The sequence below is a fragment of the Cyprinus carpio genome, chromosome A19 (assembly GCF_018340385.1).
Source record: "Cyprinus carpio isolate SPL01 chromosome A19, ASM1834038v1, whole genome shotgun sequence".
Taxonomy (NCBI): Eukaryota; Metazoa; Chordata; class Actinopteri; order Cypriniformes; family Cyprinidae; genus Cyprinus; species Cyprinus carpio.
Genome location: NC_056590.1, coordinates 16,415,990 through 16,550,989, shown reverse-complemented (window position 1 = coordinate 16,550,989; position 135,000 = coordinate 16,415,990). Strand labels below are relative to the sequence as shown.

General features: G+C 36.2%; 1 protein-coding gene and 3 long non-coding RNA genes across 7 annotated transcripts; 3 read left to right on the top strand and 1 right to left on the bottom strand.

The window, feature by feature from the left end:
- The first annotated feature begins 31,943 nt into the window (after nt 1-31,943).
- Nucleotides 31,944-93,700, top strand: LOC122148821. The gene is made up of 3 exons (XR_006162647.1): nt 31,944-32,295; nt 86,866-87,208; nt 92,705-93,700. It is a non-coding gene; the product is annotated as an uncharacterized LOC122148821 (long non-coding RNA).
- Nucleotides 40,548-42,901, top strand: LOC109082242 (transcription factor SOX-4-like). Its single transcript, XM_019097136.2, has one exon. It carries the CDS (start codon nt 41,002-41,004, stop codon nt 42,076-42,078), a length of 1,077 nt encoding a protein of 358 aa, XP_018952681.2. The 5' UTR covers nt 40,548-41,001; the 3' UTR covers nt 42,079-42,901.
- LOC109085735 lies at nt 74,860-78,086 on the bottom strand. 2 transcript variants are annotated; one of them, XR_006162645.1, is made up of 3 exons: nt 77,188-77,377; nt 76,948-77,061; nt 74,860-74,930 (listed from the first exon to the last, which is right to left on the bottom strand). It is a non-coding gene; the product is annotated as an uncharacterized LOC109085735 (long non-coding RNA). The 2 variants fall into 2 exon arrangements; XR_006162646.1 differs by lacking the exon at nt 74,860-74,930 and adding an exon at nt 77,658-78,086 and having other exon boundaries at nt 76,651-77,061; nt 77,188-77,254.
- Nucleotides 81,033-83,125, top strand: LOC109097839. Of its 3 annotated transcripts, XR_006162642.1 has the most exons (5): nt 81,033-81,253; nt 81,448-81,535; nt 82,416-82,469; nt 82,584-82,703; nt 82,849-83,125. It is a non-coding gene; the product is annotated as an uncharacterized LOC109097839 (long non-coding RNA). The 3 variants fall into 3 exon arrangements; XR_006162644.1 differs by lacking the exon at nt 81,448-81,535 and having other exon boundaries at nt 81,039-81,253; XR_006162643.1 differs by lacking the exons at nt 81,033-81,253; nt 81,448-81,535 and adding an exon at nt 82,145-82,168.
- Nucleotides 93,701-135,000: the final 41,300 nt, after the last annotated feature.

Below are 135,000 nucleotides of genomic sequence, written 5' to 3'. Positions count from 1 at the left end.
GTCATTTCATATAGTATAGTTCCTACATTTGCAGCTTGTGGCAAAGCATCTCTGATGTTTACTGCATCTTATTGTCGAGACCATGGTGAGAGGCCCATTGGCGGTGGGGAAAGACCCAAGGACATCCGTGAAAGAATTGATGACAACATGGAAAGATGGCATGCAATAATGTTAGGGCTAGCACCCCGAAGCACTGCAAAAAAAAGCTACGAGTTCTGAATGAAGGGAATACCCCCAGGCGGACCGAGGAAGGGGGAGGATAATCTGCCATCGGACGGATTCTGTTTCTGGAAAATGAAAAAAGGACTATGAGAACAGATGTGGAAAGACAGAAGGCCAAAGCCAAAAGAAGATACAACATCTGTGGAGGGCTTTTTAAGAATGAGTGTGGTGTTAAATCCATCAAGGCAAGTCCAAGTGCAAATAGTGGAGTCAGCAACGCAGAGCACCTGAGCTTCTGCAGAGTAACCTCTCTAAGTTTGTTGAGGGTGTTCATCAGTCGGTGGAGGAGGTCCAGGGCCAGGAGGCGAACCACAGTGCCCCAGACCTCCCTGCTCAATCTACTCAGAACATAGGAAGAGTCGGTGAACCTGAAAGTCTGAAAGACTTCGAGAGGAAACCACTCTTGAATTTCCCAACAGCAGCAGACTGCAGATGGGCCCAGCTGGATAACGATCTAAATTCCATCCTGAAAAACCCTCTGAAAGGAGATGCAGCCAAGAAATTCAAGATCATGGTTGAAGTTGTGTACCAGGCATGCCACAACACCTTTGGTACGAAAGAAGGCAAGACTCCCAGGCCACCAGCAGGGCCTAGCAGGAGACAGTGGCAGAGTAAGGAGCTGCGAGAAGTATTAAAGACACTTAAGAAAAGGTGGCGGGAAGCAATTGACGAGGAAAGAGCGGCCCTGGATGAGATCAGCACAGAGACACGGAAAAGGCTAATCCAGCTTCGGAGAGCTGAGATCATACGGGAGAAACAGAGGGAGAAGTGCGGAAAGAGGAAAGCCTTTTTTAACAACCCTTTCCAATTCACAGTGAACCTATTAGGAAAGCCCAAGGGTGGGACCCTGTTATGTGCAAAGGAGGAAATAGAAAATAGTGTGGTGGCCACACACGGAAACTCCTCCAGAGGTTTTCCTTTGGGTGAATGTCCTTTCCAACTGCAGATTCTTATGGCACACACCCCTTTTAACATGGCAGACTTCACCATCGATAAAGTGAGCGCAGTGGTGTCAAAAGATGGGCGAGATCAGCCCCTGGAACATCAGGCACCACCTATAAAATCTGTAAATGCTGCCCACTGCTGCTGAAGAGGCTCTCAAAGCTTCTATGGACACTGTGAAAGAAGAAGCTGGAACCCAGGCTCTGGGCTCTTGCTGAGGGCTGTTTTGTGCCAAAAGAGCTCAATTCCACAAGACTCGATCAGTTCCGGGAGATTTCCCTGCTGGACATAGAGGGGAAAATCTTCTGGTCCATCATCGCCAAAAGGCTAACAACATACCTGCTTGCCAGTGAGTTCATTGATCCCAGTGTCCAAAAAGGAGGAGTACCAAGATATTCTGGCTGCCTGGAGCATACAGCAGTGATTAGCCAGCTCATTAACGAAACCAAGAGTAACAACAACACACTCTCTGGTATTTGGCTGGACCTCACCAAAGCCTACCCAAGCGTCCAACACCAGCTGATCTGAAAGGCACTGGATCACTACCGAGTTCCATCAGAGGTAGTTGAGCTTCTAATGGCACACATGGATGCGCTGCAGATGAGGTTCACCGTGGGAAACATCACCACCAAATGGCAAAGGCTCGAGAAGGGCATTTTGGTAGGATGCACAATTTCTGTGGCCCTGTCCATAGCAGCTATGAATCTGTTGCTAAAGGCAGGGGGAATGCAGTGCAGAGGCCCGAAAGCAGTCGACGGCACGAGACACCCTGCTTGTCAAACTTTCATTGACGACGTAACGGTAATGACTCCATCTATCCAGGGGACACAGTGGATCTTGTGCGAACTGGAAAAGATGGCAACATGGTCATGCCTGCAGTTTAAACCGGAAAAGTCAAGGAGCCTCGGTATCTTGAAAGGGAAGCTAACAGGAAACATCTTCAACATCCAAGGCTCTAAGATCCCAACAATCCAAGATCTAAGGATCTGGCCTCAGAAAGCAGTATGACATCTCCCTAAAGGACAGCGGCAATCTCACTAATATCAAGGCACAGCTGAACACCTGGCTCAAGGCAATCGAGCACAGCCAACTGTTCAGGAGGTTCAAAGTCTGGTGCTTTCAATATGGTATCATACCCCGGATGCAATGGCCCTTCTTACTTTATGACTTTCCCGTGTCTCAGGTGGAAGGAATGGAAAGACTGTGCAGTAAGTTCTTGCAGAAATGGCTGGGAGTCTTCCCATCATTCAGTGCAATCAACCTGTACAACAGGTACTCCAAGTTTCCCCTGCCAGTCTCATCGGTGGTCGAGAAGTTTAAAGCCGCCAAGGCAAGGGCAGTCAGTACACTCCTCTCGTCTGAAGATGGGAAAGTAAGACATGCAAGCAAGACCATCAAATGGGGTAGAAAGTGAAAGCCCCAGCAAGCCGTGATGGAAGCAGAATCCCACCGGAAACACCAGGAAATCATGGGTGTGGTATGCCAGGGACACCTGGGCCTTGGACACTATAGTGGGAAGAGGTGGAGCAGGGCTGATGCCAGAGCCAGAAGAGGCCTCGTGGTGCAAAGAGTCCATGAGGCAGCAGAGGAAGAGCATCAGTTGAAAGCGACCGGACTTGCCTCTCAGGGTCGATGGACACAGTGGGACCAGGCACAGGAGAGACCACTGTCATGGAAGGAACTGTGGCAGATCAACCAAGGGAGGTTGACCTTTCTCCTGCGCTCCGTGACTGATCTGTTGCCAACACCAAGAAACATAAATATCGGGGGCAGAGAGGAAGACCCATCATGCAACCAATGTGGAGCAGTCTCCTTTACACTGAACCACATCCTGACTGGTTGTCCAAAGGCATTGGCAGAAGGGCAGTACAGATGGAGGAACTACAAGGTCCTCATGGAAATCGCCAAATGGGTGGAACAGCAGCAAATCAAAGCCAATAACAAACAGACCCATCTACCCGAAGCCATAACCTTTGTGAGGGAAGGAGATAAGGCTCATAAGACTAGCATGGTGGCCAAGAACCCACCCTCTTCCTTGCAACAAGCCTCCGACTGGGAGTTGAAAGTGGACCTGAAAAGGAAGCTTGTCTTCCCACAGGACGTGGCAGCGACCTCCCTCCGACCAGATATGGTCCTGCTATCCAGGAGCATGAAAACCATCATAGTTGCTGAGCTCACGGTGCCCTGGAAAGAGAGGTTAGCCACGTCCTACCAACTGAAAAAAGCTAAGTACCAGGACCTGGTCGACGAAGCTGTTGTAAAGGGGTAGCTACCCTATTGAAAGTGAAAGTGTCAAGACATACAGCCAAGTATGGTGACCCATACTCAGAATTTGTGCTCTGCATTTAACCCATCCAAAGTGCACACACACAGCAGTGAACACACATAAACCGTGAACACACACCCGGAGCAGTGGGCAGCCATTTATGCTGCAGCGCCCAGGGAGTAGTTGAGGGTTCGGTGCCTTGCTCAAGGTCACCTCAGTCATGGTATTGCCAGCCCGAGACTCAAACCCACAACCTTAGGGTTAGGAGTCAAACTCTCTAACCATTAGGCCACAACTTCCCCACGGTTGGCTGCCGCGGGTTCCCAGCAAAATCAGTGCACTATTTCCTCCAAAGGATGGGCCTGGAGTTTAAACAGCTGAAGAAAGCCACCAAGGATATAGCTGCAGCAGCCAAGTCCAGCTCAAGATGGCTGTAGCTGAAGAGAGCCCACAGTTGGAACCCTTCTGCAGGTGAAGGCTAGTCAGTTTGGATTTTTCTTTTTTTCTTTTTTTTTCTTTTTTTTTCCTCCATATTTATACCGTAGTTGAAAAAAAAAAACAGTTAAACAAATATTCTCTGAAAACAAATCTATTTCTCAGTGTTGATCTCAAATACATTTATCTTGTTTTAAAGATTTTTGGATATTTTTACTGGAAAACAAGCCAGAAAAATATGGAATTATATTTGCTTCAAAAAAAAAATGAACGTAACTTTATAAAACTGAACGTAACTTTTTCAGAAACTATCAAAAATATGCCATTACAAAAGAAGAAAAACACAATGAAAATGAAAAAAAATAAATAAATAATAACTCAGTCGCACAAATTTAACAGGCTCTTCAAATATGCTTCATTCTTTGTTGATGTTTTTCAAAGATTCGTTTTTGCTAATCATGGATTCTGAATGCATTGCCACAGATTTTGTTTACACTTAGCAGTTTTTCGTTTGGTGTTTTGACACAAACCTCTCGTGGGGGCGGCCTTAACAGTGATCTACTCTGATTGGATAGTGAGCTTTTGATGGACAGGTGCTCTCTGACCTGGAAGTACAGACATCACTCAGTGGCGCACATACTGGAAAGATCTCACGGTGAAAACACAATCAGGATTTATGCAGAAAAGGCACATTACTAATAATATACGGTTAGTTCTAGATGTGTTAGATTATTCAGATTTAATAGACAGTGATGGTTTCATTTTGCTTTTAGATTATTACAAAGCTTTCGACACATTGGAACATGAATTTTTATTTCAAGTTCTATGAAAAATTGGCTTTGGCGATGCTTTTTGCAGGATGGTCCAAATGCTTTACATAAAATGAAACAGCTCTATCTAATTAAGTAATGGTACTTTACCTAGATTCTTTTTAAAATGAGGAGTTCTGCAAGGATGTCCAGTTTCCCCTTACCTGTTTCTAATTGCAACACATTTCCTTAGCACGCATATGAAACAATAGTCAATTAAAGAGTATCACAATTGGTAACACTAAAATAAAAAATTAGTCAATTAGCGGATGATACAGCTTTATTCTTGAATGATTCATCACAAATTAAATTGGCTTTGGGTATTCTTTTCTTTAGTTCTATTTTATTCTTTATTGTTTTTTTGTTGTTGTTGTTTTGTGGTTGATATTATGTGATGTATGTTTATACTTTTGTATGTTTTTGTTCTCAGCATTAATAATAAAAAAAAGCTCTCGCGGTGATTTGTATGCAATATGTCGTGCTTTGTATTACTAAATATGTAAATAATATTTGACCTTCAATCGTCTTAGTCTGTAAAGATGAGCTCTTGTCCTTCAAGGCAGCTTAAAGTAAGCTTGTGTTACTGAATGACAATAATAACCCGCAACGAACTGCTGCACACTGTAACATGAATAAAACTTGTATCGATGTTATTGGTTACTTCAGTAACACAAGCTTACTTCAAGCTGCCTGGAAGGACAAGCGGAGGAGGAAGATGATGCCGCTCCGTGTCTCTCCTGAGAGCTCATCTTTACAGACTGAGACGATCGAAGGTGAAATATTATTTACATATTTAGTAATACAAAGCACGATGTATTGCATACAAATCACCGCGAGGGCTTTCCAATATGCGCGCCACTGAGTGACATCTGTACTTCCAGGTCAGAGAGCACCTATCCATCAAAAGCTCACTATCCAATCAGAATAGATCACTGTTAAGGCCGCCCCCACGAGAGGTTTGTGTCAAAACACCAAACAAAAAATCTGTGAAGCGTAAGCGAAATCTGTGGCAATGCATTCAAAATCCGCGATTAGCGAAAACGAATCTTTGAAAAACATTAACAAAGAATGAAGCATATTTGAAGAGCCTGTTAAATTTGTGCGACTGAATTCATTTTTTTCATTTTCATTGTGTTTTTCTTCTTTTGTAATGGCATATTTTTGAAAGTTTCTGAAAAAGTTACGTTCAGTTTTATAAAGTTACGTTCATTTTTTTTAAGCAAATATAATTCCATAGAAAAAGACGTTATATGTATTATAAAGTAATCTAGAGCAAAGTCAAGCTTTCAAGAAACACTTATGTTGAAATTATGAGAAAATGAAAATGTAATCATGAGAAAACAACAAAGGAAAAAAGCATTATAGCGCTTCTGCGCAACAGTATACAATAGTGTTTGGGATCTAAATGTCACACAACCCTATATCTATTTATTAATTTTCTATTTGTGGTTGTATAGTTTGATTATTAGTTGCATTCTGTTCCTTGCACTTATCATTATTTTTTACCCCGCTGTTCATGACCTTACTGGTTGAGAAGCACTAAACTAGAGAATTAAGGAGATGCCCTGTCACCACAAGATGCCCTTGAGAATGGCACTTAACCTCAGGATGACCCACAGGGACTGACCTTGCAATTAGTCTACCTCCACTTTCTGTGGACAAAACGCATCTGCTTAGTAACCAAGGCAACTTACTTCTCTAAACTACATATTGTCCTCTATACAAGAAGTGGTTGCATGCATACATTACATTCTCATTGGGGGCATTCCCTGATTTACAATTTAGCCTTATGCCTATTGACTATGAAACAATATTTCGCGCATTTCAGCTCAAATGATTTTCACAAATAACCACAAAAAAATATCAAACCTCTTTCCCTGATTTACAATTTAGCCTTATGCCTATTGACTATGAAACAATATTTCAGCTCAAATGATTTTCACACAGAGGCACATCAAGTTCTCAACCTGTCTCCCTTGATTGTATCATCATTCCAGTGTGAGTTCATGTCTTCCTCTTTGACGTGTTTGGCTGTCCTCGGGCTGAAAACCAGTGATAAGCCTGTGTTTCGGTGCTCTATGTGATCCCAAGGGTAATGTTTGGCCAATGTTCTGTCACAGTTTTCTGCAATTTTATCTGATACACCATGAACACTGTCCAATTTCCACTCTCTGAGATTTGTGTGCCATTTAGTGGCACGTTCATGAAGGTAAGATATGTCCCAATTTACTGCTAATATGCACACAAATAGGGCATCTTGTCACGTGCAATGTAAAGTTATATATTATCCTTTCTGTAAGTCTAAGAATGGGATATTTTTAAAAAAAAAATGTTGGACTGTAATGGTTGAATTTATAATGGACAGGCTGTTTCTTTGTACATCACCAAAACCCCCTTTTTTTTTTTTTTTTGCCTTTCTCAACTCTCATAGGGGCTGGGAATATGAAGCAATTTCTTTTATTTATATGTAATGCCCTTTTTTCACTTTCAATAAAAAAATTATGGGAGAAAAAGACCCATATGCTACAGTACCATTCTAAAATTTAGAATCTATAAGATTTTTAATGTTTTTGAATGAAGTCTCTTATGCTCACAAAGTTGGCATTTATTTGATCATAAATACAGTAAAAAGAGCAATATTGTGAAATATTATTACTATTTAAAATAAATGTTTCATATCTAAATATAATTGAAATAATTTATTTACTCCTGTGATGCAAAGCTGGATATTCAGCATCATTACTAAAGTCTTCAGTGTCACATGACCCTTCAGAAATCATTCTCATATGCTGATTTGTTGCTCAAGAAACATTTCTTCATTTCATCATCGATGTTAATAACAGTCCGTCTGCTTCATATTTTTGTGATAACCATGATTCCCCCTCCCCACAGCAATCTATGATGAATACAAAGTTCACAAGAACAGCATTTATTTTAAATTATTATTTTTATTTATTATTATTATAAATGTCCTTCCAGTCACTTTTGATCAATTTCATGTATCCTTGCGGAATAAAAGTATTAAAAAAAATGAATGAAAATAAAAGAATCAATCTTATAGACCCCAAACATTTAAACAGTATTATGCAGTGTGTAATGTTTTTTACACTTTCCTATATAATTACGTATTTGTAAAAAGAGAAGAAAAAGAAACATTTCTTATTATTATCAATGTTGAAAACAAGCATATGATTCTTAAAACGCAATGATTTTTTGAAAATAAGGCTTACTTGGAGTAAATTTAGAAGAAAGAACTATTTCAGTTTTTCTACTTCAGAATTGCACAGTTAATTCAGTGTGTTACTTGCTATATCTTTGTAATTGTTTGAGAACCAATTTCTGAGTGAAAACTGTTTCTACACCAATTTATTTATTTATTTATTGGATTGATTGGGTCCTTTAGCAAATGTAGCACTTTATAGGCACAGCTATACAAATCAGGGATACAAAGTTTATTATAAAGTTCCAACAATTCAAGGTCACAGGTTCTCTATCCACACCATCATTATGCACTGTTTGACCTTGTAGGGAGGTGTTTGAGCCGGGACAGGACGGGATGGTCGGGGCCAGTGGTGCTCCCTGGTGCGCTCTTTAATTAAAGGCCACCATTAACAGGATTACTCACTGTAGGTACCCAGCATCCCCCTCTAACACCGTATGGGCCTTATGTGGTTCAGCTGCAAAGGTCCACCTGAACACAGCATCCTCAGCCATGCGGACAGAGTATGAGGTCTGCTGAGAGTGAGCAAGAGAGAAAGAGGTTGAACTTTGGACAATCAAGCAGATGGAGAGATACAAAGAGGAAAAAAAAAAGATCTGGAGTGATGGTCTGCGACAGAAAAAGCCTGAGATGAGTGAGTCGAGAGGAGAAAGAGAAGGTCGGAGGAGGGAGGGAGTGATGGAGCGAGCGAGCCGGATTGCATCCTATTGCATCAGTCCTGAGTAACGAGTTAGGAAGATGCTGGGCTGAGCCACACAAATAGCTTTTTGCACCGGCTGTGTGCTGAGGAACAGGAAGGGGAGGAGGAAGATGCATTTATCCCTATGACGTTAAAACGGATCTCCACCCCATAGCGCCGTCCGGCTGTTTCTGCCCCCCAACAGCCCCTGGAGTTCACTCATTAGATTTTACCCAGCAGCGGCTCTTAGACGTGTAAGACCAATTAATTGATAAACAGAGAGAGAAGAGAGGCACTCAAAGAAAAGCCAATCATTTCACCCTCTTAAATACGGCCATCAGGAATGTCACAGACATGTACAGATATGTTGTTAAGAATAATACTAATTCTAATACTTATATTAGAATAATACTAATTCTATTCTATTCTATAAAAAAAAAAAAATACTAGCTACGTGTACTGTGCTAGACTAACTGAGACTTGTCACATCACTTGTATACTGTTGGTCTCTCATTCGTCTGATTGCTTTTTTTGTTCTCCCCATTGGAAGTCGCTTTGGACAAAAACATCTGCTAAATGATTAAATGTAAATGTAAATGTTGCTGGGCAAAAGAGACAGAGCCGTCAAGGCTTAAAGAGTTGAGCACGCGTAATGAAACTGCACCGCAGTGAGGTCAGGTTTAATGCGTGTTTATTTATGCTTTATGTAGCTTTCAGGGGATTTAAAGGCCATGATTTTTTTTCATTTAAAGCAGTGGTTTTTCAAAGCGGCTCCAAGGACCCTCGGGGGATTTGAGAGATAAAAAGGTTTTACTAAAGGTATTTGTAGGGAAGACAAAGTTAACAATTTTAACACATTTAAATAATTTGACATTATTACGCTTTCAAATTTCTTTCTGAAAATGAATGATTATGAGATGCATCAAAAGAAATCTGTTCATTTTACAGCCATTGTTTGTTTGTTTGATTTTTGTTTGTTTTTTTATAATAAACAATCAAAACCAAATCTGCATATTTTGTTTCATTTTAGAAAGGGATTTTATGGCAGTGTGATTTGTAAAGCTGCTTTGGAGCAATATTTATGCTCATTATTTAAGCAGTATCTACCCTGTCAGCCTATTGTAAAGTAAATATTTAAATAATTACGGTGATTTTTTTTTTACTTAGCTTTATTTACAATATTAAACCTGATTATCTAACTCTGGAACATTGTCTATATACAATACAGTTTTCTCATGCAGTATAAATTAAAGGCATTATATATATATATATATATACATATATATATATATATATATACATATATATATATATATATATATATATATATATATATATATATATATATATATATATATATAGGGAATGGTCTCTCGCATATAAGTAGCATCAGTGGGATCACTGGCATCGAGAAAAAAAAAAGTGAATCAAAATCCCTGAATTAAAAGTATATATTCTCTCATTATTTATTACTGTTTATTACATTATTTACATTTTAGTTTTTCCACTGATACACAGTTTTTATGTGGAACAGGAACATATTGGAAAAATCTTCCTGTAATTATTTTCTGATACTGACAATTCAGTACACTGCAAAACAATCCTTAAAGTTTACAGTAAAAAAAATAACTTACTGAACCAATTAACATTTTTACTGTAGTATTTTTTGAGTATTTTATTATTAAAATTATATCTGTATAATATAATATAATAAATAAATATTATATATATAATATAATTATTATATATAATAAAATTATATATTATATTTTTTTTCTTTCTTTTTTTTTTCTTTTTCGAAAGAGTCCTCACCATTTGTATTCCATGGACCAATAACAGTGGGTATACACCAACATGATGCAAGAATTCACATTTATATGTGAACTATCCCTTTAAGAAAACAGGTAGTATTGCAGATTTGTTGTGGTTAAGGAGAATTACATCTCCTCTAACTTGACTTGGATAGCAGCCATGTTTGGTTTTATAAAGCCAGAGGGAAACTAAATCTGTTTTTCAGTTTGTGATGTATTATTTTTCTGTCATAACAGGGCACCTCTTTTAGATCATATCTGCCTAATCCCTAGCAACAGCAGGGGTTGCTGAAGTGTTGCAACATCCTTCATCAATTAAAAAAGCACTCGCTGCCATTTTCCATAAACTGGCAGAAATTACGTAAACATGCATCATTAGAGCGAAAGCTGCCAAAGCCCCTATTACACTACAGAAGCCTGGCCCATCACCATCTCCCTTTCCCCATATTGATCCATAATGAATAGTACACAGCGCGTTGGGGACCCGGAGCCATTTGGTGTCTCTTATCTTTCAACCTCTCCAATCATTTCCTCATGTTTGTTTTTACCATCTCCATCTCCCACCCACAGATGAAGCTATTGATATTAATGAGATTTTTTTTTTTTTTCGTTTTTAGTTTCTTGAAATTGACTCTGAATAGTTTGATGTTGGCACATCGCTGCAACATCCTTATCGTAACACACGGTTTGTCAGCAGCAACTTGAAGTTCTCACCTCCTGTGAGCTTTCCCGTCAGAAGCTCTCCATCTCACTTTCAAATGTAAGTACATCTATGGCACATCTCTTTCCTTCGAGAAAGAAGAAGTGGGAATCAATTTTCAAAGTTTTTACCAGACCGAGCCCAAAGGCTGTACATTCTTCATGCTCCCTGAACCGTTTGGATCACTCAATCTACAAAAACAGTTGTTTTTTTACATGCTACCTGACAGGAGGCATTCTATATGGTTTCCTTGATAAGCTTCCATGAAGAACATATAAGTTTCAAACATCTTACTGTTTTTACTGTATTTCGTATTCAGCATATACTTCTTTCAACAGCATTACAATCTTTAATTATTCCAAACTTTTGACCATTTTTATATATAATCAAATTCTTCCAACACTTACTATGTGAGCATTACTCTCCACATAAATTTTTATAGCTCCCTAATCTTACTTTTTGCCTGCAATTGACTCATTTTCTTCTAATTTTACTTTAAGGACTTTAAGGAAAAACATCAGAGATCAAATTCATACCAAGAACTCTGAGAGCTTTGAATAAGCAACCTCTGAGCAATAAAAGGTTCCTCTGGGCAGTTGTGCATAAGCTTTAGCCATTCTTAAGAAACAAATTAAAGATCTTCTGCAGCTAATATTTAGGCTTTTGGGAGTTTAGTGTAATGAGGCCAGATAATTTGGTTAGAGTTTTGGTAGGCCTACATGGAAATAAATTTGCGCAGTAAGTCTACCTCTTTCGAGGCGTGTAGTTGTAAAATGTTATCTAAGTTTCTCTAAGCATAAATCCCAGATGACGCTACACTGGCTAGCACTCTCTTTATTGCTGCAGGGGTTAAACAACAGAAGCTGCCCACGCTAGCAGGAGAAAGCATCTGTTACGGTTGAACTGCTAAAGTGCTAGTTGTCCCAGGCCCATCTTTAAGAAATTATTGTCTGCATGCTGTTATCTTGATACCTTCAAGACCCTACACAAATTTACTAGTAAACAGAGGTTCCTCTAAACACAACTGCAACAGTGATTATTACTACAATAAAGCTATGCTAACCTGTTATTAGCATCCCCTTGTTTAAAAGAAGTACACTTTTACTCTTTTTAAGTACACTTAAGCTGCCTTATATCCATCTATCTATCTATCTATCTATCTATCTATCTATCTATCTATCTATCTATCTATCTATCTATCTATCTATCTATCTATCTATCTATCTATCTATTGTCTGTCCATCCATCTGTCTGTCACTCTATCTATCTGTCTGTATATCTATCTGTCTAATATCTGTCTATATCTGTCTTTCTGTCTATCTGTCTAAACAATATCATAGTTCATGTGCACATTGTTTTAATTCAGCACAGTGTTTTTTTTTTTTTTTTTTTGTTACCTGAATTGTTACATGTCATCTTCATAAGTGCTGAATGTTTATATATCTGAAAATCAGTCACTGACTTGCAACCAAATGCACCACATCTCTGACCTTTATCGGTGCTTGGGGCAAAGGCGAAGTCTAATCGGTGCATTACTATTCCAGGCATCTCTTTCCTGGCATTTGATCAAATGGATGTCCATTTAGACGAACAGCCCTGGGACCCTGTGTCAAAATGTCAGCTTATTATCTGTTTGGAGAATACCGAGCTCCAATACAGGCTATATTCATCCTCCACCTTGAAAAGGACCGCATTTTTTCATCCCTCTTTGTATTTGTTGCAGCAGTTCTCCTGCTATAAGGACACTTTAACTTAAATAACTGAGCCTGATACAAACTATTGACTCCAAAGTTCACTATTGTCACTTTCTTTCTCGTGAAGCATTTAAAACTGCTACCAGTTCTCTTCTTGTGAAGTGTTTGGCTTTGTAAAAGGTCTTTGGTGTGCTAGCATGTGTGTGGGAGTCCATTTCTGTCCGTTTGATTTCTCCACACAGGAATAAACAAGCTCTCAAAGGAGAGCCCTAGATAGCATCTTCCAGCACTCATGTCTTCCCAGCTGATTTAGTTTGGACACAAAGCGTAAAGGCACTGACACTACAAACCAGTGCCTCTCTCCATTAAGAAGATAAATGAATCTGTCTCTTCATGTCTATATTCATTCTCTGTTGAGTAGGAGAAAGGAAATGCTCATTTCTGTTTACCCAACCAAGCTTAATGAAAGTGGATGGGGTTGAATTGGCTCTCCTGAACAGACCGTGCCCAAATCTGAAGGGAGATGCCATACACGACGTGTGTGTGTGGTGTGGACCAGGGTCAGAAAGGCCCATCGGCTTCAGCGCTGTGTTAGTATAAAGGAAACTAGATGATATCTGACTGTGATGTCTTCATCTTTCTCATGTATATTAACCAGGTCTGTCCTCAAGAGATTCTGAGTTGATAAAGCCATCCAATATAGCAGAATCTCCACCCGTGCTACGAGATAAGAATTCTTTTGCAGTTTTTACACCTGCATGTCTGTTTGTGTGTATGTTTAATGCATTTTGAGTGATATTATCGACTATATATATCATAGATAGTTATTAGAAAAGACTGGGTGGGGAAGGAAATGGACTATTTCCCAATCAAATGAGCCACTCAGAGCATTTATATTCAAAGGGTGTCCAAAAAGACATTGTTAATAAACTCCTAAACACTTTCCTAAAGCAGAGTGTGATGGCAATGAATTATCCCTTGTGATAAAGAAATGTGCTTAATTGTATTGAATATGCACTTGCATTGTATTTTGAGAAAATAATAATAATAATTAAAGGCCACTTTAATGCACTTGAAGTGCACTTTTTAATAATGTAAAATTAAAAGTTTTATTTAAAGTACATTTAAAAATATATAGAATAATTGAATGTGAAGTACTTGAGTATAATTTTAACTGCAGTGTGTTATTTGATATTTATGGAATCTTGTTTCCAAAAAATCTTAGTTTATTGTGGGGAAAAGGCACAATTCTTAGTTTATATCTCAGTCCTTCATTTTGCCTTTTTTCCCTCAGAATTTCAAGTTTATATTTCACAATTCTGTGTATATATCTCGTAATTATGACTTTTTTTTTCTCAGAAATGAACAGATTGTCAGATAAATTAAATTTACTTATTTATGTTCTATCAGTATTTCTTTCAAAATTACTTGGGCAGCATGGGAGTGCAGGCTGGCATTTTTATTACTTTCATGTTTTGTTTAGTTTTTTGTGCTTTAACCCTGTCCTTTTTGTTTGTTTCCACCTTTATCATTTCATTATTTCCACCCATCTGTATTATATCACTCTCAAGCATGATTCAAAACAATGTTTTCATGTCCAAGGGGCAATTTTTCCAGCATTATGGTGCCCTGCTGTCCCCATGGTGCTGTGCAGTCTCACAGTGTGACAGGACTGGAGTTAATTTACCTCTGGATACCTATATACTTCAGAGCCCTCCTTCTGTCTTTACCATAGTTCATTGTGTGTGTGTTATTCACAGAGACGCAGCCTCTCATTGAGTTGACATATATGGGCTCACTGGTGGTGTAATGAATTGTGGAAAATTGTTACTTGTGTCTGTCAGAGTGACAGTTTCAGATTAATATCAGTCCAACAGTATCATCGAATGCTGAACACTATTTATTCATTCCTCATTTTTTGAATTTCAAGAAAGATAAATGGGTTTTGGACAGAGTTTTATTGTTTTGTCAAACAGACACTCACAAAAACACCCAGCAGACACAAATGTATGTACAGGGTTTTTTAGGTTATTTATATGGATTGCAGTCTATAATAGGACATGAAATGATTCAGTGTTTTATTAGTGCTGTTGATAATTGCATCATGTGTACCGCAGAAGCGTTATCCCCTGTAGCAGCTTGAGTTTGGCAGACAGACGGCGAGAGAGGAGCTGTTTTTGTTTAAATTTGTGTTGAAGCTTCCCCAATTTTGTTCTCCATATGCTGACCCAGGAGATAATAAACCATATGGCTTTAAATTATGCTAATTGTTTTGGAGTATGTTGTTAGTGTAACTGCAAAAGGAGTATTATTTCATAGAGAAAAAGCTTGCTGGGTTATTGGGCCTTACTTGGGGTTTTGTTCCATGATATTACAGTTGTTGTTTAGTTTTGTTTTATTCGTATAACTGTAATATTATTTGGATGAAGGATGAGCTTTGACTAGTTTGGCTATTCCTTTAAAAAATGTTGAATAAGTGAATTTAAAAAAAAAATGCTCTTTCTCTGTCTCCTACTCTCTCATTGTTAGAACATGTCAAGGTCAGACCTATTTATCTGCTCTGGTAATTGTTTATATATATATATATATATATAATGTTTAAGAATATTCTGTACAATTTCTGTGTTTCATTGTACACTGTCTTTTATTTAACATTTTGATATGTTAGTTTGCCCAGTGCTTTTTGGTGAGTTTTATTTTATTTTTATTTTTATTTTTTGGTTAGGTTTAGTTTAGTTTTTTTCATAACACTCTTTATTATTTTTTGCTTTTATTTGTAGCTTACATTTTAAGTAGCTTTCTGTAAAATGTCTACAATAATTATAATAATCATCATTATTATAACTATTATTTATTTACTATTAAATATTATATGTTATTTATTTACAAAAAGTAGTCACTTCAGATATCTGTAACTTCAGGCACCTGCTGCCCTTCATTTGCTGTATGTGGTACTGTGTCACCAGTGATTACTGATAATACATCTGAAAGAACTAATGGCACTAATCATCAGCCTTGTATGCTAACATTAGCATTAGCATTGACGTTGGACCCCCAAAAGTGGCTAACAGCAACTTTCCTTTAAATGCTATGTGATGTGCGGGCTGGCAGAGGCAGTGCCGGCCGTCCCTGGAGTCTGTGTGCTGTATGTATGGGGTGGGCGCAGTGCCAGCAGGTGTGATTAGATTGTCCCCTCACATCAGTGTGAACAGGCATCCTCATCATGTGTGCGTGTGCCAGGGGAGCCGTACGCCATCTGCCGCCCTCTCCTCCTGCAGTCAGATACCCGGCCTTCATGCCTTCAGCTATATGTGCTTCACTAGTTTCACAAAGATCACTTCAGGCTATAAATATCATACACTCTGCTTTCCTATGACTTCTATAAGAAGCACAAATGTTGTTGTTGTTGTTGATGTTGAGGTGGTGAGAACATGAGAAAAACACATTTGATAAAGTATTATCTAACATAAAATTAACCTAGCATGAAAATAGGTTAGTTTAACAATGAAAAGTAGTCTAGTTCTTTGTAAAATAAATTAATATTATTATTCAGCAAGGATGCATTAAATGCATAAAAAAAGGTTTCTGTTTCAAATTATTATTATTATTATTATTATTTTACTTTCTAATCAAACAGTCCTGAAAAAACATGTATAATATTTTCCACAATAATAGGAAACAGCACAAATATATATATATATATATATATATATATATATATATATATATATATATATATATATATATATATATATATATATATATATATTTATATATATTTATATTTATATTTATTTTTTTTATTTTTTTTATGCATATGATATATGTGACCCCGGACCATATGTATAAATCTCAATCGAAAAATTGACCCTTATGACTGGTTTTGTGGTCCAGGTTCACATATGAAGAATTTGTTTTTATTTCATGTTGCTGGAAAATTGCAAAATCACAAATCAAGAATTAAAAGTGTATGTACATTTTTAGGAATGGTTAAAATAATAAAATATATGACAAACAAAACGTATACTATATTTTATTTTACATGCACTGTAAGAAAAAAAAAATGTAGAAAATGGATAATGTCCTGGCAGAACATTACTGTTACAGTTACCGTTAGATTTGTGGAAATTCATTAATAAATTTACCCTAAAATACAACACAGACCGATGCATAATTCATAACATGGCTAAAACACCTGTAAAAAAAAAAAAAAAAAAATCAATATGTAAAATTCCGTCATATTAACACAGCATACTGGGATGCATTTTTACAGACCTTTTTAGAGTGTGATGCAGATGATCAACATTTTCTGTGGCTCCTGTAGAAGCTGATCTTGACGTGTATGGATGACCTTGGCTGTTTTCTTTGCTGTGGGTTTTTTTGGATGGCTCTGCGTGAAGCCTGCACATGTGTCTGTATTTGCTCTTGTCTGCTCGAGTCAGGTAGCAAATGTGTCTGCCGGCATTATGCTAAAGCTGGTCATGGCAAAGGCCAAGGCAGAATGAGGTTGCTGGACTATGCAGCTTTGACCTTTTCAAGAGCTATTACACAGAAAGCAGGATCCCACTCAAATCTGTAAGGATCTTACATGTGGGGGAGCAATTCAGCCGAAATGGTGTTCTTATTTATTTTATTGCAAACTGGTGTATAATAAATGTGAGTGTGTGCGTGCAAATTTAAGTCTTCTTTTAGGTGGCTCGTCTAATATTTGGTCTGGTATCGATTTCCGGTGTGTTTGAGCAAGCTGGTCTTGTGTGTTCAAGTCTCTATGCTTATGCATTCAGCGTCTGGTTTCTTTGTGCACGTGTGTGCTCGCGTCTGGATTCTCCCATGCTGTGGATGAAGCTTGTATCCACCTAGGTGGTATGATTAGACTAAGGGCTGATAATGAACATCAAACCGGGTGTGATGGAGCTGGTTTGATCTGTGTCTGTGTTTAGGAAATACGGATGAGTTTGTCTTCTCCATGTGTCTGTGTGCTTCACTCACTCATTCCAGACACATGCTTACACCCTTTAATCTCAGACCGCACAGGAGATCTTCACTGTCTTTAACAAGCTCGTCCCTGCTGATGAACAGAAATTAATCAAAGATAATGTTGTCTATGGGAGGGCCTTTGAAACAAACCTGGTGGTGGCGTTTCCGAAAACGGTGTTGTTTCATTTGATATAAAATCAAAACAAAAACCTCACCCTAATCAAATTAATTATATTAAAATAAAATAAATGATATGATATGATATGATATGATATGATTGATATGATATGATATGATAATAAAATAAAATAATAATATAATATAATATATATATATATATATTGCATTCCTGTCTTCTTTTTCCATATTAATATTTATTTATTTATTTATTTATTTTATACCAGAATTAAAGTTCTTAAAATTAAATGGGGAGTTTTGGGGGTTGGATTAAAAACTATCAATTTATATAAATGATACTTGTTTTAAAACAAAATAAATGCACGTTATATTAGATACAGATTTCACAACAACTTATTGGTAGCAGATAATTTTGCAAACATTATATCATAATTTCAGATTCTGAAAAAGAGATGTTAAAGCAAAGCATATTACATCCCTGGTCTCCCCTACCTTATTGTTTAGATAACTCACATATTTATCTCATAATTCATCACTTCTACTGCTGCCCACATTAACTATCTCTTGTTTTTACCCATATTGCACATTATCACCCACAATGCATTAATGAGGCATTACTGGCAGGTGAGGGGATGAAGGCAGCATGTAAGAAAGAAGGGCTGAGTTTTAGGGCGAGTAAAGCCCAGCCTTCCACATACAGCCAGAAACAAATGGTGCCAATTAGTCCTGACTGCCTCATACACATAGAGGGAGGCCACACGTCCCTGGAGGCGCAAGACTCTCTGTATGTGGTTCCCCATGATGCCTGTCCCTAACACTCCAGATGAAAGCGTGCTCCAGAGTCCACCTGATACCTGTTGCCGTGGTAATGACCCTGTGAGGAGGTGTAATTAAGTAATTAAGCTGGCTGGAAAAATGCTGTGCATTGGCTGCCATGCAGTAACTTCTTGTTAGCAGATACCTTTTTTTTTTCTTCTTCTTTTTTTAATGATTGGAATCATGAGAGTCTCCAAGAGTAACACCATTCAGTTTGCTACCTAATTACTTTGTGACTCAAGGCCAGCATATTTGATTTGTTACACGTTGTATGGGGTCATGTAAAGGGCCAACACATTCACATCAGGAACTTGTACACACCTTAATGTCAACTTTTTATACCTTTTTTTGTTGTTGTTGTTCATATACTAAGTTAAAAGTAAACATCAGAAATAATGTAATATGCATGAAATATTACAGATGTTACATCAGAAATAAATATTACAGATGTTACATCAATTTAATATAATGGTTTTCTTTTTGAATATATGTTAAAATCTAATTTATTAATTTAATGCAAAGCTGAATTTTCAGTATCATTAATCCAGTGTTCAGTGTCACATGATTCTTCAGGGGAAGAAAATTATTTTGTTTATTTTCTTGCTCCACCTTAAAATAACTTTTATTTTTGGGTGATGTCATCTAGGCCTGAAAAGTTATTGGATAATGTTAACCAATAGACAAATACTGTAGCTTTTTTGACATTTCAGCAATCTTATATTCAGATAAATATATTCTCTTAAACATTTTTTATTCATTGCATATTCAGTTTCTTGAATGTCACGTTTCACATTACAGTAGTTTGGCTGTGAATATTGTTTCATGTTTAACATGACTAAATTGTTTTTAGATTATATTTTGGCTCATTGTTGGCTGGTCTAAGAGAGATAAACGGCAGGGCTGTTGATCAGCCTATCGTGAAATGCTTAGACTGTTGACGGTTTAAATGCTAGTTTGTTGTTGCCGCCAGATAAGCGTATTAACATCCCAAGAGGCTCTGCTATTTAGTAAATCTCTAATCTGTTTATTTTTATATTAACAAACATTACCAGTACTTCCCTTCCCGCCACCAATCAGCCTGTGGTCAGTAATAATATCTTCTGGAATGTGAAAGGAAACTGGTCAATGCTAATATTATCTTCTGAAAGCAGGTTAGCATGGAAGATTGCAGATTATGCGTAATACGGCTCATATTGAATCGCATGGGAGTGGTCTGGCTGTATTTGAGCCCAGCATTAGTTGAGATTCACACTGTGATAAAAATCTCTTGCTTCTAAAGTGTTGCTTTTAATCTTTAATCTGTGACATTAAAGATGTACTGCATATCCTAAGGCAAGCTGTAAAATAAATAACAATGGGTATCTACACAGCAGATATTTCATTTTGTTCATTTTCAAATGTCAAAGCACGCCTCCTGTATGACGTCTAAATTTATATGAAATAAATGTCCAGGCTAAATATATAACCCAGCGCACATGTGGGATTTTCAAATGTCAGTATATTCATGGGTAAACTAATGAAACAGCAGGGTCTTTCGTGTTTAGTTCTTCTGTTAAAAGAGAGAGTAAGAGAGAGATACATGTTTAGCTTGTGGTTGCTGGTTATTTGTTTCGATAACTTGTTAGTTATAGTGACTCTCGATGTGAAATCTCCAAGCACAGAGAACAGAGATGTGTCTCAGTGTTTCTAATAAGGATTTCTATGTGTAGAAATGTGCATTCATTTTTTTTTTAAGTTAACATTTATAATGGTGAAGCAAAAAGTGATTTATTTCTAGAGCAACTCTTTTTAGGGAGGAACAGCATTAGGTTTCATGCAGTTCACTGTTAATGGAAGCAAACTTCCATTATTGAATGAAATATATTAAAGACACTTTAGTCAGATTAACCATAAATCTGAAGGATAATAGTCCTTAATTCTTAAGTACAGCGGCAAAGATTTTGACAAAAGTGCTTTTCATTAGATGTGTGGGGTTTTTTTTAGTCATACGAATAGTTCACCCAAAAATTACAATTTTCTGAAAATCCACTCACCCTCAGACCATCCAAGATGTAGATGTTTGTTTCTATATTATAGATTATGGACCTGTATTTTTTGGCCAGATATGATGCACTGAATACATTTTTCTGTGGTTCATAAAACCATTCATATGCTAAATGTATTGGTATTCCTACATTTTAATCATCCCTGCAGGCTTAACCACTGAAAATAAATTCTGGAAAAAGAAAGTCATAGTATAGTCATAGTTATATTTATACCACACAATGGAGACTGTACTCCAGTGAGCATTTCTCAGGGTAGGCTTATTTTTGAAAATAAATTTCTGGCAAGTATTGGCTGCAAAAAAATTAATAAATAAATAAATAAATAATAAAATCTATTGAACATTTCCTACCATTATTGCCCAGACCAGAGTTATAGTTCATTAAACACACATTGACCTTCTGTGATACCATAGCTCAATAGCACATTATTACTATTATTTTGATTATTATTTTCGATTCGATTATTTCAAATTGTTACATTCAAAACATCATTTGGATATTTTCATGTCTGTGAAAAATTTGGGTTTAAACAGGTTAATATAGTTGTAATATGTAAAGCATGTGACAAATTTCCCCAACTCTTATTATTCAAAATAATGATATACAACATAATTAATATAATTTTGAAGATAACAGTTGTTGGTTTTATTATATGATGATATGTTGTTGGCTATGTATGTTTGTTTGTTGTAAGCACATTTTGTTTCAAAAGCAATTCCTATATTATATAATCTCTATATTTAAAAATATGTACAGTACAAAGGATTCCCTTGTACTCTTTTATAGTAATTGCATACATTCACAATAAACATCTAAGCTCCTTTTAAAGTGCCATGTTCACAGATACTGTATGAGCCCATACTGCTGTAATCTACTGAAAGTGTAGAACGCAACACTCTATTGGCTGAAATCCAAGGTAGTTGTTAAATCAATACTCCTTTGAAAATGTTCTTCCCCCCTTCTTGAGCTGCTTAAGGATTTCTAGCACATATATAATGATTTTGCTGCTGGACATAAGTGATTTCAATTGATCTTCTAATGAATTTCCTGCAGAAGGCGAATACTACTGCATAATTGATAATAATGCTGACTGAAAGCTTACATTTGAGAAAGGAAGATGGCTCCTGGCTGAATATTGTTATGGAAAACTGCTAACACACAGGGAATGCAAACTTTGTTTATTCTGTAGGCATTCATAAATGTTTTAATACTGTTATTCTCATCATATAGATGGAGCTTTCTGAAAATCTCAGTTGCCGTATGAGGTTCTGGATATGAAGCGTGATTTATGCATATTTTCCCGTCACCATGGGATCAAAGCATAGATTTGGGTCAAGGGGTTTGGTTTATTAGTCCGTGCACACCTCTGCTTCTTATCAATCTATTTCAGATTACATATGCAAACACAGCAGCAAATATCTCGCTACAACAGTAATGCAATTGCGGATACAACTATTTTCTTTCAGCTGCCATTTTAATATCACGAAATATCTTCACTTGGTTAATACCTGTGGCTTCCAGAAGAAAAGACACGGGCAAAATGAAAGTAGAGATGATTTCTTTATTTGATTCACACAAGATGTCATTCGGTTAGCTTTGGCTATGCTGGAAGGAAAGCAAAAAGGCAGATCTCTGGGCAGCAATGGAAGTGAAAAGACACCTCGGTGGCTTTAAGATTCAAGGGCATGCTTTTCATTACATCCTCTTTATTTGATACATACAACACTCTGTTTGAGAGGAAGATGGCAAGATTAATGCAGATAGAATTCAGTCACAGCATGACGCTGACTGCTGTAAAAACCAAACATATACATAAGAAAATCTAGTTATTGTTCACCATCAATATTTCACTCTAATCCGATTTTATATTCACCCAATTCCTGTTTTATTGTGGTGCTGAGTGAAATATATCACAAAAGTTGATGAAAAGCTGTATGTGTGTCGTTTGAGGTGAATGATCACCCATTCTGGTTTTGAATATTGAGCTATTCTCAGTAGTCCATCATGGCTACGCTAAAAACAGGTTTGCTACAGTGGCTTAGAGTGCACTGATAACACTGAAGAGTGACGGTAACCTTGAAGAGTCCACTGAGAGTTTAGAGAAAGTCACTGAAACACAAGGCATTGTGGGAATGCCAAACGGAGGCATCCAGCCAATTAGAGGCGAGAATCTCCTCAGGCAGCCCAGACCCAATCCCCGTCCCTTAGGGATCTTTCTCCTCTCTTTGCTCAGTCTCTCTCGGCCTCAGTCGCTCTCCCTCCCTTGACTCTTTCCATCTCCTTCCTATTCCAATGTGGTTTGGCTTTCAGTCTTAAACTCTATTAACTCTGCCTTATTTTATGCCTGTTCTTTACAACAGAGAGGCACAGATTGAGAGGGGTCAATCAGAGTTGAGCCCATACGGCTGGGAAGGAGAAACTTTTTCTATTTCAATTGAAAAGTCTTTGTGGAAAGGAGTTTCACTTTGAAATGCTGATTTAGTGGCCTCTGTGGGCCTGGAGTTATTGGACCTGTGGAACATTATTGAAAATTGTGCGACATCTTAAAAATCCTCTTGCAGGATGTGGCACGTAGGGTTATAAGTGTAAGAGAGAGATTGGTGTTAAGGAAAAATACACCAGCATAGGGAATGTTCAGACCCATATCGTATTTTCCTATTCCACAGTGGCAATGGGCTCTTTCACACAGACTTTGGTGTATATTGCACAGTATTTTCTTTTATTTTATTCTGTTCAGAGATATTTGTGAACAGGAGCCATGACTGAAGTGACTTTACACCTCTTCAGCTAGCTATGCTGTTCAACAGTTTATATTAGCAACTTGTTTTGGGAAGAAACTAACTAAAAGTAGTAACTTAACTGCATTAATCAGTGACAGTATAGCAGTCTTGTGAATGAACAGCAAAAAATCACTGAATTGTGGCATTGTGTAACCCTTTTTTATAGAATATTTGGGTAAATGCTGCTGTTTAGTTATACAAATTAGGTTGTATTCTAGTTTTTACTTATATTTATTAAAATATATAATTTTTGCATATATAGTGGCTTATTTCTGTATATACAGCTTAAATGTTACTATGCACAGGAATAAATAAAAATGTTTAATGTATAAATAGAAAACTATGTGTTATGTGTTGTTTTAAATTGTGTCGTTTAAATATTACAGTTTTGCTGTATTTTCCATCAAATAAATTTAGCTTTGGTGAGAATAAAAATATTAAAGACATAATATACTACTACTACTTATAATAATAATAATAATCTTGCCAACCCCAAAACTTTTAATCAGTAGTGTATATGTTTGATATGTTTACTCTCGTTGTACATTCAGTCAAAAACCTGATTATCTGAATAATTAGCTGTACACAAAGATATTCTGAGAAATGTCTGTGTTTTGTGTCCATATAATGGAAGTCAATTGTTTGTTTGTTTTTTTTTTTTTTTGGGGGGGGGGGGGGGGGTTCTACACTTTTAAGCAGCTTTAGTCAATGTAGATATCTACTTTTTGCATGCTGTCTTATAGAGTTTAACTACTTTGAATGTGTCTTACCTTGGCAAGCTAGTTTTTTTCAAAATAGCCTTCCCAACAACATATATGTTTCTTGGAAAGACATTATGAATTTATGCCTTCACATACTCCTCCATGGACAGAAAAAAACCAAGGTTTCTTTCTCCTTCCAAAGCCCTGTCTTCCCCCATGACTTGTGGTACACTGGAGCAGGATTTTCTTACTGAAATAAAGAAGAAAAATGCTTGAATATGAAAAATACAGTCTGTCATCCCATGTGCTGTAGCCTCAAGTACAATTTTTAAACAACAAAAATAAACAAATGTCTTGAATACGATATGTAGTAATACATCACTCCGACAGTAATTGAACTTACTATGTATAACTTGCATATCTTACTGTAAGTTAACAACATGGGGGTGTGTTTCTGTGGGTGTCAGTATGTGTTTATATGCAGAGGTGACTTATGTGTTGCTTGTGCAAGCAGAACTCATGTTGTAGAAAACATTTTGTCCTACTCTCCGTTGATGGAGAGCAGGGAGGATGTTTGGCCCTGCAGCACCATTCATTCTGCTCCAGTAGCACTGGGCTTCATGCAGTGCATGGTAAGATCAAGCAGAAGGGACTGCTTTTGAGTTCGGTTTGATGGTGGACCACCTCCAGGCAGATCAACACATATACAACCAGTGATATAGACCCTCGTAGGCCCTGCACTTCAATGACAGCATCACTCTCTCTCTTTTTCACAGGTTAGGTAACTATCCCAATCTCTTGTACAGCAAGGCTTGCAAAAAAAAGTGTGAAAGAAAAGTGACTTTTTTTTTTAAAGTGAACAGGTGCCGAAATGTGGCCTTTCATTGCTTATCTGTTCTCTGAAGGCTTTCAGATTTATTGACTTTGCTCTCTGTCCCTGTTTGTACATGTTGCTCTTATGGTTTTGGTGTCTTTCCATCAGTCTAGTGTAGTGTTTATTCGTGCGCTGCAGGCCACCGGCAGAAAACAATAACACTGCGTGCATCCTAGAGTTGGAGCAGCCAGTATCTGTTAGGCTAGACTACTGAATAATACCTCCGTCTCATTATGGACTTGTTGTGTAAGCTTAACAACATTGTGCGAGGTCATGTGAGGGCTTGCTCATGCATTTCCATCTGCAAACGTGGGTGTTCAACTGATCCGACGGTAAATATAAAACACTGGTAAGCATCGTAGTGTGCTGAGTTGGATGAACATGAGGCAGTCCAGTTGTTTTCTAGGGTAAGGGAAAATTTGACTGTCCTTCTTAATTAAGGGGTATAAGTTGGAACATGCACACCCTTGTGAAAAATAAGTACACTTCAACATACTTTTAAAAAGAGTACTTATTACAGACACAATCAGGGGCGTTTCTAGCCTTTCACCAATACTGGGGCACAGAGAAAGTGTGCCCATATTTATTTTCAAACTATTTTTTAAATACTGTTATGGAAATTGATATAAAATGTCAGAACAGAGTCATTCACAAGCTGCATGTGCAAAAATTAGCTGCTTCGGTGTTGGCAAATGATTCGCAAGATTTGTTTTCTACGATGGACTGTAGGTAAATATCCACCTCATCCAACACTCTTTTAGCTTTCTGTCTTTATAAAATATCCCATTACTCTTTCAGTGTGAGAAACTGCTATAAACAATCTAGCGTGTAAGTGAATTGTCCTACACGCTCAGAAAAGAAGGCACAAAAGCTGTCACTGGGGCAGTACACTTTACAAAAGGTTCATCTTTCCACCTTATTAACCCCTAAAAGCTGCATATTAGTACCATAAAGATACATATTAGTACCTTTTGATAGGGTACCAGCCCAGTGACAGCTTTTGTGCCCTTCTTTTATGAGTGTAAACTGAATCTCAGACCTTTTTTGTTTCTAAACAGCTAATAGAAAAAGAAAAAGAAAAAAAAAAAAAACTTTTTGCATTTAAAATTTTAAAAGTATATATATATATATATATATATATAATATTTTATATATATATATATATATATATATATATATATATATATATATATATAATATTTTACAATTTGAAATACATTCATGCACATACAAAATGCACATTCAATACAATTAAGGACACATTTTTTTACAAGGGCATCCTCTCTTCTGTTGAACTGTTTTTGGCGGAGCAAGCAGGGACAGATGCCACATGGCCCGGCAATCTTAATATGTGCTATAAAGCAACAGCTGGATCATGCTGCCCTTGGGATTTGACACTAACCTTGAAAGATATCCCTTACTTTACTAGAGTCTCCTTCGGTACGGTAGCTTGTTGGTGATCGCCCAAAAACTGCATCTGCACAGCAGCGCACATCAAAACACCACAGCGGTAGCAAAGCAGCAGAACAGCCTGTGGGTTTGGCAAGGCCTGTCTGACCAACTCACTTCAGCCCGCCTTTTATCCGGCCGTTTACTGTAAACACACAAACACAAACAGAGCGGAGCTCGGCTTCAGTGGGAATGGGTAATGATGCTGGTGTGTGCATGGACTGCTGTCAATAGTGAGCGGCAGATTGCACAGCATAGCCAAAGGATCCTCATAGGAAACACTGCTCAGATCTTAGGCCCTAATGCCTCGTATTGGATCATAAAGCTTGCGAAGGAACGCCAAGCAGCCTCTGCAGAGAGCTATTCTGAAGAAAACCAAATCGTGTTTATGCAGGCATGCTGTGTTGAGCTGTATCAACTTATCTATTTATATAAACAACATTTCTGGGAGTCAACTGTGAAGGAGTTTATAGTCAGCCATAACAGAGAACTATTTCTTGACTTTCTGCTGCATCTGCTTTTGGTAAGTAAGGGACCATTTACAATCAGCAGGTCATTATAAACCAAAATAAACCCCAAAATGGCCATCAGTGCTCAAATACAAAGTGAAGGTTATCATTTGTTATCAGCTGTAATTGCTGTCAAACGTAGCTTCTCTTCTCTTTTTCTTTTTCTTTTTTCTTTTTTTGTTTAATCAGTAGTTGCCTCTTTTTAGCCTTCTGAGACATACTGGAACCCAGAAAGAAATCTAAGGAAGTAATGTGTATTTGAATAGTTTTTTTTTTTTACCAAAATATGGTAAAACTGGATTGATTGATTGATTGATTGATTGATTGATTGATTGATTGATTCTGCTTTTGATGTGCAGGACAGTGCTTTCATTGTTAACTAAAACTAAAACTATTAAAAAAATAAATAAATGCAATGAAGCTGAAATACAGTATAGTAAAATATAGATCTTAGATGGAAAAACTATAAATGTTGCTTTGGCAACTAACTAAAATTCCAAAAACAGAATAATAATAATAATAATAATAATAATTTAAAAAAATAATATTTTTATATAAATATTATATATATATATATATATATATATATATATATATATATATATATATATATATATATATATATATATATATATATATATATATATATTTGACATAAAAGCAGGCAACAAAATTACTACAACCTAAACTTAAATGAAAACTGAAAACATAAAAATAAAAGCAAATTCAACATATAGTACATAAATAGTACATAAATTAAATGAATACTGGTAAATAATAATGTACATTTAGCGGATCATTATAAACCCTTAATGTGGAGGGGTTCTATCCTGAGGTTATCCTGAAGGGGTTTGTTTGTTTTTTCATTTGCTTAACATTATCCTGCTTATTACATAGCTACTTAAAATAAATAAATAAACAAACAAACATTAAATATTGTGTTAAGTAAATTATTTTAATATATGAGCACAAAATGCTACAGGAGACATGGAAGTAGCACAGCTGTGCAAAAGTATAGTTATGGGGCCATTATGCAAAAACATTTGACTGCCGAATTTCATGATTGTCCAATGAGAATTAAGCATTCGAGAGAACCGTGTAATTAGCATGCATAATGACTACAGTAAATATCTGAACTAGATTTCCAACAGTGTTACGAGTCATGATTTTTAATAAAAACAGTCTGTGTATCTGTGTAATTCAATTTTGATTCAGATATTGAGGTGAGGTAGCTTCAGGTGGTTATAAAAGGAAAAGCTCAGGGGAAATAACAAGCCCAGTGACCGCAGCAAAACACCGAGGCACAGCACACCCCATGCCAGCTTTAAAAATGGACACGAGCTCGGCTGAATATTACACAGCCATAATGAAGCCATGAAAAGTGCCCTGAAGTGCATTCTACACATTTGCTTACTTGTGAGTGTGTAATGAAGACAATAACAAAGCTAGTCAGTGCAATACTCCTGCTTATTTATGCATTCAAAAGACACTGAACTGATTGGAACAGCACGGAAACATGCATTGATATAAACAACGCCCTGTGTTTTTAGATATGAAAAATGCAAATCAGTTGCATGCTGAAATTGTCAGCCTCAAACAATTTAGCAAATGTGTGTTTTTGCGCTACATTGCATTTGAAAATATTTGTTCCCAGTTTTGATGGCAGCGTGTGATTACATGTGATCTTTAGGGCTGTAATTCAACAGTGTGTCCTCAGTGATTTCGCAGTTCGTGTGTCACTGACCCACAAATGGAGCAGAGCAGTCTGCTGTCGGTTAGAGAACATTATCAGTGACATGTTAATGGCAACTGCAGGCTATTGAACACCACAATAATAAGGATGTATATATAGAGGAATCCACAGAAATTGACTAAATTTCAGTTAAAACATTTATTTTAAGCTCTAACCGAGAACACTGAGTGAATTAAGTGTGTATACAGACTAAGGGAACTCAACAACCTCTAAAAGTGTTTGAAAAGTGTTTGTTTCTTCTTGGTTTTTGGTTTCGAAAAAAATCCACAACATAAGGAATCCTTCTGGAAACCTATGGATAAGTGGTAGAGCTATTTACAGCTTGTTTGCCTGTAAGTTCTCAGTCCTAAGGACCTCAAGTGCATTCAGATGTGTGCTGTTTGCTGCGGCAGGGTGTGCGTGTGGATGGGTTGCTGGCTCAGTCATTTGAAGTCATTTAAGAATTATTGAAGGCAGTTCAGAACAAAAAGGCTTCAGAAAATAACCAAGCATCAAAGCCGATGCTCAAATGCACTGTGTTAAGCCAAAAGGGATATCATAACTGTTGTATGAGGATGGAAGAGCTGGCAAATGAAAGTCTTGAGTGCATTGAGGGAACATATGGAGATGAGTGGGGTCTGGCATGAGCTGAGATGCATGACCCACTTTCTGCTATGAAAAACAAAGAAAAGCAACAGATTGAATGCATGTAATCCTGATATGACATAATATACTTGCATTAAATGCTACATTGTATGAAAGTATATTATGACTAAGTACTTAAGAGTCTATGATGCAAGCACTTAAGGATCAATAAAGGAAACAGTGCTGATGTTGCTAATACTGTCAATCTGATGTTGTGGAAAAAGACTGGATGCTTGGCACAGTCCATAACGGTGTAACTGATGAGATGCCAATGAATCCTGTGTGAAAGTTGGTTCAGAGAGAAACTGCATTAATTAGCCTAAAAATATATTATTCATATTAAATAACCAAGAGAAGGAAACCTAAACTCATCCACCACAAATGACTGGTGTTGATCGCAGTGACAGAAATGCTATAGCCACCAACTTTACTTACTTTAGGCTTCAATTGGCAACATGGACCCCCACCACTGACACAAAGGCATGCAAACCCTCTTTTGATGCAAAAAAGCTATTGTCAGGATTTACTAAGACACACAGTGAAAGACCAGCGATGAAAAGCTGTGGACACAGTGTCCCTTTCAGACGCAAAACTTATGGGAGGAGATTATTTAAATGAATCATGCAACATGATTTACTAAGGTCTGCGGTAGTCAATTTACTTTGCCTAATTGTGCCATTATTTACCACCTAAAAAAATCTTAAACCAGATGCTTATTTGTGCTCCTCTTGGTAGATTATGTTGGTCATTATGGAAATGATCTGGCTGTCTGTGTTCCTTAATGTGCGCACTGTCAGTAGATTCCAGTCCTGTTGCCTCTTTTAAGGGATTGTACTCTCACGCTAATTTGAACAGTTGCTCTTTTTCCCCTTAGGAAGAACCATAGAAGAACCACTTTGTGTTCCCACAAAGTAAACTGTTCTTAAAAAAAAAAAAAAAAAAAAAAAAAAAAAAAAAAACTTAGCATGAAGAACATTTTTCCACTTTAAAAAAACCTTTTTTTTTTTTTTTTTTTTTTTTTTTTTTGGTTCTATGAATGTTAAAGTTTCTTCATGGAAAAACAGATGGCAATAAAGAACCCTTACTTCTAAGAGTGTAATGTAAATCTAAGGAAGTACTGTGTATTTGAATAGTTTTAAATGGAATGTAAAATAATTGTAATGGTTACACAATATCTGTTAACCCTCATTCCAAATTACAACCTCTCCTTTTGGTTCCCCAATTTCATGTTTTGGGTGCATTTCTTGACATTTTGGAAACAATGTAGGCAATTATGTATCATTAGGTCTCATAGATAAAAATGCGCTTTTGATACAGATGTTATTTAATCATTTCTGAGGTAATTCATTTAATATGATACAGTAGCTTCTCCTTCAATGTTTGCCGGTGGCTGGAAAACTGAGAGATCAGAGCACAGTGAATATATGGGAGGAGCTTAGCAAAGAGTCAGTTGTCTCTTTACTCATATTAATATTAAAACAAATTCTACATAATAAATAATCATTAATATAATATAATATAATAGAATAGAATAGAATAGAATAGAATAGAATTATTTTAATTATTATTAAAACAATTTCTATATAATAAATAATTGTTATATATTATATTAAGTGTTCTGTCATATAAAACATAACTTGAGTTAGTCTACACCATCTGACAATGTTGTTCTGGCGCCATGCTGCGCACACGACTGTATTTGACACTGAAAGAGCATCGCATAAGATTACAGATCTCACAGCACTGAAATGTAATATGACACCTGTAACTTTTACCCGAGAGATTCTTAACTGAGAAATACCTTAAGGTACATTTGAGTTCTCATCAATTACATCTGCGTGTGAGAGCTCTTCCTGTGGCTCTAAGTGCAGGTGGATGAGACTGAAACTGCGAAGTTGTACTTTTCCAAGCGGTGACTAATAAGTGATTTGCTAGCTGAAGGAATATGAGTGGACATGTTCGAGATATCAGTCTCCGCTTATGGCTAGATTGTTTTCCCCTGTGAGCAGCATTGTGTTCCTGCTGAGCGTGGGATGATTTGTGCCAAGAAAATGATCAAGGCGTCGGTGTATGTAATGTAATATTTGTTGCCAGAAGCAAATAAATAACAGCATACATTATACACTTTCACTTGAACTCACTAACACACTTAGAAGACGTGCCTACCTTTGTTTAACTCTAATAAGCCTTGATCATTTTCAACATACTGTGATTAAACTACTAACCGATCCCATTCCTGAGCGATTTTATTAGCTCTTTCAGTTTGAGAGGAATGTGCAATGCCTGCACAATCAACCAACTGTAAATTCAGAATATTCCCAAGGAGTCTGCGCTTGGGAGGAGGGGGATGTGATCTTGTTCTCGATCTTGGGTTTTTAATGCGCATTGGATTCACCAAAAACAAATAAACGCAACGCAAAAAAACGCCCACCCTCACGCACTCAGACTAAGGGGTTCGCATATTTGGCTGTCGAAAGACGATTAAGTGAATGTCTTACCTGGACCCAAAAGTGCAAACAGGGGAGGTGAGGGGGACAACGACTCTACGTTTCGATGTGCAGCAATGGTGGAGATCAGCGCAGATATACATTGAATTTAAACACCAGCAAATGGAACAAAATAAAGCGGTGGCAATAAAAGAGCGAGAGAGGGAGAGAGAGACAACTCTGTCTCCCCCTCCCCTTACAGCCTCCTTCATTTCTCTCCATCCCTATGGCACAAAGATACAAGCACAGCCACAGACAAGCTAATCTCAACTAAGCACAGCATCAGCAAGAACTGAACGCAAACGGATGGGAAACAAACTACATTTCATCACGGGCTAATTGCAGTCGTCTAAACCTACCGTAGTGTGAGTATATGTTTGAGTCAGTATGTGTGGGTCGCTGTTTCCCTCTCTCTCTCGCTCTGTCTTCCTCTCCGTCTGCTTCGCTCTGGCTGCGTCCAGACATGACTGGGGCTGATTTAGGTCACCGCGTCTGTCTGGTTGAGCTCGGCTAGCTGCCGCGTTGCTGTTTCTGTTCGGCTCTGCCCTGCCCTTTGGACAAGGACTAAGTCTGGGACCAAAAGCCACCTTAACCTTGGAGTGGAGTGGCCACTTTGGCCAGTCGCTGCGAATGGGAATGCAGACGGGCAGCTGACTGAACGTCTCGGGTGGGACGAGTTTACGATGGGACGGACAGGTGACGCACTAGAATCCAAGCTTTTATCAGCAACTTCTCAGCCTGGGAACCTGGTCCGGTGCTTGTAGGCGACGCCATCAGCAGCCCCCAAAAAAATTTCCACCAACAAATCACTACCAACCAAAATTCCCTGTCCATAAATGAAAACAACGTCAACTCCAATTTGCTTTACTCACATTTTGAATTCTCTTCCACGATCAAAACTACCCTTGAATGCTCTTCCACGATGAAAATTACCCTTCAACAGCAAAAAGGAGAAGAGCGACAGTATTTCGAGAGGAAGTGCTCGGCTCCTCTGCCTCCCCGAAACAAGCCAGTAGACTGCAGCTGTGAGCTCCTGTGCCTCCACTCTAGTCGTCTGGCTGTGCCGCAGTGCGTCTGGGAGGAAAAAAAGACTCTACGTCTGTAGCCGGAGTACTGCCACTCGCCTAAAACCATTGCCGTGACACAGCAATCAGCTGACTTGTGTCAGCAGAATGATGCATCATCATTTGCTAAGCAGAAAGGATGCTGGGAAGTCTTTGGAGTGGCATGTCCCCTGAAAACCCTGACTTAACATATATACTTTTTATATACATATACCATTATACTTCTCTCCACTGGGGAGTAACAGCAGTACTATTGATTAATAAACAGGAGACTGTATGAGAACAAGAACAAGCAGCAATGCATTTTGTTTGCCCTTCACACATCTTAACTTATGTTCTATTTTTTCCTCCACTTTTTGCTATCTGACTTGCCGCTCTGTCTCCCTTCCAAACTTCCTTGTTGCCGCTCTTTATTTCTGTCTCTCTTTTCCCTGTGAAGCGCATGCATGAAATGAGGATGGCTTCTAAGTTTCCCGTTTCCGGTATGAAAATGGTCTCCATCATTCTCCTCTGATGGAACAAACACAGTCAGACACATTAACACACTTACATGCCCAACCTTCCCTCATCTGGCTTTTCATTTTTGTGCCATGGCATTCACAGTCTCTTTGTTATGGTACAGGTACATCTTTGCAGTCCTTTGTCTGGACATGGCTGTTGTAATTAGCATAAACATAATATGTCATTGTCCTCAAATCCATATGGTTGAGAGAGTTAAGGGAGAGACACTGGAAAGACAGCCATTAAGTAAGCACATGATAATCTGCTGGAGTGATCTGTTTTCTCTATCTCCAACACTGATGCCATGCTGACTGCAATTGTGAAAACAATAATTGTTTGGTGTCCAAGAGAAACACTTCTCTCTTTCTCCTTCTTTCAGCACTCTCACTCTGTCTTTCTGTTATTAAAGGAACAGTTCACCTAAGATGAAATATCTCCCTTGTGGAAAAAGTATACATTTAAATCATACATTAAAAAAAAAGGAGTACTTAGGGGAATAATATACTTTAAGCGCAAACTGAACGTAATGTTTTCATACATTAAATGGAAATGTATTCTAGTTTACATTTACATCAAATGTAATTGGCCGAACTTTAGTGTGACTTTAAACCACTTAAAGAAGTAGTTCACTTCCAGAATGAACATTCTGTCATCATTTACTCACCCTCCACTTGTTCCAAACCTGTATGAGTTTCTTTCTTCTGTTGAACACAAAAGTATCCAAACATTTGACGGGCACTATTGACTTCCATAGTATTTTTGTGTATTTATTTTGCTACTATGAAAGTCAATGGAGCTCATCAACTGTTTGAAAATGGTTAAAGTGTAATGCCAAATTTAAAAGCATTTTTGGTAAAGTAAAATTTACTTAAAAGTCATTTCTATTAAAACTTGTATGTTATATATTTAAATATATGTGTAGCCTAATTACACATTTATAATGATCAAGTTGCAATTTGGTACATTTAATGTATATTAAATTTAAATATAATATCGAACAAAACACTACAGTTAAAATTACCAATTATTTTACTTGGGCTTTAGTTTGTACGCAAAACATCAAAATAACGGCATTTCTTTAAAGCACAACGAAAATATTATACCAAAAATAAGACTTTATAAGAATATTATATAGAATGTACATTAAAATAAAAAAAATAATTTGATATTTTAAAAATTACATTTGAAATGTGTACTTAACAGTCTATAATTCTATTTAAGTGCGCTTAAGTGGCTTTTATTGATGGTATATTATCTGCAAGTATATATATATATATATATATATATATATATATATATATATATATATATATGAATCTTTATATATATATATATATATATATATATATATATGAGAATCTTTTTAAAGCCTTGTTAATTCTTTTCAATGAAATGAATGGGTACTGGAGGCTATAAGCTTTAAGGGGACACAAAAGCATCATACAAGTGAACCATACAACACGTGCTATTATGTAAGACCTCTGAAGTCATATGATAGCTTTGTTTGAGGAACAGTCAGAGATATAAGTTGTTATTCACTGATATTACTGTCAACTGCTGCAAAAGGATCACTGACTTTAGAATTAGGTCAGTTTCATTTGTGAACAAATCTTGCATTTTTGTGATGTAAATCAACTGATTCATTGCAAAAAGTTCAGATGAACAAGAATGAGTCATCCATCATTGTTACTTGTTTCATGTATTCAGAAGTCAGGTATATGTCAACAATTTAATTGAATAGCAACTTAAATTTTGGTCTTTTTCACCCTAATAGCTATTGTATGATTTCAGAAGACTTTGGATTTATCACAGTCATTTAACATTTGAACTACTTTTATGATAATTTATGGTGCCTTCACATCCTTTTTGAAGCTTGAAAGCTCCAGTCTCCATTCACTGTAATTGCATGGAGAAGAGGGGCCTGCACATTCTTTCAAATGTCCTCTTTTGTGTTCCATGTGTGAAAGTAAGTCAGACCGAAAAGGGTGAATAAATGATGACAGCATTTTCATTTTTAATCATCTACTCTTTTGAAGCTCTCTTAATTCCGAAAAACTAAATTATTTTTGGTATGGATTTATATTAACATATGCTGAATATTTTTTATTCATTTAGGTCAGTGTGTCTGGGTTTCATGTATTGTATGTGTGTGTGTGTGTCGGGTGTATGATACAGCACCTGTTCAGTCAGTTGATGCGTCCTCTTCAACTCCAACAGACAGGAAAATGGACTTGAGCCTGCCAGCAATCACACACACACACACACACCAAGAGTCAGGTGTTGGCTAAGCCACAACCTGGCTGGACAAAACCTCCTTTGAAGTACAAGGCTATACAAGGCTATACACTCAAAACATACTCCACGTTTGGTACAAACCTTGAGCAAAAGTTTCAATGCAGACTGGCCATTCACTCTTCATAACTGAATACATTTAGCCATTCTTTCTTCACACGCTTTGCTGTCCACAACAGTATTTCCCTTTCCTGTTATTTAAAGGCCACTCACAATAACCCAGAGAAATCTACTGCTCAAGGTTGCTTGCAGAACATAAACAAGACCTTTCTACGAGTGAAAGCACTCTGTTCATTAAAACACTTTTTGTTGCCTCCAGAACAGCAACAAAACATTTGGTTTGCTATTTAGTTGAGAAAAATCATTCTCTGAAGGTGCTGTTGAGTTTGATGTTTACAACCCCATACACGCTGAAATATTAAAAGAAACATAATTCCTAACAGTTCTGTTAAAAGAAAGAAAGAAAGAAAAGACACAAGCTCTATTCATAACCTTGAGTAAAACCTCCAGTGTTTACTAAATAAGAGATCAAGTTTAAGCTGCTGGAGACAAAAGTAAATGGAGCAAAAAAAAAGCATAGATTTCACTAGCAACCACTTTGATAAAAATTAACGACTAAAAATATATTTCACTAGCAACCACTTTGATTCTAATTAATGTATATATATATATATATATATATATATATATATATATATATATATACACATTATAATAAGAAGAAATGGATTTTGCTTCTGACATTACACTTGTGGGGGGAGTGTTTAATTTTCATGAAAATTAATCTTGATAGAACAATGCAAAAAAAAATAAAAAATCTTAATGGCCCTAATAGGCTGTGCTGCTTTCCTTTCATTTCTTATTTATTTTTCTTTTGTTTTTAGAGAGAATTATAACTCTTGACAGGTTTCACGATTCACCCACTTAATAAATAACATGTAGCTGAAAATAAATGATCTGAAATAAACATGTCTCTGATGAACAGTGATACTGGTGTCATGTCGGTTGGTCTTTAATTAGCATCACTTCAGTTTATAGTCCAACGGTTGGTAAAACTTTAAACAAATGAACATGATTATATCACGACTGGAATCTTTCCAACAAATACTGTTCCGTTTTCCTATCGAGCAAATATATCGGCTCAAAATTAACATGAAACCACTTTTGATAATATGTTTTGCTGATGAAGTGATGTTATCGAGATAAACGTTACTGTTCTTGGAAGCTCTTGCAATGGCAAACGGTAGAAACATGTGAAACCTGAAAAAGGAGGCGTGGCTTTGGGTGCCGTTCCTGATTTATTGCAGCAATGCGGAAGTAAAGTGGTGTGAAAGATAAGCGATCTGCCATTCACTCCTGAACTCGTGTCCTTACCTCTGTGTTCTGCTGCGGGGGAAATAATCTGCTGAGCTGGACAATTGGCTCTAACCGTTTTGGCTGTTCGGTGCAAGTTATCTGGGTGACCTCACTACAAACAAGTTCCCACTAAAGAAAGAGAAACACATTTGGATGACCTCTTTGCACAAGTTTCGAGGAATACAGTGAGAATTTAAAGCATTATAGATGGCTAAAAGGAATACCTGCTGGGGTCAGGTTGGACCACAGTTGCATTTCAGTTGAACAACAGCTCAGCCATCTCACACACACGTGTTTGCACACACAAAGGCTCCATTGTGTGACGCCAGTGGCACAGAAAGGCTGGATAAATTAGCCTGGTAATGAGGAAGGCAGCAATGATGGGACAGAAAGAATGTAATGAATAACTCAGAGGCACGTTCCTCCATGCCTTGTCATAACGGCTCCAACTACCATCTGACCTCAGTGTACACACTGTCTGCACTGTTCCGTGCCCCAATTCATTTTCCTGGCAACTGCAGAAAGAGCTCATTTTCATAAACCCTGCTTGCCGGTTGTCTTCTAAAACCCACGCCATGAGATTGACATCTATGCAAATCCATTAATATTTGTTTGTGCATGCATTTGAGATCGGCTGGTGGATTGATAAGGACGTTACCATGTCCTCATTGACTGTGTAGTTCAGCTACGCTGGGCTAAGACTGGCGAGATCATGTACTTTCTTGCCTGAATGTGTTTGGAAAGCAAACAGTCAGTATTTCCATGGCAACACTAAGCCAAGCTTGAGGAGTGGGGTTTGGATTGAACACCGTGGTAGTAGGGAGTGAATGAGTGAATTAAGCGTGTTGCCAGACCATTACTAAATCCTCTCCTTTCAGCCAATGAGATCAAATACTGTAATTATGAGTGGATTTGTCCATTTTTGATCCTTCTGTTGAAGCTCATTTTTCTGATGACAATTGCACATGAATTTTATCCTGTAGGTTTGTTCTCTAAAACAACACCCCAGGTGAAGAGTGTAAAAAAAATGATTGATTACATTAACAATTATAAAAAAAAAAAAAAAAAAAAATATTTAAATAGCCAAATGAGACGATGTTTCATTAAATATGCATTAAGTTGTATAAATTTCCAGAACAGAAAACTCAACATTGAATATTGCCAGTCTGAAAATATTTGTTATAGTTGTTGATATATTACAGTCTTTTTAAAGGTTTTTATTGAGGGAATTTTGTATATTTTTAATTCACTCTAAATTAGAAAACACTGTCAACAACCAGAAAATCAACTAATTTTGATAATGCTTTTAGGAATAAAATTTATAAAATTGGGCAAATAATTTAACCCCTCTGCAAAAACTTTCAGCATATAGATATTAATAAAACTGTGAAGTTTGGTGGATGTAAGTGGAGATTTCCACTCTCCAAAACAGGGTTATTATAATTACATAAAACTGAAATTAAAACTATTTAAAAAATATAATTACATTAAATAGGCCTAACTACTAAAAATGACACGGCAAACACAACAAAATTGCTAAAACTTTAACGAAAATGAAGATGGAAAATATAAAAAAAAAAATTCAAAATATTAATAAAAACTATAATAGTATCTGAGTGATAGTAAAGTAACACTATTCGAAACTCATTTTGAGAAAATGGCCTTTAATGATACATATACGTATAGGTTTTGAAATCTACAGACACAAATAGATAAAGTGCAATAAAATAAACACTTTAAAGTATTTTGGATATATAAAAAAAATAATCTTGGATATTCTCTTTCAACTAGTTTCCTAGTTGAAACAACACGTTATGAAAAGTCAAGTAGCCCAAAACTGCTAAATTGACCAGTGCATGAAAAAAAACAAACAAACAAAAAAAAAAAACATGACAGCTTAAACAAATGTCTTAAACAAATTGTCTATTGATAAAAAGCACCTGTTGTGGTTGTCCAGATTATAAGCAAGTGAAAACATGCTAAGGTGGTTTTACAGTCAATTCAGGCAGGCACAAGTACTCACCTTTGACTCTAGTGTCCTATAGCTGGTGTGTTCCTGTTGAGGTGTAACCACTAAAGTAAATAATTGTAAGTGCAGCAAGGTGGCCATCTGTCCCTGTGATGAGACACGATAAGGTAAGCTAGTGTGCATTCTCTCCCAGCACACCTGTTTAAACAGTCAAAGGTGTTTGATTACTATATTCAAAATCATATGGCCTCAGAACTGCCTTAGAAAATCTCATGCACACGGTGTACTTTTGGTGTTGTAAATGGTTAACAGTTCTTTTAAATTCAGAATACTTCAGCTATGAGGTCACTGAACTATTGATTTCAGTTATATTGATTCAGGGTTTAGGAAGTCACTGTCTGCTTAGCAGAGATAGTGGAGATGCATCACTTCATCTTCACATCTCACAATAATGTGAGAATGGACTCGAGATGCTTGCCCTTTGTTGTTATTTTCTGTTCATGATAGATGACTTGATTACGTAATGCATATTCAGATCGGTTTTATCTAGTTAAACAGTTATTCAGAGCACACACCTTCTGTGTGGCATAACTAATGGTTTCAGCCTTATTTTGGCTCTACTACGCCATCTAGAGGCATAAACGAGTGCGGTTTTAAAGTCATGATGCCAAATGCTGTTTCTTCACCTCTTGCATTTGACTGTTTGCTGTGTGACTGCTTTCTGGTATCAACTTCATTATAGTAGCTAGACATACTCATTTTGGAAGAGTGTTCTAATTAAGAAACAGTACAATACATCGCTGAAAACTATCTATACAAGAAATGTTAATTTAATCTAAAACCCGACAACCAGAGCGCGAGCTACCAACACAAACAAGAACATGCTGCCTTTGAATGGAGAAGCGCGTGGCATGTGGGCGCATGCTGTCTGTCTTTGTGTATATAACGCGCGGCGCTGCGTATGTCTAATATCAATGAATGAGCGATTGTTTTTTATTTTTTTTTAGCTTAATTATCATATCCCAATTTCGTGCTGTAAATACTTACAGTCACTCTATGATTTAACTAATGCCAGCGAGTCAAAGCAAACGCTGAATTGTGAGAAGCTGAATTTAACAGTCCTTGGATTTAATCCGCGTTATCGCTCATAATCGAACATTAGAATTGCTTATCCTAACTTGGGCACCCTTGCCAAATTCAGCGTGCGATCTAGGAAAGGGGGAGTACATAATGCGCCTTTAAAACTAAGTTTGCAGTGTAGATGGAATGAGGTCAGACAGAAAGCTTCTCATTGCACGCGCCGATTATTATTAGATACTATATTCAGCCAATGAACGGCGACGGGGCGCGGCTTTGGCTGAGGATAGGCTAGTGACAGCAGCTGATTGGCCAGATTCTCTTTCCTTTATACCTTCAGAAAAGGATAAATCCTTGTGAGGCGGTTTAGCAGAAGTATTGAAAGTTGTGAAGGGTGATAGGAAGCTCAGAGCATGAAAAAGTGCAGTCGCTTAAACCTACCGCATGGTCATACGACAAACTATGCTGAAGACCCTTGTCCGTTTCCATTAAGCGGCTTCAGATACTTCGCGTCCAGAGCGCACTCTGGGTTCGTTTTCAGTCGAACCGGCAGTTGAACGGTAGACTGTTGATTTTGACTACATTTCCGGGACTTGACAGAGCTCCTGACGGAGATATGCGCCTTTGTGGACGGCGTGCTGAACCAAGTCAGTCAGCAGCAGCAACAGCAACTTTGTTTCCACACTGACTAAATCATATTTCGCACAAGTGTGAAGAAGAAAGATTCTTAGCGCTCTCAACTCGTTTCAAGCTGCAGCACGTGTAGGATTTTCGTGCGCAATTAAAAGTTGAGACTGCTGTAGTGAGTGTGCATGGGCACAGACTTGGCTATGGTGGAGCAAACGCGCATCAGCAACAACGGCGACGTGCTCCCCGGCGATTCCACTGATTCTGGGGAGATGGACCTAGACATGGACGCCTCCCCGACTCCCGGCTCTCCAAACTCAACTGGGGATAAAATGGACATCGCCTGGTGCAAAACCCCATCGGGACACATCAAGAGGCCAATGAACGCCTTCATGGTTTGGTCGCAGATAGAGAGGCGCAAAATTATGGAACAGTCGCCGGACATGCACAACGCGGAGATCTCCAAGAGACTCGGCAAGCGCTGGAAACTTTTGAAAGACGGCGACAAGATCCCCTTCATCCGCGAGGCCGAGCGTCTGCGGCTCAAGCACATGGCAGACTATCCAGACTACAAATATCGACCACGGAAGAAGGTGAAGTCATCCAGCGGCAAGACTGGGGAGAAGGGGGAGCGCGTGATCGGCAGCCCCGGCGCGAAATCTGCATCCAGAAAGAGCTCGAAAACTCTCAGCAGGACGCACAGAAAGTCCACGGCGCTTGAGCTGACCTCCCACTCCGTCCCTGCAGACCACCACACTCTCTACAAGTCCAGGTCCGCCGCCAAACAGATACCCGAGAAACCAGCAAAGCGCGGGCATGTGTTCGGGGGATGCAGCTCCGATAGCAGCCCGCCTTCCGTCGCCGTTCCGGCCAGTCCTACTCTGAGCAGCTCGGCGGAATCCAGCGACCCGCTGAGCCTGTATGAGGACGGGCTCGCGAGCGGAAAGGAAGACGCGGAGTCCGCCGCGCGCTTCAAGTACACCCGCGCGCCGTCTCCGACGCCCTCTGCATCGCACTCTTCCTCCTCGCAGTCGTCCTCTTCGGATGAGGAGTTCGAGGACGAGCTGGCGGACCCCAGTCCCGGCTTTGACAGCTTCAGCACCTTTGGCACCGCGCCTCTAGACAGAGATTTGGAGTTCAACTTTGAGTCGGGCTCCGGCTCGCACTTTGAGTTCCCCGACTACTGCACCCCAGAGGTGAGCGAGCTGATATCAGGGGACTGGCTCGAATCGACAATATCCAACTTAGTGTTCACTTATTGAGAGCTAGTAGTGAAAGGACAGATTGAAAAATGACCGGAGGGTTGCAAAATCCTCCGAGACGAGTCAGACGATGAGTCAACGACATGATTCCTCGTGTTTATCATGCATCAGATACTGTGGGTTCTCATTATCCACTGACAAGAGTGCAGATGAAAGTGCTTAGCTTGCTCGTTTGGTGCTTGGAAGGAGGCGCGCTTTGGACGCAGATGAGGGAGGCATTGCGCGGTGGCGAGTTCACGCTGTGCGCCCTCCTCGACTTCAAAAAGGGACGTTTTTAAACAAGATAAGTCTGGTCATATTCTTGTTTTGATGGAGGTACTGAATGGAGAGCATGCGAGCAATTCGCCTGCTCGCACTTGAGATTGTTTACCAGAATCGTGTGTTAGACCAGCATCGCATGCTTTCATTACGATTTAAGGCTGTTGAGAAGCGTAACTGGTGTTGATTCATTGAAACCGAATGGCAGCGCCGTATCAGACGCAAAAACAAACACAATCACCAGCTTTCCTGTCGTCATGACATCAGGATTCAGACGCAACTCAGATGATTCGACTCTTTACACTACAAATCAGGACCAAAATTCATCCGAGGAGCGTTTTTTCTCTTTCTCTTCTTCTCTCTCTGCCTTTTACTTTTTCATCCTCGTAACTTTCCAGCGTTGGCATTTTTATACCGATGTATTTCTATAATGACCAAACATTGCTCCACTCCTTCCCTCCGTCACTTGTGTTCTAGTCAGTCTGTTGTGTGTATAGGCTTCACATGCACATGTCCGTCTTTCTCGCGGAAGGGCTAGACTTGTTTCGTATTATTTAATTGATGACCCACAACAAACAAAGAAGAAGAAATGTTTCATTATTTTCTGAGTGTATTTTTGTACAAAATCTATCGAGGGGGTGTCAATCGGTGAATATCGCTGTTTGGATTTCCGATTTTTAAAGCCAGGGGGGTTGGGTTGTCTCCAGAATCTGCTCCCTAAACATGTTTACAGTGTCAACCCACAGGCTTCTTAAAGAGACAGTATCTGCATTTCAACGACCAATCGTCATTAGCCTATGATGCGCGCGCTGAGTGAGGTTGTATGTAGCTGCAGCAGCTATTGCTGCAATTTATAGCGTCCTTATTGGGGATACTGTACCTTTTGAATACCAATTTCTTTGTGATTTTATAGTGACACGTTTCGGTTTGAACCACTGGATGGAATTACGGATACGGTCGAAATGCCTATAATTCATGAACAATGAAGTATGTCTTCACTCCATAATTGTACAAGGATATTTAATCTTTTCTACTTGTTGGCTAAATGTAGCTGATTGTTTTAGTATATTATGGCATGGCGAATAGCATTTTGTATTTCTGAATTCAGGTTTATGTAGAGCAGTTGTGTTTAAGGCAGAGGATCAACATGAAGATTTCTATGTACATTGACTGTAAAATAAGTAAAAGATTGCTTGTTTATGTCTGACGATGAAATATCATGACAGGAACAAGAACATATATCTTTATACATCCCTATGTTTAAGAGTGTTGTTCATGACTTTTGGAATATATAGATGTTTTATTGTTTCATTTTGTGCAATATGCTGTGTACAATATTGTTTTGTCTTGCCATACCATATCTCAACATTTGAGTAGTGAACTCAAAAGCCAGCCAATTGTGTCAAGTCACTGCCTGTCAGACCTCTGTACAGAACTTTGTCTTTTTCCAAGAAGGAAATAAAATCAGCTGGAACTGAACATCATGTTGCAAGACTTTCTCTTCATATTTTATTTCTTTTAATGTAATTCAAGTGCTGTTGTTATTTATTTTATTTTTATTATAATAATAATAATATTATTTTTTTTTTTGTTTTGATGTTTGTTCAGAACAGCACCACAAAACAAAAACAAAACAAATAAATCAACACTAAAACAGAAAATGGCTTCACAATTTTTTTTATTGATTCAATATCACACTCTGATTAACAAACTCTAATCATCAAAGGTTCTCCATGGAACCATTAACAACCATAGAACCTTTCCATTCCACAAAAGGTTCATTATAATTCTTTAGATTATTAAAAGTTATTCACTCGTATAAAAAAATGGCTCTTTTAAGATTTTTTTCACTGAAGGGTTCTTTGGGGAACAAATGACCACAATACTAACCATAAAACTTTACCTTTGCACAGCATGGAGTAGTAGAGAAACCTTAATTTGTTTCTAAAAAATGTATACTTAGGAAAAAAAAGTACATAAGGTACAAAAGCTAAATGCACATCTTTGTACGTTATTTACCCCTAAATGGTACATATTAATACTTTAAAAGTGCATATTAGTACCTAAAGTGTTCATATTAATACCTTTTGAAAGCATACAACCTCAGTTTTATGCCTTTTATCAGATATTGTAAGTATGAGTGCTCAATAAGACCGTTTGTGTATCAGGATTTTGATGCTTTAAAGACATTCTAGTCTATATTTATTAATACCATGCACTTGCACCAGCTCTGCTTTTGTGTGTCACTCTATGTGAGACATATGAAGTGATGCATGGCCAAAAGATTGACAGTCAGGCCTATATCAAAACAGAGTCACAGGTAACTAACAAAAAATAACCACGTTACTGTAATTAAGTAGTTTATTCGCATACATCCATCAGTGGTGGAGGTAACGAATTACAACTACTCACGTTACTGTAATTAAGTAGTTTATTCGGGTACTTGTACTTTTTTTGAGTATATTTTTAAAGCTGTACTTTGACTTGTACTTAAAGTACAAATTTAGCAAAATAATCTACTTTATTACTTTTAAATCACAGTTCGTTACTGAGTACGCCCACAATTTGAATTGATATTCAAACTTTTGAAGGCACTTCAGCAGCCAATAAAGATATCCGATCGTAAAGGGACCAATAAAAGCGCTGATATCTGAACCTGGAATAGCGCCGCTGCAGCAGGTGTCAGGTGAAGAGCTGATCAGACAGTGACGGAGCTCAGCGTCATTTATGGACTCAGAGCTTGGAGAAACAAACTACATGGTAGTGTCATCATAAATATCTATATTTTGATACCGATACTGAAATAGCTGACACGGTTCCATTACTCATTTTCCACAGTATCTGAATATAACACAGATACAATCTGCGTCTCTCTCTCCTCTCCGAGTGAGTTTGACGGTCATCCGTCTCCTGTCAATTACAGTCTGAATATCTGCGCGGGATTGCAGGTATTCCGCATAATTTTAATAATTCCCGCGCGCAAATGTGGCGAGCGCTTTTTGTAACATGAGAACGCTGTCATGTAATCGCAGAAAACTGGATGCGATATCTCAAAATAGGACTAACTTATACAAATGAACTGCTTGTGCGCAGACTGTGTGCAGTCGCGATCTCTCTGTGCTTTTAAAGTAGAAATTATTTCTCTGTGCTCCTGGATTAAACTTTGTCAAAAGTTATCAAACATTCAGAATAGATCCACACCTGACTGATGAATATCCTTCTAGAAATGTTATTGGTTGTAAGTGGAATGCACCAGAAAGTCTTTAAACAAAGATGAAACTTTAATTTCTTTACCACGTACATTTGTGCTAGAAATGTGTTTGAATAGGATATTTGTCTGATTTGTAGGCTACATATTAATATCCTAGTCTGCCTAACTGCATCACTTCATTGTACAGTCATTACAGGTCAAAGCCATCTGATGTTCCATTTATCTACAAAAATAGGCCTAACATAGGCCTACTGTATATGGCTCTTAAATCACTGCTTACCAAAATTCAGTGTTGTCATATTTTGAATACCTCAACTGAATTGAGGTCATTTGTTTAATAATTTTATTACTGACTGTGTAGGCCTACTTGTCTTTTTTTTTTTTTTTTTTTTTTTTTCAATTCAGTTTGCAATCAAGCTTCCTTGTGCTGTAAGTTACCCTATTTTAAAGACACAAACACACAGAATGAGCAAATGTTTAAGATTGAGATTTTTGTAATGGTAATTGATCCAAAAATACTTGGACTTGGATTAAACCAATTTCAAATCTTGAAATAATGAGTGCCTTGAAAAAAAATGGATGGACAAAAAAATATTAAAATGTCTATATGGCAATATACAGTATGGGATAGTTTTACCAATGGTATTGAAAATGATTGTACATTATGAAATCAAAAATAACCCTACTTGCTTTTTTTAGTGCACAGTACTAGTCTTGTGGCGAACAACTGAACCATGCAAGCCAATACACTGAGAAAAAATAGTCTGCCATCGCCTGCGGCTCTGGAATGGCGTTCTTGCTCTGATGAAGTCAGTTTGATGGCTTGGGAGAATCCTCTTGTTAAGTCATGATGTTAGGACTGCTGTTTCTGGTTCCAAGCCTCTACTCATTTCACTTGAGAATACTATCTCAGCAGCATTTATGAGCACTTTTTAATTAATATTACATATTTAAGCTAAGCGTTTAAAACTTCGCTGTGCACACTTCAGTCTCCGTACTCACAGTGTCTTAGACACTAATATTTTAGCTGAATCACTGTCAGGCCATCTGAGATTTCAGTATGGAGAAAAAGGTTAGGGTTATAATTTTTCAGTATTACATGACATCATGAGTGTGCATATGCACACAGTTTGTTGTTTTTCTGAGGGGGCGTCTGGCAGAGCGTTAGGACCCAGAAGCGGTGAAGCAAGATGGCAGTCGTAACAAGCAGATATTCTTAAAGGGGTCCTATTATGCTTTTTTATTTGTATTTTTTATTTTAGTCAGTGTGTAGTGTGTATGTTTGGGCATAAAAAAGATCTACAAAGTTATAAATCTCAAAGTGTTACCACTCTAATATGTCCTGCAATATCCGTGCGTGCAAAGGTTCTGTGTAACGGCTAGTTTTGAACTACAATGTTGTTTTCCGGGGTTTGTGATGTCACAAAGCAGCCCATTAGAATATCATTAAAATAAATCCCGCCTACGGAAATGGTTGGTTGGTGGGGAGGGGTGAGGTCATGGTTCGAACGCTTGGCTGAGTGGATCAGACAAGACGACGACAAAGAAGTGCTGCTGTAGTGTCAAGTTTTTAGGGGAGTCATGAGACATTACAGTGCTGGTTTATCTGTACATAGTCAATGCAGGTGTTTTTAAGCAGTTTTTGACATCCTATCTAAAACGTGATTTAGCCAAAAAAATAACAATAATGTTACCACTCTAATATGTCCTGCAATATCCGTGCGTGCAAAGGTTCTGTGTGATCCTCTTGTTTAATATTCTCAGGGTCTGAATCCGGCTCAAATTGATATGACAATATTGATGCCATCATAACTATACTGGAGCAGACAGAACTTGCTGCTTTGGCAAGGGGCGGGGCAGTACTGAAACACCGTCTGAGCTGTTCGCCAATTACTACGCACTGGGACAGCTAACCAATTACAACACGTTTCGTTTTTTGGAAGGTGGGCCTTCACCAAACCCGGAACTAATCAAGCTGTTTGTGCCAGGATGGGGAGAAAGGTATTGTAATAATGTAAATTATGTGAAAAATAATGCATTTTTCGAACCACCAAGCATGAGAGCATGTTCTAGTACATCTGCCAAAATGAAATCAAGACTTTATAAAAGAGCATGATAGGACCCCTTTTACCACTCCTATTCAACCAAGGTACTGAAGTTAGAAATTCCTGTATCATGACCACTAATTCACATACCTTGACAATAAGATAAAAGTTGGTTTTGTTCAAAGTTGCTATTATCCACATAGGTCTTTGATATGAATATTTTTTGGTAATTAAATATCACTGTCTAAAAAGTAACTAGTAATTTAGTACTCTGAGTAATTTTCGAGAGGAGTACTTTGTACTTTTACTTAAGTACTTTTTTGACACCAGTACTTTTACTTGTAATTGAGTATTATTTTAGCAATGTAACAGGAGTTGTACTTAAGTACAAATAGACGCGGCAAAACTCCCGCTAAATTCAGAGCATGATGAACAAAGGGATACTCCACTCCCCCTTTGTGTTCAACTTTGAGAGCAGACGCACCAAAACTCCCGCTAAAATATTCCAAAATCATTTACCTATTTCAGGAAGTTATCCACGAAGGTTTTTATCTAAAACTCGTGAAAGTCCATTGAGGCGTGATCCCGTTTTGTCGTTATAATCCAAAAGCACAAATCTTTCAGCGTCTGGATGTTTGGCTTCTATTGATGATAATGCATTGTCTGCACGTGCTAGACAGCTCGCTTGACCACGCCCCTTTCACCCCTGACCCCACCCCTTGTCCAATACCATGCACCTAACGGAATTACACCTAAAGACGTTAGTGACATGTGTCTAAATATTATTATTATTATTATTATTATTATTATTATTATTATTATTATTATTATTATTATTATTGTTGTTGTTGTTGTTCTTGTTGTTCTTGTTGTTGTTGTTGTTGTCTAATACGTTTGCATGTTTTAGGCACGGACAGAGCACTCATGAAACATTTCTTAACAGTACATCTAGAGATGTGAAATATGATGATTTACCGTCTGCTAACATCAGTGCATATACTTAAGGTCACTGAGTGTATTGAGGGCTTGGGTTTTGAGTAAATTGCCTTAGGGTGGTTATATAAATAAATATACATTTATGACATTTTATCTGGTTGTATTGGTGACATAGTAGCAACCATAGTAGCTTATGTGGATAAGTGTAAATATTACTAATCTCGCTAAGTGCACCAGTTCAAACCATCTGTGCTGCCTTCTGTTATAAACTTATATAGTGTGTGATCTTGTTAATTAATTTTATTAAATACATAGAGCAGGATTTCTGCACACACACACACACACACACACACACACACACATAAAGAATTTTTGGATTTTACTTTATATAAATGCATGTATAAAAAAATAATAATACTATCAGCCCCTTCAAAATTTTACATGCTGTTATTTTTATTTTATTTTTTATTTAGTATTACACTTCAAAAGCTACATAGGATATTTACATATTTCCTAGAAGACAAAAATAAGTACAACACTGATCATATTGGAAAAAAAATTATATGTGAAATAGCTTTTCAGGGAAGTACTAGATAAAATAATAATAATAATAATAATAATAATAATAATAACAATATGCAATTTTTTATTATTGCTTTTATTTAGTTGAAAGTGTGTGCACACACACACATTTTTTTTTTTTTTTTACACACACACACACACACACACACACACACACACACACAAACACACACACTTTGCCTGTGTCACTGACTCCAGATAACAAGTCAGTACATTGCAAGAAACATAGATACATGAGCTTGCAACTGGCACCCCAACACACTCCATCATCCAAGTCTGCTTGACAGACTGATACATTAATATCTTAACTTTGCACAACTGTGGTATTCAAACGGCTTCCTGTCTCTTTTCTCATTTAGGGGATGTAAACAGATTAACACAAAATCTTTTGAGAGCCCCCTCCCCGTTCCCGACACAAACCAGTGCACCCAGAAGGAATTAATTGGTTTCAGCAGTCATCCCTGCTGAACAATCCACTTGAGCGCCCCCAATGTAGCCTCCCGGCAGAGACATCTCATCTATCTCACACTCCTCCCCCACAGAGCCCATGTCTAGACCCTCTTGCTGTAGTGTTCATCCATGCTCACACTCGACTAGGGCATTAGGTTCACACCCTGTGCTATCAGTCGGGATGATGCTACAGATAATGACTCAGGCCGAGTTGCTTGAACACTCAGCTTTTGAGACACGAACAAACCATCTGATCTCTTTTTTTCCCCCTCATGTAAACATGGCATTTTGCAGCCATGTAATGTGATTATTGCATGTTTTAATGTCTGGATCGCCTCTGATAGCTGCATGCCCACTTGTCTGTGTCTTATTGTGTTAAAGAAAACAAAAAAAAACACTAGGGAGGGAGGGATGGATGGATGGATGGATGGATGTTTACCAAGGAACAGAGAAATGAAACCGTGGTGGAAAGAGTACTAAAAATTTGTACTTAAGTACAAGTCCTGTTACATTGCTAAAAATAATACTCAATTACAAGTAAAAGTACTGGTGTCAAAAAAGTACTTAAGTAAAAGTACAAAGTACTCCTCTCAAAAATTACTCAGAGTACTAATTACTAGTTACTTTTTAGACAGTGATATTTAATTACCAAAAAATATTCATATCAAAGACCAATGTGGATAATAGCAACTTTGAACAAAACCAACTTTTATCTCATTGTCAAAGTATGTGAATTAGTGGTCATGATACAGGAATTTCTAACTTCAGTACCTTGGTTGAATAGGAGTGGTAAAAAGGGGTCCTATCATGCTCTTTTATAAAGTCTTGATTTCATTTTGGCAGATGTACTAGAACATGCTCTCATGCTTGGTGGTTCGAAAAATGCATTATTTTTCACATAATTTACATTATTACAATACCTCCCTCACAACCCTATCACAAAGTTGTTGATTAGTTCCGGGTTTGGTGAAGGCCCACCTTCCAAAAAACGAAACGTGTTGTAATTGGTTAGCTGTCCCAGTGCGTAGTAATTGGCGAACAGCTCAGACGGTGTTTCAGTACTGCCCCGCCCCTTGCCAAAGCAGCAAGTTCTGTCTGCTCCAGTATAGTTATGATGGCATCAATATTGTCATATCAATTTGAGCCGGATTCAGACCCTGAGAATATTAAACAAGAGGATCACACAGAACCTTTGCACGCACGGATATTGCAGGACATATTAGAGTGGTAACATTATTGTTATTTTTTTGGGCTAAATCACGTTTTAGATAGGATGTCAAAAACTGCTTAAAAACACCTGCATTGACTATGTACAGATAAACCAGCACTGTAATGTCTGATGACTCCCCTCAAAACTTGATGCTACAGCAACACTTCTTTGTTGTCGTCTTGTCTGATCCACTCAGCCAAGGATTCGAACCATGACCTCACCCCTCCCCCCCAACCAACCAACCATTTCCGTAGGCGGGATTTATTTTAATGATATTCTAATGGGCTGCTTTGTGACATCACAAACCCCGGAAAACAACATTGTAGTTCAAACTAGCCGTTTTTTTGTAGTTCTTGAAAAGGGATTTTTTTTTTTTATGAAATATCTCCCTTTGGAGTCAACTTTGAGATTTATAACTTTGTAGATCTTTTTTATGCCCAAACATACACACTACACACTGACTAAAATAAAAAATACAAATAAAAAAGCATAATAGGACCCCTTTAAGAATATCTGCTTGTTACGACTGCCATCTTGCTTCACCACTTCTGGGTCCTAACGCTCTGCCAGACGCCCCCTCAGAAAACAACAAACTGTGTGCATATACACACTCATGATGTCATGTAATACTGAAAAATTATAACCCTAACCTTTTTCTCCATACTGAAATCTCAGATGGCCTGACAGTGATTCAGCTAAAATATTAGTGTCTAAGACACTGTGAGTACGGAGACTGAAGTGTGCACAGCGAAGTTTTAAACGCTTAGCTTAAATATGTAATATTAATTAAAAAGTGCTCATAAATGCTGCTGAGATAGTATTCTCAAGTGAAATGAGTAGAGGCTTGGAACCAGAAAAACAGCAGTCCTAACATCATGACTTAACAAGAGGATTCTCCCAAGCCATCAAACTGACTTCATCAGAGCAAGAACGCCATTCCAGAGCCGCAAGCGATGGCAGACTATTTTTTTCTCAGTGTATTGGCTTGCATGGTTCAGTTGTTCGCCACAAGACTAGTACTGTGCACTAAAAAAAGCAAGTAGGGTTATTTTTGATTTCATAATGTACAATCATTTTCAATACCATTGGTAAAAACTATCCCATACTGTATATTGCCATATAGACATTTTAATATATTTTGTCCATCCATTTTTTTTCAAGGCACTCATTATTTCAAGATTTGAAATTGGTTTAAATCCAAGTCCAAGTATTTTTGGATCAATTACCATTACAAAAAATCTCAATCTTAAACATTTGCTCATTCTGTGTGTTTGTGTCTTTAAAATAGGGTAACTTACAGCACAAGGAAGCTTGATTGCAAACTGAATTAAAAAAAAAAAAAAAAAAAAAAAAAAGTAGTAGGCCTACACAGTCAGTAATAAAATTATTAAACAAATGACCTCAATTCAGTTGAGGTATTCAAAATATGACAACACTGAATTTTGGTAAGCAGTGATTTAAGAGCCATATACAGTAGGCCTATGTTAGGCCTATTTTTGTAGATAAATTGAACATCAGATGGCTTTGACCTGAAATGACTGTACAATGAAGTGATGCAGTTAGGCAGACTAGGATATTAATATGTAGCCTACAAATCAGACAAATATCCTATTCAAACACATTTCTAGCACAAATGTACGTGGTAAAGAAATTAAAGTTTCATCTTTGTTTAAAGACTTTCTGGTGCATTCCACTTACAACCAATAACATTTCTAGAAGGTTATTCATCAGTCAGGTGTGGATCTATTCTGAATGTTTGATAACTTTTGACCAAAGTTTAAGCCAGGAGCACAGAGAAATAATTTCTACTTTAAAAGCACAGAGAGATCGCGACTGCACACAGTCGGCGCACAAGCAGTTCATTTGTATTAGTTAGTCCTATTTTGAGATATCGCATCCAGTTTTTCTGCGATTACATGACAGCGTTCTCATGTTACAAAAAGCGCTCGCCACATTTGCGCGGGAATTATTAAAATTATGCGGAATACCTGCAATCCCGCGCAGATATTCAGACTGTAATTGACAGGAGACGGATGACCGTCAAACTCACTCGGAGAGGAGAGAGAGACGCAGATTGTATCTGTGTATATTCAGATACTGTGGAAAATGAGTAATGGAACCGTGTCAGATATTTCAGTATCGGTATCAAAATATAGATATTTATGATGACACTACCATGTAGTTTGTTTCTCCAAGCTCTGAGTCCATAAATGACGCTGAGCTCCGTCACTGTCTGATCAGCTCTTCACCTGACACCTGCTGCAGCGGCGCTATTCCCGGTTCAGATATCAGCGCTTTTATTGGTCCCTTTACGATCGGATATCTTTATTGGCTGCTGAAGTGCCTTCAAAAGTTTGAATATCAGTTCAAATTGTGGGCGTACTCAGTAACGAACTGTGATTTAAAAGTAATGAAGTAGATTATTTTGCTTAATTTGTACTTTAAGTACAAGTAAAAGTACAGCTTTAAAAATATACTCAAAAAAGTACAAGTACCCGAATAAACTACTTAATTACAGTAACACAATTAAACGAAATCCCATTACAAAATACTTTCTCTGAACTGACTGCTCACAAACTTTACTTGGCCACGCGACAATGGAACGAGAACACAGTAACCGAATGGAATATCAGTGCTGCACGACTTGACATAAACATGGCCTGTTTGGGAATTTTATTTACTCACCACGAAGAATAATCAACAAAGAATGAACTCACGTACATTTTGGTCCATCTGTCTTAAACTGTATAATCATATAATTTAGGATGTTTAATTATTAGAAAACAGGTTATTAATATAAGTTTTTGACAAGAATTAGGTTAGCAACAGGTAGTTGTTTTTAAAATAATTTTGTGTAGCAATTCTGATTTTTTTATTGTTATTATTAAATGGCAGTCTGCAATGTGTTTCTTTTCATTAGTATATTTTGGCATCTATAATTTAATCCATTTAACGTTTTTTTCCTTTTTCTTATTATAAAATGCATATAAAAATTAATTATCACAAAATGAGATACAGAAGGTGCAAATGAAAGTGCATATAATTTTAATCGGGGAAAAAACAGAAAGGTGAAAACGGGCCATTTAAGTATTAATTATCACAAAATGAGTTAAGGAAGGTGCAAATGAAAGTTTAATTGCAAAGCAAATCTTGTATTGCTTCATAAAATTCTCAACTGTAAGATAAACTATTTTTGGATGCTTTATTTTTTTATTCCTTCCTCAATCCCTTTAACAGGAGCATCTTTTTATTGAGGTCACTGGTTTTACAGTACATTGTGATGATACTGATTACAGGTGTTCTTGGTACTTTCTATAGTCATAAAAGCCATAGGTCACCTTGTTCAGTATTACAGAAGGAGATCTATAGGAGATCAGAAGGAGTTTTCTTTGTTCTTTTACCCATGAAGTATACAATAGATGGCTATTTTAATAGAGATGACACTGAGGCCTAAGGATGCGACACAATGAAAACAACCTGTTCTGTTTAATAAGAAAACAGTAAAGTGCAATACAAAGAGAGCTGCAGTAACCGGATAACCCTGAGAGCAAGAAAAGAGAAATACAACTTTTCTCGGAACTAACTTTACTTTTCTTGGACTTCCATGCAATTCATTTTCACCAGTTGATTTTAATGCATGCATGAAGTCTGTTCTCATAGGTGTCCTAGCACAGGTGTGTAGTTTATAACATTTGACAACCACAAGTTTGAGTAATCATATCATACTATATAGTAGGTGAAAAACAATTTATCAGAAAAATTGTATGTCCAAATTTACAGTATTAATAAAACTATAGAAATAAAGTACCTTAATGACCTACTTCTACTGAAGTACTCTTCCAATAAACACTGTAGTACAAAAGGCACAAAAGCTGTCACTCTGGAGGTACCTTTTCAAAAAGTACTATGTACATTTTAGTTATTATGTACCTTTAAGGTACCCATATGCACCTTTTAGGGGTACAAAGGTGTATCTTTTGAAAATGTAGCACCCGAGTGACCGCTTTTGTAAATTTTTACTACATACATTCATATAGGGAAGTTGTGGCCCAGTGGTTAGAAAAATCAAACCCCAAACCCAATCATCCATGTTAGATTCTCAGCCCAACATGATCAGACCAGATGAACAGGCTGAATTTCACTTCAGAAGAATAGTGCTCCCCGGGTGCTGCAGCATAAATGGCTGCCCACTGCTCCGGGTGTGTGTTCATGGTGTGTGTGTGTTCACTGCTGTGCAGAGCCCGAATTCTGAGTATGGGTCACCATACTTGGCTGCATGTTACGTCACTTTAGCAGTTGCAAAGTAAAAAAAAAAAAAAAGTACCCACTCAGAATATTGAGAGAGAGAGAGCGAGAGCAACAGACGTGCTGTATTAATGTATGTCTGCTTAGAAAGGTTGCTACAGAGATAGCTGTGTTGCCTTGGGATGTTGACAATGACATGTCTTATTTTGACATGCCTTGTCTTCCATAAAAAAATAAATAAATAAATAAAATAATAAATAGGAGAAAAAAGGCATTGCAGGCATCAGAAGACAGCACAGCTAATTAGTCACTTTTGTGCGGGAAGCGTGGTGAGATGATGTCACCGGCACTGAAGTAATTACTACCCATAAATCATAGTGTGTGAGAGGTAGTGGTAGAGAAGCGAATGCGCTTGTTGGCAGCTCAATTGTCTTGAACTCATGAGCCCACTTCTGACTCCTTGGTGTAAAGGTAAATACACACCTTCTAGCACGCAGATGTACTTTAGGATGAGGGAGATGAGCCAATAACGCTTCCTAATGGCATTGCCCCCCGACGGTTTCCAGTGTAGTTATGCATCTGTTCAGCACAAGGGTCTTTATTTCAGAAATTAATTTCAGATTTCCGAGGTTTTCTGGAGTAAAAGCGCTCCGGCTGCATGGTGACATCAGGCATCATCCGCATGCATTAATTTTCTTCCCAGCATCACAGCAGTTGTTTTGGCACCCCCGTATGATTTTAATAGTTTGGTATCTTAGGGCCTTGTCAAGATCTTGGTGGAGATCTTTGAAATTAGACTGAGTTTCTGTCAGCATATGCTTTGATTTACTTTCTCCCCGTCTATCTCTCTCCACACAGCCAAGAAAGCCTGATGTTTTACTGTCCTGAAACTGAGTGTGGGTTTGCTGACGGTGCTAAACCGTAGGGATGCACAGGCTGGGCTCCACAGGCTCTGCCCAGCTGCACCACTTCTGAAGTTCTCCTGCGCTCTCATGTGACAAGCTGTCGGTTTATGACTGGGAGCAACTGGTATATGTTTGTGTGCGGTTTGAAAGCGCACATACGCCGAAGGGTAGCTTTGCGTCATGAATGCTCGTTGAGGCTTTGTTCTGCAAGAGTTTGTTGTATGTTGTTTTGAAGTGGGGCTGCCCTAAGTTCCTCACACTTTTGTGCATTTTGAGGGCACATCTGGTTCTCCAGTGGGTTTTTCAATGGAGTTGACGGGGTTTTGTGAGTGTATTGGTATATTAAATATTTATGTTTATCATGCAGGCCTAACTAGGGAGAAAAAGAAGGGCTGGGAACAGCAGTGACTTGGTTGTGAATTGCACAAAAGGAGCACATGAACCTGGTGCTTTATTCACAGCTCAATGTAAATTCAACACACATGTTTCTGTACTGTACTGTGAAGTCTCCTCTTCTCTCTCTTCCCATCCTCTCTCCTGCTTTCTCATCAGAAAATCCCTTTATGGTTCAGATTGGCACACGACATCCAAGCTTCCTTGTTCCACCCGCATAGCCTCCTCTCCTCTTGCCTGTTTTCCATTGCTGCTCCTCACTCACACCCTGACACCTACATATTATTTCTGTTTTCTTGAACGTGTTCCTCTGTTATTCCCTGTTCCTTATTAGTCGACTCCTGTGGAAAATGTAATTTGAGCTGAATGAGATACATTTCTATGGTTTGGCAGTTTTTGGCACTGGCCATTTAGTAGCTTGCGACACTTGATGTTTCTTCTCCTTAGCAATTTTCAGCAATTAATTCAGCTTGAACTGCTGTATTTGATGTCTATACAAATTTTGTGTTTACAAAACTTTAGCTGTAGGTGTACTGTTTATGTATACATGCATGTATGTTAATATCCATACTTTTTGAAAGTGTTTGATTACAAACTATGTTTTATTAGTTATTTTTAGAGGACTCTTAAAGCATGGATCAATGTTATTGTTAACCTTTTTTTTTATCAATGAAAGGTACTTAAAAATAATTTTAAATTAGTTAGTTTTATTAATTTTGTATTTTTTTTGTTAGTTATTATTATTATTATTATTATTATTATTATTATTATTATTATTATTATTATTATTATTATTACTACTATTATTATTTTCACTAAGACTATATGGTTTTCTATTATTATTATTATTATTATTATTATTATTATTATTATTATTATTTCAGTTTTATTTTAGCAGGATACAGTCAATGGGAAATGTTGCCATAGAAATGCAACTAGTTAAAATTTTAATAGTTTTTACATATATTTTACTGTTGTATTTTATTTAAGCTGAAGTTTATTTTCTTTCAAGTAATTTTTTTTATTTAGTTTTTTTTTGTAAATTTTTTATGCTCTTAGTTAACTGTTATACACTATTAAAAACGTTTTCAGTAATTAAGATAAGCTGAAGTAAAATATGAAATTAACCGAATTAAGTTAAGTGCTAAAATAACTAACACTAAAGCTGAAACACAATAAAGCTAAATAGAAATTTTGAAAATAAACAAACTAATAAACTGCATTATAAATCAATAATTAAAACGTAAAATAAAAATTGAAAATATGATGAAATCTAATATAAAAAAATAATAAATACTATAACGGTATACAAATAATACCAAAATAACATTGAAATTGAATTATGACAACTTTTTTCCTGTCTGCTGCTATTAATGTCACAGCTCAGCATTGTTGACAGGTGGCTAACTCAAAAACAGTTGCAAGATGCAGAAATATTTAGTTGTTTATTTATTTATTTTGCTTTACATTTTATGTATGTATTTATTTATTTATTGACTAATTGAATATGGAATATCATATTTTGTAGAGTTTTTCTTTATTTTCTTTGCAAAATGCATGCATTGCAGGGCTAGTTATGGATGATTGAATCTAAAATGAGATGCGAGAGGGTGTGAATTAGAGATAAACAGAGAGGAAAAGACTTGCTGAAACTGTTTTTTGGTTTTGCTAGTAGAGAGCACATCTGTAAAAGCTATCACTGTGTATTGCACTTGAGGATGAAGGTCAGTGTCCTGTGACAGTTGGAGATCTGTGTGTGTGTTTAAGCAGTTCCACATGGTTCAGAGAAGATTGAATAATGCTCTGGGACTAAATGAGACCCAGTCAGAGAGAGCCTTTACATGGTGGAGAGAGACTAAAAGTCTTCACTGCAATCTAAACTCACAGTTTACAGTAATCATCTCTGAGTACAGTATTGACAAGGAACTGAGCTGCCTGAACTAGAAGGTGAGAGACATTTTCCATGCATGAGAAGATTTTAGTTAATGAGCGGTGGTTTCGAAAAGATGAGAAGACTCAGCACTCCGAGGTTGATTATGAGAGTAAGATCTGAAACGAGAGCTTTGAGGTGGGCGGCACAAATGAGAGAGTGGCAGACCTTTGGAACATCTGCCAATGTGCCTGTGAATTATAGCAGATTCATTAGAGCAAGTAGGCGGAGGGTGTTTCTGAGTACTGACAGTTCACAATCCACAGGAGGTCACACCACTAGTGAGGGTGTGGATTGTTTGACACTCTTTCCTGACCCCATCCAGTCGGCTGGTGTTCGAGGCAGCTTAAAACCGAATGTGCATTATTTCTTTGCACTGAGGAAAGTCAAATGGGGTCAGTGCATTAGTGCGAGTTATAGCCATTACCTGGTTTGTAAGAAGCGTCCCGGTCGTGACATGCGAAGTCTCTGAGATACTCTGGCCATTAAAAACCATATATCCAAGACTTATTACTCATTTTTTAGGGTCAGTGGAAAAATCCATGTCTCAGGACTTAAGCTATGTCTTGACTTCAGCGGTGCGGCCCAAGCATGCTCATGCACCAAACACCCTATATATGCAGGACATGGCTATGATTACAAAGCAAGCCAAAATGACCAATTTATTTATCCATACAGTGACTTTAATGCACATATTCTATGATGAGCATGTTTTAATATATGAACAACATCAATGATATAATGCGATAAATAAATAAATTAATACAATTCTTAGAAAGAAAGCTTTAATGGAATAGTTCACACAAAAATTTAAATTGTCATATTTTACTCACCCTTATGTTGTTCCAACCCCATAAGACTTAATAATAATAATAATAATAATAATAATAATAATAATAATTATTATTATTATTATTATTAGTATTATTAGTCCTCCAAATTAAACTCATGTTATGCCACCAACATGCAGGAGAAAACCCAAGAAATTATATCCTATAGAGATTGTATGTTAAGGTCAATGAGTATCTTTAAAGAAATCTATAATATAATATAATATAATATAATATAATATAATATAATATAATATAATATAATATAATATAATATAATATAATATAATATAATATAATATAATATAATATAATTAGGGCTGTCAAATGATTAATCACGATTAATCGCATCCAAAATAAAAGTTTTGTTTACATAATATATGTATGTGTACAGGGTATATTTATTATGTATATATAGAAATACACACATAAATTATATATTTAGAAAATATTTACGTGTATATATTTATATTCATATAATTTATATTATATATAAATATATTTAATATATAAACATAGCATATTCTTCTTAAATATATAAATGCATGTGTGTGTATTTATATATACATAATAAATAGACACAGTATACACATATTATGTAAACAAAACTTTTATTTTGGATGTGATTAATCGTGATTAATCATTTGACAGCCCTAATATATATATATATATATATATATATATATATATATGTGTGTATGTAGAGAGAGAGATAGAGAGATAATTTGTTAAAACGTGCGTGTCTCTCAGTGTGTGTTTGTATTTCTAACTTACAGGGACAACATAGCACTCATATATATAATATAATATAATATAATATAATATAACAAAATAAAATAAAATAAAAAAATTTCCCTATTTAAATGTCATGTGATGCAACCCCTGAGCAAATATAGTAGAAATATAAAAATAGTAAAAATATATAAAAGAAAAATATGAATTCATGATATTTGTAATATGTTTTTGTAAGAAGAAAAAAAAAGTATAATTACTTAAAAATAATAAAGATGTGTGCACTCAAATGTAAATGTAAAAGGTTTGGCAAATCTTTTTAATCAATAACTGTACTTTTTTTTTAAATGTTATAAAATATTTTGAAAACTATGAAACCATCATAATCAACAAATTTCATCCTATATGGTTTAATATGACATTCAGTGTCACGTGTGAGGGGAGGGGAAATAAAGATATGGGACACATTCAACTGCAGTGTGAATGCTGCCTTAGCTGCTCTCTACTCATCCAACGTAATTAAGAATTTGTATGTGTAAAAATATGTGCTAAAGCTGTCATTTGTTTAGTCCAACGCTTGTAGTGGTCTGTCAGTGGAGCCTTTTACTTTGGAAATAATGGTCTTAAGCTCTTAGCCTTTAAATCATTAGTGTCACCTAATATACCTTCAGTAGCTTCATCAATATTCACTAATTGGTTTTAAAACTTCTCATGGAGTCTGAGCTGGCAGTATTGGATGGAGTTGTTCTTCAGTTGGCTTTAACATTTCTATTCCTAATGCTGCAGTTCCAACGAATTCTCTTAGGATCTGAAGAGTGTTGGCGCCATTTACCCTTTTCACTTGTCTTTTTTAATTAATCCCTTTCTAGCTGTGGTGGGCCGAAGAGAATCCCGTCTCATTAAGTGTCTAAATTCATGTGGCAGACTTGTGCTTTCATAAAAGGTACCAATCAAGGGTGTTAGAGTGGTGCACTGTGCTTCTTTTATTATTAGCCACTAATGCATCACTGTTAGCTTTTCAGCACGGTGTGTAATGGCCAACTAACGGCTCATGTGCTCTGAAGTAAGTGCAGTCATAGCTGATTGCTTACTAGCTAAGGGCGACAAACCGAGCTCTGCTTAAAAACAAAGTTTACTTTAGCATTGATGAGGTTTGTGACCTCAAGGAACTTGGCCACACATTGAGTCGTAGAATCACTGAGCTGTACCTTCAAGAGTTTTGTACACAAAGTTTGAGTTCCTCTAGGCAACTGTTTAGGGGACAAACTGCGTTTTACTCGATCTAAAGTCCAGCTTATAGTCGTGTGACCTGATCTATGAAAAATAATGAAATGTGGTGCTAGGCCATCAGTCATTTTGATGGAGTATGTTGACATTGTACTGTCTGTACCAGTGGTTTTCGGTCCTGGTCCTTGGGTCTCTCAGCTCTGCACATTCTGTATGTCTGTTATCTGACACACTCAGTCCAGTTTATGGAGATCTCTGCTAATAAGGATATTGGAATCAGGTGTGTTAAATAAAGAAGACATACAAAATGTCCAGTGCTTTGGGTCCACAGGATTGAAAATCAATGGTCTTCCACCACAACTGAGATCAAGATCAGAGCTGATAATGGGACTAGACTGTGGAAAATCCCTCTCTCTGGATCTGTTATATTTGATTGTGTCACATCTGAGTGCTATGTTGTCCCTGTAAGTTAGAAATACAAACACACACTGAGACACGCACGTTTTAACAAATTATCTCTCTATCTCTCTCTCTCTCTCTCTCTCTCTCTCTCTCTCACAATACAAAAAAAAATATATATATATATATATATATATTAGGGCTGTCAAATGATTAATCACGATTAATCACATCCAAAATAAAAGTTTTGTTTACATAATATATGTGTGTATACTGTGTATATTTATTATGTATATATAAATACACGCACATGCATGTATATATTTAAGAAGAATATGTTAAGTTTATATATTAAATATATTTATATATAATATAAAATATAAGAATATAAATATATAAATGTATATACATGTAAATATTTTCTAAATATATAATTTATGTGTGTGTATTTATATATACATAATAAATATACCCTGTACACATACATATATTATGTAAACAAAATTTTAATTTTGGATGTGATTAATCGTGATTAATCATTTGAAAGCCCTAATATATATAGATATATATATATATATATATATATATATATATATATATATATATATAATACTGTATATACAGACAATACAATGTCAACATACTCCAAAATTATATATATATATAATATGTAATATTCAAAGGGGGCCCAGCATAGTTAAAAAGTGTGGTCTAATCCTCTGGCTGATTCCTAGCATGCACGTCATCTTCTGCCATCAGACTGACTGGGCAGAAACACAGAAACAAACTTTCAGACTTGCAGCGTTGGAATTCACCAAATAAAGTGACATGTAGAGGAACACCCTACAAAATGCTGTTCTGGCTTAAAGACTTTCAGTTTTAGTCATTTAATAATTAGAACACATTGCAGTTGTGTAATACTTTTATATTAAAGTGTAAAATGACCCCAAAATGGAGCAGCTTTCTGGGGAGAAACTAGAAATCACCGGAGCCGTTGTATGATAAGTCAGCATTTTTTTTCCTAGCCCGTGGTTTGATGTATGGACTAGATGTTTGATGTATGTGCTAGGTGGACATGTTCCTCATTAATTCTGACTGTATTAAAACGCAGGCCGTCAGTGAGGTATGATGAAGGTTGCCATACCCCCTTCCTGCCTGCGTGCAGATCCTAAAGCCGTACACTCTGGGGGTGGAATGCAACTTTTGGCAGCAGTAACAGTGGCCGCCTTTGACAAAACACACCCATGAACTGCTGCATCTCACACAGTTGCGTTCCTCTCTGAAATATTTCGGTTCCAGTCAGTTGCCGTTGTCAAACATGATTATTGATATGCAGCTTTTATTTTCATTTCTTCGCACTCTATACCGCCCTTTTTCCCTCAGACGAATGTTATCCATAAGGCAGTGCTCAAGCGGGGAGGTTGCTCATTCAGCAAGGGTCCACACGAGTAATGATGCCTTGATGTTTTTCTTGGGCACTGACTTTAAACAAAAATACACAACCTTCTACCCGCTTCACACATGCAAGGAAAGGAGCACACCCACCTCCTCTCACTTTAGCACATACAGACTTCTCAGCATGCTACCGGTTTCATCTACCCCACGCTCATGGGTTTGATGCTAAGCGAGGCTTACGTTTATATCTGGTTCTTTTCCTGTGACAGGTCGTTAAATAATCTGTGACTTAAAAGCACTCTGCTTTCTTCATTTCAACCTCTCAAAAAGGTCTTGTTTCATAAGATGACTTGGCGGTAAAAGGAGATATCAACAAACATGGTAGCAACTGAGCCCAGGAGAAATTTTTATTCCTCAGATGTTGTGCTTCCATAGCTTAAGAGACTTAATGGATTACTCGGTTAAGTATTAACCTTGTCTCAGATGTTTTTCCTAAAATTTTTTAGTAGGAATAAAAGGGATACAAATAAGATTATGTATTGAGCTAAAAAAAAAGCATCTTGATCCTCTTGATTTATGATAACGTGTATTTGTGGGCAAATCTGAGCTTGGTTCGAGACACTGTTGGAATAAACTCTAGTGGAGAGTTCTTCTCCATTTAATGTCATTTATGTCTGGTCAAGGACCCCCAGAAATTATGTTCTCCTTGCAAAGGATTCAATTCCTAAAATATACAGACATCTGTATATTTTCATGTATAAAAGCTTATTTATACAGTGTGTGAAAATGTGATATTTTAATGATATTTATACAGTATTGTGTGACATTTACATTGTTACTGTTCTGAAGCCAATTCATATTATTAAAATATTTCTGGAGAATATCTACTTTGTATGTGAACAGTGTATCTTTTTTTTCACCCACTAGTAGAGTAAAGTAAGATATTTAAGCCCCCTTTTTTTTTTCTTCTTCAAGTTTTGATGTTTGACTGTTTAGTAGTGCTGGGCGGTTTGGCCAAAAATCTGTATTGTGTTTTTTTTTTTTTTTTTTTTTTTTTGTCTTTTTTTTTTAATCATTCTGGCGGTTTGATGGTTTATATATATTATATACACAATTCCCTGACTGTGGCTTATATTAATAAAAACACATGAAACAGTTGCAAAACCACTGCATTTTAATCATAGTCCAAACAAACATGCTAGCATGAGCAGTTTTTGATGTAGATTTTTTGTAATTTCAAAATCTAAAACACAAACATTGGTCTGAAGTTATCTTTGTGATATTATGCTAACGTTACATAAAACCTTTCCGAATGAAACAAAAACAGCAGATGGGCTGAATGAGGGTCCGTTAACACAATGTGTTCATAAAAACGAGAAACTCTTTATGCGTTTTACCTGTTCGTTTACACGACAACGGCGTTTTGGGGACTTAAAACTCATATTTTTGAAAATAGGTTTCAAAGTGCAAGTTTTTGAAAACGCCACCGTTTCCGTGTAAACACCCAATATGGGAATCTATGAAAACGGTGACATCATGCGCGTACGTAGTACGTGTTAGGTATGTAGACATGCGCAGTACGTGTCATTTTAAAGGCAAACGCGAACAAACATACACACCAATGGCGGAGTAAATGGTACTGTTGTTGCTGCTCAAGAGTTTGCTAACGCTGCTTCAGCAAAGTGTGGATATTACAACCAATAGCAGAGATGCATCATATACAACATGTAATCATCACTTCCCTACAGGTACTGTTTACTAACAAGGTGACAGTGCCAGCTACTGGCCTGGCATACGTAAAACAGCGTTTTTGGCTGTTGAAGCGGATACGTGTAAACTTGAATCCTTTTAAAAATGTTGTTGTGTATACGTGAAAAATTTTAAAAACGTAAGGGCAAAGCTATTCCGTTTTTGACTACATCGTTGTCGTGTAAACTTAGCCTGAGAAGCAGATTCACTCTCTGGCAGCAGGTGGCATAGATATGTATATGTAGAATCCTCATTAGTGACTGTTTCTGTGGGCCGCTATATGTAAGCTGTTTGCCATATTCAAAGGGTCAATACATTTAAAAACAAACACATTCTCACCTGTGAAAGGTTTTTACAACCATTGGCTGTGCAGGATTGTGGCATTTTGGCATATTCATTGATTATTATGGTGAATTATGTTGATTATTTATTTTCTTAGCGCACACTCCCCCAAAAAAAAAAAAAAAAATAATAATAACAATAAAAAAAAAAAATTAAAAAAAAAATAATAAATAATAATAATAATAAAAAATAAAATAAAAAGTTTCCCTTTGTAATCTTTAATCCAATTCTGAAAATGCACCTCTCCTCTGAAATGACAGACCATCTCTGATGACGTCAGTTTGACGGCTTGGGCTTGACAATAACATCCTTAAACACGCCAAAAACACAGTCAAAAATACCAAAAATACCAAATTTGGCTTCAACTATATCTTTATTTTATAAAATAATATTTTATATTATATAAAGAATAACGTTTTAGCATATTTATATAAATAAATGTATAATATATAAATAATAACATACTAGTATATTTTTTCTCTCAAATTATCTGCCGACCCCCAGACACCCATTTGCTGTCCCTCAATTTGAAATTATTTATGAATATTCTCCCATTTTGAGATGTTAAAGAGATGCAAAGAGAAAAATGTTTTTTTTTTTTTGTTTTTTTTTTAACCACATGCTTTTGTTGTTGCACATAGATAAATCACACTTCCTGTTTTAGAATGAGTTTGTGTGTGCTTGTGCATGTGTGTGCATGTATATGTGAATAATGCACACAATACAGTTCTGACCTTTACATAAATGGTAAGTCATTGGCTCCCATGCGGGGCCACAGATATCAGATGGTAGAGAGTAGATTTATACAGATTAGTACAGTATTCCGTATTCTGTGCTTGCTTAACAGCCTTTCACTCTATACCTCTCTCTTTAGACACACTTTCTCCATCCTTTCCCATGACCCCTCTCTATTCTTCGACCAAGAGCACCTGTGTGGCTTGACGCACCTGTGTGAGTGCTCTGTGTTAGGTAGGTTGTTGTCATGGTGACTGGGGAGATATCTCACAGTGGAGGGCTGCTTGATAGGATCTGCCAAAGTGGACCACCCTCAGGGCAGCAAGTGAAAGACCACATTGTGCCAGGAACCACAACCAAATCTATTTCTCCCTGTGTGGTGCCCCAACTCAAAGCTGTGACTAAGCTTTCTCTACCTATTTTTTTTTCTTTCTGTTCATGTATGCTTGTCTGATTTGTATAGACTGAGCGAGTGTTTCGCTGTATAACCTGACTTCCTGTTCTTAGCATTGCCTTTGTGTCTGGGCCTTTTAAAAAAGGCTCTCAGGACCTAAAGTGCCCTTTAACATCCTGTCTCCCTTATACACTTAGGTCAGAAACATACTTTGCACAGTGACACAACTGCAGATGCTATTGCTGGCCAACTGTGAATCTGAAAGTGGTCCCCTTCATATAAATTAGATTTTTAATGGCAATCAAGTCAAGTTCAAGCAGCAATTAACTCTTGATTATCATTTTATAATTTTTGACTGAAATGCATAATATACTAAACCCAGAATTAATTTTTCCCCCTTGAGTCGGTTACTCAGCAGAGACACGTGGTAGGGATTTTGAATCGTTTGAATGCATTAAGTGTAGAAACTAATTTTCACTCAGAAATTGCTAGGAAATTTCACAATTACAAAAAAATGGCAAGTAACATTGAATTATCCTAATGAATAAGAAAAACTTACAGTATTACGTGAATTTTTGTTTTATTTTCAACTTTTTTTTTTTTTTACAGTGTAAAAAGATTTGTTCAAGTGTTTGACTGATTCATTTATTGAGACTGTGTGTAAGAAATATAGTAATGCCAAAAGGTATCAAGTGAGACAAGTGAGTGTATTTTAATGTGTCATTAATGGTGAGTCATTGAATTATTCACTCAACAGCACAGAATCAGTCAAAATGCGTTTTATTATTATTTATTAAATTTTTTGTTCAAATCTTCTATGGGACTTCAGAAGGTGTTTAAAGGGATACTCCGTCCCAAAATGAAAATGTTGTCATTATTCACTTACCCCCATGTCGTTCCAAACATGTAAAAGCTTTGTTCGTCTTCGGAACACAATTAAAGATATTTTGGATGAAAACCGGGAGGCTTGAGACTGTCCCATAGACTGCCAAATAAATAACAGTGTCAAGGTCCAGGAAAGTTTGAAAAGCATCGTCAGAATAGTCCATCTGCCATCAATGGTTCATCCGTATTATTATGATGCGGCGAGAATATTTTTAAAAAAAAATAACGACCTTATTCAACAATTCCTCTCATCTGTGTCTTGTACAGTCGTTTGCATATGACCGCCTACAGAGTAAGACAACTATATGCCGGCAAAAAATCTATGGCAAAAAGAACCGAGTGCACCAGTTATGTTTACACAGTAAATTGCTTCTGCAAGAGGATAACAGATCCACGCTTGAGGAAACGGGAGCCTGCGAGATCTTTTTAAACACTTGAGCGCGCAATATTAGCCCTCGCGAGCCAGGATATGTTTCATCAAACGCGCGTGATCATCCCCTTCATTCTCGCGCTCCATATTTTTTCACCTGCTTTCTTTTGCTCGCACTAACACTTTTATTTTTGGCAGTCGTGGGGCGGGACTTGTTTTAATTGTAATCTCAAACGCCACTGATTACTTCCCCTTTTCTGGAAGTCAGCTGTGATTGGACGCCTGTGAAAAGCCTGTAATGATGCAGTTTGACCAGTATGGCACTGTAGACGCAAGACTGTAATTCAGCCCTACCGCATGCAATCCAATAGAAAACACGCTTATGAGACATGCAAACAAAGCCGAACCGGTATGGGGAAAGTTTAACAAAACTACAAACAAGAAATGCTCTCATGTGTAAAGGCCCTGATATAGCTCACAGCAAGTACTTTACATTTTTCAGTTTGGGGTAAAAATCAGTTTGATATACAAAAGCAGCATTTTACATGTTAGCGAACATCCCAACGCTGCTGAGAGCAGCATTTAGATGAATATGGAAATATGTGCTGTGTGCTTTCTTCTCAAAAAATAAACACAAAACAAACATGACTGGTGAGAAAACAGCAGTTAAGAAAGAATCTGTTCATAGCAATGTGGACAAACTGTGCAATCGTCACTCCAGTAAAGTCACGTCACAGTTATTTATAACACATTATGCAGTAGACTGCTTTAAAGCAATCAAATCAACAATATTAAAAATAAAAAAAAAAAAAAAAAAAAAAAAAAAAAAAAAAACAATGATAGTGTCACTATCTGAATTTCAACTGGATTTTCTGCTATAAAGCAGCTCCATGTGTATATGAATTTGTATAGATTGCAAAAGCTGAATAATCAATCAAAGTGTATTGATTAATGAGAAAAATAATCAACAATTAGTGGAATAATTGTTCTAATAATCGCTAATTGCTTATCAATATAATTGTTTGTTGCAGCCCTATTATAAAGGTCATGATTCATGTAGTAAAACTAAATTTCTGGAATTTTTTGACCTGCATATTTGATTTCTGGATGATAAATGCGAGTCTCAATTTATTCTTCCTAATCTTGTTAAATGTATTTGTGATCTTTTGTCAAATTCTTGCATTTTAATCAATAAATTAAATTAAAATAATAAGACATTACAAGGTTGTTACCAACCAAATTAAATCAGTATCAACCTGGCTAAGGCTTCATTGGAAAAAAAGACTAGTTAATTAGCCTGATTTGTTCACAAACAAAAAGCTACTAGCTGAAACAGTGCCAGTGTGAAAGCACAACTGCAGTCAGGCTGCTTTACTTATTGCTTGTGCATGTGGTGTAAAACAGGCCTTCGACTGTCCCCACACATGCTTTCATTTATTCTTCTCATTTTCTTGCCTTCTCTGTTTCTTTTTCTTTCTCCCACCATCTCTATCTTTCTTTTTCCCTCCTCTAGGGTGTTAAATGAAGAACTTTTGATGTGTGTTTAGCTCAAAGATGGCAGGCAGCTGGCAAGAGCTTCAAATCATGTGGCTTTTTTAGCCCTTTGCAGCTGCTTGCCGGATTACAGCAACTAAAAAGCAATGGATACACAGCAGTTGTGCAGAGTTAGCAGTGATGGACAGATTGTTTAGATGGAAAGTACATTAGAAAAATGTTGTTGGCACACAGACCGCAGACAATACTTTGTAAAGAAAAAAAAATAGCTTGGCACCCATATGCGTATTCCTACATAAATTTTGTCTCTTAGCATTTGCAGTTACCAGATTACACTTCATAAAACTGAATTATATTTTGCTTCTTTTTTTTTTTTTTAATCACAATGCCCTTTTGCTACTTAAAGATGAGGTCACATGGTCTTTTGATGTGTGAGAAAACTTTGAGAATGTGCTTCTCTGACCGTGTGGCGACACGATCTGTGAAAGACAAACCTCAGTGTTGAGTGCTGAAAATCCAGTGTTAGTTGTTGTAAAGAGCTGCTTTACTGCTGATGGCTGGCAATGCATCATCAGCCTCCTTAAAGAAGTGTTTGGCTGTTGCACTGAGGGAATGTGGGCTGTGACAGAGCTGTTTTGGTGCTCTGTTTCAGCTGTTGACCACTGGCAGCTTGGCCCAGCTCAGGCGGGCAGCACAGCTGTGAACTCAGAGATTGTGTGTTCGACTTCAGCATATGTGCGCTGGAGATACTGTCAGTCTCTGCTGTTTTTTTATTTTTATTTTTTTTATTTAACCTTTGGACTGCCAGCATGCTGATAAATCAAGGTCTTTAACATCTAAAGGTGGTCAAGCTGGTCAGTGTTTTTTTTTTTTTTTTTTTGGACATTCCTGTGAAATAAACACATCTTAAGTTTAACCCTACAGTATCTACACCCCTCAGCTCTTTAGAAGTAAATGCACAACACTTGGCCCAATTGTAGTCCATTTAACAAGTATACACAGAAAGTTACAGTCACATTATCTAGGCCTGTTAGGGTAGGGACACAACAAACTGACGCCAAAGAACTAGCATTGAGGAAAGCTGACTGTGGTGTGGCCTCGCATCAGCTGCATCAGGGTATAAAAAAGTTGCACTAGAGCACACCAGACAATCTAGTCGTTTCAGTGCTAAATTCATGTCACTTGATGAACTTCCATAGGCAAAGTACTGTGACATGCAAATTCACAAAATTCACATTCGCAGAAGAAATGGGAAACATACTCACCAAAGTTGCCAAAAAAAAAAAAAATCGTAAAATAACGGTAAAAAGTCTGGCAGCAAAGTTGCCAACCACTTACCGTCAAATTACAGTAAACAACCTTAAATTATTTTACAGAAAAATTTTGTTTTTTTGAAAACGGATATTTACCTTAAACATTTTCTGTATTTTTACAGTCAAACTGCTGTAGAAAAAAAAAAAAAAATCTCATAAAAAAATCTCGGTTGAATGTTAAACGAATGTATAAATCTGTATAAAAACTTAAAAATATTGCAGAAATACCTTAAAATTACATAATTAAAACAAAGACTTCTGTATTAATACAGTATTATTTGATATATTTTTAAGATAATCCAATCCTTCTACAAGAACTCCTCGTCAAAGTAAAGACTTTTCTATGTAAAACACATAGAAAATGTTGTATAATTACCTTCAGATACCTTAATTTAAAGCCCAATACCAGTATATTGATCGATTTAAACTTTTATTTTATGTAATTATTCAATCTATTTACAGTAAATTCCTGTTAAATATTGGTTTTATCCTGTACAAAAAAACAAGATCTTGTGATATTAAGTTTCAGAAACATATTTTTAACTGTTATTGCTTTATATAAACATTATTTGACGGTAATAACAAGCAACTCTCCAATATTTTCTACATATTTTTACCATTTAAATACGGGGGTTTACTTTATATAAACATTATTTGACAGTAATTACAAGTAACTCTCCAATTTTTCTAAATACTATTACCATTTAAATACGGTAGTTTACTTTATATAAACATTACTTGACAGTAATTACAAGTAACTCTCCAATATTTCTAAATACTATTACCATTTAAATACGGTAGTTTACTTTATATAAACATTATTTGACAGTAATTACAAAGTAACTCTCCAATATTTCTGCATATTTGTACCATTTAAATACGGGGGTTTACTTTATATAAATATTATTTGACAGTAATAACAAGCAACTCTTCAATATTTCTACACACTTTAACCATTTACGTACAGGGGATTACCTTATATAAACATTATTTGTAGTAATTACAAGCAACCCTCAAATATTTCTACATATTTGTACCTTTAATGTATGGGGCTTTACCTTATAAAAACATTTTTATTATGGTAATTATAAGCAACTTCCCAATATATCTATATATCTACATACGTTTACCATCAATATATGGGGGTTTACCTTATATAACCAATACTTGACAGTAATTACAAACACATCTCCAATAACTTTACATGCTTTTACCATTAATGTACAAGGGTTTACTTTAAACAACATATTATAATGATTAAAGGCAACTATCCAATAAATCTATATACTTTTACCATCAATGTATGAGGTATACTTTATATAAACATTGCTTTATACTAATTAAAATCAACTTTCCAATATATCAACATGACATTTACTCAATGTATGGGTTCACTTTATATAAACATTAATGGACAGTAATTACAAGCAATTCTCCAATATATGTAAAAATACACATGTTTATTTTATGTAAACAATATTTGATAGCAATTACAAGCAACTGTCCAATATATGTACATACTTTTTTCCATTACGGCATGGGGTTTACTTTATATAACCACTGTTTTCACAGTAATAATAAGCAACTCCGATATATACAGACCTTCCTTATAAGTGCATGGGACTAACAACTTTATATGAACATAATTTGACAGTAATAACAAGCAACTCCAATATATCTACAGACTTTTCTTATTAGTGCATGGGATTTACTTAATATAAACATTATTTGACAGCAATTACAAGCAACATTCCAGTTTATGTCCACACATTCCATATTAGTATATGGTGTTTTGAATGTACAAAAACCGGAAGGTCTATGTTAAGAGCATTTGCATCAACAACTTTTTCACTAAATACATAAATTTTTCTGACATTTTACAGCAATGTCCCATCCTTTCATTGCAGATCCCCATTTGAGATGTATATTTCCCCTCAAAAGAAAAAAAAGGTAAGTCATGTGAGTGATTCCTTTCAGAGTGAACACAGTGAATCTGACTGCAGTAGATGTGAAAGTTTGAATAAAAGTGATGTTAATTCAGCCAGCGCACATACCTGTATTTACTTCCTATTTTCGGTCGAAGTCCACAGTAGTCAATTGTCGAGTTCTCCACTGTTGCTTCGTTACTTATGATCATGCGCGTGAACTCGACAATCGACTTCTGTGTACTTCGACAGGAAGTAAATACAGGTATGTGCTAGGGCTGGGCGATATATCTAACGATATGATCATGCGCATCTAGTCAGTAAATCTGGTTCCGTGATTACCGCTAAATCGCCATCACCTGCTTTCATGATCATATCGTTAGATATATCGCCCAGCCCTAATATGTGCGCTGGCTGAATTAACATCACTTTTATTCATATCTTTCACATCTACTGCAGTCAGATTCACGGTGTTTTACTCTGAAATGCGCATGATCATATCGGATATCACTCGCCCATGGCTGGGCACTTGTAATGACACATCAAGGATGTTACTGCAAGAGGCTTAAAAGCAGGTTTAAAATGGCTGGGCCCCATTTAAGTCAACAGGGTGCAAATTTTAAAAGCAGAGGATAACACAGTGTAGGCAACACCAATTTTTGTCGTTGTTCTCTGTACTGAACAGCACTCGTTGTTCTCTGTACTTTACAAAAAAAAAAATGAGCTCAATGTTAAAATTGACCGGAGTTCTCCTTTAACAAGCGGCTCCAGATTTTACACGTGATAACATCACGGTTTGAGTCTTCTCTAGTTTGTGGCTTTGGGAGAGAGTAGCTCATGTTCACAACAGAATAAGGATAAATGCCCAAAAAGTTTATGGGGTTAGATTTTGGTCACAATTCTGCGTGCGCAAGATCACATTTTGAGCATGCGAATGGGCATTTCGCACGTGTGTGAACCGAGTTTTGCGGAGAAATATCTGTCTCTCAAATAATAAAATATTTAGAGCGTACAAAAATCAGTTTTGCTTTTAAAATAAGTATTTGGATGTGCGCAGATGTTCTCTTTCGCATGTGCAAAGTTTTACTTTCTTGCTCCTCTCATACCAGCCCTTAGTGCTCTCTAAGCGCAGACGGCTCGCTTGCTCAACACAACCCACCGTTAAAATATGCCATAATTCCAGCCAATCAGAGATGAGGCTGCTAAATTGTGATTGGCTGGCTTGACAATCGATCACAAGACTCCCTGCATCACCGACCGTGAAAGAGGAAAAATACATGGTGGGAAGATGTTTGTTTAATTTGTTTAAAGGGTTAGTTAACACAAAAATGAAAATTCTGTCAATAATTACTCACCCTCATGTTGTTCCAACCCCGTAAGACCTTCGTTCATCTTTGGAACACAAATTAAGATATTTTTGATCAAATCTGAGAGCTGGATCACTCCACCATAGACTTCTATAGACGTTATAACTTGCTGGCCCAGAAAATGTATTAAAGCCATCTTTAATATAGTCCAAGTGACTACAGTGGCTCAATCTTAAGTTTATAAAGTGACGAGAATACTTTTTGTGCACAAAAAAAAAAAAAGAACTTTATTCCACTATTCATTTCCTTCTCAAACATTTGTCAGAAATGAAGATGGACAGACTGTTTCCCCTTTATAATGAGATAAGTGTGTAAAAACGTAGTACATCACTCGCATCAGAATAAAAAAAGCCATCAAATATAGGCCTACAAAGAAATGCAATGTAATAACGTTAAAATAATAGTTCTATCTACTTCATATCCTTGGAACGTTAGAAATGCAATGTTATTTAAACAAAAACATTCACTGCAGAGATGTTCTATAAAAACAACTATCGTACAAAAAATATATACTGTATTTTCTTATATACTATTTAGGATGGATAGTGTGCACATTGGGATGCAGGCTTGTTCCCCTCAATTTGATCTGACATCTGAAAAATACAGAAGTGATGTGGATATTAATCATTTTAAAAATGTGCGCTTTATGTGGGTCTTTTCCAGGAGTATGACGCGTTGATGAAGTATTAGACATGTATTTGATATTTGTTTTAGTTAAATTAAATGTTATATTAATTAAAGGTGCTCTAAGTGATGTCACACGTTTTTTTTTAGGCCAAAACATCTTTTGTCACATCCTGCAAACATCTCCTCACTATCCGCTAGCTGCCTGTCCCCTGAACACACTGTAAAAAAAACACGGTCTCTCTAGACACCACAGGCTCCACAAACAACAAGAAAAACAAACTGGGCACACCCGCACCACGAAACATAACAAACTGTTACAGCCAATAACCGACAAGAAAGATTTGGGGGTGGGGTTTGGGGGGCTTAGTGCACGGATGAGGAGGAGGGAGGGTCTAGCTAGCCTCTGTTTTGTTTGACAACAATTCGAACGTCAACAAGAAGTTACGACTCCGGCATCGCTTAGAGCACCTTTAAGTATCTGTCTTTACATTCTGAGTAATGCTGAAACGTTTTAACTTAAATCAAGAGACAGCTGTATGTGGGTCGCAGGTGTGTGTGTCGCATTGAACAGTACGTCGCGCCAGTTTTGTGTGGGCCTTGCTATGCTGACCAGCAGCATTGAGGGGTACTATCTCTGGGTATGATCTGCAATGGAAAATGGAGCACGGCCAGAGCAGGTACTGGTAATAGAAAATGCACATAGGCTTAAAACACGGTCAAGTCCTTCAGTCAAAAACAATAGAAGCTAAGTTCCTTTTCAGTTACAAACAAACAAGTTCATATATAATCAGTATTAATATACAGATGTGAATGTTCATTTGGCAGATTGATAATTCACCCACGTCCTTTCAGAATTCCAACAATGGCTATGATCCTCTGTAGTGGCTCTCACCAGGCCTTGTCCTGAAAAATAGATAAGATGTATCATGCTTGTAAAAATTCCTACACATCAACAGTGGCCACATTGTTTTGTTTTCATCAGCAGAGAAGATCCATTAGGTTGCCGCTTAACAATAATTGCAGTTTGGAACTTGAATGAAAATTGAGCATGAACAAACTTTGCCTCTATTACTGCTTCTAATGCAGGAACATTAAGGGGTTAAAATTTCTTAAAAGGGTTCAAGCTGCTGTGTAAATGTGATCAACAAAATCTTAAAACCACTTGTAAAACTGACTGTAATCAAGTGTGATTTTGGCACAAACCTTTGGCAAGAGACAATTATTGAATTTAGAGATGGGTCATGATTTTCGAATTTTCATTCATTGTCAAATGGAATAGTTTGTTATTATTGCAGAGTTTATAAAGTAAATTAAAGAGTAGAAAAGGTAAATAATCTTCACATGTATTAAGCTGGAACCAACAAATGTTTTACATGAGGAATTACTATTATCAAAATAGTTATCCCTTTAAGTATTGATGGCATGCACTTCTGTCCATACAAACTCCGCTGTTCTGCGCTCTTGTCAGAAATTACTCCAGAAACACTTTAATAGGCCAAGAAGAAGCAAATAAATGTATTAAGTATAACGAGGTTAGGTTCCTTCAACTGTCCATCCTATTAAAAATGGCCAAAAGAGTATTGTATTTCGCCAGATTTAATAGTGTAAACTATATTGTATATTCAAGCACGAATGAGAACCGTTTCGAGAAAACAAATACAGCAGAAAAAAAAAGGAATATTCGAATGTCAAATTTTCAAATCGAATACCAACCCACTGAACGAATATTCTAGTCCAGCCCTATCTACAATATTCAATAATGACAGTAAAGTAGACCATTCAAAAAAACCCGCCGAGAACTAATTCAGCGACTTACTTATCAAACACTCACCCAGAAGTTGTTGAAGTAAGTTAAATAGTCCAATCTGTCAAAAACTATGGATAAGGAGGACATGAAAGTTCATGTTAAATCGTTATTTTCACTCACGATGAGTCTGGTTCACTATAACTTAGTCAGCTGAGAAAGTTAAAATCCAGGCATGTGTATAACTAGGAGGTAACGTTACGTTACGCGCAGGTTACAGGTAAAGTATTTACGTTACCAGTAATTTAACGTTACTTTAATGGTAGGAGCAACGTAGCGTTATAAAGATTCCTAGATTAATAGTATTCGTATCAAACTAACGTTAATGCTAACTGACTGAATGTGCCACTGCTAACGTTAAGTTAAAAACAAACTGCCACTGAGACAAGTCTTTGTCAGGTCCTAACTTAACATTACGTTAACTAAGTTAAACCATAGACTGTATAAAAAAGGTTCCAACCTGCAATAGCCTTTTATTTAACGTTAACTTAACTGTTACTTGTTTGCAAGAGGCAACAGTAACTTGTAAGATGTAACGTTAAGTTAACAGCTAACGTTATTAAATTAATGTTAGTCAACCACAGGTATTTAACATTAATGTTATGATGGCTGATGCATGTTTCACATTCAGGGCTAACGTTAATAACGTTTTAACTTTATTAGGACCGGCATAATGTTACATTTGCTAAAGCTAGACAGACTTTTATAAGGTTAATACATAACATAACGTTACAAACGGCGAGTTTTAACGTTAGCCCTGCTGACTCAACATAATGTTAACTTACATATTAAAATTGTAAAATGTATAAAAAAAAAAAAAAAAGCTGCCGCACTTAACAAGCACTTTTGACATTGTGAGGAAACATATAAATATATATATTATTTATATGAAATTGATTTAAATTGTAAAAACGTTTGCCATTATTACATTCACACAACATGAACTGAGTAATGTCATCTTTGAGACTGTTAGTTATTACATGATTAAAAATGTAAACATACACTTAAAGCATGGCAATCCCATCAGAAATGTGTATCATAGCAAGGGAAGCACACAAAAAAAAGCCAATTGGTACACCAAAATCAAATAACCCTAACCCCATCAAATAATTTTACCTGCAGCCGCATTTATCCTATTATGACACGTCTGAGGGTCTTTCCCTTAATGGTGTCCAGTGATTAAAGAAAGGACTGATGAAAGTGACATGAATCTCCCCTTTCAGTGCGCCACTTCAGCAGAAGAAAGAAAAAAGGACAGAAAGTTACTCAGACTTTCTATCAGTAACATTATGAAAATCATACTTAATACTACCCTAGTGTAGGTTTTCGAACAGTACGTGGGTAAAATTGACTTACGTTGGTGAATCATGGGTCTTTCTGTTGGGTGTTCTCCCCCGATAAAAATCTTATTACAAAGCTTGATCTAAAAAAAAAAAAAAGAATAAACAAATATCTTTTCAATATCGTTATCAGTGTTTGAAGAGGTTATGTAAACATACTTCTAAAGAATAAATGACGGTTTTAATCACTTTACACATTCCCACGCTTTTTTTACCTCTCATGCGTTTGAGTTTTAAACTAACATTAGCTGACAACATAAACACATAACGTTAACATACCAACAACGAAACACAGCAATGTCAGATGGTACTAACACATGAAATACATGCTAATATCGCTACGCTAATAGTGAAGCAGTACAAAAACACACACAGAGATAACTTATTTATCTTACGAGGCTGCAGTAACGTTAAAATGACAGTTAAGTTACCCGTGTCCCTAAACGTTAACGTTAGACTGTTAAGGACTGAAAAATGTTTTCTTACCTGATATCGCCACTATTTACAGACCACGTACGACCCCTTCCTCTGTTCACATTCCAGCTTTTGATCTTCATTGTCATATCAACTAAAATTCGCTCAAAATGTAAGAATTCAACAGGCAGATATAAAATAATCCAGGTCTGACCGAGTAATCAACGCAAAGCATCTGCTAGTGCTCCGACCGAGAGTAACGGACATATTTTCAAATTTAAAATAGGCGCGCAGAGCCGCGCACATTCTCATTGGACAGTTTCCTGTAAAACAGACAGATTAACCAATCATGCTCAAAGTAAAACGGCGAAACAACCAATAACAATAGCAATAGTTTGCGCGAGTTAACACAACTGTGTATTAAGTTTTATTTGCAGTCTGTATTATTATTTAATTAACTGGTCAAATGACATGACAGTGTATGAATACAAATGTAATAATGCAATGTAAACTGTTTTTTTTGCAAGCGGACAAAATTGTAAATTCACACAAAATCACATAAGGCAAAAGGTTTCTGCTGCACTGCTCTCTTGAGGGTGAAACTATTATTGTTAATAATGATAATAATTATATTTTAACATATACATTTTTTAGAGCTGTTATGATCAAAAAATCATTAAATGCTAATTAATTATCATAATAATACGTTAAAAGGCAGAAACACTTCTAAATCAACGTTGAATTTTTTACAAGATCTGTACGTCAACATAATGTTTTCAACAACATATACAACATAAATATCTATATTTATGTTGTATGTTGTTGAAAACATTATGTTATTTCAACGTACAGATCTTGTAAAAAAATTCAACGTTGATTTAGAAGTGTTTTTGTTAACCTTTTTCAACCATGATGTAGCATTAAACGTTATTTCAACATTGTTTCAACGTTGAAACAACAACTGACATTATTTCAATCATATTTCAACATTGAAGGTAGGTCATGTGCCGGTTGGGTAAACATATTAAATTACCTTTAGTGATATCTAAAGCACAGAGACTAGAAAAACAATTACGATGTTTGTTTACACGGTTGTGTAATGTTTCAACCATTTTAATGTCTACAATTCCTTCACCCCCAGTTTACCAAAGCTCAAGTTTATGCTACAAGAGCCTTAGTTAAACTGTTGAGCCCCAGAATAAATTCCTAGTCTATCACACATTGCTCACCTATTGTAAATTAAAAATATATAGCACCCCATTGTAAAGCTTTATTCATAGTGTGGCTGTTTGTTCCCATCAACCGAGGCCTAATGATTTCACTGCAGTGAGGGCCTTGAATTTTGTTGAATATAGATTGATTTTGTGTCTTAATGCTTCAACGTTTTTAAAAGTGGACATGTGTCAATATAGTCTATGGTCAATACGATAACAGAAAAACACTGTCAGGGCAGCATTTCAAACAGACAAAAAGGACAATGTCCTTAAAAGCCAAGCCAAAAAAGGACACAACATCACACAAGATTCAAGAGTCCTTTCACACCAACAGGCAGACAGGCATTAGGAGGTTAGTGTCCAGCATTCTTGAGCCTGGTTGTCTTGCGGAAAAAAACTGTCCCAAAGCATGATGATCAGAGATTTGAGGCTGCAGCACCACCACTTGCCAGACAGCAGCAGCTGAAACAGTCCACAGGTGGGGGCTGAAAATGTTGCCACTCAATTTTTTCTCTGCCCCTTATGGAATTTTTACAGAACACTTCAGAATTGTAAAGACTGAGTAAGCGCCTGACAGTATAGAAACACTGGATATATGATGCATAAACAATCACTGACTATTCTTGATTTAAGAATTTTATATTAAACTTAAGCTGTGCAATTATTTCCTGTACAATAACTGTATATTTAGTTACACTGCAACAATACCTCCTGCTGTATTCATCCATCTTTCAAGGCAATATTTTAGATCTGTGTCTGTAGTATAACACACAGTAATTATTTTTCAATTTTTATTTACAGCATATCTGCATGAAAGGTAGCCTACATAGCTGTTTTTTTTATTTTTATTTTATGTATATATTTTTTATCTATCACTCTTGTATCTGCACTTGTTGAATCTTAAGCTGAAGTGGCCAGCAAAGTTTATCTTTGCTTCTGAAAAATAATATTTCTTAATTGTATATTTCTGCATTGGTGGCAGGGGACTTGGAAGTTTTAAATTTACCCTGTATTTGATAGGTGTGAGGTGCTAATTTCATTCCTGTCTGCATGCCATGTAACTGACATCAGAAGCCAGAGTTGATAAGACACTACAGACACCAGCAAAGTAGGTACTGGGAAAAGAGCCCCAGGCCAGCATCTGTAATAGACTTTGGGGCTCATGGGCCCATGGACTCCGTGAAAGTGGGATGAAGATCGCAAGATGGCCATTAATGACTGAAGTCAAAGACTTCTAACATGTCAGGGTAGTGCAAGCTTGTTTTACTCCATTCAGGCTGTCTGGCTCTCTGGCTGTCTCTGTTCTAAATGCCCTCTGTGTACTGGTACTGTCATTCTGTATTCAGGCTATGTTAGGGGAGTGGGCCTATGCATGATGTGAACTGGCTGCATTGTACTTTTGCCAAATCATTCCTCTGACCAAAACATGATGATCATATAGTGGGATGTTGTACAATCATAAACATTCACTGATGAGTTTATCACAGACTTGGGCATGTGCACCATGCACTTTTGGACTAAAACAGATACATCAAATCAATGTTTTCTCTGCACCAATTTTTAGGTGAAAAGGTGAAAGGATTTTCATTTATAAAAAAAATAATAATAATCTTTGGGCAAAAAAAAAAAAAAAACTTCGTTAGGTTAGCAAATGCTGTTATGCTTTTTTTTCATAACACTAGCTAAGCTTTACGTTTTACGCACCTAATCGCACTTACTCTTAACAGTAGCTCTATTTATAATGATGACTTTAGTTGTCAAGGCACAAATTGCCTCTCTGAGGACTTTAAAGTTTTCTAAGTCTAAGTCTAAGGTAACAAGCCATTGCTCAATTTGTCTTTTATTGATATTTTTTGCTAAGTTACTGTGTCCCTTATCTTTCTGTTTTTGTATATTATAGAGAATCCAGATACAGCAGGACAGGATGATTTGTGAAAACAGGAAGAAAGTGTGGTCAATATGTCAGTTTCATGATTACCAATGTAAATAATTTGTTAATATGTTAATTTGTTTAATATGTAAAATGTTAATAATTGCATACATTCGGTTCGCTTATATGTTCCCAAGCATTAAAAGGTACATATATGTACCTTTTCCTTTAAAGGTTAAGGTACAATATCAAGAGCCAGCCCTGATTGGCTGCTTGATTTTCAAATTAAAAGAACGTCCAGTTGGCGGTCTTTCTTTCAGCGGAGACGAAGTCATAGCACGTAACAGGGCAGTAAAATCAGCAGTGTAATATTTGCAGTGATAAAAGTTATTAATTCCCAAAGATTTGAATTAACAATCCACAGTGTTAAACAGTACTCGTGTTCAGTGTTGTTATATGGTGTAATTTCACTTTTACACTAAAAGTGCGAAATAAAAGACCCGCCGAATTGTCTGGACTCCGCCCTTCAGTGACTGCTGCCTCGCGAAGCGACAACGCCATCTTTTCTTCGAGCGACCGATACGGTAAGCTGGACTGCTTTTCTCTTGATAAAAGTACACTGGAAAAACATTTTTGTTGATAATTTAACTCGAAATATGATTTGGTGGTGAACACATTTAGAAATTACTAACCACGAGTGTTTTGTCAGGTTCAGTATTAAGTTCGTTCGTTAATTTATGTTATAATGTTATATTCTTTACGCATCTTTTATTTTTAGTTGGTCGTCCTCTCGCCTCTGTTCCCTCCTCGGCCTGGGCTTACTGCGAATCTGGCGCTGAAGACTGAAGCTGCTAACGTTATGTTCGGTAGGTTTTCTACTAAAATGAGAGAATTCATCAAATGGTAAATGCATTTGTTTTTGAAAGCATTGAGTGCGGCATTTCGCTGTTTCCATGCTTTGAAACGGTAATAGTGTGAGTGTTAAACATTACGCGCTAACATCTTTTTTTGTGACGCACAACACCGTGTAGAAGTGTCCGTCTCGCCGCTGCAGATGTGCAGTCTTTCTGCAGACAGAGCTGCTATAACGAGGAACATTTACCAAAAATTTGATTGACGTTATCTAATGCAAAAGTCTGAAATTAGAGCACGTTTAAAAACTTCTATTCGCTACTGTCTTGCGTTGCTTGTTCTCAGAGCTGAATATAATGTCTATCGTGTAGTCATATCTGCGTCAAGACACAAACGCGCTTCCGTGAAGTGTTTCTTATGACAAGTAAAGTTTCGTTTATGCAAGTATCGTGAAAGTACGCAGCCCCGCACGTCACTTGTAGGAGAAAAACATACAATCCCTCCCGTCAGTTTGTAAACCGTACTCACGAATTCTTAAACCGTTCCCTCGGTTTAACAAAAAGTGTCGGTTTATAAACTGACGGGACGGATTGTATGTTTTTCTCCTACAAGTGACGTGCAGGGCTGCGTATGAATGTGAGTTAAAGGTAGGTGAAACTGTAAATCTTCAGTTGTGTTTCAAAGATAACAAAAGTCTTGGCTGAGTAAACTGATGAACTTTTCATTTTTTAACGAATCCTGTAATAAAAGTATATGGCCATATGTGTCACCCGAGATGCTTGCTAATGTCAGGTTGTGAACAGAGCCACTGTGTGACACAATCAACTTAGCAGAATGGTTCCTGAGAGAGATGTTGTCATTAATTGTTTTTCTTTTCTTATCAATTTTTTCAAGAAGCCTCAGAAGACCTTCAAGGATCCAGTTGACCTCTGAATCAGCTGTTAAGAAGTATGAAACAGATTGTCTAAGTTTAGGCTATATTTCAGAATAAGAATATCTATATTCATGTTGTATCTATGTGTTCATGCATTTTTTGCTGAATTTGTCATATCTGTTATTTAGAATGGGACAGTTATATTGCTTCAATTGGTCTCCTACTTCATTTGATTCCACCATCATTACAAGGCTGCAAGGGATCTGGAAAAATGTCATCCTGTCAAGCTGAAAAACATCTTCAAAAAGGTACATTTGGACATTTCTGTCAATACCTATTGTCTGCCTAAAAATATTGCCAAATGGGTTGTATATGAAAAACACATTTAATATAAAAAAAAAAAAAACAGTTGGAGAGCTGACCTTGAGTGTTACTTTTGTCTTTTATCTGCAGGCACTAACAAGAACAGCTTGATTGCAGAGAAGAGACCACACAGCCATACACGCTCACTGATGGGACGATGAGGAACATCATTCATGGATGCTACACAACTCAAATCTACACGTCATATTTGTTCATGTCTAGGTAAATTTGATGATTTTGTGTTTTATTAACTACTTTGTTTCTATGCAACACTTAATGAATGTGACTGACTAATTAACCTCTACACATCTGGTATATGCTTTAAAGTTGCCACTTTGCCCATTTGTTCAATAAATGTTGAAATGTATACATCTGTCTGAAGACTTTCCTGATTTTATGTCTATCCTTTTACATTAACTTTATTTTTATCATAATTAACATTATTTTTTTTGTTTGCACTGAAAAGAGGACATTATTAATTACGCTTAAAACAACAGCAAAGGTGTTAAATACCCCATAGTGTAAAATTTGAACAGCAATAGCATGTGTAACACTTTACACTTGGAGTGTAATTTTTCTAGACATTGTTTAAAATGAAATGTGAAAATGAAAAGGATTTAATTAAATTCAGATTTTAATTCAGTGTGTTATATTTATATATTATATATATATATATAATATATATATATATATATATATATATATATATATATATATATATATATAATATATATTATATACTTTAGAAATAACTGCAAATTACAAGCTAAATATAAAACTTAGTTCTAGAATTTGCATTCAGAGATAGTTTGACAGCAATTCCAACAACACAATTATGAGACCAAATTGAAAAAGCTGAAATGAACCTATGTATACACTGCAGAACAAATATTCCTCTGAAGAGTGTCTGACATGTATGTCTTGGATCGTTAATTTCAATTACTATCAAAAATGCTTTTGGAAAATATACCTCATACATTAATGGCAGAAGTCTATAGATATATTGGATACATTGTTTTATAGTAAATAAAAGAAACTATGTAAACTCCATACAGTAATAGGAAAAGTATGTAGATATATCGGATAGCTGCTTTAAATTAAAACAAAGTTTATATAAAGTGAACTATGAATTATTGGGAAAAGTATGTAGATATATTGGATAGTTGCTTTTTAGTATTATAAAACAAAAGTTTATATAAGTGAACTCCATAAATTAATGGGAAAGGTATGTAAATGTATTGGATAATTGCTTTTAATTACTATAAACATTTTTTTTATATAAAGTGAACTCCATGAATTTATGGAAACAGTATGTAGATATATTGGATAGTTGCTTTTAAGTATTATAAAACAATGTTTATATAAAGTAAACCCTATACATTAATGGGAGAAGAATGTATGGATAGTTGCGTTTAATTACTATAAAAGTGGAGTTTATTCAAAATGCCCCATACATTAATTACTGTAAATATATAGTTGCTTTTAATTACTATAAAAAGTATGTTTATTCAAAGTAAACCCCATACATTAATGGGGAAAGAATGTAGATATATTGGATAAATGCTTGTAATTACTGTCAAATATTGTTTATATAAAGTAATGACTATAAAAAAATATGGCTTTGCAAGCTATTATAATGTGATCTTATTTTTTCTACAGTTCAAAAACTAAATTTAACAGGAATTTAATATTAATATATTTGATAATCCCATAAAATAAAAAACCTAAAGCTTTTAAAATACGGTATTTTAAGTAATGTTATGTAATTTTTGTGTGTTTTACATCTAAAAAAAATCTGTACTTTGACAGGGGAATTCTTGTGGATGTAATTGATAATGTTACGAATTTACCAAAGAAAACTGTGTAAAAACAGAAGACTTTAATTAATTGTATAATTTTAAGGTATTTCTACAATAATCTCCAGTTTATATGCAGATTTATTCATTTGTTTAACATTCTACAGACATTTTTTAATGAGATTTTCTTTTCATTCTTTAGCAGTGGAACGGTAAAAATACAGAAAATGTTTACAGTAAATATCTGTATTTAAAAAACAGAATTATTCCGGTAGAATAACTTAAGGTTTTTTACTGTAATTTGACGGTAAGTGTTTGGCAACTTTGCTGCCAGACATTTTACCGTTTTTTTTACGATTGTTTTTTTTACATGCATTTACCTTAAATTTAAGGTTTCACAGTAAAAAAAACACATAGTTGTCTTAATTTTAAATATGTGAATTTTCTTGTCTTTTTACATAGAATTTAATGTAATTTAACATTCAAGCCAATTAAACAAAAGAATAATCCTGTAAAAAAGCCTATAATTTCTCATTATATGAATTTACAGATTATTACTTTTATTTTATGGTTAATGTTTTTAATAAAAGTTTTTTTCTGTATTTTAATGACATTTACACGTAATGTTAAAAAAAACAGAAAATATCTGTAAAATAATACAGCATCTACTTTTCAAACATCGGATAAATAAAGATGGTCTGCCAGTTCAGCCAGGTTCCTACCAACTGGTAAACTTAGTTAACCACCTAATCCTATTTTGGATCTATGTAACCAACTACTACTTTTAGCAGGTGGTAAGTTTGTACTAGGCTATATCTAGTTACAATTGCATTTGACATTTCTTTTTTTTATTTATTTATTTTTATGCCCAATAATGTGTTTGTGTTCTTCAGAGTCTGTGTTTGGATTGACATATTTGTCTAAGATTGCCCTGTTAAGGCAGCAACATACGGCACAAGGCTCCATTCATAGCCTCGGTTATTAAGCTCTGAGAGATATTTTGATAAGTGTAAATGTGGTGGTATATTCATAAATAATGACCAGAGAGGCCTTTTCACACTTCCTTTCCTGCTATTGAGTCCTCAGAGAACACTTGTCAGTGACTTGTGGGTAAACTTAGCTAGTGCTGATAGGGAGGAGGTGGGAAAATTTTCAGTAGGCAAGAGGCTGTGTTCTCTCTCGCTCTCTTGCTCTCTTTCTCATTCTTTCTCCTTCTGATGTGTGTGACCGTGTTGAGTCATGAGCTCTGCTACAGGGATCAGAAGGGCTGAGGGGGAAAGTCCCGAGTCTTTTCCGTCTGCACCTGGACGCATTCACATTCCACAGCCCACAGGCCTGAATGAAGGACATGTGTGAGTGTGTGGGTGGGTGTGCACTGCAGTTTGGGCCCTGAAATGTTAAGTATGCTAATGTTATATGGATCCTGTAATAACCAAACAAAACAAACACCAATTAAATAAATCAATCAATCATCTCTCTATATATATATCTCTTTTTTTTTTTTTTTTTTTTTTTTTTTTGAAGGGCTTGGTCCACCTTAATGTGTTTCTGACTCGAATCTCTGTTTATACAACCCTCGTGTGTTATCACAAAAGCACTCATAATCACACAAGCATATGCACACATTTACATAGCTATCTTACTGGGGACCAGTGACTTTAACTATTAATTATAGTTGCACAAACCCTAATGTGAACTTTCTCTTTAAATTTCAGATTTGACCTTTTTATGACAAGGTAAGGATACTTAATGATATTTGTAAAATAAAGTTTATATCTTGATATAAATTAAAAACTTTTAAGACTTTTCTTTCAGCAACTAAGTCAAGCCAAAGAAACTTTATTTTTGATAGCGCTTTCACAAAATAGATTTTGTTTTTCAAAGTAGTTTTACATAACATTGATTATTTTTTAATAAAAAATAAACTAATTGAAACTTAATAAGTAAATAAACTTTTTTTTTTTTATTTTTTTTTTTTTTAAGAGATAAAGTCTGGAACGATGTTTGGAAAAACATGAGGGTGAGCTAATGATGACAGAATTTTCATTTTTGGTTCAGCTTATCCATTGGAAAAGGGGAAAAAAAGGGGAAAAATGCCAAGACTCCTGAGATTAGTCTCTATAAGTATAGCTTGTTCAGAAACACACAGGTCTTTCTCCCTTCCTTGCCTTTTGACTGATTGTGTAAGTGTTTAAAAGCCCAGAGCTCGGAAGAAATTCTCTCCTAATAGTTTTAAATAACAGTGGGACGGAGTGGGACCTTGTCGTTTCTGGAATCATCTTTGACCTTCTCTCTTTTGTCCACTCCACAGGTTCATGTGTGGGAGCTGAGGCCTTTCCCAGACACAACAGAAACCAGAGGCTGTGGTTGATTTCATGACTTCCTCCTCATTGTTTGCCTGTCTGTGTGACTGGAAACCGGCAGTGACAGACAGATGACTCTTGTGAAGAACCTGGCTCCCCTTTAGAAGTAGTCACTAATCAAGGCCGCAGGCAGAGTGCCATGCTTTTCCCACACTTCTGAGGCATCATAACCTGTCATGCTGACCTTGCTGCTCAACTCAACTGTTTTCAGCTTGATGCCCAAATTATCCCGGCACATTGCTGCCAAGTTGCTGCAGTAGTTTACACACAATCCTGCATCCAGTGGTCATTGTGAGTATTTTGCACTCTCCTCTGTTTCCTTTTTCTTCCAGTGAAGAGAATGAGGCTGAATGGCAGGAGTTTGCTGTCGTATTGAGGTCAGAGATGGGGATCTGGCCTCTTCAGCTGCATATTTAAAGCACCACAGTGAGCACTAACTTTGAAAAACAGGACTCATAAATTGACAAGAGACGTTACAAGAGCATTGATAGCTTAGCCAGATGCTAGGCCCCCTGCGTGGGTGTGTGCATGGATGTCTGTATCCTATGCTGTGTGCGTGTGTGTGTTTGCAGCTGTGTCCTGAGTTGACGGTGAGGTCAGATGTCATTCATTGCATTAACCATTTTTGCAATGCCCTTTCAGTACAAATGTAAACACACATAATGCACAGTGAAGTGGATGTGATTTATTTGGTTGTGTCTAGAGGCGATACAGTTAAACGCATTTGCCTGTCATTCGCACTTGTTTTATCTTATTGTGGCTTCAGGCTGTCTTTACTATTGATTATTGCATACAGGCTGAATAAGAGAAATCTTAGTTATGAATTGGTATACAAGGATTCATTTGTGTGCTGTAAGTGAATATGTTTATTTACGTTTCATGTCTTACTAAATGGTCAGTGGATGGGACTAAGGGTTGTTTACACAACACTGTTTTCAATTAAAAACTGGAAACCTTTTATCCATTTTGGCCATTAATTCACAGGACAATGGCGTTTCGAGGGCTTGAAAATGAAAATAAACTGATTTCAAAGTGCCATTTTTTGAAAACTATACTGTTATCATTTTTCTGTGTATACTACAAAAATGTGTATTTGTGAAAACAGGGATGTTTTTTATGTGCATATTACTTGTTCAGGCTATAGGGATGTGCACAGGTGCGTAGTGTTTCTTTACAAAGTGACATCGCCAACTACTGGCTTGGCATGCATAATACAGCATTTTTGGTGAATGTTTTGACAACGTTGTCATTTGTATGTGAAACTTTTCCAAAAACGCAAAGTAAAAATGGTCACACTTTAGTTTAGGAACCAGTTTTCAATATTAACTAACTTTTGCCTCAACAAACTCCTAATTTGCTGCTTATTAATTGTCAGTATTTGTAAAGTTTAGGTATGGGGTAGGATTAAGGGATCTAAAATATGGTCATGCAGAATAAGCTATTAATATGTGCTTTATAAGTGTAAGCTTTCTTTTTAGATATGCCATTAAGGCAAAAACATCAGTTATACTCTCATAGCTCCAGTGACATTATCACAGTGACTTTCTCCAGTTTTGAATGCGGGTGCTGTGCATGTGCTGAAGTTTGGAAAATGTGTAATGCATTTGAATTTTAAATCAGAATACAATGTTCAGGGTGCCTATGAACAGAACTTTTAAAAACTGAAATCGGATTGGATTCATTCCGATTGATTATAATTAATGCATGTAAACATACCTTATGTGTGTGGTGATAACAGCCCTGACTATACGTAGGTCAGTGACATTTAAGAGCATCTAAGGTAAAGAAAATCTAGTTAAATTTAATGTGCCAAGTTCTTTTAAATGGACTCTGTGTATTAATGTTTGTTTCGTATGACTTTGAAAACCCTTTATTGCTTTTAAAATGAAAGTTTCAGTTTAAAGAAAATGTCATGTGGTGTAACCAGGTAAAAAATAGAACATTTGATTTGTACTGTGAATGTGTTAACAATTGAATCCCATAAACTTTTAAACTAATTTCTCAAGGTAAAAAGTATATATATTGCTAGTATCACAAATTACTAATAAAATAAATATCACTGTTTTTGGGCAGTCACACCACATGACATTTTACAACCTGAACTGCCCTTGCCTTGTCATAAAAAGGACAATTATCTGATATTTTAAGAGACTTAATGACCTTGACACACAGTAATGAGGGTCTTCAGAGGGCCGATGCCATTTCGTATTTTATTTTAATTTGTTTTATTTTATTTTATTAAATTGAATTTATTATATACATAAAAGACATAACATTAAAAGATTAAAAAAAATTACAATAATTATTGTTCTCAATGTCTTATTAAATTAAGAAACATTTAATGGTTTTGTGGAGCTCAAACTGTGTTTTACGCAACCAAGAAAAAAATACTTTCCCAAAAATTAATGTTTTTATTGTCCTCCATGCTTTTAATGACTCTATATTTGACTGATTTGTGTTCTCTCTGCTTCTTGGGGTCTACTGACCTACGTGCTCACAATGACAGGGCTGTTTCTTCCTGGAGGCAACAACGGGGGCATCCTGCAGACTTGGAGAAAGGGTGATGCATGGGACTCTCACCATTACTCTAGCGCTCTCTCTCCTACCATCTTTTCTTTTGTTTGGGGCCGCTCAGTTACCCTGTGTTGGCTCTTTCCCCTTTGACCTCCCCCACAGGAAGAACCGCTGACAGACTCTGAAATCCAACCACTCTCTAGAGACTCGTGTGTGTTACAGCTTCATCCAGGAAGTGTTGATCCATAGCATGGCTACAAATACTGAAGCTATTAGTTTAACTATTTCTCGGTAGTGACATGGTAGTGATGCTGGTAGTTTTCTTTCTTTTACAGTAGCAAAGATATCCTAAATCCATAAATTTGATACGAAATTATGAAAATCTTAAACTATATCCGATATGCAAATAAGTCCTTAGAGAATCTTCAATGATATTTCTTAGGCGAATAGGGCCTTAGAAGTCTTTAATGATTTTTTTTTTTTTTTTTTTAAGCTTGTAAAACTTTTTTTGTTAGTAATATTTCAATGTGAAAACTTACTTGATTGCACCAGCTTAGGTTTACTTGATTATCCAGACACCAGTTTTAGAAAAATAATGTTAATATGTGACAGTCAAATATGACACATCAGGCTTTTGAGGAATGTTTATTTGTTTTTCTCTCAGTCATCATGGTATTGTATGACATTTTTTTGAGTCCCACCAAAAAAAATAAATAAATAATAATAATAAAAAATTACTGCCCTTTGATCATAAAACTGAGCTTTTAAGCATCATCTTACTAAGAAACTATTTATATGAGTGACAAGATATGAGTGATGAGTGATATTTTGTGTGTTTTATGTACTTTCGGCCATATGATTTTCATATATTTTTGCTTAGCTTGGGCCTCTGACTGAATTTGAAAGAACCTTTAGGCAAATGTATATTTGTTTTGTTTTGACTGATTTCTCTCTCTCTCTCTCTCTCTCCATAATTCAATAAAAGATTACATTGACTAATAGCATTCACATTCTCTACTACATTACCTAACAGTATTCTGGCACTCAACGTGGGTGTCCTTTTGGCTGTTTAGAATTAAAGATAGTGATATCTGATTCACAGTCGATTGTTTACAATGACTTGGTCAAACATGTTAGTAAAACAGTATGAATCAATTTACGATTCAGTCTGAATCATTCTGACCGCTCACTCGGGCACTGAATCACTGGAGCTTTTTCCCACGCAGTAAAACAATAACAGGATTTAAATAACCAAGAACAAAGATAATTTTTTTTTTTCTTTTTTTTTTTTTGGTAGTACATTTTGTTATTTAGGTGAATGCTATTGTTCTTAACAATGTTTTATTAACAGTGAATTAAACGCTGATTGCTTCTCTCGTGTCTAAAAGACTTTCTTAAAGACTGCATTTATAATGCTGTCCTCTGAAGATCACCATGCACAGCAGAAATTGTCAGCTCTCATGTCTATCTATTCCTCAAGCTTTGTGAATTAATAACTTGAGAAGTGTACGATCAATAATAGATGCCACTATGACTTCTGCCCCCAGACTAGACAGAACACTATGAATTATGGATTATTTTTTTTTCATGCTATAGCAAGGTTTTTATTTTCTTGTTTTGCCCATGAGATCTTTGTCTTATCACATCTTACTGAAGGGCCTTTTAATAATAATAATAATAATAATAATAATAATAATAATAATAATAAATCCTTAAGACTAAGAGCACTAAGAGAAATAATAAATTAATTTATAATGTTATGAAAGGAAAATGGACCAAATAACAGTGTGAAGAGATTTGCTAGAAAGTTTCCCAGACACTTTGAGATTTTAATTAATTTCATCATGCTTTCCAGACCTGTATTTCCAGATCTAATTCCAAGTACTTGATTTTTGGAATCTGATTACGTAATCCATATTTATATATATATAATTATACAGAGCTGAGTAGTAACTGATTACATGTAATGTGGATTACGTAATCAGATTGCAAAAATCAAGTACTTGGAATTAGATTATATTACATTTTATAATGCTCATAATCAGATTACAGTTGCTTTTTTATGGATTGCACAATTACATATTATTCACAAAATGGCACTAAATTGTTCATAATTTATTGATTCTCCATAATTCTTCTTTTTCTTTTAAATTGTCCATTCTAAAACTGGAATCCTAAAAAACTCCTGTTATTTTTCATGCCATTTAGCTTCTATTGAATGCTCATGTAAATGTCATACAAATATTTTTGCAATCCATGCTTCTGAACCTCTCAAGCAATTAGACCATGCATGAAACAAAGGGATTTCCAAATGTTTGTGTCAGCCGAATCCCTTTGACATTTAATATACACTTGTGATATCTCTGAGGAAGTAAATATCTCAGTAATTTAACACAATCTCATATTTACAGTTGAATGTTGCTTAATTTGTCACATTGTTTGTATATTGCTATTTCCTGTTACTCATTCTATTTTTTTATTAGCTGTGCCTTGCCACTGTCATTCTGTTTGTGCTGTGGAAGCTTCTGTCACCATAACAAATTCTTTGTATGTGTAAACATACCTGCAATAAAGCTATTTCTGATTCTGATTCATTGACATATAGGTAAATTAAATATTCCTATTTTTAGTGTTCAAATGCAGTTCTTACATTAAGCCCAGTTTGGGAAGCCCTGGTTTAATGTATTGTTTAATACATTTTATGATGTTTATTTATAGAATACATTTTCTTTCTCTTTGCTGTTTTGTATCAATATGATACGTTTAATGGCAAATTTAAAACAAGTTAATAAAAAGTAATCTGAAAGTAATCTAAAAAGTAGTCATAATACAATGTAATATACCTAAATTACATTACTAACTACAGTTTTCATCATGTAATTTGGAAATCTGTAATGGACTACAATTTGTAAGTAATCTACCCAGCTCTGTATACAATAACAAACAATAAACTGGGACCAAAGGAAGCAAAGACTGCATTAAAGTATAAAAAGTAGTTGACATAAAAGTCCATTTGACTGTGTCAGTCAAACTGAAATTAAAGTGCATATATATATATATATATATATGCACTTTTCCTCCGCTTCTTTAAAAATAGTCTTTAAAAAAACATGCAAGATTTATGACAGTTTAAGTTGTAAATATTTTTTCCAGGTCTATGCTCAAAAGGTGGTTAACCAGTATTAAATGGACTGCAAGTAATGCATAAACATAATTTAGTACCATAAACTATTCAAAATAATATTCGATTCTCCATTCTTTTTATTTCAATAGAAACAAGAGTACAACATGCATTAAGAGAGAAAGTCGTACTGATTTGCAACAACACGAGGGTGAGTAAGCGATAGTTCACTTTTTTTTGGGGGGGTTTATGGCTTTAAGCTTGCATGTTTGGCTTTCATCAGTATGCACTTAAGTTTGGGCTTCCATCTGCTCATCAGAATGTTAAACATCAAAGGCAGGCATGTTTTAAAGACTATTTAAGACAATTTGGAAGCCCTGCAAACAATAATGATCAAAGTTTTTGCATGTCTTTCTTGGTTGTCCGGCATGTTTAGTCAGAGTGCCGCTCCTCAGTTCAAATGCTAAAGATTAAAAATGAGCTTGTTAGCGACTGCACTGTTCATTGACACACCAGTCAGCCACATGTTCATTGCAATCCAACCACTTTGATTGAGGAACTTGAGGCATTTTCTTTTATGATTTTCAGTGTGTGTGTGTGTGTATTCAGCCACCCTGGACTCCTCAAGAGTTTTCTTCCCACTTAAGTATTTTCCTCTGCAGCATTTTGCCTGCCATGATGTGACTGACACAATACACCACTCCATCACTCTCGTCACGCTGATTTACGCTCTTAAGATTTTTTGCTGAGTAAATTCTGTGCCATATCCAAATCCCCCTCTTCCCGTCCTCCCGACACTCCTTCTCTCAGATGGATTTATACTGATTTTAAGACTTTATCTTCTCTGGGTTTGTAATTTCTCTAAGCAGACACTTAACCAATGCAAAGCTTTGCTGACTAAGATGGTTGGGAGTTAGCGAGAGTGATTACAACCATAAGCGCTAAGAAACATCATCACACACACACACTCATGTGCAAATCCATATAAACGCATGCACTTAAGGACATACGCTCACGCGATATCTGTATGAAAACCTCATGTTTAGTCTTACTGTTTCCTTCCTCCTTTTATATGTCCAATACTGTTCATATATGAACTCATTTTTAATGCCTATAAACATGAATTTTACCTCATCCTGGTATTTTCACACCGATATGGCCATGTATATATTCATGCAAAATATATACAATGTAAGAACCTTGTTGAATAAATGATTTTTTTCCCAATTTATTTTTTTCTTTCAATTAGTCAATCAATCAATCAATCAATTTACTCTGTTTAAATATTTAGAAAAAAAATATTTTAAAATCAATATTAATAGAAACCAATAAACACAAATTATTTGTAAATATTAATAACTATGTAAAAATCAATGAATACATTTTATCAATGTTATTTTAATAAATGTGATGTTATATATTTATTGATGTACATACATATAATTTAAGTCTTTAAAAAAATTGTCTAAAAGTTTTTCAAAACCATATGAAAACAGTATGAATAGAGATTACATTTGTATGCTTTCACATGTGTTTTCACTTTTTTTTTCTTCTTTATGATTTTGACTCTTATGACTCTTGTGTTCATCATATTGATGGTATAATGTAAATGAACAATTATTATATGGAAATGAATCATTGCTTGGCTTAATAAAAATATAAACCATAATCCAATTAAATCAGTTTATAATTTCTTTCCAGTTCACAAGCCTCCCTTCCCAAAGCTTCAGTCTTACCGTTCTACAGCCAAATAAACATGTAGGACAGAGGTTGTTATTTGGACATCTCACCACACAATTACTGATTCTCATTCCAGCTGAAAAGACCGCAGCGACCCTTGAGAGAAGTACATTGTGTTCATTCAGTGAAGATGAATGTCTTTATTTTCACAACCATGCAAAGGCCATGCTTTATAACTGACAAACCATAAGTCAGTATCAGTCTTTTAAAACTGATATTCATCCCAGAGTGGGAGTTGATTCACCCATTAAACAAACAGACTGAACAGGCAGACACGTCTCCTCTCCCAGGCCTGTTTGGAGAACGCTGAGTTCCTTGTTTGTCAGTGTGTTTGGAGAGTTGGGAGGGAGAGGGAGCAGATGTACGTTTAAGTCAGTTCCTCTTTTTGTGTGGAACGATATGAGGTCTGAGTGGGGCAGTTAAGGGTGCGTTGGTGCCAAAAGCATTATTTGGAGTGAGCTAGCCGTCAAAACAGGAAAGGCAAACAGCAGATGCCGAGATCTGCAGCATGCCATGACTGTAACCTCAAGCCTCTGCCCCCTGCTCTCACAAACTCAACTTCCTGTTTGGCAGAGCAGAGGGGGATGACGCTGCGGTTAAACGCGAGTAGAAGTAGAAACAACTGACCAGAATCCAACAGTCATCTGAAGCGTATAAATAGTGACAGGTGTGACCATGAATTTTTGTAGCTTGGGCTACATTATGTTGTCATTCTCTTCTGAAAAAGATACAGTAGAACCAGATAAGATAACAGAAAATTATTATTATTATTATTATTATTATTTCGTAGATTGTAGGGTGATTCTGCATTTTGTCCTTGGAAATTACGATGATTTAAAAATGGCAAAATTTAGATGAGTTACACTGTAATTTTATTGAAATGCAAACAAAGACAATTAGACTGCAAAAATAATTTACAGTTGTTTACCCCGTTAACAAGCAGGGGGACTATAACTATAATTCAGTAGAAATGTCCAAGGTTTTATTACAGAATAGTAAATTATTATGATAAAAAAATTGTCACAGTATTTGTATTTTTTTTTTTTTTCAGGATTGATTTTTTTTTTTTTTTTTGCCACTGGGGAAAACATTAATAATTAAAATAACTCATGCACACTTCTCTATACTGGAGAAAAAACAAATTGATAGGGATGTTTAGTTCCAATTTCTTTCGAGAAAAGTGCTATTTTTCCTGTTTTTACCTAAAATAGGGTATTGTGAGCATTAGTGAATACATGCGTAAAGTAATGTCTGTTTTATTCATACTGGTAGCCAGACAGCACCTTCACACAGAAGCTCCACAAGTGAGACTCACAGAAGTAATAGGACTTATGATGTTCCAGGAAATCCCTTATATAGACAAAGGCATCCAGCTGTCGCTGTAGCACAATAAAATGCCGATAGAGACATTACCTGATGAAACATCAATACAATAAACATAACAAGCCATTTCTATTTTTATAAAAATAAAGTAAAATAATAATTGTTCATTTTTAAACCATTTAAATGGTTTAAAAATTAATTTATTTATTTTTAGTAAATTATCTAAATATTTAAAAAGGTTTGCTGCATGACAAACATGATAATAAACCCAAAACAAAATTCGCATATAATAAGTAATATTTTATTATTTCATTCAGAAATAGGCCTAATGCTGACGCGAAATGTTTACAAACATGATAATAAACTGAAAACATAGCTAGGCTATTTTAGTTCCCCTCACTCCACAACAAATCCTTTCAATTAATAGTATTTAGAAAAGAACATGAATAAAAAATAGGCCTTTCAGAAGTTATAGCAATATAAACAACAAGCCAAAATAAATTCATTTAGGCTAAAACGAAACTGAAACAGACGTTGGTCCTCTCATTCGACACAAAATCAAATGTTTCCTTATTCGCGATATTTGAATGCCAAATTATTATTTATTATGTAGCCTACTTCACTCGCGTTCCAATATCCACATAAAACAAAATGTTTTGCATAGCATCATGGCAGTACGATGATAACACTTAACAGCACAGATTTTACTACATATTTAAACTGAGCAGTGTGTTTTCACACTCTTTGTGCGTAAAATAAGTCTGAAGAAAAATAGGATGCTGCTTTCTGCCGTCTGGTTTCCTTTCGCACAGAACAAAAATGAACCGAAATTGATCTGCCTAGCTTTATTATGTTTTTCTCCGCTCGCAGAAGTGCTGCAGGTGCGTGATGTGATGCATGTGAATCCTCATGTTCTGTTGTTTGCTGTTTTTTGCGCATATAAAATTTATCCCCGGGAGTTGTCGGTTAGGAAAAATAACCCAAAATAAAAAACTCAGTATCAAACAACTAAAACTCATGGTTAATAATCTGTTAACGAGCGTTGGTTGTCGGTTAGGAAAAATAACCGAAATGAACATCCTTAGTAGCCTATATTTATAATGCAGTGTTAATCGACTTAGCCTTTTATCACTGTATAGAATACTGTATATACTGTACAGAATTCTCTGATATTAATCCACATCAGATGACAAAATTAAGTTATTTCAAACACTCGGCTGATGTTCTCTTTGTTTGACATCAGGTTTGTAAACAGGCTCACACATACTGAAAAGCTGTATCGCACACATACAGCTGTGGTAAATGTACTAATCGCACAGAACTGTACAGCCCTGGGAATATCTCTAATTTCTCAGTAATGTTGACTCCCTCTGTCTCCTCGGTAATGTTAGACATTCATTCTCCATGGTAGCTTCATAGACTAGCCTATCTGTGGTAAGTGTTAGCCAAGAAATAATAGACCAGTGGGGGGGTCGTGTTTTCTGTATAACATTAGGTTGAAAAGGCACACAGTGAACTAAAGTAATGAGCCTGGTTCAAAAATTTAGTAAGTAGAAAGTACAGATATTTCTGTAAAAAAAATGTAAGGAGTGAAGTAAAGTACTAATACCAGAAAAATCTGCTTAAGTACAGCAACAAAGTATTTGTACTTCGTTACTTCCCATCTCTTGTACTCCAGTTCAGGAAGGTAGGGTAAGGCGAAAAACTCCTTCTCATTTTCTCCTCCAACTTCAAAATCGTCCAACATCATTGTTTTACCTTTTTTTGTAAAGAGCATTTGGCTTTCTTTGCACGTTCACTTTGTAAACACTGGGTTGGTGCTTCCGCCTACGTCATGTGTGACCTTTCTAACATGACTACGTAATGCGTGAAGTCGAGCTAGTGCAAGACCAGCATTTGTGGTTAAAAATTATATACATTTAAATTTTTTAAGATAATGACAGATCGTTTTGCTAGATAAGATTCTTATTCCTTGGCTGAAATCGTGTAGAGCCCTTTGATGCTGCATTGAAACTGCAAACAAAAACCCAAATCTCTTTGCCACCAAAGAAGTCCATTATATGAAGAAAAATCCTGGAATGTTTTCCTCAAAAACCTTAATTTCTTTGCGACTGCAGAAAGAAAGACATGAACACCTTGGATGACATGGGGGTGAATAAATTATCAGGATTTTATTTATTTTTTTATCCTGGAAGTGAACTAATCATAGCCAGGCCAAAACCCCTCTAAAACCAGCCAACAGATGATGCACGAAGACCAAAAGCCAAGCTGGTTTAAGTTCTTAATTAAAAAGATAATAATAATAAATCCCCCCAATACGGTGGACCAGAAAATGGCCATAAATGACCAGTTTGAAATCATGTAAAACAAGCAATGACTATGAGCTGTATTTTCAAGCAGACCGGCTTAACAAGACTCACCAAGTCTTATTCTTTTAAAACATTCACAAACCCTGTACAGTTTTTTTTTTCTTCTTCCATGAGCTCTGCACATCATTATTGCTACACCCTAAGGCACTTTTGAGACTAGAAATGCAGTTATTATTTTCACATTAGTGATATGGCAGGGATAGTGAATAAGAGCCCAGAGAAGGATTGGGGTTTGAACTGATGTGGTGAGGCTGATCCTAATGGTTGCCCCCTGCTGGCAGGAGCAGGTGTTTCTAGCATTATTCTGCTCCCCTACTGCTTTCTGCAGGGCAAGGGGAGTCGAGTCTACCTCATTAGGACGTGTGGGCGATAACAAGCAAGAAATAGAGAGATCGTAATATTGCTGTGATGGTGTGCTGCATGGGCTTTTCATTTTTCAAAGCTTCTCCAGACACGAGAACACTGCTCAATTAGGCTGTCGACTCACAACTTAATGAGGAACCAGCCATGACGGCGTCCTCTAATTCATGACAAATTGCCTAATTGTTCCTGGCTATTCACATGCTCTGGATGAGGTTTGTGGAATGTGCAATGCCACCAGAAGTCTGCATGTTTTTGCAGTCCTTCTCATCTACTGACAACTTACTTTTTTGTTCATTCTTCTAACAAACCCTTATTTTTTTGATGGCCCAAAACTCGCATTAGTCTAGGTTGTGTGATTATCGTTTAAACCCAGTGTCTTAAAGCTTTGGTTGTAAACATGTTCTCAGTGCCTTGATTGAGCATTGTTGATTGGCCGCTCCAGGAGGTCAAAAGAGGTCAAATGCTGGGATATACAGTATGTCTTAAAGTAAGAGTTTATAATTCTATTCATAATAGCATTCTACTCTTACTTGCACACCAAAACAGACACTGCTGAAAACTGTATCGCACAATGCAATGCTCAACTTGACGTTACATTTGCAATGTGATGAATGATCTGGGAATTTGTATTTATTTATTTATTTTTTTTGACTCATCCAATTGGATTGCTAAAATTGAAATCAAAATGCAAAATAACCCATTTTTACTTCCATATGATAGTCAGATGGCACTTGCTGAATTAAACATGCAACATCACGAGGCAGGACTCCAGACAAAAATAAAAATGGACTACAGAACAACTGGCTCCTAAAATGCAACATTTAGGAACCAAATGACACATGACAGAATTGCTTTATAAAGATGGTTGTTCAAAAGCAGTTTAGGTCCCATTTGGTGAAGTCAGTGTAGTGATTCTGATTGTATGTGTGCCTGATAAATGTCGCTCTGTTTTGTAAAAATTGTCTTTACAATTTTACGCACAAAGTTTTCCTTACAATCGACTCATCATTACAGTTGGAAATTACTATGCTAATCAAAGACCAATTATTATTATTATTAAATATATAATTTAATTTTAATTTGTGGTTCCCAGTTCATACAAAACTGAACATAACCAAAAAAAATGACATACGATTTAGTGAGTGAGTACTGAAGAATTCCTCTGAACAATTCACTCATTGAGTGACTCCGATCAAACTGCTAACCCTTAAACAAGGTTGATGCCTTGGTCTATTCTGAAAGGCTTGTTCCTGTGCCTTAATACCTTTGAAGGGTTTACCATCCAGGGTAAGAGGGGATGAATGGTCTAGGGGACCAAAAAAATATTTTTCCTTGGTCCACACTTCTGTATCATCTTGACGAGCCAATTAAGGAGGTGTCATTGTCACATAATTAAACCTGCGCAAATAATCACGGGTGTGAAGTGTCTATCAGTTGTACTTGTTGAAATCTTTCATTTTGAAGGGCCCTTTGAAGTTGCCATGATCGTTCTCACCCTGAAGTGCCCTTCTTAGGAGGATTTATCCCATTTGGAGACATAGAATGAATCTTTTTCACTGACTCATTAAAAAGAAACATTCATAACAGTCATATGATTCTGAATCGGACATTGCAGCTTGTGCCAAAGTGAACTCTAAAAATGTAATTAACTAACGGCACATCATGAGATGATAATGAAAATGCATATGTATATAGAGATTAATTATTAAAGATTAAAGGCAGGGTAGGTGATTTGGTTCAAAACCATTTTTTGTTATGCTGGCTGCAAGTCTCTTCACATCCCGATAACAATCACTAATTAATGTATTTTTTATGTATTTATATGGAAGGCGTAGGACCATAAAATGTTCATCCAATCATATCCCTCCATCCGAGGACTACGATAGGCTGTCCTATTTGCCTGTCAACATGTGTATTAGCATACCTCCGTGCACCCTGTTCACACAGTCATGATACGTCATCAGTGCGTTCCATTACACTATTGCAGACCGAGCGAGAATGGATGGCATTATTATTGTAATATTACGTAAGCACTTTGTACTGTAATGTTTTCTCATCGGTGAATGAGACATAAGGATCTGACAACATTGCATTCAACTCTCCACAAATGCCATCTGTCACCGTGTCACTGGTTAGCCTCTGCTCTGCCTGTGTGCGTTCAGGTGTTTTTGGAGGAGGCGTGGCTTTGGAGAGATTTGCAGGAAGGGTGGGATCTTATACTTTCAAATCTAGCTTGCTATTGCTAGCCTCTCCAAAATCGCCTATCCTACCTTTAATTATTGTTGCATTTGTCATATTTTGCACCAGTTTAGTCACAGTATGGAGCCCTGTGAGATCATGTGATGAGAATAGAGCATACTGTACTACGATTCTAAATATCTCTGTTCAAAACATTGCCTGTGTATTTCTCTATAAATTTTCCCAAAGCCTCTGAAAAAATTTCTGGTGACAATGATAAAAGTATTTGAGGAAAAACAACCACGCTTAGCAGTAAATAGTAAGAGAAAATTGATCTGTAGCTTATAAACAAGACTTTGAGAAAGTGTGCAACCATTATACCCATGTGTGAGGATATTGGCTTGAGCTGAAGGTCATTGCATCGCTGCAGAAAATTTCCAAACAGTCCATTATTATGCTTGCACATTTCAGAGTCTTGGAAACACAGAGACACATAGAAAATGTGTTTGCGTAACCCTTCAGTAGACCTGAATTGCTTTTTCACCTCATTGAACATTGCTCTGAATTCTGATGCAATACCCATGGCTTTCGTCTTTTTTCAGTCTTCTCCTTTCATGCAAACACACACACACACACACACACACACACACACACACACGTTAGAATGATGCCCTTTATGTCTCTCCCTGGCTCCGTGTCTGCTTACACACACTCTCCTGCATTCGGTTTCAGCCTCGCAGACATGCAGCCAAAAATCAGACACTCACTGGTACCTCCAGACACTGCTTTAACAGCTCCCTGGCGCCCTCCCCACACACAGCTGTGCCGGTGACCCAGTAAACTCGCAAATGAACCAGCGCTCGTGCCATCTCATTGGCTGGATCAGAGACGCATGACAAGCAAAGAAACACGATTCAGCCTCTCCATCTCTGTCAGCTTTTCTTTAATCCCATTCCAAAAATCCCCCTTATTTTTCCCTGCTATGCCCACAGCAGATCCTTTTCCATCACGAGGGGTCATGTCCCCAAATAATAGCATTCTGACTGCAGACATGTGGCGATTTCCTCTAAATCTGTCAAATGAAACAACACAAGAGAGATTAATTCTTTCTGTTCTCATATGCTTTCCACTTTTCCATTTGCTCTCTCTCATTTCTGAAAGTCTACTCACTCCCTCTATGCTCTTATTGTAAATTGCTTTTGTTTTTATTTATATACAAATCGTGGGAGAGCGGAATGCTGGGAGTCTGTCTCTCTCTCTATGTCTTGACCAGTCTTATGAGCAGTGGACACAGTATACTGAGGTCTTATTAGCTGGAAAGAGTTGCCTAAGAGTCCTTATGACCTGGCTGTGAGCTGGACACTCCTGTCACAACAAACTTTTGTAATAACATGGACACAATGTTTGGTATATGATGATGATTTAATAATTATATAGCTATTGTATTTTTATAATATTATATAATAAATATACATGCAGTTCTTATGGCCATACCTATTAGGAGACTATATATTTGTATATAGGCACATTATTTATATTAAGGCCAAAGCTGAGTCAGAAGTTCATATGTATATATTTTTTTTAAATATTTTTTTTTTTTTTTTTTTTTTTTTTTTTTAAATAAATCTTTCCGAGGCTGCATTTAATTGGTCAAAAATTCAGTATTTTTTATTTTTATTTTTTTTAATAGTGATTTATTTGAAATAGAAATCCTTTGTAACAGTCTTTACTGTCACTTTTTATTTATTTAGTGCATTCCTTGCTAAATATATATATATATATATATATATATATATATATATATATATATATATATATATATATATATATATATATATATATATATATATATATATATATTTTTTTTATTTTTTTAGCAAGCAACAAATACAGTGTTTTGAAAAGAGGGGAATCTGATTGAGTGACACTGGTATTGCAAAGTCGTATTGCTCAGATAGCTGGTCAAGGAAGAATTTGGTGAGAAATGTTTGGTCTCATTTCAACTTTTTTTTTTTTTTTATTTTTTTTTAGTTTTTAAAAAAGCCTATGGTGAAATTTGATGATACTAAAGTTGATATAAAAAATAATTAAAAAACCGAGACCCATAGGACTACCAGGGTATTTTACTCTGAAACAAAGCTCTATGTTTAATCGTGTTGTTTTGGAGAAACAAATGTTATATTTAAGAGATCTCATTTGTGATTTTTCTCCATGGGTTTGGTTAACGGTAGCCTTTTCTAGAGATCCAGATGAAACTTTCCCTGCTCTCCCTCAGGTCCTGCTCCTCTGGAGAGGTCAATATAGACGGTTCTATTTTCATCGTCTTGATATTCCACAGTCAGGTCTCAGAGAGACAGTGAGCACTCTTGGGAGAGTCAAGTGAAGATGTGTTTTCCTCTTAAATAACTTGGTGTTTATATGAAAATCATCTGAATCTGCTTACTTTGAAGAAAAGAAACACTTATTCATTATTCTTGGGTATAAATATTGTTCCATGCCAAAGAAAACTGTGTTCCTGACCTTGATGTGTAAATATTTGGAAAGTAGAAATAATTGTTTGATTGGATTACCACAAGGGAGACATTTCAAAAATATCCTTGAATTTCTTCGCTCTAAAACATAAAAAACACCATATTGCAAAACATACAGGCTTCTGTTAAAGTAAGAATGTATTACTGAAATAAGCCATATGCCTTCATATTCAACTTGAATCCTGCAAACTCAGTCATCATTTCCTGTCGGCTGGTATTGGATGGGAAGTCATTTTCCATTGACTGAGGTCTCACTACTTCCTTCTGACAGCCATTTAAAGATAAATGAGAGGGAAAAGGATTGACACCCCTCATCATTCCTTCTCCATGGTGACATCATCACTCACACGTTGTCACATGCCCGTGGGTTATTCGCACGCGCTCCTCTCCTGCTCCCCAGGCGCGGTGACACTTGCTCTTCGAGCGTTGGTGTTGCATTCACCCATTGAGAGATCACACCTATCTGTCCATCTTCTTAACTGTGAATGATGGCGGTCTAATAATAAAAAGGCCGTCTGCATGGAAAGAAATGACATTTTCTATTCCATTCTGATTATTTTGTAAGGATATAAGCCACAGGTCTGGTAGCACTTGTATTTCTTTTTTCTCACCCGCTGTTCTGCTGGCACAAAACGCGTATGAAGGAAATAGAAAGAGTCACACTCACTGATTAATTTATGACTTCTAAGTGAGGGTTAAATGAGATGAGGTATTTTCACACACTTACTTCGGATAAACCTGAAATCTTTTTTCCACTCTCCAGATTTTATTAACACAGGTGTCATGCCTCTTCTAAAAAGACCTGATTAGGCTAGCATGAATTTCCATGTTGGGCAGGAACCTGCATCCAAAACATAATCTATACGATTTCTGAAATTAAAACCATTTAAAATCACATTTCTAGTTCAGCAGTAAACACATAATTGAAATTACACATTTTATTATGACTTAAAACATAATTTGACCATCTTAAATGTAGGACTGGTAGCATGTTTCCGAGTAAACATTATTAGTAGATCAAGTTTAAAATAAGAAATTGTCACATTTGAGACATACAATTGCAAGAATGGAAAACAGCTGTAAAAAAAAAAAAAAAAAAAAAAAAAAAAAAAGTATTTCCTATGCGATCATTTTATATCAATTTATATATTTATTTGATTTAAATTACTGTTCAGAAGTTTGGTTTTGGTATTTTCTTTTTAAAAAGTTTATGATCAGCAAGGCTGCATTTATTTGATCAAAAACACAATAAAAAACAGCAATTTTGTTAAATATTACTACAATTTAAAATAACTGCTTTCTATTGTAATGTATTTTAAAATTGTATTTATTCCTGGTATGCAACTTCCATGGATTACTCTCGTCATTTCTAGCCATTACTCTAGTTTTCAATGTCGCATGATCCTTCAGAAATTATTATTATTTTTTTTTTTTCCAGTGTTCTTTGAATGGAAAATTCAGAAGAACAGCATTTATTTTACATAGAAATTACCTGTAAATGGCTTTACAGTCACTTTTCATCAGTTTAAGTCATCCTTGTGTAATAAAGAAATTCTTTCTTCTCTTTCTTTTTTTCTTTCTTTCTTTCTTTCTGATGATCAGTGATGTTAGTTTTCTTTCCTTTTATAAAACCTCTAACATCTCTGTGGTAGGCCATCAGCGAGCAACCGAACAAACACATGAACGCTAAACATCCATCATAGATTCTTTTGAACTTCATTTCGAGACTAAAGACTGGAGCCTAAATCCTTCCTGAGCTGAGAGGCAGTAACTGCTACCACAAGCTCTCTGCAGAGTCAGGGCACTGAAGCCAAGACGCACCTCCTCATGCACACATTAACTTGGATCTCTGCCTGACTGCAACACCGCAAAATACAGTCAGTCATCGGTAAGTGCACAGCGCACCCCTTCCAATTACCGCAGCGGTGACATCATGAGCACATGTGCTCTGCAGCCCAACGCTGAGTCTGAATTAAAGTTTGGCGCTCAGTAGCCGAACACGTCACACAAATGCAGAGTGTAAGGAAAAGTTGTGCCGTCTCTGGGTGCCTAGATAGTCACTCATTTCCCTCCAACTTGCATTAGTTGAGTCCAGTATGAGGTAAGGCACAATAAACTGCCATGAGTCTACAGATCTGGCCTCTACTGCTCTCTAGATTAGAGGCAAAGCCATAAAACCTTACGAGCCAGTTGTGCAACTGTGTATGAACATATCTATTGTCTCTAATTAGATAATCACTGCTTTTTTTATATTGCTTAGAGGTTCCCCCTTTCTAGCTCTAGAAACGTAATTGAGTTCTTGGTTTAGTATTATTATTATTATTATTTTTTATCAGATGTTTCTTCTAAAACTATTCAGGAACAATAAAAAATAAATGGGACAATTGTTGGCATACAGTATAGAGATATGAAATTAATTTGGATCGCAAAACTGTGGTGAGAAATGGGTTCGTTGAGTTCGTTTTGAAAGCTTTAAAGTCTGAGCACAGTGTGTGACGTTGTTGAGATCTCTTCTGAAGCTTTAGAGGAAACTTATGTGAGATTACTGGGGACATATCTGAAATGCAGGGGACTTAAACGGATAATTGACCCGAAAATGAACACTATGTCATCATTTACTCACCCTTATGTTGTTATAAACACACATTACCGTATATCTTACGTAGAAGAAAAAAACTCATGAATAAATGGTCAATCATTTTTAAGTTCACATAATTTACAAATTTGTCAGTTTTGTCAACTTTTTATGTTCAAATGGGCATGAAATGGAATTTAACCTTTTCCTTCTTCTAAATGCATGTTATTAATCATATTGTGAATGATTCATCCATTTATGTTAAATTTATTTTATTTTTATTCAAAATGCCATAACTTAAATCTTTCAGTAAAACATTGTTACTCTTTGTTGTAAAGTACAAGTGCCTTTTCATTTAGTCAACATAAACCTGTCACTTTTTACAACCAACTGCAAGTTCATGTTCAGATTTGCCTCCACCAATCAACAACCAATGGAACCGAGTTTCTAGTATCCTTTTTTTTTTTTTTTTTTTCAGTAAACCATTTCACTCAGATACATCCAACTAAAAGAAAAGATCTGTTGCTACTTCTGTTGCATTGCATGTTTAAATATTCAAAGGGAATAATTGATACATAGGGTCATAGAGAACATTTACTTTGAAGAGCAATAACCAAATTATATAATTAAGTCATGTTTGAGGTAACAAGAGGGTGAGGAATGATTCCTTTCAGCAAAAGTCTCAATTCTTTCTCACTGCAAGATGTAAAATTAAAAAGATTTTTTTTTTTTGTTATAGGGTTATAGTGTTTTACACTATAAGTGGGCTCACAAGTGTAGGCTCTTGTCTTGACCTTCTCCAGGCCTTTATCTGTGTGCATGCGTTCCTGCATATACTTTCATAGACACAATCAGCTCTCAATGGGGTATGACTCAGTGTCGCTATCAATAGAGCAACAAATCAGTGATGTGTGAAATCCGGACAGCACACAGTGACTATAGAAAGTCAGTCAGGCTGAAAAAATGGCTCAACAGCCTTTTAGACAGGGTTAGACAGAAGCAGTGATGTATTAACAAGGTCAATTGCCTTGATATTTGGCTTTTGATATGTGGCAGAGAAAGCAAGAACGCTGTTTACTGAGGACGTCCACTGAATGCATGGAGACAGCGTCTCTTCATGGCTATCTGAGCTGAACCGTCATCCCCTCCAGGCACGTTTACTTCTCACATTGTTCTTGCCACTGCTTTGCAGAGGGATGTAGCCACCATCAAAATGAGAAAGTCTGTGTGTGAGCGGAGAGATTATCATCCTCCAAACTAGGATCCTGAGGGTGTTTGACATGAGCTGGAAGTAAAATATGTGTTTGTGACTGTTAGATAGAAGTGGGCTGTTTAAAGCACATCCTGGAGAGTCTATGTGGGAATTTAAAAGCTCTGAACTGTTTGTGGGAATGAAATCAGAAGGTGAAGTTGCCTGCGAGGCAGATTGGCTTGGCAGGCTGATTGTCTGTGGAAGCTGTATTGATGGAACAAAACATTAATAGTTTTTTTTTTTTTTCACATCTAATCCAGACAGTCTACTTTTAAACCCGTTTTGGAAATATTTTAGGGTAGTATTAAATGGATTGTATGTGTTTAAATGCAGGTTCACAGATAAAATGTTGTATTGGTGGTGTTTTTTGATTCACCACAGTGACTAAATCATTTGAGTCTGATCCAAAAAAATTCATTTGAGTGATGTTAAAACAATGAGGTAACAAGTTTACTTTTGTGTTTTTTGAACGCGTTACTAAATCACTCCCTCGTCAACCTGTAACAGATTCACAACCTGAATAGGTATTAAATATATTTAAAAATATATTATCTATTTAATACAAGTCCACAGATAAAGTGTTGCATATTAGTAACGATTTTGATTTACCTCCGCAACAAAAAATTTTTTTCTCAGATTTGTTCACTGAATTAATTCATTGGGCATTTCTGCAGGATGCAGCATTGTCAGTAGCAATTAGTTAATTTGGTCACACTTTATTTTAAGGTCAAATTCTGGCTATTAACAAACAATTAACTATGACTTTTGCCTCAATAAACACCCAATTTACTGCTTAATAATAGTTTGTAATGTAGTTAAGTTAAGGTATTGGGTAGGATTAGGGATGTAGAATAGTCATGCAGAATATGTGCTTTATAAGTACTAATAAACAGCCAATATGTCAATAATAGGCATGCTAACAAGGAACTAGTTAATAGTGAGAATTGGTCCCTATACAAATGTGTTACTATTAATTTTTACAATTTTTTTTTCCATTGGCCATTTCTGCAGGTTACATCATTTTCAGTAGGTAGCAATGATTTACTTCTTTATTTTCATTCATTTAACAGATTCATGACTGAAACTTTTGTGGCCATTCAATGAAATTATTTGTACTGATATACAGTTTAGGCTCTCATTTATAGTGGAAAGTTATATCCATCATTGATTTAGCCATATCCAGGGTACAACCGATAACGTAGTCCAAGGCTCCATAATTAGGGGGCCCACTGAGATCCTCTTTTTATAACTTATACTCACTGGCCCCAGGAGAGAGGGAGAACATCCATAAAAATGTTGTCTCGGGTCACGTAATTTTGAGTGACGACCCTGGCTGCACTTTTGAATCTGTTCTGCACAAACTCTCTTTGAAATCCACTTGAAACAAACAAACAAACAAAAAATCTCTCTGTCCTTCCCCTTCAAACTTTCTCAGGGCTTTCTTTAAGGTGTTGACTTTTGTAAAACATCTGTGAGCATTGTGTTGTTCTTAATTACAGTTGGAGTTCAGCTGCAAAGAGCATCAAGGAAGCATTACCACATCACTCACAGTTCAGCTCTTCGGCATTGCCCTGACCTCCTGAACCCCGACTTTACGTGACCTCTCTTCAGACTCTCGGTTTAACCAGCTCAGCGTCAAAACCTCACCACTTCCTTGTCAGCCGCTACCCACTCACTTATACATCTTCCCATGGATATTTCCAAAGCATTTTCATATTTATGTCCACTTTATATCAGGTATTCACTCAGTTAGACATGATGTTGTAACAGATTCATGTGAAGTGAAAGGCCACGTGTATGTGTTTCACCGCTCTAGATTTATTGGGTGTTAAGTTTCTATCAAATGACTTAGTCTTGTATGGCAGGTCACAGAAGAATCGCTCGTTATAATGTGAAAAATTGGAACTCAGTTTTGGCTTTCTGTTTTATTTCCTCGTGAAATTTATACAGGCATCTGAAAACACTCTTTGCTACTTGGAATATGATGTAATGAAGGCCTTCTCCCTATTCCCTAGGTAACTAAACAGAATTACAAACACCTGAAGCCAGCATCTATGTTTGATACTGTCCTGATATTATAATGAAGTAAAAGGTTTTTTTAAAAAGAAGGAAGTTCTTGGAAAGAAAACCTTCTTGGCACAGATTTGACATAATCTTATGTAAAATGGGAGTTATCCAGTCACATGATCTGTTTTTGTTGCACATCGAGAAATTAAACTTATTTCCTTCATAGTTTGCAAGTCTTCTTATTTTACGAAAAATATCCACCTCAGCTGAGTGTTTTTTTTTTTTTTTTTTTAGAAATTTTGTTTTCAGTTTCCATCCAGCTTTTTTATGCAATATCCCAAAGTATGCATAGAATGTGGGTGGAAATGTAGCTTGTGTTCCAAGCTCACCAAGTATTAGATAATTTTTTTTTTTTTTTTTTTTTTTTGACTTCACATAGTTCAGTTTGTAGAATGTCATGGGGTGCAGTGTTATTTTAGTATTATTTATATACTTCTATAGTATTTATTAATATTTTGTGTTGCCATTTTAATTTACATTTTAGTAATTTTGTTTTGTGTCATTTTCATTTTAAATATTTCTATTGAGCATTTATTACATTTTATTTCCATTTTAGGTTTAGTCATTTTAGTATATCAACTTTTATTTCTATGAGTTTCCATGGCAACATCAGACATTAATATTGTTTTATTTCAGCTTTATTTTAATTAACAAAAACTTTTTTAAGAGTTTCAGTATTAGTTAGCAATAACAACACTGATGTAGTGTCCCTTTCAAAAAAAAAAAAAAAAAAAATCAATTCAATTCATTTTCATCTCAATATTCACCCAATATAAACATTTTCTTTTCTCCATTTGCATCCAAGATTATGAGTTTCTTTCTTGAGACATTGGGTATTAATGTTGTCATATGACCCCTTTAATAATTTTTAAATACAACTATGAAATACTATAAAATAATTAAAAGCTTTTAGAAATTATGAAGATGGCAAATATATGTGTTACTTTTTAATTTATGGTTACAACACACAATATTTTTTTATTTTTATTTTTATCCTTTATTATAGTCATTCTTTTTATTGACAGTTATATCTTAGAGGCTGCTCAAAGGAAATAGCCATAAATATCGTCTGTTACACCAATATCTGTGTTAAAGCACTGATGTCAGTTTGCGTGTTGTACTAATGGAGTGGACCGTCTGGGAGAATGACCTCAACGTTAGGCAGGATTAGGCGTAGTGTGGCATGGTGATTAAGAGATCTTCCTTTAATTGTATTAGTCTGTCAACAGATGTTCCACTCATTATACAAGGAGGACTGGGAGGGCAGCATAGTGGCTGCTGTTAAGTCTGCTTTATCTACTCCTGAGCAGGAACATTAGCGCTAATAGAGTCACACTGGTTGGTTGGTAGTCCTTGCACCAATTAATACTTAGCTGCGTGATGGTTTTTTAATTTGAGCTCTGATAAACATCGGTCTCATTGGGTTCTGACTGGAATTTTGCAAAGTAGAGTGTGATATAAGAGTAAATAATAATAATAATAATAATATATAAATCACAAAATCCACAACCTTTTCAGTGTCTGGAGCACCTATTTTGATCAATTTGAGTCAAATGGCACATTGTACAGGATGTATTCAGATAAACATCCCTATGCTGTTTCTCATTCTCAGTTCTCCATTCCTCCTCCTAAGCATGCTGGACAGTGGATGTGGAGAGGAGCGAGGGGTGAGGAATGAGAGAGAGAGAAGAGGAGTGGAAATGAGGGGGCGGTTTAAGCTTCATCAGAAGTTGAGCTGGAAGAGGATGCCGCCAATGTGGGGGAATAAACAGAGTCTGAAGTGTCTTAACCAGGTTTGCTAATCTGAAAATCCCCTTTGTTTAGTGGGATGCTGTTAGGTGTTTAATTGGTCCGCTTTAAGCTCTCCAGTCATGTTTTCCATGAGAAAGGCTGAAATGTTTATATGAGGTCTGAAAACAATCTGATGACTATGGAGTCGAAAGATGCTTTTTTACGCCACTGCTCTGGGCTGTGTACAAGCTACATTTTAGGGATGGGTCAGGATGGTTTACTAGTCATCTAACAAATCATCATCTGCATTTTGAGGGAATGTATCTGAATTTTAATTCTCACAGTGGGGTTCTAATGAGCTGGCAGTGTGCGGTTTGGCATGCTACCAGTAACTGATGTCTGTGAGAAGTGTTTATAAATTCATCCCTTTTTAGTCACTATTCTAAAAAGTTTTCAGGAAATTTTAATTAATTAATTAATTAATTGTTTCAAAAAAAAAAAAAAAAAAAAAAATGAGTAGGTGAAAAACCTTATGTAAAATGAGTGGTATGTACAAATTTGTAGTATTCATAAAATAGTAATAAAAATGCACTACTGTCAATGCGCATCTGTTGGATGCTTTACTATCCCATAAGGCCAGGGGAGAGTAAGGTGTGAGCTGTGAGCATTTTTAAGTTATGATGATTTTTTTAGTTTTTATGTAAGATGTTATGTTGTTATTAAAGTTATTACTGCAACTGTTTAAAAATAATAATAATAATAATAATTGGACTTTTATACAGGACAACTCTCTTTTTTGGGCAAACTATCCCTTTAAGACTGACTAATCAATTTAAAAAATGTCTTTTTCTACATTAGACTTCAGTTTGTGAAGGGTATTCATATGTAAACAAAGTATCAGCATGCTAAAAATGGCAGCATTTCTAATTGGCAATAGTTACTTGAGATTTATATAATGTTGCAGGAAAACAAATTTCTGCATATCAGGACTGAGTGGGATTTTTGTCTTTCCTGTATTTATTATGGTTCGTTCTGTTATGTATTTCCATTTTTCATCTCTCAAAGCCTTCAGCGTGGGAACCACATTTAACTGATGGCAGAGTGTGGAGGATAGCCGTGTTCTGGTTCTGAATGATACCTTTGGGCTAAAGTGGGAAACCGTGGACATATCTCTCCATCTGCTTCCCTGTGACATCAAAGGAAAAGCCTTGGATTCTACGGCCTATATTTAAAACCTGCAGGAAGACGTGTTATTCTGGCTCTCTTCCTGTAACCTAAGGCTGATCTTGAGTGCTCTTTTTCTCATTCTCTCTCACTTTGTGTTGCTTTATTCTCTCTGGTTTCTGCTGAAGTGGACCTTCTGATGACTAAATGCAGTCATTTTTGTGATCCTGTGGGCCTTTCATGTTATTTAGACATGGGATGGTCCTATGGACTTTTAAAGAACATCTAGAGATTAAAGGGAAAGCTCACCTAAAAATGGAAACTGTGTCATCATTTATGCACCCTTATTTAAGAAAGTACGGTTTGGAATGACATGGGTAAACAATGACACAATACTTACTTTTAGCTGAATGGTTCTTTGAATTCTACCCTCAACAAACTGAATTTCCAGAAATATTGCAAACGGACGCAATCCGTTTCTAAATTAACTTCGGCTTCCACCCACACAGGACCACAAGTTAATTAGACCACACTGTTTGCCATTCTTTAGCGGTATATAAAACCACTTGTTTGCTAATGACCTAGGCAAATAGAGGAATATCTCTGACAGGGTGTTAAAGAGTTCCAAGCACATGACAGTTAGAAAGTGTGTGTTGTGTTTGTGAGAGCACAGGTGATGGACCATCACCAACGTGACACTACTAAAGCGTAATTTGGTCGGTTCCAATTAGCTTAACATGCCATGCTCTACTGACTACTGACAGTCCACTTCTCTTGCTTTAATGACACCGTGGCCTTTGCTTTCATCAGTGATTGTGAGAGCTATTTGGAGGTATAGATTAGACCTCACTAGAATGTGTTTCCTACTGATGCATTAAAAATTCAATAGAAAGGTTATGACAATAAGAGCTGTTAATGTTTTTATTTTTCATGTTTTTCATTAGCAGCTAATTGACAATTTTAGTTGTCTAACTTAATTGCCTTAAAAGTGTTTATGAAGGTCAAAATTCCAAATAAAAATGAATACTTTTTTTGGACACACACACACACATACTAATATGTGTCTAATTAATTATCTTTTCCAGAGTTTCAGAAGTGATCTCGTTGTCTCACATTGTGCTCAGATACACTATGTCAAGGCTGGAAGTAAAGGTCAGAAATTTCAAAATGATCACATATTTTTCCACATATTCTTCCATTACCAAATTATCTGAGCTATGAGGTTCAGATTATTTTATTTCTCTTCGCTGAAAAACATCTCAGGTTATGCATGTAGCCATGGTTCCCTAAAGGGGAAAAGACGTTGCGTCCCCTAGAGAGGACTCTCTGTAATGAGAGGAGGCCTGATGATGCTCATAACGGCCAAGGAGGCTCACAAAGAGTCATGGGACCCAGTCATGGGGTGCAGGCCCTCAACTCTTGCCCTTCAAGAGAGAGTCAAACCTGGGTGGAAACAATTACTGCAGGGGTTCTCAAACCTCTCCATGAAGTACCCCCAGGACTGAACGTTTGGTATGTCTCCCTATATAAAAGGCATTTATATAAAATAGAAATCTTTTGTAACCAGTGATGGGCACTAGCATTGCTACAAGTAGTGACACTACTAGCTTAACTACATTTCTCAGTTGCGTGGTGGTAGCGTTATTGTTTTCTGAATCAAATAGCTTTTCAGTATCGAAGATCTTTATTTGATCAAGTAGCGCGGTAGCGTCAACAAAAGCTACATTATCCAAAGCATTCTGAAGCTCAATCTCAAATCAGAAATATAACCGCTAAGGATCACACTGATCCTGGACCAGTGAAAGTAAAGCCACTGCCACTAAACCTCGTAACTCCATTGGCTCCTCAAACTGTCAGTCAAACCTCATTATTCCTCCCGCCTCTCTCGTGAATGAAGTGTGGCGCGCAGTTTGGAGCATTTAGGTTTGTTTGGAGTTTGAATGTAAATAAAGAACTGTTGATTGAATAAGTAGCTACAGCATTGTCCTTACTCGAGAAACATTATATTCATAAAGGTTAATGTTTTTTTGTATTTGAGGAGCAGAGAAGAGTGTCTTAGCATTTGTTGTCAAGCCACAATCAAAAAGCTTGTGCAAAGTGCTGAATCTTTTATAATATGATACTTTGGCCAAATAACAGAAAAAAAGGGGGAAAAAAACTGAGTGTCCACATAGTGACAGAAAACTGTATAACCTGCAACTTCATGTAAATACTTGAAAACATGAAAACTTTTGAACGGTACTGTATGCTTGAGAAAGATCCCATGCTTTGTCTTATAAAGTCTCAGCACTTTTTCTATTTGCCACTTCCTTTACAGCAGACACTTTTTTTCTTTCTCTCACAAAAGCACATTACCAGCGTTACTTAAGCTCTGGGGTTGGAAATTTGTTGACTCTCTGACTTGTGTTCACACAATCACAATGTTAATCATGGTCTCCCTAGAGGCCTTAATTGGTCTTCCATAAAACTATCTGCAGCTGTGCTGCTCCAGTGAATGTGAACACAGACCCGCTCAGGATCTGCACAGCCAAACCTCATCGTTTGTGCAGAGCCGTACTTAAACACAGACAAAACATATCTGATATATTCCAGCCCCGTTTCTGTCCCAACCACATCCATAGCAAATTTCTAAACCTCTTGAATGTATGGGTTATTATGTAATTTGGGAGTAGTAATTGTGTTAATTATGTAGGGTCTAGAGTTATTTTATCCTGCGCCGTGAAATGGGAGGGTAAGTCCCCCTTAATTTAAGCACTCCCCGGTGCATTTGAAAGTCAAATGAAGCATTCAGTCTTGAGCTGTCTAGACGGAGACAAAGAGCATGATGCTGCTCTCTTGCCCTTGTTAGATTTATGACATCTATTTAAGGAACTGGACACAGAAAGAGAATCTGATGTAGGCCCAAATGACGTACTTTGTGGACTTGTATGGTCTTGTAGCTTTTGCTTGTGTAAGTCCTTGACGTCCATGTGACGGTATGATCTCCCATTGTTTGTTTATGATTCAGAAGGGTGCTAATGAACGCTTGTGACCCTTCCCTTTGCAACCGTCACAATTGCCCAACAGTCTGTGCATCATTCTGTCACAAGAGTTTGGAACTAGAGGAAGACCACAAAGGCTTGGGACAGGGCCATTAACTGTTTAAAATACACAAGGGGTCAAGTTTAGCAGGTAAGCATGTTCCAGTTAGCACCTGCTACTGAACTACATTATCTGGAACCAAAAAGCAAACAAAAGGTGTTGTTTATTTTGATAAAATAAATGTTATACATGTTATAATAAGCAGTAAATTAGTAATTTATTGAGGTAAAAATTCATAGTTCGTAGTGAATAATTGTTCCCTATTCTAACTTATTTTTTTCAACACTGATAATAACAACCCTAGTTAATAATTTAGTACCAATAATAAATATTTGAGTACCAAATGACCAAATCAGCATATTAGAATGATTTATGAAGGATCAGAAATATGTATTCTCCTATTAATAACTTATCCATGCAGTCTGCTCTGTATTGCTCAGCCTAGGCAAGAGGCCCGCTCTGATTGACTCAACCCAGGTGTTAATTTCCGAAGCAGACTCGTTAAGCTGGCAGTGGTGTTGTTTGCAATCTCGAGAGTCCCGAGGATTTCTGTTTCCCCCTGCCTTCACGTGACGTCTTTTTGAGGTTTGCTCTTAAAGGCCATCAAAGAAAAAAGCACTACTCTAAGCTGCTTTTGCTTTAGCACACTTCCAAGGTACATGTAAAGCTGTGTACACTCCACGAGCGCACCTTCACAAATCCCCTTTTTAGGACCCATGCTTAACCTGCTTTGAATAAAACTTGAGATGACATCAGATGAATGGAATGTCAAAGAGCCATGGGGAGGTTTGAAGTGTTGCATATGCGTATATGTGTGAATTTTAGATAGTGAGTAAGTGTCTTTGTAAATGTCACTTCAGCGTGTGCGTGGAATCCTGCAGTTCCCGCTTCCTGTTGTGAGGTGATTACAGTCTCTCACTCAGACCAACCCTGCCTTCCAAACCAAAGTGCAGAAATACACTGTCGTCATAGCAACATGGCTAAAAATTTTCAATGGGAAGTGCAGTGAAATTATCAATGATGACCCCATTCTAGGTATTGAAGCAGGGTTGAGCCATCATACATGGTGCTTTAAAAGGGCACATGGATATGCAGATTTCACCACCACCCTGTTTACACCACTGATAAATTGCATTTGCATAGAGCAGGACCTCGTCCCATATTTTAGTCTTCAAGACTTTAGATAGAGGTCAAGAGGTATAGTATGCCCATCACTTACACAAGATAATTGGATACTTCAGGTCATGTTCTTATCTCAGAACTAGAAATGACACTTCATAGTGTACCTGTTGACCCTTTTCTTCCTGCTCCTCCAGTTTTTCCCCAGGGCCGTTCATCTGGTTAGAGGTTAACGTTATCTGTTATTTTGCATATGATTTCATTGTAACGTCTTCTTTTGAGTCTTACAGATGCGAAACATGATAATGCACACTATATTTTTGCATGTTACTTTGACTGTTTACACAAAAGGGTCATTCATAGGGCAGGTGATTTTGCTATCATTTTAATTACTTTTATCTCAGGATTGTGAGAGGGTTGCCAGCTCTGTTGATAAGCCGTGTTGGAGAGTAAATAAAGAAAGTAATGAGTGTATAATGTAACAGCATTCTTCAGTATTGTCACAGTGGTGTGGCTCTTTTCAAAGCTGGGGGTTTTCCAGTAATTAGCTGTGTTTTGTGTAAACGCTGTATAGCATGTAGCTTTACATCACTTGCTTGCTGAAAATGCCTTCTCTCTTTCCTTGATTTCATGTTTTATTATTTTATATTTATTTATTAGTTGTTTTTTTCTGAATATTTAATTTATAAATATAATATAATATAATATAATATAATATAATATAATATAAATAGCTTTAATGTATTAGCTACTTACCATTTTGTAAGATGGACCCAGAACAGAAAAAAAGTAATTATCACAAGTGCAATTAAAACATTTCTATTAGTATTTTATTAGTTTTAATTTATTGTTCTTTATTTAGTATTTTATTTTTTATTTTATTTTTTATTATATATTTTTAAAAGCTGTCAGCCTTGTTGTAATTATTCTATTATAAATATATTATAGTAAATAAAATGTATTAGCTATTACGTTTTGTAAGATAGACCCAGGAGAGAGAAAAACAACAACATCAACAACAACAACAACAACAAAAAAAAACTTTTTTTTTTATCACAAGTGTAATTAAAATAAATAGTAATAGGGTTTTATTTATATATTATTAGTTATATTTATAAATTATTAATTATTTTTTGGTATCTTTAATGCTGTCATCCTAATTGTGATTATTATTATTAAATTATAAATTTATCATAATAATACAATACAATAAAATTTATATTACATTATAGCTTCAATGTATTAGCTACTCACTTTTTTTGGGGGGACTTTTTGTAAGATTGTAGGAAATAGAATAACATAGGGTTTAATGGGTTATTCTAACTACCTTACAGTATACAGCATTTATTACTATCTAGAAGTGTAGCTAAATTTGAAACTCGACTGCAGATTAACCTGTTAAAATTGATTAGCCTGTAGCTCTTCAAGTTTAAAAGTAGCTTCCTCCGACAATGTCAGTATGTACAGAAGGCTCCTGAAGTCTATGCAAGAAATAATAAACTCAATGCCCCAGTCCAGAAGTGTTCATTACACTTCTTTGGAGCTGTTCCTGTTTAAAAAAAAAAAAAAAAAAAAAAAAAAAAAAAAAAAAACACAACACTTTTCATTCATTAACGATTGAGTCTTTTTCTTTTAAGTTTTATTTTCATCCCTATTATTTTGAAGCAGCTGTACATTGACAATGATAGCTGCTGAATCCATTATTAATATCTTTATGCTGGAGTTCCTCTGATGACTGTCACAATTTCAAAATGGAAAATTAAGCTATTAGCAGAGTCTGTATGTGTCTGTATTTTTCATAATAACGTGCATTGCAAATTTAACAACACAGTGCCATTTGTATAATTGGAATAGTGAGCTGAATTAGTAATTTATTTAAATTGCCCTTTCTTGATGTACTCTTTTAGGTAATGCTTGCCTGGAGCACACCAATCTCTCAGTATGTTAATGAGTTACACAAGAAACATGTTAAATATGTACACTCCTCATTTGCATACAAATTCAATTAACCTAGTTGAACAGGGGAAAAAAAGAGAAACAAATCTTTTGATTGATGTTTTTGTGTGTGGTGATGTGCATTGACTGAGGGCGATATATCTCAGTAGATATATTGTTTAGCTTTGATTGTCTTGCATAATGTTAAAAACCGAAACTCTTGTTCTCGAACATCCTGAGAGTAAAATGTTAGGTTAATCTCAACCTCATAAAGATCCTAATGCAATATTACTGTATTACAGTCGGCCAACATCAGTGTGCAATGTCAGTGCATCCAATCCGCAATTTAACGTCTTGCTTGGAGCACATATTCTAATTAAGGATAAGCATAATTGGGACATACAAACCTGTGCATATCAATGAGTGCGGAGTGGGTGAACTACAGCGGGACGTCGTGTCAATGCATAGGTGTCTGAATGTTAGCATGGCAGCGGCTTGGATATGGGACCCGGACTCTCCCAACATTTACATATTAGACAATTAACCAAATTGATTTCTGCCGCCTCTGATGAGAGGTGATGGCAGAAGCTGGTCTTTCTCCTCTGGGGGTTGGACAGTCTGCCTCTCCATCAAAGATGTCACAAAGAATGCCGGAGCTTCATTAGCATCCTGCTAATTAGATGGTCACATGCACCCGCTAATTAACATATATACTATCTTTTGTTGACACCCTCAAAAGTTATGAATTTTCAATGTAATATCACCTTCATTCGCTTGAGTGAACCATTAACATGGGTTTAATTGGCTACAAATGTCTTCACACACACTTTTATGCAAAGCTGAGGCCTACAGATGTCAGCTGTTTTGATCTGAAACAAAATTACACATGAATGAATATCTTAAAAGAATATTGGCTTTCCTTTTAATGCATCCTCCACATATTTTTAGTATTCTTTTATATTTCCAGAACAATCCCTTTAGGGTCACCTGGGGTTGAGTGCCTTTCCTTAGGGACAAGTGGAGGCAATGGGGATCACTCTTAGCAAAGCCATTATAAACCTTCAGTTTTCAGATCAGCGTTATTTTATTATTTATACATTATTTATCAACATTATGAATGTATTTATTATTTTAAATGTATTCGTTATTTCGGATTGATTTATTTTTGCTTTGATTTTTATATTTTCCATTTTTATTTTAGTTTTAGTAATGTTATGTGCTTTGTCATTTCTATTTATCTATTTTTATTTCAGTTTAAGTTTTAGAAATTAATACTTAAACTTATTTCAGTTATTGGCCAATACTGAGGGAAAAAAAGGAGGCAGAATTTACTTTGAAACAATTTTACTTAAAAATTGCTAGACAAATTCAGAAATTATATAATATAGTTTACTGATAATAAGTAATAGTCCTGGTCATACTGTGTATCCAAAATGCTCTCACATGTGGGAAACCAGTCTCACTCTTCTTCTATGAGTTCACAAATGGAGAATCGGGTCGTTGTCCAGTGTTGGAGAGTCATGGGATAAAGTATAGTGGGTGGGTGTGTGAAATCAGTTCTCAAGGGCTGTGAGCCGGCACTACAGTATTTCTGAGAAAGCCAGAGACACTCAAGAAAAGTGGAGTTATCCTTGGCACAGTCTGTTGGTCTGTTTGACATCCTCCTCTCCCTCATATGAGAATGATGGGGGTGTTTTCTGGGGATAATGAGGAATAAGATTCATGGAGCATGGTTGGCTTTTAAGTATATATTACAGCTCACATGCTCTCATAATTCAATAAAGCCATTTATTAATGTAGGAGTCCTCGGTTGCCTATATTTTGGGTTGTTTGTTTAATAAGTCTTGGACCAGCTTCAGGACTCTGTGATCTTCAAAGCTGTCTGAAAATTAAATGGGAGAGAAAGCATAACCTTCGCAATGTTAAAGGGAAACTGAACTTGTTAAACAATGAATTCTCTCCATCTTTTTATTTATTTTTAACGAGTTGATGTGAAAGGCATTGCTGTAATGTTGCACGTTGTAAAACAGCACAATATCCTTAAATAAGAAGGAAGTAGGAAACAAATGTGTTTAGCACCTCCTTATGCTGAGTGGCCACCAACCAAGACCAACCTGATGAGAAGCATTAGGCAACGATTGTTTTCATTTACTGAAGTGCACTTCCTCTATAAACCATTAACAGAGCTCACTGTAAAATAGCACAGTTTTAGCTCCCAAAGCTCTCTCTTCCACATGTTAATCACATCTTGTCCAAATATCCGGGTTTCCCAGGAAGCATGCCTGTAATGTAATCTGTTTAAGCACAATCCTATCTAGCTCAATCTCACTGGAAAAATCTTATAGTGTGGTTTAGAGACCTCATTGCTCTAAGGTTTGCTTAATGTTAGTGCACTACTAAATTAAGGAAAATAAACGTACAGCATCTATAGAAATTTAGAGTGTAAGTAACTTAAACGTAAAATTCAGGAAAATGGTGTAAAAATATTTATTTGTGGCCAGTGGTGGAAAGAGCAAAAAAAAATTATAATTAAAAAAAAATAATTATACAAATAAAAAAAATTGTGGCTGTAATGTAAGCTAAATTATAGTAGAATTTAAAAAAATAAGTATATAAATAAAATAAATATTTTCTTCAACTCAATTTCGTGTTTCAATTGGAAATACAGTGGTGTGAAAAAGTGTTGGCCCCCTTCCGGAATTCTTACTTTTTTTGCATGTTTATCACATTTTAATGTTTCAGAAAACAAAAAAAAAAAAAAGTAAAAGACAAAGACAACACAACATAACATAAAATTCATAAATTAAATTAATTATTATAATATTAAGGGAAAGCAAAATCCAAAACTACATGGCCTTTTGTGAAGAAGTATTTGTCCCCTGTTAAAACTGTGGTTTATCACACCTGAGTTCAATTTCTCTAGTCACACCAAGGACTGATTACTGCCACACCTGTTCGCAATCAGGAAATCTTTTAAATAGGACCTGCCTGACAAAGTGAAGGAGACCAAAAGATCCTCAAAAGCTAGACATCATGCCAAAATCCAAAGAAATTCAGAAAAAGTAATTGAGATCTATCAGTCTGGAAAAGGTTATAAAGGCATTTCTAAAGCTTTGGGACTCCAGCGAAACACAGTGAGAGCCATTATTCACAAATGGCAAAAACATGGAACAGTGGAGAACCTTCCCAGGAGCGTCCGGCTGACCAAAATTACCCCAAGAGCACAGCGACGACTCATCCAAGAGGTCACAACAACATCCAAACAAACTGCAGGCCTCACTTGCTTCAGTTAAGGTCAGTGTCCATGACTCTACCATAAGAAAGAGACTGGGCAAAAATGGTCTGCATGGCAGAGTTCCAAGACGAAAACCACTGCTGAGCAAAATGAACATAAAGGCTCATCTCAGTTTTGCCAGAAAACATCTTGATGATCCCCAAGACTTTTGAAAAAATACTCTGTGGCCTGACGAGACAAAAGTTGAACTTTTTGGAAGGTGTGTGTCCCATTACATCTGGCCGTAAAGGTAACACTGCATTTCAGAAAAAGAACATCATGCCAGCAGTAAAATATGGTGGTGGTAGTGTGATGGTCTGGGGCTGTTTTGCTGTATCAGGACCTGGAAGACTTGCCATATAGTTGATGGAGCCATGATTTCTTCACTCTATCAGAAAATCCTGAAGGAGAATGTCCAGCCATCTGTTTGTGACCTCAAGCTGAGGCGAACTTGGGTTCTTCAGCAGGACAATGATCCAAAACACACCAGCAAGTCCACCTCTGAATGGCTGAAGAAAAACAAAATGAAGACTTTGGAGTGGCCTAGTCAAAGTCCTGACCTGAATCCTATAGAGATGCTGTGGCATGACCTTAAAAAGGCGGTTCATGCTCAAGAACCCTCCAATCTGGCTGAATTACAACAATTCTGCATAGATGAGTGGACCAAAATTCCTCCACAGCACTGTCACAGACTCATTGCAAGTTCTCGCAAACGCTTGATTGCAGTTGTTGCTGCTAAGGGTGGTCCAACCAGTTATTAGGTTTAGGGGGCAAACACTTTTTCACACAGGGCCATGTAGTTCTGGATTTTGTTTTACCTTAATAATAAAAACCTTCATTTAAAAACTGCATGTTGTGTTCACTTGTGTTATCTTTTACTAATATCTAAAGTTGTTTGATGATCTGAAACATTAAAGTGTGACAAACATGCAAAAATATAAGAAATCAGGAAGGGGGGCAACACTTTTTTTCACACCACTGTATGTCAACACAGGAAAGAAAAGTGCCTCATCAAAGCCATTTTATGTGTTGTTTAAATTAATTGAATAGTATCAGCATGTCTTACAAATTTCTTCAATGCTTTTGTGTTCTCTCACAAAAACCTTGTGTTCCTCCCAAACTTTGCATTCGCTTGTTAAACCTTTGTGGTAATAATGATAAATAATTATTTTTTAATGAATATACAGAATATGAATTAAGTACTTTTGCAAAAGAATGCAAAGTTTCTCAGGAGAACGAGATGCTTTTGCAAGAGAATGCAAATTTCTTAGGAAAACATAATATTTTTTTAAGAGACTTGGTATGTTATATTTTTGAGAGAAGTTTCTTTGGGAAAATGCAATAATTTAATGAGAGAATGTAAAGTTTATAGGAGAATGCAATGATTTTGCAAGAGAACGCACTTCAGGAGAACATAATGCTTTGGTTAGAATGCAAAAGATTTGCAAGAAAAAAAATCCCATTTCATTTATTTTTATTTTTTCACAATTTATTTATTTATTTTTCGTTATCATGTCCCCTTATAGGGGCTCCACAAAATAGCGATCAGAAATGTTCATATTTTCATGCACCCATAATTAGTGAACTGTGTTAATGTAGTCAAGAGAGAATTTAGTGAGCGAATCTGTGTTGTGGCCAATAGTGGCAGCAAGCAAAACTGCAAAAACAAATCTCCAAACACTACCTTCTGAACAGACAGTCTCCCCCAAGACCATTAGTCAGTTATTAGAGTTCAGTTATCAACGTTTTTTAATTGGTTAACAGACAGGCTATAGTTTATTCGGCCTCCAGGTCTTTCAAAGAAGTTTTATTTTATGCATAGTATTTTAAAAAGAAAACATTTACAGCATTATAAAGTGTCAAATATCCCATGTCTTAGTGATTTCATACAGATTTGGTCATTCTATGGACATTCCTCTGATTTAACCCTTCCTTTTCCTAATTTTCCCCTTATTCATTCTGCTCTAAATGCCTTACCTCATCTTTTTCCAACCATCCTTCACACTCTCACTCTGGGGTTTTATATTTTTCTTCCTTTTTTATTTACATCCGGCCCTCCTTCTCTTTATTTTCCATCTTTTCCTGTTGGCCCATGAGTGAGCGGAAGGGCTGGTTTGAATTAGGATTACATCTGCATGTGTGTTTTTTGCTGCACTTTAATAAAGTACAGTACCGTCAATTTCACAAAGAACCTATGACCCTTGATGTCGATAGAGCCAGTCAAATCGGGAAATTCCTGACTAGCATAATCAAACACAACTTTAGGAATCAAATCGCAAAGGAATCTATACAATCTATAAAAGTTTTATCATGCACATATTTTCTGTGTCAAGCCAGCGAACTTTCTTCCTGGCTTATTCCATATTCCGAAACTATCTTGTTGCATCACTGAATCAATCTCTCCTTGACTCCTGTATTTTGTCTCTGAGGGGGGTTATGGTGTTTGCTTTAGGCATGTATAGAAGCTCTCACACCCACACACTGGCTGTAATGTGTTTGTACCACACTGGTCCATTACATCCGTATTGTAGCCCATTATTTCCACAGGAAGTCAGTGAAGCTGAGACTAGAGTCTAACAACTGAGCATCACAGCAACGTGAAGTGGACAATTAAAGTGTTAAAGGGATAGTGCACTCAAAAAAATGAACATGCTCTCATCATTTACTCATTGTTTATGCAAATAGTTGCTTTATTTGGGAAAACATAATCTTATTTTGAAGAATGTTCATTATGCTGTTTCCACTAATTGTTTTATGCATTTACTCTGCATATGAACATTTTTTATGAGCCAATCATGAATTATTAAAAAACTAAAATTTATACTAAATTTATGAACAAATATAACTAAAACTGTGTACTCTGATTGGCCTTATAATTGTGTTAAGATGAAATTTACATTTTGAAACAGACGTCCTTTAGAATTCTCAAAATTCATTAAAGTTAGAACAAGGTTAAGAATAAATACAAGTGCGCATGTTTGAATTAGGCATTTTTAAATTAGGCATTAGGAAATTCTCCTGCATGTACAAATAGCTTATAATTCATGCAATTATTAGTGAATGATACCCATTGTTTATACTTTGTCAATCTCTATCAAAGTATCAAAAAAAATAAAATAAATAACCCTTGATTTTGAACTGATATTTGTGAATTCTTATTCAAATATGTAGTTAATTATGCAGTCACATGACATTTTGAGATGAAGCCACATAAGTTATTTTCTGATTTAGAAATGTATTCAATAAATGTTTTTCCATAATAGTATTTACACAAATTATTAAACCAAAAAAAAAAAAAAAAAAAAATCCTCCTCAAATCAGCTTCATTTTTATGCAAATTTGGACATTTAATTTACATCTTGGTGTTTTGTGTGCTAACAAAATTTGCATAAAAAACACATGGATGGAAAAATCTTTTGTTTGTTTGTTTTTTATTTAATTTGGAATGACAATTTTCATTTTTGAGAGCCCTGTCCCATCTCCCGTCTTTGTCTTATGGGCAAATATGTTTTCTCTGATTTGTAAGCATGGCTGTATTGTTTACAAGGCGTTCAGACAGCAAAGAACAGACAAAAAAAAAAGAAAAAGAAAGGAAGATTGTGCTTGATGATTAGTCACCATAACATCATTTGAAAGAGGAAGTGTTATTGCAGTTCACAGAAAAACATGTGAGGATGCATTCAAACACAAAGAGCTTGTAACCATGATTTTTAAACACACTTTTAATATTTCATCCACATAATTTCATGTAATATTTCATCCACATTTCATTAGGTATGCATTGTTACTTACTAAGCATACATTAAGGATTGTCAGCGTGGTTGGTTACATTTTGTAATGCTAATAAATGTGTTCATTCATTCTGTTTATTACATTTAAATCCTCTGAGATGACTAATATTTTCCTCTCTCAACAGTGGAGGGCTTTTAACTAGTTTTCCAAAGGCTTTTAACACATTAGGGCTACACATTTTCAGTTATATTGAGCTCATTTGCATACTTAATTAGTCAGTTTTATTAAATGCTTTTCCACAAAGGAATATCAGTTTAAAAATCCCTCACAAACTCTGCTGTTGGAAGCCTGTATGTGAAAGCACATTAAAAACGAGACGCTCCTCTTGAGAACGGCGGCTGGAACGCTGCCCTGCCCCTTCACTTCATTTTGGCTCAATTAAGCGTGCAAATGTAACGTCCGCTTTTAAACATGTTAAAGAGTGAAATTACCCATCAGCCCCATGGCTAAGTGATGCTGACATCCCCATAATTATGTCCACGACATAGAAAATTAATCAGACGCACATCTGCAGAGACATATTTGAACATCTGTCAGTCACTTTGGCAACACATGATGGACAATAGTTGTTCTGTGTTTTTACTGATCTCCATCAGGCACTTGTTTTTATGCTTGAATATTTGATTGCTTGCCATTTATGAAAGATATCTCTGTGGCTGTAATGACTATCTGCTCAGAAACATTATATCAAATGGATTATTTATAACACCATGTGGCAAGTGGTCAACTCGTATTCAGCAAGGGCAAAAAAAGTGTGATCACAAGACTTTATGATGGATTTTAAACATTAACACTGTTATACCCATTATACTGCACATATATACATGTGTAAACATACAACTCATGTAGAATAAAGATCTCCTTCACACTCATGTATTTTAGCATGGACGAGTTGTTAATCGCTGAGAAACTAGCTTTGACACCCTGTTTCAAAGTGCATTTAATAATTATCCTCATTCTTAGATTATGTATGCTTGAAAATGTTTTATAGAGTTCAAACTTATTCACCATCTCCGATGTCTCCCCAAGGCATTTGTCCATTATTTTGTTGCAGCTTATGCATTCATTCACTTCGCCTCTGGTTTTTATATTAACAGTGTCACCAATATTAACAGTGTCTCCTAATTACGCATAAAAAGTGATGTATGCAATTAACAAGATCCCAATTAGGCTGAAAATGAAATGGTTTCATCTGTTAAAAAGGCTAGGGCCTCGTGTGAGCTGGAGGGATGATGGTGTGTGGGTCTTTTCCTTGAGGGACAGAAAGCTTCGTTTAGAAGCTTGAGTTAATCATGATCTGGTGTATTCAGTGTCTCAGAGTGGCTCGGTTCACAGTAAATGTTGTTTCACACAAACTCTCTGCAAATCTCTGCATCTGCTCTGAGTTTGGATTGCTTATAATGTGTATTTGGAAATGCAACTTCCGGCCAAACATCTTCCCAAACTTGTAATGAGAAGTGCTTAGAAACCGGCTGTTGTCAACAAAAGAGGAGCCTTTAAGGCTCCTTACAGTCTTCAGCCAAAAATAAAAGCTCTATGGTTTGAAGAACTTAAGAAGCTATAAATTAAATAATAGTATTGTATTACATATGTTTTTTTTTTATTTTACAGTGGAAAAAAAGTAAAATGAAATTAATATTTATCTAGTTTGAGATTTTTTATAATAATAATAATAATAATACCATATTTTTATATCTATAATTATGTATATTGATAAATAATCACAATATTTTATGCAGCCTTACAAACAAGCACACCAAACCTTGGGCTTTTTTAAATGTATGTATGTATGTATTGATTGATTGATTAATTTCACATTTTAAATCGCAACCATATTTATACAAGGAATCACTGTTTCTTCAGAATTGCACTAATAAAGCAATAGTGCTAATAGTGCTCCTGTAGCTCAAGTGGTAGAGCATTGCGTTAACAAGTGCAAGGTTGGGGGTTCGATTCCCCGGGAACACATGATAGGTAAAAATTGATAGCCTGAATGCACTGTAAGTCGCTTTGGATAAAAGCGTCTGCTAAATGCATAAATCTAAAATCTAAATCTAATGCCTTTTAATTCAATTTCAATATCAATTCTTGAATTTGAACTGATGTAGCAAACTGAATGCAGAATTGTAATTTTAAATTTGAAGTTGATTCATATAGCTGTGCTGGCAGAACAATTTCCCGGAATGGCGCTTTCAGTGTGGCATTACAACTTAGTGAAATCATTTTCCTGTTATTCTGCTTCATCTTACTGTGAGGTGTGCCAGTTCTTAAAATTTGAATTCTGTGCAGCACTGCTTTGTACTGACACCTATCTGTAACATTTGTGTTTACCAGTACCAATGTAGAAATGTATCATTCCAATGCATCATTCATGTGCATATTTGTCAACCATTATGATTTTATTCAGCAACCAATGTCCACTGATGAAGCATTTAGCAGGTCATGTGATTACAAAAGGGCAGCCACAGTGAGGCGAGACCACTCTTATGTAGAATAAAAATAACTTTTTCTGGGTCATTTGGTTTGACAAAGTGTTTGTCTCAGCATTATAAACGTATTGGTCAAAGTACATTTTATTTATTTTGTTGTAAATAGTTTTTTTATGTGGAATAATTAATTGTTGCTCAATGAATTCTGTAGTGTCCTCTGCGTAACCCTTATGTGGCACTTAACAGCCCGAGTTTTATTCATGTGGTCTTTTTATGTAACTCTCAGTGGTAACTGTATATCATCAAAACATTGTATCTTGTAATTTTCATAATTTACTGTTGTGGTCTTCATTACTCAACGCCTCCCTATAGTTACACAGGAAGAAAAGCTCTTTTTTTTCCACCAGTTTGAAGTGACTTATGAGCTTTTGAAGGTACCAAGTGATGTTTTGTGCTGGGAGTAATTTCAAAGGATGTGGCTGACAATCTCTCTAATCGACTGTGTAATACAAAGAGTCTTTTAAATAAAACGGCTGCTTATCCTGAGCTTACCTGGAGGAGATGAAACATGTCAAGATACGCTGCTTTGAATAACCGGGGGTCTGGCTTTGCTGTGGTCTCTCAGACGTCGAGCAGCCACGCGTGCGGTTAATGTATGTATGTGTGTGTACGTGTGGGAAGTTTTTTGCCTTTGTATGTCTCTGGACTCCCACATAGATTTTCAGATCACAGGAAAGATATGGGTGGCAGAGCGCAGGCCTACAGATGTACACAAAGGAAGAGGAAAGTAGTCATGTGTGCTCAGCACTATAGATCTGTGCTCAGTATGTGAGCTTTGTATGTGTATGGCAAGATATAAACTTCATATGTCTATTTGGTTTATATTATTATTTTTTTAATGGGGGGGGGGGTCTAATTTAATACCTAACAAATTTTACTTTTTTCCCTTTTTTGTGATTTTTTTTTTGCTTGAAAAGTGTGCCTAAGAGGGTTCTTTAAAATAAATTCCACTTACTTTGATGTTTTGTTATCTTAAAACTGTTCTTACGTTTTAAAGTGTGGATTAAGTGTGCAAATACATCTTGGAGCCACTGTATAGCTATTTGAAACCTAGATAGTAGATAGTGAGCTGCAGAGTGCATTTGTTTGTATTCATGCTATACTGTTTTTTTCCCGCCTGGTGGAGAGATTTTTAACTGTCCTGGCTGTTTCTGTTTTCTTTCAATGCGTGAGGGTATCGATGTGGTGGGTCTTTATTTCCCCTGATTATGAAAACTTGGTTTTGCTGAACAGGAAGAAGGAAATGGCCCTTGCAAATCTTATATTCTGGGTCTGTGGTCCTGCTAAAACACCCATATACATCTTTCATTTATGTTTGTTTCTCTTAAGGTGCAAAACTCCCACATTCAGGATACAAACTGTCAAGAAAGCAAGCAGGATTTTTGGGGAGTTTGGTATCAGATAACAACTTCCTGTCAGCTCTCCACATTATAATTTATGTGTTTGTATCTGCATTTATATGAATAGCCACAGAATTATTACCTAAAATAAGCAGACCTAGATATCATATTCTTACAAACCGACACAGTTTTCACAGTCTGCTTGTTTATACCCTATTGTTTTGGTTACGTCACACATTTGCTTCCTGGCAAATATATTAAAACCAGCCACCCACGCTAAACAAAAATAGCTCATTTTCTTTCTCATTCTCATGTTAATAAATCTCTTTTTAATCTTTGCCTCTACATGCAACCACTTTCCTGTTGCCTGGTCTCTCACCCGCAGAGAAGTCTATCCAATCCATTTTACCCATCTGCCAATCTCAATCTTAGTGATCAGCTCTCATCTCCTCATCCCTCTAACTGTATCCAATCAATTATATTCTCTAATCAGTCCTTTAGTGTCATCACTGCAAATCTGTGAGCAATCCGCCACTTTTAATGCAGCCTGTAATACCAGGAATGGGATTTAACTGAGATTATATAAGCAGGAGGTTATGAAGGCCTTCTTCGTGGAACGGAGGCTTTTACCCATCAGCCACTACAGTGTAAAGTTGTTAATAGAATGAGACATGTGAAAATCAGAACAGAGTAGGTCTGTTAAATGTAAGTATTAAATCCATTTAAAATTAAATAAAATAAAAATAAATAAATAAACAAATAGTATACATTTGTTTAAAATATATGCAATTCTCTATTTTGTGGGTCACTTTTGAGTGTTAGTTTGAGGAGAATGCAGCTGACTGTGACAATCTGCTATACTTTGCTGGCACTGTAAAGTATCTCTACAAGAACTGAATTGCTCTTTAAAATGCAGAAAGTGTGCTCCATTACACTGTCTTATCTTAATATATGCCTGATCTCCATCATTTGATAAATTACCCTTGCCATCATTAATAGAAAATTTATACAAACATCTTTTTCAAATGAAATCCTGTTTATTGTTGAATGTTAATTGCACAGTCAAATAGAGCAGAGTTTTGTGAATGAGCAATCTATAATGAGCCTGATTTACATAGAAAGGAGGAAAAAAAATTAAAGGGACTTCATTTAAATACTGATGGAACAGTTCAGTTCTAGCACATTTAGCACCTGGATGGTGGTTATTGAATAAGATGCAAAAGTGGTGCAACTGTTTAGTAAATGTACCCCTAAATATGTACATTCTAGCTCTATGTACTAGCCTGTGCCATAAACAGTGCCTGTGTGAAAGATGCCATTGATTATGTGAAGGTGTTTTGTTGAAACAACACAAGGTCTCAGCACTACAGCAACCCTGAGGCCAGGATGTTATGTTCTTAAGGAGTGAGACTGTTAAATTTAATTGACACGTCCAACTGGCTGCTGATCTTCATTTGTTTTACAGTCAGACAATTAAGCTGCAGAACACACACACACACACACACACACACACACACACACACAAAAATCATTGTTAAATACCACAGTATGAATAATACATACGGACGACTCTTCCATTCTCCCTATCACAATGGCTTTATCGTCGGCAAATGCACTCTGTAAATCAACTGGGACGTTTGCACACTAAGCCCTGTTGGATAAAACATTCCTTATTCTAACACTTTTACTGACCCATAAAGCTTCAGGGGCCATTCCAGCACAAATTACCCAGCAGGATGCAAACGCTAAAAATGAGACAGAGATATCCATTGCGTTCTGGTCCCCTTGATTTAGGATTATTTGCATTCTGCCTGGCTTGACAAAGAGTCCATTCAAATTGTTTATGGAAGCATCACACCCGTTCCTTACGGGGAGAAAAACTGTAATAAAAACAGAAGAACACCATTGCGGTGTTGGCAATATGTGAAATATGTAGATATCTGAATTCTGTGGTATGACATAGAGTTGGAAAAAGTTGAATAACGATGTTATTCACAAGCAAATTTTTAGGGAGAATGTTAATCTTACTACTTAAATGCATTCTTCTTTCATGTATGTCATGAGTAGCATAATGGACAGTGTGCTAATTTCCTGGCTCAGCATTTGCTGTGGAAATAGTTTTTGAAGGGGATTTTGTGTGTTTGAGAGTGTGGGGATGTGAATTTCTTGATAAGAAGCTAAAGCTGTCAGTCAGAGCCACTCAAATGGCAGTGACTTCATGGGGGATTTTTGTAGAAGCTGTTTCTCTGTTTGGATTGTGTCTATTTTTAAACTCTAGGGCTTTTTGGGTGGAGCGAAGTCAGGAACTGAGGGCAAGAGTTCAGTGTCTCAGAGACTGGGCTCCTGAAGTCACACACTGGAAAAGAGAGACAGATAGACATTGTGAGTGAGTGAGTGAGTGAGATGAATAAGTCAGTAAATGAGTGAAAGAGTTAGCAAAGATTGAGTGTATGTAAAGAATGAGTAAAGAATGAGTAAATGACTGACAGCTAGTGAGTGAGTGAGTGAATCAGTAGGCTAATGAATGAATGAGCTGATAAGCGACTGAGCAAATTATTTATAGCCATTGGATAAGTGAACAAATTATTAAGTGAGTAAATGATTGAGCAAATGATAGTCACTGATTTAGTGAATAATTGAATAAGTGACCAAATGACAGTCATCGAATGAGTGAGTGAATGAATGAGTGAGCAAATGATAGTTATTGAATGAGTAAGCAAAGGACTGAGAGAGTGAGTGAGTGAATGAATGAGTGAGCAAATGTTAGTCATTGACTGATTGAGCAAATTAATGAGTGAGCTAATTAGTGACACAACAAGTAAGTGAAGAGCTGATTTAGTGAGTGAGTGTGTAAGTGAGTGAGCTAATGAATGATTGACTGAACAAGTTAGTTATGTTTGAGTGAATTAATGAATGAATGAGTAAATGAACGACTGATTGAGTAAATGAATGAGTAAGCTAACGAGTGACTGAGCAAGTGAGTAAACAAATGATTTAGTGAGTGAATGAATGTGTGAGCAGGCTAAAGAATGAGTGATTAAATGAGTCAGTGAGTGAGCTAATGAATGAGTGAATGAGTAAGCAAGGACTGAGTAAATGACTACGTAAATGACTGACAGCTAATGAGTGAGTGTGTGAATCAGTATGCTAATGAATGAATGAGCTAATGAGTGACAGCAAGTGAGTGAATGAGTGAGGCAATGATAGTCATTGAGTGAACGAATGATTAAGTAAGTGAATGAATGAGCAAATGATAGTCATTGAGTGAGTGATTAAGTGAGAAAATGATGGTCATTGAATGAGTGAGTAAAGGACTATGTGAATGATTGAGTAATGAGTAAGCAAATTATTGTCATTAATTTAGTGAGTGAGTGAGCAAATGGTAGTCACTGAGTGAGTGAGTGAGTGAATGATTGAGTGACCAAATCTGTTGAATGGATGAATGAATGAGCAACCCAATGAATATGTGAGTGAGTGAGTGAGTGAGTGAGTGAGTGAGTGAATGAGTAAGTGAGTGAATGTAAATAACTATGTAAATAACTGAAGAGTAAGTAATGGAGTGAATAAACAAGCTATTTAGTCAGAAAATGAGTGAGCAAGTGATTGAAAAAGTGAAGAAATAAAAGTGTGAGCAAGCCAATCAGTGAGCATATGATTGAGTGAGTGAGTGAATTAATAAATAAGTAAATGAGTGAGATAATGTGTGAATGAGCAAATGAGTAAGCATATTAAAGATTGAGTGAGAGTGTGAGCAAAATAAAAATGGGTGAGAATATGGAAGCAAACCTCACATTAGCAAGTGGTCAGGAGTCCATCATTTTGGCTCCGTTAAGCTTCACTGGAAAAACACAATAACAAATGGTGTCAGAATGCTGAAACACCAAACGTTCATGTCACGCTGAGCTCGAGGGAATCCATTTTTTCACTGTATTAAGTATGACATCATAACCTTGCGAAGCCACTATATGAAACACCCTCCCAACACAACAGGGCCACATCTAAACACACCACTCCTAAATATAGATCCCAGTCAGCTTAAATAGTCTGCAGAAGTGCAGCGTAGCAGTTTTATTTCTAAAGCCTTGGCTCACATTGTTGACTTTGTCTATTTTCACAGTGGCCTGTATTTCCAGTAGGGGTGTATTTATAGGTGCTTTACCCAGAATATGCCATGTGTAAACCATAAATAATTAGAGCTACTTTCCTTACCACCATCTCTGACAAAGCAGGCTTTATTAAAACCATCACCACCGTGGTCAGCTTCACTGCAGCCCAGTCCCACAAACCTCAGCTCCTGCCCTGGCGGACAGGTTGTGAGAGGGCCCAGACACGGGTGGAGGATCTTATTGGGAATCAACTAGAAAAATACTATCACTAAATACTGAAGTGAGTAGGGGGTGGTTATATCTCATGGAGTCCTTTAAGATTAAAACCATATGTTTGGTCAGAATTGTCTTTTTCTCAGTACTGCGTCTGAGATCTTAAAATATGGACTATGCAGAGAGGGTTGTTTCGACAACGTGTTATTACCAGAGACATTTAGATAAGGACTGAGGAAGAGCAATTGAGTTTAGCATGCGGTTGCGTATATGTATGTGTGGTATCTCACAGGCAGGAGAGAGATGGATGTTATAAGGTCAGTACAGTACACACAGCTTCATTAGTGAGTGTTATGACAGGATCTGCTGGGGTCAGTGCAGGACAGTGTCAGCTGTATATCTCTGATTGCTCTGTTTGATTGCACATCTTGCATATTTACACTGCTGGCACTGTGAACGCTCTTTGAATGTAAACGTTTTTATTCTCTATTATCTGATGTCCTCCTGCTCAAGGTTTAATTAAAAACTTTTTTTTTTCTTTACTCTGCATGTTTACTTCAACCCTTATTTTGAGCCTATTTTGAGCTTCTTCTTTTTTTTCTTGCCTTTTTTAGCAGATTTGTAGATTATTTAATAATATATAGAGACTTTATGAAATCAGTAATTTTAATTAAATTGTTTAAATTGAAATACATATATTTTGGACTTGTATTCTAGTGTGTGTGTGTATATATATATATATATATATAATTACAAAAATTATCTCATTTCATTATCTCAGAACAAAACATAATTTCTAATTTTTATTCTTTTTACTTTTGAATACAAATAATCTGGATATATTCGTTAAAGCTATGTTGAAATTCACCCATATAGTACTACACATTTGCCTGCACGCTAAATGATTTTAATAAAATAGTAATCTATACTTTAAGTAAGTCAGCAAGGTTGCTTGTTAACGTCACTTTGAGTAGGGGATGTTTAACTGCAGCTTTCGCGACTGGAATCTGCCCAGCAGAAAGAGCAACAAATGTGGTCAGCCGGTAAAACTGTCATTATGTGTGCCCGGCATGAACTGACAAAGGTGCCAGAAGGAAGCTGTGCCACCTGGCGTAACTTGCCAGACATGACCCGTCATGGAGAAAAGCCTGGCAGCTCGCTATCATACCTGTGTCCCGCTGCAACCATGTGCGCGCATGTGTGCTTGTCAGTCTAAATGGCCTCTTTTTCTCCGGCTTCTAGGCTTGTATGTGAGGGACTGTGTGTGTCTGCATGTGTAAGCATATGGTGTTAAAACTGTGAATTTTGGCAGGGATGTGCCTTATACCACCAGCGCATGCTGCTCATGTGTGTGTGTGTCTGTGTGTGAGATCTCTCTCACAGCTAGAACTACCGCTCCCTCCTGGCCAGCTCAGTCAGTGCACTCTGGCTGATTGAGTTCAAATGCGAGTTTGACATCTCATCCGGCTGTAGGCATAGGCCCAGGCGACTTCTTTTCCGTATGGCTGTCAGAGAGCTTTAAGTCAGCCGTGTGGGCGGAAACCTCCCCGCTGAGCTCCCGCCCGATCGTAACCTGTCCTAACCCTGTCCTAACCCTCTCTGACAGCCTCGCAGATGGTGGGGAAAATGGGGGTTAAAACCCAGAGGCCACATCACCGCATCCCCATGTTCCTCTCCTCCCACCTCCCCTGGATCCCCCTGAAAGTTGGAATGACCTTGCACTGCCATTCTATCATGCACAGAGGGAATGAAGGATTGGGGGATGTGAAAACCAGACTTGGGTCACATATGTACTTTAAAGATTTT

Excerpts from the sequence above, each read along its gene's own strand:
- LOC109082242 (XM_019097136.2), top strand. The coding sequence starts at position 41,002 with ATGGGCACAGACTTGGCTATGGTGGAGCAAACGCGCATCAGCAACAAC.